The sequence below is a fragment of the Mirounga angustirostris genome, unplaced genomic scaffold, assembly GCF_029215605.1.
Source record: "Mirounga angustirostris isolate CCGP_5_RB_7025 unplaced genomic scaffold, mMirAng1.0.hap1 SCAF_1, whole genome shotgun sequence".
NCBI classification, from domain to species: domain Eukaryota; kingdom Metazoa; phylum Chordata; class Mammalia; order Carnivora; family Phocidae; genus Mirounga; species Mirounga angustirostris.
The window spans coordinates 4,073,493-4,215,391 of NW_026991709.1; the positions used below are offsets into that span (position 1 = coordinate 4,073,493).

The 141,899-nt window shown below is 53.2% G+C and overlaps 2 protein-coding genes and 1 long non-coding RNA gene across 4 annotated transcripts in view; 1 reads left to right on the forward strand and 2 right to left on the reverse strand.

Moving 5' to 3' along the window:
• Positions 1-632: 632 nt before the first annotated feature.
• On the reverse strand, positions 633-54,085 carry LOC123863166 (ATP-binding cassette sub-family G member 1). Of its 2 annotated transcripts, none has more exons than XM_045902419.3 (15): positions 53,926-54,085; positions 46,748-46,991; positions 18,934-19,051; positions 17,127-17,259; positions 14,989-15,039; positions 11,307-11,452; positions 10,909-11,032; positions 9,168-9,282; positions 6,440-6,588; positions 6,162-6,263; positions 5,123-5,291; positions 4,214-4,314; positions 3,961-4,119; positions 2,703-2,821; positions 633-1,537 (listed from the first exon to the last, which is right to left on the reverse strand). In XM_045902419.3, exons 1-15 carry the CDS (start codon positions 53,965-53,967, stop codon positions 1,309-1,311), a joined length of 2,001 nt encoding a protein of 666 aa, XP_045758375.1. In that variant the 5' UTR covers positions 53,968-54,085; the 3' UTR covers positions 633-1,308. The 2 variants fall into 2 exon arrangements, with proteins under 2 accessions (XP_045758375.1, XP_045758374.1); XM_045902418.3 differs by having other exon boundaries at positions 6,404-6,588.
• Positions 54,086-95,367: 41,282 nt separating this feature from the next.
• LOC123834427 (uncharacterized) lies at positions 95,368-97,766 on the forward strand. The gene is made up of 3 exons (XR_006788445.3): positions 95,368-95,658; positions 97,365-97,567; positions 97,673-97,766. It is a non-coding gene; the product is annotated as an uncharacterized LOC123834427 (long non-coding RNA).
• An 8,874-nt stretch (positions 97,767-106,640) lies between these two features.
• Positions 106,641-141,899, reverse strand: part of UMODL1 (uromodulin like 1) — a 64,708-nt gene continuing 29,449 nt past the window's right edge. The window contains exons 11-23 of the mRNA XM_045863552.2: positions 138,262-138,399; positions 137,191-137,763; positions 135,815-136,072; positions 134,361-134,473; positions 131,692-131,905; positions 129,182-129,319; positions 126,921-127,258; positions 122,139-122,284; positions 121,390-121,626; positions 120,984-121,143; positions 119,186-119,270; positions 112,927-113,128; positions 106,641-107,646 (exon numbers count right to left, since the gene is read on the reverse strand). Coding sequence (XP_045719508.1) covers positions 112,947-113,128; positions 119,186-119,270; positions 120,984-121,143; positions 121,390-121,626; positions 122,139-122,284; positions 126,921-127,258; positions 129,182-129,319; positions 131,692-131,905; positions 134,361-134,473; positions 135,815-136,072; positions 137,191-137,763; positions 138,262-138,399 — 2,582 coding nt within the window. The 3' untranslated portion in view covers positions 106,641-107,646; positions 112,927-112,946. The remainder of the gene's footprint in view (positions 107,647-112,926; positions 113,129-119,185; positions 119,271-120,983; positions 121,144-121,389; positions 121,627-122,138; positions 122,285-126,920; positions 127,259-129,181; positions 129,320-131,691; positions 131,906-134,360; positions 134,474-135,814; positions 136,073-137,190; positions 137,764-138,261; positions 138,400-141,899) is intronic.

Genomic DNA, 141,899 nt, shown 5'->3' on the forward strand with positions numbered 1-141,899 from the left:
CTGTTGTTCACGGAGGAGACAGGTGCAGACAGGGCATGAACATGTGCAGAAAACAGTCCATCTCTGGGCGACCCCAGCCCCTGGGTAGTGAGATTCCAAGTGGGGAGCAACTCCATTTCCCCCCTTGGCCTCCTCTGACCTCCCCCTGCGGTCGCACCACCTCTGACAGTTGGTAGGCGCCCCAGGGGCCAGTGCCAAGCCAGAGGCCGTTCACCCCGCAGATGTGCCCGCTGCTCCTGCCCCGCAGGGATTTCCTTCTGTGATTCTGTTGCTGGGAAGAAGGAGCTTCTGGTCTGTGACATCCACAGGGGCCCAGCATGGAGAAGGCAGGGATGTCACAGACACACGGCTCGGGAGGTGGCCTCGCCCGTGACCCTGTGCACCGTCTGACCGAGTCACTCGGACTGTGCCCATTGCCTGCGAGGCCTCGGAGGCCCTGAGGTCTGAGTGCGCCCCCCCACCCCGCCACTGGCGGCTCCCTCCCCGGCCCCCCTGGCTTTGCTGCCCCCCAAGCTCTCCCAGCTCCCGCGGAGGTAGTCGATGTGATACGTGAGGAGAGGGACATGTGTGCAAAAAATCAACAAGGCTCATCTTCTAGACACCTTTTAGGCGAAATTAAGGTGTTCAGAAAGTTAGGAAGAAATAAACAATATATTTTTTGCTTAAAATAAGCAGCACGGGGTGGGGGGGAGAAAAGACTTTGGGAAGGTTGGCCAATGTCACCCTCCAGTTTTCTGTACGACTTTTCGGAACGCGTGCAGCCCCAGAGCCTTCTCTCTGCCGGGGCACCGCGCCCACGCCTTTCCCAAGGTCTGCCTGAAAACGAGACCAGCTCCGCGCCTTAGTTAAGCCCCTCGTGTCTCTAAGCAAAGTGTGTTATTTACCCTGAATAATTTCCTTTAAAAGTACTAAAAAGATAGTTTCTTAAAATGAATGAGAGTTGTCGGCTTTTGGCTTGGAAATTGACTTCTCCCTGGAGAAGGAGGCAAAACCGTAGGACGGCAGTGACAGTCCCGAGACGGGGCCACCCCCGGCCTCCCGGCCGCCCTTCTGCTGCCCACTCCTGCGTGCCCGGCCGCCACCGTGTTAAATTCTGCACAAGGATGCGACGACTTTCTACACCTTCTTCCCAGGTGAAGCCAGAAAGGGAGAAGGAGAGAGGCGCCGAGCTGGCTGGGCGTGGATGGGCAGCACGATGCCCGCGGACTGAGCACGCTGCCGGGGGCTGGGTAGCAGCGGTCTCTGCGGCTCTACAAGGGGCCCTGGGCCGTGATGTCTACGTCCGTGTCTCCTGGCACTCTGGTGTTTTTACCTCTCTGCCCGGATTTTGTATCTCAGGACGAAATAGGCGATGAGGCGCAGGGAGATGAAGAAAATACCCAGAACGATGAAGTCCAGGTAGAGCTTGGCGTCCTCCACGTCCAGCTCCCTCAGGATGGCCTCCGACTTCTGGAAGTGGCACGTCTCATCGATGCCACAGTGCAGGTCCTCTCGGTCCAGCCCGTAGATGGACAGGATGACCCCTTCAAACCCATACCTGCGGAGGAAGGCACCGGCCGTGAGCAAGGCCCTCCCCGTGTCCAGGGGACCCCGCGCCCTTGCGCCCACCTCCATTTGCCGAGGGAAACAGGGTCCCCCTGTCCGTAATCCGCAGTGCGGCCACCCTCCCTCCCCGAGACCCGTCTTCACGGAAATACTTCCTAGCCTCCCAAGACAAACACATCCAACGGCTTGGCTAAGGTTTTCCCAAATTTTGTTTCCTCCAGAGCCTCTACCCACAAAACCAAACTGAACGAAGAGTAGGTATTTGTTCAGTGGGGGAAACGAATTGGAAGGCTCTTTGATCGCCTGATATATTTTTTAACAGTTGGATATGATAAAGGATCTGATAGCCTTCGAAGGACTATAGAGCATTTCAGTAAAACCCTTCTGCACTGTCTCTCATTCCGGGGCAGCCCCACAGCGTCAGAAAAAAATACCAATTTTGAGAAGAAAGACATGGGTTTCTGATTTCTTGGCGTTGGACCACACACAGATTGCTGAAACTCTGTGCGGGTGCTTTGTTTTGATTTTGTTTTCCTGAACAATACATCTGGGTCTGAACTGACATTCTAGAAAAAGAAAGCTTGTTCCCAACCTTGGATCTTGTGTGTCATGTGGGATTGCTACAGCTGGGGGAGAAGAGCACTGAAGATGGGCGCTGCTCGGTGAGGCCGAGGCGCCAGGACCCGGAGCAGAGAGAATGAGGTCCGAGCGCCGCGGCGCCCGGGGGCCAGGATGCTCTTGTTCAAAGATATTAAGATGTTTAAAACAGGACTTGGTTTCCACCGGATTTACACAGAGTCAGAACCTTATTATGAGCGCTGTTCATTCCAGAGAGGGACGAGGTTGGTAAGATGGAAACACACCCCCCACGGCAGTCCTCCAAAACGGGCAGAAGACGGGGGTCCACCGCCGCTTCTTCAAGGCATAAATTGCTAGTATTTATTTTATCCTTGTGTGTATGTGTGTGTGCGCGCGTGCATGTGTGTTCGAGAGGGTGCGGACACACCAGACTTGGGAAAAAGTGAAAGGCATCAATAGTCTCGGATTCGTGGTGCAAGCATCATGCTGGCATTTAGCTGGTGGCTAGGAAGTGGCTTTGGTCCCTTCCCTTGGTCCACACAGAGCTCCCGAGCGATCAGAGTCTCCAGACACGCTACCTGACGTAGGAGATATATGACATCCACTGCAGGTAAGCCGGGATCGTGTCGAAGCTGACGAAGAACCCCGAGAAGAGGAGGACGGGGATGGCCGTCACGGGTCCCACAAAGGTCGCCACCTGGGGGGCACACAGGGGACGTGCTCAGGGGCAGCAGGTGGGAATCCTGCCCAGTTTCCTCAGGTGTCCCCCGGAGGCCATATCCCACGCGTCTGGGGAGAGTCACCAGCAGCTGGGAAAGGGCCAGGGCTCCCGGCTGGTCACACAAGGCCAGGATGGCACTAAGGGCCCCTGTCTTCCAACCTGCAGCCTGTCTCCGCGCAGAGAGCAGCGGGCCCCAGCTGGGGGGGTGGCGAAGAGAGAGCCTCCTGCAGGAGGCAGGGACCAAGGGGAACAACGATGAGGCTGCGGCACAGCATCCGGGGGAGTGGACAGTCAGGTGCTGCCGCCGTGTCCGAGGGAGGAAGCAGCAAAGAGCACCTTTCCCTGGGCTCTCGCGGCGGCTGGTGGGGCCGAGCACTTTCCACGGCCTCCCGATGCACCCCATGCACACCATCGCTATGCCTACCCACGGATGAGGGGCCCAGTGGTCACTGGCAGGGGGCTCTGAAGACGGAAACGGAGAGTCCATCCCACGCAGTGACAGGGGAGGGCGTGTGGTGGAAGGCCTGAGGGGCACACGATTCACCGGAGTTGTGGCTTTGTGTTGGGGGACAGAGCTGACCTGAGCACCCTGCAGCTGCCGCAGTGCACACGTGGGGGTTGGCAGGTTGGGGGGCACGTGAAGCCCTGGGGCAGGGTAGGGGTGCGGGCTGCCGTTAGAGGGCCAAGGGATGGCGGAGCGGATCCCCCAGAGGCAACAAAACATAGGCGTTGAGAGCTTGGACTCGGAGCCAGCCACACGACCCTGACCAGGTCACGTCGCCTCTCTGGGCCTCAGTCTCCCCCACTACAAAATGGGGATAGCACCACCCTAGCTGTGGGCTGCCGGGGAGCAATGAGCTATGATGAGGACAGTGCTGGGAACAGCGCCTGGCAGGCACGAAGGCCACGGACACCTGCTGTTGTCATTGTGCCAACCCCGACCAGCCGCCGCGGTGCGGTTCCTTCCCCGGGCAGCGACCTGCTGAAGCCAATCTGGGAAGTCAGGGCAGAATTGGGAGGCGGCGTTTTAGGGAGGAGGGGCCCCGGCCGCATTGGCCCAGGTGGAGAAGGGAGCCCCCCCACCCCCCACCCCGTGCTGTGTCCTCAGCTGGTACCTGCAGGGACGTGGATGCGGCGCCAATGAGCAGACCCAGGGACTGTGCCACCAGCGACGTCATGGTGCCCAGCGCGGCGAACAGCACGAACCTCACGGCGTCGGACGGCTGTGACGTCATCCAGTACACGATGCTGCAGTAGGCCACCGGGAACATGATCTGCAAGCACAGGCCCGTCACCCCTCACGGACACGGTGTCTCCAGCCCCGTCTACAGGGAACGATGGAGAACACTTGCCCCTTCACGAACGCACCTGGAAAGGCACGTCGGCCATGGTCTTGGCTAGGTAGTAGGCCTTCAGGCTGTACCAGTAATTCAGGTGTTCCCGAAGAAATACTCCCATCTCCAGGGGAACTAGGAGACAGAAGGAGGGCAAAGGGGTCAGGCAGACACAGCCCGCCAGCCGGGTATCCGCACAGGCACGTGTATGCTGAGCTGGAGGCCACGATGCCCACCTGCCATGTGAGCGGCTCTCGGAGACGGAGATAAGACAGACGGAACGATTCACCAGCCCGGGAAAACTGCCGACCATGTTCATAACCCAAAGGGTCACTGGGCGCACAATCGAAGTGCGGAGAACATCTACTCGGATGCTGAGCATTATTGTAGTGATTCACACAAGGATTTCCTGCTAAGCTCAGCACTAACCAGTGCGATTCCTTCCATGGGCAAGAACCCCCAAGCTGGTCCTGAGCATGCAGGGCCATTTAGGGAGGCGACACTGGGGCAAGTTTTATGCTGGAGTTTACTGTCAGCCCAGAGTGAGCAAGGGCAGCGTGCTCTGCAAACCATCTGGAACTGCATGGAAATCCATCTAGAATAGCTTTATCCACTCTCAAACTTGGCCACAGCAGGCTGGCTTAATAAGTGAATGAGGTAATAGGTTAGCAGTAAGATTTGAGGTGTTCCTGATTAGAAAACTTTTTAGAAATCTCTCTCTCGTCAGCCTTCCACAATGCTCACAGTTTCTCCATTAGTGATTAATTCCTTTGGCTTAAACATGGTATGTATTTTCTTGTCTAAGAGAAAATATGATAGTCCCTGTCAACAAAGAAAATTATACTTCAAAAGACCATGACGTTCTTTGTCAGAAAACTCATCTATTGGCCGAGCCAAGACCTCGGTCCCCCGTTGGTGGGCGGGGGTAGGGTCAGGCACTCACACGTGAGAACGGTGGGCATGAGGGCGGCGAACATGAGGAACAGCATGGAAAAGAAGAGGAAGCCGGAGTTACTCAGGACCTTCTTGGCTTCGTTCCCAATCCCCAGGTACAGCAGGCCGATGAGGAGGCCGATTCCAATGTGAGACGTGATCCGCAGGTGCGTCAGGACCTGGGGGACAGACACGGTTCTCGCTGACATGCATGGCGGTCGGCAAAGACCTCGAGGCTGAGGCTTTGGAGACATTGGCCCCTGATTTCTTCTCCAGAAAAACAAGCCCCAACCCTAAACCAACTCGCCCTCACACACACACACACACACAGCAGTTTACTGCTGTTAAAACAGAAGCAATTGCTATGCTCCACAGAAGGCACGAAGGGCAGTCTACCTTCAGAGGAGGGGTCAGGTGAAACAGTGCTGGGGGGCAGAGAATGGATATGCCCGAGGTCCCTCCTCGGAGTGCTCTGGCCTGGGCAGCTACAAGCCCCCCAACATTCAAAGCAGGTCCCAGAGGCCCCCCTGGGCACTCAGCTCCCCTCGGCAGGGAGCCTGCCAGGTGGTCCACTGTGATGGGTGGACAGGATCATGGCTTCCAGTCACTCACCGCCTGCTGCCCAACGGGGCTCTGTGCACCTGCCCACGCCCAGGCCCCCAGGGCCTCCTTGAGAGAGGGGCACACTCCCACTTGGGCTTGGCCAGACAAAAGCGAGCACAAGACCAGGTTTGCTGCCTCCAGCAGGAACTCTGACAGGCTGCCCTTTGCCATGTTCCAGAAAGGGAGCCGTGACTCCACTCTGGGTCCCAGGATGAGACACATGGGGCGGGGCCACCAGCCACAGCGGCCAACGCACAACACTCCAGCACAACATACGTATTTACTGTCACAGCCACTGGGGACTGTTTGTCACGGCAGCACCGCGGAAGGAAAGCTGACCGATGCAAATGCAGGGAAAATAGCCTGAGTGCTCAGGCAGGATGAACGCACTGAAAATAACCCTGCAGCTCCCTCTGTCCTGAAAGAACGTTGGCCCACAGCCTTACCGAATCCCTCATGATACTGAGGAAAGTCCGCTTGAAGAGGATGCAGAACTGGGTGAGGCAGCTGGCTGAAAAGCTGTGGCAGCCCTCCGTGGAGGTGGAGTCCTGCGGGCACACACGGGAAGGGGGAGTCGTGAGCCTCCAGCCCAGGACGCAGCTCCCCCCGGCTGAGCAAGAGCCCCCATGCGGCAGGGCGCAAGGCGCAGCATGCAGCCATCCCGTGGGGGGCCGGGGCTTTGCATTACCTTTCTCCACCCCTTCAATCGTTTTGCCTGCTTTACCTCTTCAGAGGGCCGGTGCCAAAGAAAAGGGTTCACCTCGGCATCCCCCCCAGGCTCTCTCCTGTGGTCGGAGTCACACATGCCCTCCCGGACGGCTCTCACCAGGCGGCCGTTCTGATCGCCGTATTCGCCGGACGCGACCTCCATGACTGTGGGAGACACAGACGGGTCAGGGCCAGCACCCCCCTCCAGGGGGGAGCCCCCTGTCGCTAACGTGACCCCAGGCCTTGGTCATTTTGCAACAACACAGCAGTGAGCCTTGCGGGAGTCCTTTGAGCGGATTATATGGACGCTGCATGATAGGATAGGATCACGCCACAACCGAAATTTCGTCAGCTCCAAAACCCCCAGCAAGGCCAGGTGTCACATCGGGATCCTAGAAATGTGAATTCAGATGGCAATGCCAGGGAGCCTGAGAGCTCGTGCATCTATTAACTTATTCACCCAGTGGTGGTTACTGAATGCCTGCCTTGGGCATTCAAGCCCCAGGATTGGAGCCAAGGGATGAGCCGGAGGGGGCTTGCATGTCACTATGGGCTCAGGCAAGAGTGATGGGCACAGTGACAGTTCTTCAGGACCATGGTGAGGGGCCCAGAGCCACCAGCCCGCTTGGGACCCTCAGCCCCACCTCACAGTCCCCAGGGAGTGTGTCCTCCACTGACCCCGTCTCTGGATCCCACGGCCTCTCCGTGGCCCCTGGTTCCACAGCCCACACGACTGCTGCCCCTTCGGGCCCGCGGCCTGCGGTCTCGCACGCCTCCTTCCCACGGCCCCTCCCCTCACTGACATCCTTGCTGAAGCCCAAAGTCCGCGGCTTCGAATTTCTGGCCCTGCCTTCTGGCCACACCAGCTATTTGCTTTCCCTGAGCCTGAACCGAGGCGGCCAAGCCCTCCTAGATCCTGTCGTAAACCAGGACATGTTGCCACAAGAGAACATCATCATCAGTGATGCCACATGGGCCCAGCACGGCCAGCTCACCTGCTCACTCACACCCACCCTGCTCCACCATGTTCCAAACGGCCCCTCTCCCCTCCCGCCCTCTCTCCAGTGACACAGAGGGACTAGAAGCTGCCAGAAGGGTACACTCGCCCCTTCGTGAGACCTTCCCACAGTCCCATGTGCCCGGTTTCCTACCCCCTAGGTCCTCTCCTCTTTGCAGGCCCTCCCTGCTCTGCCCCTCCTCTGCAGCCCCTGTCCCTGCCTGCCTTCTCTCTCTGGGGAACGTGTGTGTGACAATCTTTGGCTCCATCCACTACCTTTGCAACATGCCAAAGCCTCTCTTTAGCTGAGGGTTCCCTCCCCCTCAGCCCCTTCCTGTCCACTGTGAGCCCCCCTCGCCGTCATGACCCACTTCTCAGAAGACAGAGCCTGGCCTGGGAACTGTGTCTCAAGGAACACAATTTGGGGGATGATGATGTAGAGATATGGAATCCCAGCAGTGCTGTGGCCAGATGTTTGGGGATGAGAAACATGGATGAGAAAGGCTGATGCCCCCGCCATTCATGTCCACCTGGAACCTCAGAATGTGGCTTTATTTGGAAAATGCTCTTTGCAGATATAATTTGTTATGGATCTTGAGATGAAATCATCCTGGATTTAGGGTGGGCCCCGAGTCCCATGACTGGTGTCTTTACAAGAGGAGGAGAGGACACCCAGAGACACAGAGAAAAAAGCCATGTTGAGGACATGGGCAGAGACTGGGGTGGCCCAGCCACCAGCCCAGGCACACTGGAGCCCCCAGGAGCTGGAAGAGCAGGAAGGACCCCCCCCTGGAGCCCTCGGAGGCAGCTCGGCCCTGCCCACACCTTGACTTCCAGCCCCTGAACTGCAACAGGATGAATTTCTGCTGATTTAGGCCACCCGGCTTGTGGGGCAATCTTGCAGCAGCCTGGGGCAGACAGGATGTGTGAGCCAAGACTGGACCCCAGCACAGGGGCCGGGGCAGGGGGGATGGACTGGGGGGGGTGTCAAGCACTTGGCGGCCTAGTAAATATGAAGCTTGAGAGAAAGAGAAGGCAAGAGGGGTTCCTGCCTCCCTGGCTTGCAGAGCCTAGTGGAGGAGACTTGGTTTTGGAGACACGGCCTGGAGAGGCTGTGAGGTTTGCTGATAGATGTGTGGGGCATGGTGTGGAGGAAGGGTGCTGGGCCCGGAGACCCGGTGGTGGGGGGAAAGTGATGGCCAGCAGCAGCGACATCAACACCCTAGAGGGCATGGCTGGGGAGGCACCTGGGAGCAACGCCAGCATGCAGGGGTGGGCTCCTACAGCTCAAGGACACGGCGTACTTCACTGCCAACCTCAGGACCTCCAACTCAGGAGAAGGAGCTCAGATCATCAACTTGATCTCTGGACTCTGAGCTTCACCTTTTTTGTTATGTTTGGTGGAAATTTAAATCCGCATTTTAACAACTTGGTTAATCAATGTAAGAGGGTCCTTTTTTATTTTTAAAGGTTATTTATTTTCAGAAATACCTTCCTTTAAATCAGAAACGTAACACAGCAAAGCATTAGGAAAAAATGGCTCCTAACAACAACGTCCTTGTTCTAGTTCCCAGATCTCTGGAGGAAAGAAAACCTCTAATTTGTTCTTAAAAGCTTCACCACAGGATGGCAGTTGAGCCATGTGTGGGATATTCAAGATTTGGGGGCTTCAGGTAAAAGCAGAAACCCACCGAGAGTGGAAAAGAGCCCCTTTCTTTCCCCTCCAGCTGGTTAAGGCTCTACTTACCAAAATCAGCTGGGTTGTGATAGGTTGGGCAGTTCAGACCTAAATCCCTCAAGTATGGTACAAGATTTGAGACTTTTCCCCGGTACACACATTGTCCTTGACTAAGGACATAAAGCTAGAAAAAAGTAAAGAGAGGGAGAACATCAACCTTGTCCTCCTTTGTAAAGCAACAGGAGTTGCCAGTCCATCCAGCCCTCCATCCATCACCCATTCAACCTTCTGTCTACCCACCTACCCATCCATTTACACATCCATCCACCCTCCCATTTATCCACCCATCCACCCATCCATCCACCACCCATTCAACCTTCCATCTACACATCCATCCAACCCACCCATTCAACCCTCCATCCACCCATCCATCTTTCTATCCAACCACCCACCCACTCAACCACCCATCCATCCACCACCCGTTCAACCTTCCATCTACTCATCCATCTATCCTCCCATTGATCCACCTATCCATCCATCCGTCCATCCATCCATCCAACCACTACCCATTCAACTTTCTATCCATCCACCCACCCACCCATTTATCCATCCATCCGTCCATCCATCCATCCATCCACCACCCATTCAACCTTCCCATCCATCCATCCATCCATTCATCTTTCCACCCATCCACCCACCCACACATCCACCATCTATCCACCACCCATTCAACCTTCCATCTACCCATCCATCCACCACCAATTCAACCTTCCATCTACCCATCCATCCATCCTCCCATTTATCCATCCACCCACCCATCCATCCAACCAACCACTATCCATTCAACCTTCTATCCATCCACCCACCCACCCATTTACCTATCCATCCACCCATCCATCCATTACCCATTTAACCTTCCATCCATCCATCCACCCACCTACCCACTCAACCACCCATCCATCCACCACCCATTCAATCTTCCATCTACTCATCCATTCACCACCCATTCAACCTTCCATCTACCCATCCATCCATCCATCCATCCATCTATTCATTTAACCACTACCCATCCAACTTTCTATCCATCCACTCACCCACCCATTTACCTATCCATCCACCCATCCATCCATTACCCATTCAACCCTCCATCCATCCATCCATCTTTCCATCCATCCACCCACCTATCTACCCATCCATCCACCACCCATTCCACCTTCTATTTATCCATCCATCCACCCACCCACCTACCCATGCACCCATCCATCAGTCAATTTCTCCTTCTTTCAGGAGAGCTTTACGTTACCTCCCCAAAATGTTAAAGTTCAAAGGGAACTTTAAGTCAGGGAAGATATCATATGGACAGGCATTACTTTAATATATTGCTTTTCTTCACCCTCACACCAACCATCTGCTAGGAAAGATTTTGAAGCTGTACACATTTCATCCCTGGGCCCTGGGCCTTTTTTTTTTTTTTTTTACTTATAATGTCAAAACCTATGATTTATAAAAGAAATGATATTGTACACATATGATAAGCTGCCATTTAATTCTGTAAAACAGGTGTTCCCCCATTGTTACAGGGGTGGGGGTGGAAAATGAAGCTTTAGTAATATCAGACCCCTCCTCCCCAGAGGGAGAACACTGGTCAGCTCTTTCTACCCTCCTGCCCTGCCACCTTAGCTGCTTATGACTCCAGAGTCCAGTGAAACACAACACTTAAGGCCACTCAAAAATGAAGACACCCCCAGGAACGGACAGGAAGCTGTGAGTCCCTGGGACTTGGCATCACCTGGGCTATCACCGCACGTACCTGGTCGAAGAGTTCAAAGAGCTTGGCGCTGGGCTGGTGGATGGTACAGATGATGGACCTCCCTCCTTGAGCCAGCCCTTTCATCAGGGAGACCACCTGGAAGCAGGAGGCACTGTCCAGCCCACTGCAAGGCAAGGGGCACCGTGAGATGCCTGTGGGACCCCCCAAACCATACCCCATATTCACAGCACAGTGGGGAGGTCCATCCTACAGGCCTGAGCCTGTCATGTCTTCTAGAGTCAGACAGGGAGAGGGTGGGAAGTCAGGCCTCTGCTCTGGGACCCCAAGACAGAGAAAAAGATGGGTAGGCAGAGCACACGCCTCCCCCTTTGGAGGCAACTCCAGGGGCCCCTGCTGGTGGAGAGGGCAGGGCTCTTCCCTCCGCTGCTCTTGATTACCTGGTGGGCTCATCAAAGAACATGACAGGAGGGTTGTTCACCAGCTCCAGTGCAATGGCCAGGCGCTTCCGCTGGCCGCCCGAGAGGCTCCCAGTCCGCGTGTTGGCACAAGACAACAAGCCCAGAGCCGTCAGGATCTCTTTGACCTGGGGGAGTAGCAGAGCCAGTGTCATCAGGGACTACCCGCCACACCTCACCACCTGGAAACACCTGCCGCCTCCCCCAGCCCACTCATGGACACACACGGATGGGGTTGCTTATCGGGGCCCATCCCAGGCTGCCTGTTGCCAAGTGGTAAGGTGCTTTTCCAAGTTCGAGTTCCTGGGTTTGGGCCCAGGAGGCTGGGGAGCAGTGCTGGACCCAGGCCTGCTGGGACTGGAGGCCCCGTTCTGCCTCCTGCTGGTGACCTGGCAGGCTCCACCCTTGTAAGCCTCGCTCAGGCCCAGGAAGGTGACAATGACCATGTGCAGAACGGGGGGCCCAGGAAGGTGCTCAATGACCATGTGCAGAACGGGGGGCCCGGGAAGGTGCTCAATGACCATGTGCAGAACGGGGGGTGCGGGAAGTGCTCAATCACCATGTGCAGACACACAGCCAGTGGATGATCAGGTGTCTGAGCAGCACAGAGGGGAGGGCCATCATGACGGCAACATGGGAGAAGCAGTGAAAACATGTGGCATAAAGCCTGGCCAGAGGAAGCCCTGTGATTATCAGCAGCTGTTAACGGCACTCTGAGCAGGGCCCATGGCTCCCGCAGACCCATGCCACACCGGCCAGGCCTTCAGGGAGAAGGAAAGCCACCCGTTGGCACTCGTCATGGGAGAACCAGGGCTCTGATGGGGCAACAAGGCCAGGAAATGGCTTGACGCAGTCACTCCTTCCACGAGGGCCCTGCCCATGCCCCCCTTCCTCCCGGGAAGCAGGCTGGGCACCAGGATATAAACAGTCCACTGTGACTAAGCCTCCGTGTCCACTCCAGGTCATTGATCCAGTACTGACTCGGGGAACAGAAGTCAGCAGACTTGAGCGTGGTTTTCAGGTGTCTTCCTGGAGGCAGCCCCCCGGGGCAGTGGGGCTCCGCAGCAGCCCGCCCCATCTCCACCCCAGGCTCACCTCCCAGGGCCAGCCTTCTTGGAGTTCCCGCAAGAACACGCCTGGCCACCATCCCAGCCCCTGGGGACGGACCTCAGGCCAGTGGTTTCTCCGGGGAGATGAGGTCATCCAGAAGGAGTAGGAACTCACAGGGAAGAAAATTTCCACTCCAGCTCTTGAGTTACTGATGCACAGTCAGGACAAAATGCAGCCTGGGCGACAGGATGAGCCAGGGCACCACTGTTCCACGGGCCAGGGGGCAGTCGGGTCCGACAGACCTGGGTCCGAATCCCACTAGGCATTTTCCTTGCTGATCTATAAACCCAATCCGCTGCCCTTCTAGAATGCACTGCGTCTGAGGGATCCCAACCGGGAAAGGTCAGCGAGGTTGCCTGGGAAGGGCCAGCAAGGCGGGGCAGGTGGGGAGGGCTCTTTGGCACAGTCTCCTTCCCCTGCAGACGCCATCTGTTGGCTTTCCCAGAGCCACCAAGCTTGTGCGGTCTTCTGGAACCACAGGCCACACTTGCAGAACGAAGAGTCACTCCGGTCGCTCCAGGCTTGCCTTTGGGCCCCCCCACGGCTCGGCATATGCCCACTCCCTTCCGCCTTCTGTCCTCTCGGGGCTCCCTCCTTGTGGCCGGGTGCACCCCGCCTCACGTGCCCTCGGCCCCCACGGACAGGATGCTGGAGGTGGAGGCACATGTCAGTGCCGGCCCTTCCCCTGCCCCGTCCAGACCATTTCTCCAGCATTCTCTCAAGAGTGATGCTCTGCAGGTTGGTTTTGTTTTAAAACTAGTCAGAAAGAACAATGTCTCAGCCCTGGGAGACTTCGCTCCTGAGCAAGCCCCTTCTGAGAACCCTCGAGGGCTGAGGCTGCTTTTCTGGGAACCAAGGAAGGCTGTCGACAACACATTCCGTTACCTACTAGAACATTCCATTCTATTGTTTCCACAAGTTACAAACAACCACAGCCTAGATTCGAGGGAAATGAGTCAGGGCAGGCACTCGGCCGCTGTTTCATCCTTGAAATAACCACAGAACCCTGCGGATGCTTTCTTGGGAGAGGCGGGCCCTACACTTGGCTGAGGCCTGGAACGGGGGCTTCCAGTGAGAAGCATGTGCAGGACCCAAGACCAGCTCCAGGCCCCACAAGGAAGGCTTACCGCCTTGTTCAATCCAGCAGCAGATGAATCTGGAGAGGGGCAAGGCTTGCCCTCCCATGGGAGGACTTAGTCATGCAGTCAACCAAGAAGACCCTTGCTGACTTGATGTCTTTGCTCTTGTAAACCCAGCTGAGAACAGCGCACGGCTGTCTTCATGTCCGAGTCTTAGGCCCGCCGGAGACACCTCCTCGCCCTACCAAGAAGGCAGTCTCGCCCCTGTCCCTTCTGCTAGTGCAGGCAGAATGGGCTCCCGTGGCCTCCCCCAGACCTGGCCGGCCACCCGATGGCATGGTCCCCACACCTGCCACGTCTGGGTTCCAGTAATCCATTTCATCCCTTTGGACCTCAGAATAAAAGCTCCCCAGGAGGCACCCAACAACACAGTGGTCGTGGGCCCCTCTCCCTCCTGTCCAGGACGGCTGATCCTGAGGGTTCTGAAGGGTGGTGGCCGGCCATGGGGCCACGGTGGAGAGGATGCCCGGCATTGTCTTCGTGACACATTTACGTCACGTTAACTATTATGCGCCACAGGAAAGGGAATTGACGCAGTACATAGAATTGCTGTTAATATTTCTTAAGTGCGCTCACCGCATTGCTCTGATTTGCAGCAGAGAGCACGTAGCGCCACTGGTTCTAACCCTGCGGACCCTCCTCATTCCACTGCCATACCCTCGTCTTGCAAGGGTTTCGAAGACAAGATGGTATCGCGCACGAGTGGGATTTCACCCAGCTCTACTCTTGCATGGAAATCTCACTAGCACCAGGCCAACCGTGGAGCAGAGGAGGGAAACTGAGTTTCCCCCAGCTGATGTGTAAACATAAGCGGGTCCCACCTGCCTCATGGGGCCGCGTGGGGCTTCCCGGCACCCTCCTTAGGCCCTGGGCTTTGGGGGAGCCAGGGAGGGGGGAAGAAGAGGATTAGAAGGTCTCCAGCATCCCAGAAACTTGTTTATTTGATTTTTTTTTAAGGCTGCTTAATAATATGTAAGAACCAAATCTCTTCTCGTGAGTGTGGGTGGGCGAAGGGTGGTTATTTTTAAGGGAATGACTAACCATCTTCATTGTTAGTGTTTTATAAAAAAAAAAAAAAAAAAAAGCAATGGCGTATAAAGCATATTGAGCACCAAACAGGGCAGAGGGAGTGCTCGGCCTAATGTCCAGGCTGGTGTGCTCGGGCCACCTGAGCTTCCCTGCTGCGTCCTTGCAGGCTGGTGGCCACGCTGAGGTCTGTAGTCTTGGGGCAAGGAGGCCCCTCCCAGGCCCACGGCTGCTGTGCCGGAGCGCACACTGAGATGTCACCGTCCCCCGCACAGAAATCTAGGTGACAAACCAGCAAACAAAACCAGGGCCCAAAGTCCCTCCCCACGCGTTTGCCAAGTGGATTCCGTGCACTTTCGGGACCACCGGTGGCTCAAGGGCGCACTCACCATCTCCCTCCTGCCTTCGTCCTTCTCCTGGAGCTTCAGATGTGCGGACACCTGCCGGGGGTGGGATCAGAACAGATGGCGGTCAGCAGGGCACACCTCACTCTGACACGACAGAGGACACCCCTCGGAGGTCTGGGCTTCCCACCCCCCCCCGGGCTTCCCAAAGGCAGGGCCCAGGACAGCAGTACATGTCCGGGACGCTTCCTGTCATGTCAGATGGCTTCTCTGCTGTGCCCAGAGGGAAGGCAGGTGTGGGCACCCGACCGACGGGGACACTCCAGCCATCAGTGAAGACCACTGCTGTATATCTAGGAAGTCCAGGGGCCACCTGTTGAAGCACCGACAGACTAAAATGACCCACCGTGGAGGGTTCACAACACAGAAATTGGCCAGTGCTAAATGTGAGGACTCCAGTTTTGTGGTCATTTTGTTTTGCTTGAGGTCCTGTTTGCTGGCACACCAAGGGGCCCCTGGCACTGCTTGGTGAGACTCGAGGGGCCATCAACATCCAGTATTGGCCCTGGTTCTGGCCTGTCCCGTTCTGGGGTGACCTTGGGGGACAAGGCCTTGCAGGGGACAAGGACAAGGGGGACTGCTCCGTTTCCTCATGGGCACACTTTCCAGCCGGTGAGCTGGGGGAGAGGCCAGGCCTGGGGTGCTTGCAGGGCCAGCTGCCCGCTCGGCAACACCCAGGGTCACTGTGCGGTCTGCCTGGTGGTCTTGAGGGTCAGAGACAGCACGTGGAAATGCACAGCCGCTCTGACACGTGGCTGGGATGGGGTGCAGGTGTCCGGTGTCATCCCTACGCCTGTGGCAGGACCTTCAAAACCAAAAAGCAGTATTCCCTCAAGCGAGAGGTGATTTTCAAAGGCATCATGAAACTCTCCAAGGTCAAACCCTAATTTCATTCTGCAAATGAACTTCACAGCAGGGCGTGGTGACAGGTTGGGGACTGTCACCAATCTTGTCTGCACAAGAAAGCAGTGATCGAGCTGGAAGCCAAAGGGAAGTTTCTCAGTCAAGTAACCAAGTGCTGAGTTGAGTAACTGGCTGAGAAGCTCAATTCTGGTCGCCCAAGAGAATGGTGAAGTAGCCCTTCAGGGAGCAGCAAAGCTTGAATTTTCTAAATTTGCTGTTCTGTTTGAACGCCTCCTGAGCTCCTGGTGCCACAGTCAGAATGGCCATGTAGAGGCAGGATACACTCTTAGGGGCCCCGGGCACGGGGCTGCTGGTGAGGCCCAGCCCGGTGGAGAGTTCTCCCCCTTTCCAGAACACTCAGTCCCCGGGGACACGAATGCGGACAACCCGCAGAGCAGGTTAGGGGGCAGATCGCGTATCCGACATCTTACTCTGCATCCCTTTGCTGAGATAAGAACCCCCTGGAGTAGCCCTTCAGATGAAACGCCGGGCAGCTACTCTCCAACCCCGCAGAGAGGAAGCTTTGCCCCGTCCAAATCAGAAGCACAGGGCAAGACCTCTCTTGGCAGGGAAACCAAGGCAAACGCCCGTTTATCAACCAGAGACGTAAGGCAGAACTGCTGAGAACGGGGAGGGCCGAGAGGCCGGGCACGGTCTTCGGCAGCAGGCCAGGAGAAGGCAGAAAAGCAAGCAGCCTGAGCACATGCCGTCCGGGCTGCTCCAGACCCCGTCGTGCAGGCGCCCCGAGCTCACTGCCACACTCCTGGTGACTGTCCGGGCCTTTGTGCATACGGGGCCTGGGATGCAGGGGGTGTGCAGCAGATGCTTGTTCCGATCCCCCGACCCCGGCCGGCAGGGCGCTGACGACCAGACACTCAGGGCCCCAACCCAGGCGCCAGATTGGGGACCTCAGGCCGAGAGCCACAAATAAGTAAGGACAGCTGATGGCGCATGGGCGGTAAGATTGTGGCCTCCTCTAGGTGGTCACCCACAGAAGGTGGGTCAATAACCTTCTCACAAACTTGACCATGATTTCGCCGTCCAGAGTCCGTGAGAACCTGGGGTGTGGGGACTTTGTTTTCGATGAGGCTGTCCAAACAGCAGGCCTGGTGCCAGAGCCCCACCTGCCGGTGCGCAGGTGACCCGCAGAGGGCACCGCTCTGCCTAATGGGGACGAGGGGGCCAGGCCGGGGCGGGCCCAGGCCAAGGGGGCGGCTCACCATCATGGCCTCCTGCACCGTGAGGTGTGGCAGCAGCATGTCGTCCTGCATGATATAACAGGACACCTTCCGGAAGCAGCGCAGGTCCCGGGGCAGGCCGTTGATGAGGACGGCGCCCTTCATGCCCGTCTCCCTGCAAGCGCACAGAGCACACGGTGAGCTCCTCCTCCAGGGCCTCGGGGAGGGAGGGGGCCCCTCCCAGCAGCTTCCCAGCTGGACCGTTTATGGCAGGGACGCCAAGGGGCCAGAAGGGATGGAGGGGGCGACCCAGATCAGCACCAGGACGCGCAGGACGGAGCTGCGTGGAGAACATGCTCAGGATGAAAGGCGAAGGGGTACCGAGCCCCTAAGGAACAGGTGCTAATAAGCAGAGATACTCGTGGGTGCTCCCACCTGCGGCCCCCAGGTCGGAGGGACACCCCGGCTCTGCTGGGCTTTGTGAGATTGGCTTCCGAATGATCTCGTGAGTAGCCGAGGCTACACCAAAGGCCCCAAAGGCCCGGACTCTGCAGCCGAGGGCGTCGGTCAGAAGCAGTTCCTGAGGGCACGAGGGGAGCAGACTCCCGGTGCACAGGTGGCTCACAGGAGGGGCTGGACCTGCACCCCTGCGGCCAAGGGGATGCTCCTTCTCCACAGGGGAAGTTGTCCCCTCACTCAATAGATCGGGGCATGGCGTGTGCATCTCGGAGACGCCAGCCACCCTCTCTCCCTCCCCCTCCCAGACCCACTGTGCATCTGCGCTGCCCCATGCCCTCCCCGTGCGTCATCTCAGCCCCGGGGAGGGGGTGGAAGCCACAGGCATCCCCCTGAGGACCTGCCTCCTAGACGTCCCAGAGCACAGAAACACCAAGGGGCTGTGGAGACCAGTGCAATCCCGTCTGGTTTCCAACTTCATCCCGGCCAGTACTGCGACCTTGGGCTCGTTCCTCCAGGGCATGGGCCGGGATCCCCTGGCCACCCTTGGGGCCAGGCTTGGGGCCCAGGCACCTCCAGGCAGCGGTCGGCGGCCCCAGGCTGCCTGAGCACCCCCGGCCAGGCAGCGGCTGTGGGTGTGGACATGCTGAAAGTGTCTGCCCTCCACCCCTGCCACGCACCCCCATGATGCTGGGCATCAGCTTCAAGCTTTCGATGTGAATGCAACAGGCAGAAACTTGTCATACGGGAGGTTTTTAAAAAATCCTAATTTCTGGCATTAAAGAGTAATTCAGAGGTCCTGAGGAAAGGGGTGATATTTGTCTTTTTTTCCAGGAGATGAAATTATTAGTAGTATTAGCAGTATTTGCTAATGTTGGCAAATGGGAGCCCGAGAGCGGAGAACAGAGGCTCTAAGAGGGCAATTTAACACTTGGAAAGATTCATTTTTCCAGCCGCTCTCCCAGCAAAGACACTGGCAGGACGTCAGGGGCTAACACAGGCCCAGGCCAGAGCACCTGAGCCCCGGGCCCCTGTCTGACGGTTCTCCTGCTGCTCACCTCACATTTTTTTTTAATCTTTTTTTTTTTGAGAGAGAGCAGGGAGAGGGAGAGAGCGAATCTCAAGCAGACTCCCCGCTGAGCTCGGAGCCTGATGCGGGTCTTGATCTCATGACCCTGAGATCATGACCTGAGCCGAAATCAAGAGTCGGACCCTGAACCGACTGAGCCACAGAGGCGCCCCAATCCTAAGGCCTCTTAATGCTCAACCCCACAGGCCTCACCGGAGTCTGTGCAGAATCTTAAGAAGTGACAGGACAGACCGGGCAGCTACTCTCCAACCCCGCAGAGAGGCAGCTTTGCCCCGTCCAAGTCAGAAGCACAGCTCTACTCACCTGTACCCAGCCAGAATGTTCATGAGCGTGGACTTCCCAGCCCCGGAGGGCCCCATGATGGCCACCAGCTCCCCGCTGTTGAACTTCCCGGAAATTCCTTTCAGGAGGGTCTTGTATCCTGCAGAAAGCACATCACATTCATTCCCAGCCATCGCAGGGTCCATGGGTTCGACCCCCACACAGGAAGGACAAACCCATAAATACGCTAAAGACACAACCAAGACTAAAAGCAAGATTTTTCATGCGAGCTCTGGGTGAGAAAGTCAGCCTCCTATGTGCCCCCTTCCTCAGCTGCCCCTCGCGGTTCCCCTTGGCAGCTCTGAGCTCTGCACGCGCGGTGTCTGGCCTACGAGGAATCCACCTCCTGGTGGGACGAGGAAGCAGGTGCCTCCTCCAGGACCCCAGAGCCAGTGTGAACAGATGTTAACCCAGGGCCACGCCACCCGCCATGCTGCCTCCGCCCCCATGACGGTGAGCAAGCGCCTTTATTAATCAAATGATTCTTCTTTCATTTATTTATACTTTATATTCACATAAACTATTCGTGTAAAATCGATTCACATAGCGTTACCTTATAATTAAATAATTAAAATAGCATTAATTAATTAAGAATTAAGAGTTTCTCATGCTGCAGCCACATCAAATTGCTCTGGAACTTCTGCAAAGCCTCCATCCGGGAGCTGCATCAGAGGAAAACACACCCCACACAGAGCCACGTTAATCTTTCTTCGAGGGGACTGTTCGATGTGCTATAAACAAAATGGAAGCAACTGGACCGCAGGTAAAGACTCCTAATTCAGAGACATTTTCTCAGTTCCTGAGAAACATCCTCAGAGCAGACCCTCCAATGGTCACAATCATGCAAACGAAGTATTTGACCCCCCCCCCCCAACGGTTACAGGGGCGAGTGAAGCGCCCCACGGAGCCCCTTGTTCTGGCCGTCTGCTCCCTGCACCCCCACACCTGCGTGGGCCTGGGGAGTTCTCGCCCAGTGGTCTACTCGTCTTTCACAGATGAGACACCTCCACTCCCACCGGTCACCAGGTGCCACCTCGATTTGGACAGGGAGTGCCCGAGGACCAGTTTCCTCAGGCAGGAGAGAGAGGCAGCAAGCTGTGGCCCTGCGATCTGCCTCATTACGGACAGCGACAGTCGCCTGGGGAGGGCTGACAGTCACCGAGGTGGGAGAGGGGTAGAGGAACAGCGCACATGCGCAGTCTGGAGGAGGCGCTCACATGCCTACCCCCGGGACGAAGGTGACTCAGGTCAGCTAACAGGCACCAGAGCCAAGGGAGACCAGTGCGGGGAGGGGCCGGGACCCCAAAGCATAGAGTCTGTGTCTGCCCCTCGGTGGACAGACACACGGAAAAGCTGGGGGACAGCAGAGGCTTCTCCTCTGCAAGGTCAAGCTCCTGGTGCAGGGGCCCCCGTCAGGCACCCCGGGGCCTGGGCCACGGGGACCTGCATGACATCACCGAGGGAGCGTTAATGCCGGGCGGGCGTCTGTTCGTTTGTGGCTGGCTTCCTGGCGGTTCAGGTCAGGACCGGGGTTACCCTCGAGCAAACCCTCCCTTAGGCTGTTCTGTGAATCAGGGACCACCTGAGGATGCAGGTGAGTCCCTGAGATGACCACGAGCTGGCCACCGGCCGTTTGGAGGCCAAGTGCAGTCTGCTGGCCTGGGGGCGGCCCCGCATCCCGGGGTTCTGAGAGGCCCTTTCCCTCGGGGCAGCGCCCACAGGGGATCCTCTGACAGCACCCGGGCCTGTCCCTTGGTATCGGGGTGCACACTGTGCACCAGATAATAGCACAACTCACTCAGGCTGTGCTCGCCAGGAGGCGTACCAAGGATGCAGGGCTGTGGGCGCAGCAGGCCCTTTCAAGGGAGAAGGTGGGCCACTGGGGTGTAGCCTGTGGTCTTGTCATTTACACCAAGCGAGTGGGAAGGTGGGTCTGCCCATGAACCCCCGGGCTGGCTGCGCCGATACACGGCCAGTCGTGCGAGGCTCGTGAGGCTCAGGACTCGAGGCTCCGGGAGGGACGCTGGTTCCCAGCACAGCCTGAAAGGACAGGGGACCTGCGGCAGGCTGGCTGGGAGGGGTCCTCCCGTGAGGGGCCTGCACAGGGTCGGGCAGCCGAGAAGGGGCAAGACGCAGCTCGGGGCTGCCCCTCTCGAATATCAGAAACCTGCTTTTCTTAGAAACAACAAACACACGTTTGGGATAGAAGAATCACAAAAGCGACAGTGGAAAGTGAAGAAGTCACCTCTCTGTCCTACTTCTGGACCCGCAGGGGTCCACGTGCACACGTGGAGGTGGGGACCTCGGTCTGGTGCTGGGGGACCGGGAATCCCCGTAGAGTGGCGTTTGTGGGTGTCCCACACGTGCACAACTCTGTCTTTATGTAACAAAATCGTCCTCGGCTGCAGAGCCTTGCACTTGTCCCCTTAGAGAAATACGAAATGGAGGTGCCCTACTTCCCGCCCAGGAGCTCCGCCCAGCCCAGTTCTGGGCACAGTGGAGGGGCCGCCTGCTTCCTCCTCCGTGTGCTGTGGACACTCGTGTACACGGTGGCTTGTCCTGATGCTTCTGGTCGGGGTTGTGATGCTCAGAGGATCCCAGGGACAGAAACCACAGAGGGGCAGGGCCAAGCAATGCCCATCAGCCCCCCGCAAGGTGCGGGCAGCCCGTCTCTCAAACAGTCAGTCCAGAAACCAAAGCAAAACCCAGACAAGAGAGGAGAGGAGAGAAGAGACAAAGACAGAGAGGACAGTGCCTGGTCCCTCCCTCACAAGGACAGGAACCCTGCTCGGACACCGGGCCTTCCCATCTCAGAGGATGCTGGCAAAGCTCTAGCACCCAAACCCAGGTGAGCGCACGGTGCTTTAGAGGGACACGGTGTCTGTCCCACCGACAAGGGTCAGGGGACACACAGCAGCATAACTTCAGTTGAGTGCGGGGCACGCAGATGTCTCCTTTTGTAGAAACAAGCCCTCGAAGGAGAAGCTCAGAGTACAGCCCTGGGTGCACACGATCCGTAATTGGCAGACGAGAAGCAAGGGCTCAGAGAGGGTTAATGACCTGCCCAAGGTCACAGAGCAGGTCAGCAGAGAAGCCCACATTCCATCCACATTGCCCAACCCCAGAAGTGTCTTCCCCCCGGGGCACGAGCCTTTGCCAGGGCCGGGAATGCAGCTGAGCGGCTTGGGGGGCTGCAGCGGCTCCCATGGGTGGGCGGCTCCCATTAAATCACCGAGGTCGGTCACCTCGGGAATGTGCCTTCAGTCTGCTATGCAGGAAGCACTTCCCAGAGAACGGGAAGACAGGACACGCCTTCCTTCCCCAAAAGACGAAATCACCCCATTGCCGGACGCCAACGATGCCACCTGGGTCATGTTTCAGAAGCTAAGGCCAAAACCCCCTGTGTGCATCCAAAGAGCTCTGAGCCAGTCAATCCTCCCTTGCCCTTCAGGTGCTTCTTTCCGTAAAATGCCATCTGAGCCCTTGGGGACCCATTGGGCTCCCAATCCCGGTTGCCTGCAGAAAATAATAAGCAGTTCGTCCCGCAAATTCCAGCAAGCAACCGGCTCACTCAGATTTGGGTTCGCAAGCTGTGGCTTCCGAAGCGGCGGCTGTCTCTAGAGAGGTCCCAGGGTCGCTCAACCCCCGCGTCTGGTTCTGAGCCGCACCAAGCAAAGGCGCGCTGTCGCCCTGTGCGGGGCGGCCAAGAGCAGCAGTGGGTCCCCCGGGAGAGCAGAGCTGGTTCTGCCGTCGTCCGAACGTCAAATGCCGTCCTGAGAGTTCAGCACGCTGACCCCTGCGGGCCCAGCACGCCACAAACATGAGTGTGGACAGACCATCGTGGTGCGTGGAGCCCTGCAGGCAGAGGCCACAGACGGGCCACCGTCCCGGCTTTGCTCCCTCACTCAAGACCTTGCCGAGGTGGCTGTGTCACCCAGAATAGGCCACGTTCCAATAAACCTTACTTACAAACAGAGGAGGTGGGCACTTTCGGTCCCCAGGCCGCAGTTTGTGAACCTGCTGCAGAACCTCGGAGTGGGGCTGGCCTGGCACCCAGGCAGCTGGGCTCCTGCCACGTCATTTCTCTCGGGCAGGAGTGCTTGCAAGGTTGAGGGAAGGCCAGGTAAGGATGGGGTGCCCCTGCTCCGGGGAGAACAGGAGAGCCGAGGCAGCTCTGAGAGGAAGCGAGCTTCACTCTACACCCAGGGGCCAGGAGAACGCCGACTGAGACCCAGCTCATTAGCAGGACCGGTGACGGCCTGTCAGTGCTCACTGATGGACGGCTTTACGGCTGCTGGTCCCCATCACTCCCAGACCTCCCACAGGTACCAACCTAGCTAGGGAGCCACGCTGCTGGGGGTGGGGGGCATCCCGGCCACAGTCTCCGGAGTCACCCTCAGGGGCCACCTCATCACGGGCCCTCAGGGCAGCTGCTACCAGGGGCCCCACTTCCATGGGAGCACAAGGAAAGGTGACCTCAGGGCCCATTCTCTGATAGAATGTTCTAGTTCATGTCTCCAAAGCTCACCTAGGTACACTAGAAACACATTCCTTCAAAGCAATCCTCAACTGCTTTGGGGGTTTTTCAGGCCTTGAGTGTTGGGAGTTCAGGGTGAGAACTCTGGATGGATGGAGGTATGGAGGGAGACAGGGAATGAGGAATGGGGGTGGGGGGATGGGGGAGGGAGGGAGTGGATGTGCGAGGTATGGAGGGAGACAGGGATGGAGGGATGGGCCTGGGGGGATGGGGGAGGGAGGGAGGGGAGACAGAATGGAGGGAGGGAGGGAGGGATGGGGGGATTTGCGCTCCACCGCTCTAGTGGACAGAATAATAGCCCCCAAAAGTGTCCACATGCTAATCATTAGCATCTGTTACTTTACAGATGGGATTACAATAAGGATCCTGAGATGGAGATGTTATCCTGGATTATCCAGTCAGGCTCAAAATAATCACAAGGGCCTTTCTAAGGGAAAGAGGGAGGCAGGCGGGGCAGAGGCAGTACCGGGAGATACGACCAAGGATGCAGAGGTTGGGGAAAGAGAAATCTGAAGACGCTACCTGCTGGCTTTGAAGACAGGGGAAGGGGCCGCAAGGCAAGGAGTGTAACCACTGGAAAGCTGGGAGAGGCAAGCAGAAGGTGCTTCCTGGAAGCCTCCAGAAGGAACCCAGCCCTGATTTTGGACTCCTAACGTCCAGAACCTGAAGACAATGCACGTGTGCTGTGTGAAGCCACCGTGGGCAGCGATGAGTTCCAGCAGCGCCCGGACACTCCTACGCTCAGCCCCGCCCTACTCACCCCAGCTCACGCCCACCTGCACCCCCCGACGATGACTCCCCCACCCCACTCCACTCTGTGCACATGATGTGAAAGCCAGCAAGCCTTCACGAGGGGCGGCTTGATGGACGGTCTACGCTGCGAGAGCGAAGCCCCGGGCTGTTCTAGAAGAGATGCCTGCTGCCATCTGGTAACTCTTCCAGAGGAAGTCCTTCTTCCATCCAGTGTCACTCTGACTTTCTTGGGTAGCCCACATGGCACAGAGCCTGGTTAGAACACATTCCCCAGTGTAGACTTTTCATAATGAGGTTCAAGGAACAGATTAAACTCTGTGCCATTAAATGTGAACAGGAAGACGAGGACAGGGAAGAGCAAGGCGGTAAGAGGCAGCCCAGGGGCCCATCCAGCCATGCTCAGGACTAGGGAGTAGCCACGGACAGGCCGCCCACCCATCCTGGCCTCAGTTTCCCCAGGATAAAACCCCTCCTGGCACTAGTAACTTCTAGATGTGAGTCACGTGCAGCTTTCTTTCCCTAGACAACCAGACGGTCGCTGAGGTTCCCACACAGTTCCCACAGAAACAGCCGCGGGGTCCCGAGACAGGGAATCCCCTCTGCACGCGCCATGCTCACGGCAGGCGTCAGACCCAAGTTCATCATTGTGCAGAGCCTGACACAGCATCTTCCCTCAAACTGAGCAGGGGTTTCATTTCGCAGAGATGTTCTTTGCCCCAGGCAAATTAGAAAGAGCCAGGGAATAAACATGGACACACACACACACACACACACCCCACCATGTACACACACAAACACGCACACATGCATGCACACCCCACCATGTACACACACGCCCAGCACGCCCACGCCAGCCGGATTGTTGAGGATCGGCCGTGAGCAGCCCCATTGCAGGCACTGAAGAATAGATAGAAGTCATTTACATCCTGTCAGGCATGAAGCAGGTTTTTATCACTATGTTATTTTTATACTTCTAAAAGCAGAACTGGTCTTTTTCACACACTTCTAAACCTGGCTAGAACAATAGAAAAAAAAGAAAAAAGAAGAAAAAAAAATCCTTCTGATTATTCAAATGGGGCCAAAACTGCCAGTAAGGTCCCAAATAATCCCCAAGTGTCACATCGTGCTCATCCGAGAACAACAGCGTGTACCTGGTTTCTGCACCCACGTTGTCATGTTTCCCTGGAGGCCAGTGTTTGTAAAATAAGCCCCGCTGCACACCTCCCTCCTCCCTCTCCCTCCTCCCCCTCCTCCCCCTCCCCCTCCCCACTACTCTTCGCCCCAGAGCTAAAAGGCTCTCTTGCTGAAAACTGACCCTCACTCTCCAGACCCTTCCTTCTCCCTCTCCAAGAGCAACCTCAAGGCAAAAAGGACCAAAGTCCATATTCCTATACACCCGGGTCATTTCATTTTTACCCTACTCGTGTTTCCCCTGGGATGCCCAAGGGCCTTCACACCCCCGTCTCAGTTCTCCTTATTAAGTGGCAAGGCCACACCCACAGATCAAACCTCGTTCTCCTGTTTTGTGCACCTTCTGAAACACTGCAAGGGCTCTGAACTGACAGCAGTAGCAGGAGCCAGGCCTGCGCAGCCGGGCGTCGCAACACGAGCTGGGGTGAGCAAGAGCCACTCGTGACGTGAGGATGTTACCGTGTGTCCCCAAACCACGCACACGGCGCGGCGCCCCCTCTACCACCCCAGGGAATGCCGGGGCAGCAAGCCCGGTCCACTCCAGAGCCGCACCGTGACCTGTGCGACTACGACAATCGCCCGCTGGCTTGCCCGGGGCCTCGCGGCCGCCACAGCAGGACCGCAGACAAAGCGCCAAGCTTTGGGAGGCCTTTCCTCGGGGCCTGACTTTGATGGACTCAAAACGGAGTCCTTTCCATCCTTCCTTCCTTAGAGCCTCTCAGCAGCATCATCCCGGGTCGGTGGTCTCCCTCACGGTCCGTGTCCTCTGTCCACCCATCAGTCCCTCCGTCTGTCCGTCCGCCGCCCCAGCCCAGCGCCCTCCCGGGGTTCCACCTCTGCACGGCTCTAGGCAGAAGCAGCTCCCTCCTTCTTTCTGCCTGCTTGGGTCTAAGTATTTGAAATGGCAACGTCCACAAATCCCACGCGAGACGGTGCTCGGTGTCCCTCGAGCACCCCGGGGAAGAGCACACCCCCCTCTGGCCTCCTGCCCCAACAGTAAGGTGGTGAGCCCATCGTCCTGGAACCCTCCTGCACAACGCAGGGTCCCTGCCTGTCCCTCAAAGCCGAGTTACTCTGCAGCCTCGGAGGATAGCAGGGCAGTAGGGGCCACTCGGCAGAGTCGCTGAATGCAGTTCCCCTTTCGTGGCCCCCGGAAGCTAGTCGTGCCACCAAGGGTGCTCGCCCAGCTCCTCCGTGTGCGGGGCTCTGGGCCTGGGGGTCAGTGGGATATGGACACCCTGGAGGGTCAAATGGAGGCCTTTCTCCCTAACGTGAACCAAAGGGGCCCTTTAACGGAGGGCTTTGGGCAAGAAAACCATGAAATGGGCATTATTATCCTGTGCCCCGACTGCACGGCGCCTGGCGTGGCCGGGGGCTTGCTCCCACCTTCCGCAGTGGCTGGGCGTGCTCTCCCCACCGAGCACCAGCTCAGCCCAGGTCTGGTCCTGTGACCTGCTCTGGGCACCCGCCCTTGGAGACGCCGTGGGTTCAAATCCCAGTGATGAACCTCAAGGCGGTGGCGGCGGAGTTTCTCCAACAGGGATGGTCCCTCCCCCTGCAGTCGCTGCACCAGGAAGTGGCCCCTGGCCTTGCAAGCAGCTCTTCTGTGAATAAGTTGACCTTGGGACACTCATGTCACCTTCATTAAGGAGAAACCACAGTACGACTCTGACCAGAAGCCACACACTCTCACAAAAGCCACCGCGGAGACCCTCAAACAGGATCGCCTAGAAGTCTGACCACTCTGCCCCGTCAGCCAGGCCGGACCCGCATAACACAGGTCGCAGTGGCCCGAGCGCGTGCTTGCCTCGCGCTCTGAGACTCCCCAGTCCTCCTGGGCCGACTCGTGCTTCGCGGGGTCTATTTAACAAAAGTCATCATCACTGCTGGGATATACCAACCAACTGCACTCCCCATCCCAAATTCCAACTCTGAAGGAGAAAGGAAAAACAAAGCAAAAATCAGCACATGCGCAGTTGTGGGTACAGAGGGCCCTGGACGGCTTCCAGAAGCAGCCTGGGCTGACAAGCGCTCGGCTCTACCGCTCTCCCTGATGCTCATGGTGATGACATTTCTCAAAGAGAAAATGGCAGCCAACCGCTCGTTCTCCTGCGAGGAGCGCGCAGAGCTGGGGATAGCTCAGCTGCTCGCTGCCGTGTGTGGCCACATCCGAGGGACCTTCTGGGACAGCTTCAGAAGCAGTTCAGAGGACGGCTGCATTTCCACATTTGGGATTTCCAAGGACCCAGGGCCATGACCCAGGTGACTGCCAAGCTGGGCATGCTCCTGACCCCTACCTGCTTCATGAACTTGCCCTGCTCTTTGAGATTAGACCGCTGTAGGGAGGGCCCTCCACACGCGTGCAGGCTCGGCATTCGTCCCGTGGGGTGTGTCAGTCTCATGAGTGAAAGCATGGCACCCTCTGGACCAGTGGGGATTCCGGGTGGCATCCTGAGCCTCCTGGGGACCCCTCCAGATGAGGCCCCACTATCTTCATCCAGGATCAGCTCCATGTGCTCCGGCCTAGGGTTCAAGGCCTTCCTTTTACAACTGGCCCTTCTAGGCCCATCTCCCATCACCCAATACTTCAACTGTCCTCGCACAACAGGTCAGTCTGCTGGGGTCTCCCAAACATGCCTTGGCTGGGGCACTTCACCTCAGAGAATGCCCTCTCTGTGATGGCTCCTGCCAGTTATATGGCCTGAGAACAGAGTGACCTTTATAGGGTGACCGGCCATAGCTCAAATCCTAAATCTATCCTTGTTTATCATATGGCTTGGGGCAACTAATACATCTCTGTGTGCCTTTGTTTTCTCATCTATAAACTGGGGATAACACCTACCAGGTGCTGCTTGGAAGAGGAAACGAGATGAGGACTAGGGGCCTCTGGCACTGGGCTGGGTCTCAGTGAGTACAGCCCACCATCCCCCTAAACGTCTTCTTCCTCCAGCCACTGGGCCATCTTCATCTGTTTGTTCCTCTTGCCAACTCATTCACCACCTTGAGAGTCAAAGCAGCAGGCCTGGAGGCAACCTGGTCAGATCCCCCTCCTGGCTTCCTCCAGGCTCCCCTGCCGCGGGGACAGGGCCATCCAGCCCCTCACGGCGCCAGGGTTGGGGGTCCGGTGGGGCACGGTGCCCGGCAGCGCGGCGGGGGGTCAGACTGCTGTCATTCCTGTTGTGAGCTCTGGCCTCGCGTCCCCCGCAGGTGGCTGGTCCCCCGGGTAGGCAGGAGACTCCGATACAGACACGCATTGTGTGCCAACAGCATGTTGGCCCCAAGAAGTCAACTGCAAGGATCATGCGCGGCCAGAGGGAGAACTCCTGAGCAGCGAGAGACCGGGCACTGACCCTAGACGGACGGACTCGTTCTCTGGACACCCCGGTGCCCATCTTCGGGGCCCACTTCCCAGGAGCTAGTCTGAGCTTGTCTCCTCAGGGTCTGCAGCCGCCTGGCCCAGAGGCCTCATCTCTGCGCAGGATGTCCACCCCTCCCCCCGCCGCCCCCCTTCCCCCCGCCCTGGGAGAACAGAGACCAATGAGGCACTCAGCAGGACAGGGACAGCAAGGTGGGTTTGAATCTGGCTTCTGCCCATTGAAATGCCTTCAAAATGTGGCCAGAGGCGCCACACTCCCCAGGGCCCCCGGCCAGCACCCCCCCAGCAGGGCGGCCGGCACCACCAATCAGCCCCGCAGCAGGCACCAATCAGGAGAAAGACGATCCGCCCAAATGGGGCTCATCACACCTCCTTCCAGGCATCTCCCCTCCTGTTGTCCTTCCCACTGTCCCCTGTGGTCCGCGGTCCCTCGGCTTGCAGTCAGAATCCCACTCCACGTCCCGGACGCGTACTCGCCTTCCCTCCCTTAGCGGGAGCCCCCCGTCCTATCTCTCACTGCCCTGTGGTTCCATGCCTTCTGCTTCTTTCTTTCTGGATCTGGGACTGCTTCCGTGATAGGACGGTGGTGACTGCACCATTCTATGCTCCCACATGTACTAACTTAACTGATTCCCACACCACCCTCCGTGGGACGTACTTTAACGCCTCCACTTTACAGATGAGAAAACTGAGGCATGGAGAGAGATAAATAACCTTCCGGATCCCGCAGCCAGCAGATGGGAAGCCAGAACTTAAACCATACAGCCTGGTCCAGAGTCCATCCAACACCACGGCCGGGCGCTCAGCGGGGCCATCCAGGCGGGTCTGACCCCTTTCTTTTCTGGGGATCTGGGCTCATTACACATCTGTCTCCTGCCCCAGCTTCTTCACAGTGGTACTGACATCCACCCCGCTCTGCTCCCAGTTCCCAGGACCCTTCCCCTGCATTGCCCCACCTCCCATGACCCCCTGTCCCAGGGAAATCTAAACTCCTCGAGGGCCATGCTTTATCCTTACTTCCCTCCCCAACACTTAGCAAAAATACTTTGCTTATAACAGATGATTAGTAAGAAATTCGATGAATGATGAGTAGATGCTTTATCCCCGTCATGAGAATGGGGGAAAAAATTCAAACATGTTTTCCCCCAAAAATTACTCAGAAGCAAATTCATCAAGAAGCAGAAAAAGTGTTGGCTAGAAATTATTTCTCAAGAGTGTATAACACCTCACATCTCTTACCTTATCCTGTCTGATTTGCGGTAGAACGGGTTTTCCTAGTGTAGTTTAAAAATCATGGTCAGGTTTACTGTTTTATGACCCCAGGCTTGCCTTTTTTTTTTTTTTTACCTTATCCTAAGCTGGTTACATGAGGCTTTAGGATTGATAGTAGCCAATGATACATCACCTTCTCATTCAGAACAAAATAAACATATGCATAGGAGATATAAATTTGGATGTGGCCAGGATACTGTTTGATCTCAAAAGCTGATTTCTCTTAAACCGAACTCCATCAGCCTGGGCCTTCATTTTCTAGAAGCCTGGCTTCTGTGAATCTTTAAGTTCTTTCCCTGACTTAAAAAGAAATACTCACATATAAATACAAGCATACATGTACATATTACATAGACAAGCACGAATGTCTGCACGGGGTGTCTCAAAATGACATCTCTTACTTTCTGTAAGGCAAAATCATGAAAAGGAAACTGAAAAAAGCTCATGAGACAGTGCATTCCTTTCCATCAGGGAGTTTACGCTGTGCCTGACTATCTTCTCTTCGCCCCGCACCTCAGTGGACGCTTCTTGCACGGAACTGAGGTTACTTTATGAAAGTATGCATTAACAGGTAATTTATTATAGCAGCTTCATTGTTTTGCCAGTATCGTAAGTGAAAAAGGTCTCAAGAGCCATACATCCTTTGAAAACCTACTTTATATCCCCTGATGACCCCTTTTTCATCTTAAGAAACTGCCTTGTACATACAGCCCCTGTACAAATCCCCATGTTTACTCCTTTCAAGTGCGGGGATGGCCCAGTCACTCACCTCGAAGCTGACACCTGCGGCTACAGTAAGCCACTCAGGTGTCGGGGTCACTGGCCAAGGAGCAGCGACCTGCCCGCCCTCACCGCCCGCCTGCTACCTCCCCCACCCGCCCTGGGCTCTCCTGCCGGGACCACCGTTCCTGACCTAACTCCAGGATGCTCCTAGGGAGAAGAGGTGCAGGCATGGTCCCCCCCGGTGCTTCTGCTTCCCAGTTCCACCAGGACACTCAGCTGTGGAGGTGCACCAGGATGGGTGGAGTCCAGGAACGCATAGCAACATGCTTGGGTTGCCTGGTTTTCCCCGCAGGTTGGCCCACCTGGCCCGGCCGCATCCCAGCCCGGAGCTGCTCCATCTTCTCTGCTTCTAGTGAGGCTCCCAGCTGCCTGCCAGCCTCGTGGGCCTCTCTGTGCCTCCCCCACAGCCTTTGCTTCTGCTCTGCCCTCTGCCCTGACCCCTTCCTGCACCCTGGTTGGCACTCCTCTGTGCCGGGAATCGAGGCAAGCCCCCGCTTACCAACGAATGGACCCCACTGTCCACAAGAGAGCTCTGGCAGGCAGTAGGGTGAAGCAAACGGGGGTTCCCCTCCATGGGTAATCCCTTTATCTGCAGGGACGCCTGAAGTCAGCTGGAGAAGTATGCCGCTTTCCAGCTCCCTTCTAATTTTTATGACTTCAAAATGCCAACCCAATGACTTCTTTATAAATCAAGCTTATCCACAAGCCAACGGAAAGGCTCAAGTTTTCACATAAATCCCATTTTCTTTGGCTCTTCCATCTATGAAGTTCCCAAAGTCTTCTGATCCTCAAGGTCTGCTCCATCCTACACGCCCTGACACAAAAGTCCAGAGCGTCCAGAATGGACTGGAGCAAGCTCCAGAGGAAGCCCAGGGCACCAGGTTCAGCAAACACAGCTCCTAGGATGGGTCTGACTTGCATCTGGGGGGCAGAGCTGGGCCAACGGTTGGGGGTCTAGGATCCTGCCAGGCACAGGTCTTCTCCTTGGAAGTCACCCCCAGATGGCAAGAAGGGAAGTGAGGGAGTTCACACTCTAGTTTCTACTCGTCCCTCCTGGTGTGACTCTCACCAAGTCAGCAACCCTCTCTGAACCTCCAGCTCTGCCAGCAAGCCTGGGGTTTTCTCTGCCTCCGGGCTTTCTGCGGGCACAGGTGCTTCCCTGGTGGTAAAGGTCACCACCAGCTCTCTGCAAGTTTTTTCCAAACGAGATACTGTCGCGCATCAACTATTTTGTGGCAGGGACATGGATGCCGTCCTAATAGCCCCTGCCCTTCAGCATAGAGGGGAGAAGCCTCGGGATCTCCCCACTCACGCTCCAACCATTAGGACCACCTCTGTGCTCCACGGATGATTTTTACATTCATGAATTACAATCCTGCGATTCAGAATCTACCATCTGTGAGCCGAGGAAGACGCTCAAGTTCTTTGCCAAAAAGGGAGTGGGGATTGCAAAGTAAGACAGCATCTATGGGGAAGGCAGTGCAGAAGGGAACACGTTTTGGAGGGCTTCTAGATGCGCCCATTTATTGGCGCAACAATGACTGTCCCAACCGCCGTGTTTTTTACCAAGTCCCTAGGGCTGGTGCGGAGGATTTTGGAAATGTGACCTCATTCTGATGGAGTATTACTAACTACTGACAGATGGCTCGGGTAGGCTCGTGGTGGAGCCCTGCGCAGGGCGGGGCGAGGAGCAGCTCGGGGCCCGATGGCCCATCCTGTAGACCCACGAACCCCCCCGGGTCTACTCTGGCATTGCTCTCCTGCCCACGCCAGTGCCCGGGACCCTGCAGCAGACCCACGTCCCTTCACACGGCCCTCTTTCCAGATTTCATGGTGGAACTGGCCAGTGCGGGAACCCAACAGCGATGGAGCTCACAACAGCTTTACGTGGGGCTTCCACAGCCTTCACAAATAAGCAGGAGGAAAACTTACCTTCTTTATCCCACACGGTGATATCTCAAACCAGCACACACACGCACACACGCACACACACTCACGTGCGCACGCGCGTGAGTGCGCAGTGTCTAAAATACTCTCTGGATCAGATGAAGATAAAAATACACGTGTACTCTCTTAAATAAGAATAATAATTTTGCTGAATTCCCCCAGCATCCCGAAGCCTGCTCTCCCTGCAGAGATGCCCCAGAGGACAGGGAGCTTTTAGTCCCCAGGGAGGGGATGGACAGGCTCTCTCGGGCCACGTGGGGCTCAGAAGCCCAGGCCTGGCCCCGTGCCGCACGCCGAGCAGCCCCTGCACCCTCGTCCCACCCTCCTAAAGCCCTACAGATTTTCAAACTCCCAATAGAAACACAGGCCTAACATGTCCTCCCTTTTCAGGTGACGGCGAGCTCGCTGACGGGACAGTGAAGAATGTCCATTTTGCACTAGATTGCATGAAACCCGGCTGCCCAGTGTCCTGAGAGGTGGTGACTTTTGAAGGTGGGCAAAGGTGTCACAGTGAGTGTAGGGACACCAGACGGCCAGAGTGGCCCTTCCAGGCCGTTCCGGGCCCCCAGACCCCTGCTCTCTGGCCAGTCTACCCACGCCCTGTGCTGACAAAGTGACAAGGCGGCTGACTTACCCGCACCCGCCCCCCCCCCCCACGGCCCCCCTCCACCCCGGGTCACTCGGGGGAACGAGTGCCGCCCGCACCCGTCACAGCCGTGCATGCGCCTGGGAGAGTCTGTTCTGACCACGCTGCCTCGTTCTCCCTGGGAACAGGGCTTTAGGGCACACGTGTGAAGGAAGGAAACGTTTTCATGTAGGGAGTGGACGAAATGGGCCTGGGTGGGTCACTGGATCTGCTTCACACGACTAAGGGCAAAGAGGAGGAGCATGGGGGTCGGCCAGGCTGGCCTCGATCCTGGCTGGGGTCTCAGTGGCCCCCCGCAGGAACTCTGAACCTGTCGCTTACACGGTTCTGTCATCGATGACGTGGACACGCGGCCCCACATGGTGTTGGGGACGCGGCGAGGCAGGTCATGCCTCCACCCTCCTGTCCTACCTACACCAGTGCCCTGAAGCCCAAGGTGGCTACACAAGGCTCAACCCTCCCTCTAAGACAAGACCTACAACCCATGACCGCAGCTGTCCCACGTGGCTCCTCTCCCCTCCCCTGTGGGGTCGAGGTGAGGGTCACGTGAGCTCACAGCTGTGACGTGTCACCATGAACCAGCTCTGCTGCTCTTATTTTAAAGCCTAAGATTTTTACCCCAAACTTAGTTTTAGAATGATAACCAAGTGGCTTTGATCCAGCCTATTGATTCTAGGCTACTGTGATTATATTATTACGTCACATATAAAACCATTCATAAGGATTGTAGCTACTGTTTATTAAACACTACATGTTGTGGGGGGCACCTGGGTGGCGCTGTCGGTTGAGCATCCAGTTCTTGGTTTCGGCTCAGGTCGTGATGTCAGGGTCATGGGATCGAGCCCCATGTCCGCCCCACACTCAGCGGGGAGTCTGCTTGGGTTTCTGTCTCCCTCCCTCTGCCTCTGTACCTCCCCCCACTCTTTCTCTTTCTTCCAAATAAATAAAATCTTAAAAAAATAAAAATCCAGGGCGCCTGGGTGGCTCAGTTGGTTGAGCGACTGCCTTCGGCTCAGGTCATGATCCTGGGGTCCTGGGATCAAGTCCCACATCGGGCTCCCGGCTCGGCAGGGAGCCTGCTTCTCCCTCTGACCCTGTCCCCTCTCATGCTGTTTCTCTCTCGCTCGCTCTCTAATAAATAAATAAATAAAATCTTTAAAAATAAAAATAAAAATAAAAATCCACTCCATGTTGGGCATAGCGCTTCCTATGTATGAAGTTATTTGATCCCATGAGATGGATGACAATGGTGCTGATGACGATGGCCTTTCACAGGGAGGTGAGGTAACCCACCCAGCTGCCCAGACCGTAGGTGGTAGAGCCGGGCTCCGAACACACACTCCCTCATTCTGGAGCCCACATTCCCAAGCCCAACCCTCCTCCACAGAGCGCATGTTGCTAGAAGGTGCAGGACCTGCGGTCCTTTTATTAAAAGAAAGAAGGAGAAAGAAAGAAGATTCTAACTAAGCCCCATGTATCACTCAGTTCATCTTAACCTCTGCCTTGTTACACATTTACTTATGACTCAAAAGAAGGAATATGCATTTTTTACAAAACTACAACCTGACAGGATTTCACACTTACTATCTGCAAATGCAAGAACGAGATCCACAGGCTGGCGATGCAGCCGCCACGCCGAGGCCACGGCCTACCACGGCCCATGCCTGCGAGGCCGCCGGCCCCACCAAGGCTGCCTGTGCACGAGCAGTTGGCATGACGTCCTTAGTTTGCAGCCATGAAAATCTAGCCACAAGACTAACATGCGCAGCACCTGATTACATCTCGCACCCTTGTAAGATAACCCACATGAACCTCACTCCTGAGCCAAATTCTGAAGTGTAATGTTGCTGGGAACATTGTTCCTATGGTGGAAATTTCCATCCTGTCACAACAGTGTAGATGCTTCTGTGTCAATAGTCTCAGCAATGCAACCTGCATGAGCCGGCGAGCTGAAAGTGCTCGAAAGACCCCCCAGAAATAATGGAACCTCTGCCTAGCTCATCCACAGAAACACACAAGACTTAAATAAGGTATTTGTTCGCATCCCTGAAATGATGGGGGTCAGTCCTGATAGTAACCATGAGCAGGAAGCCCAGATGCCTTAGATAAGGGACAGTACAGAAATTCCCTTGGAGCAAAACTCCCAGGATGCTTGTCAACGGGGTCTTCCTCAGACAGGGCCGATAGCCCGAGGCATCGGGACGCGAGATCGTGGGTCCCGGGTAAGGGAGGGCACTCTGTTTCAGGGACAGAGAACCTCCCTGCTCTGAGCCACAAGGCAATGGTGAGGAGAGCTTCCCATGTGGTTGCTGGTATCATTGCTCTTATTCATGAGTGAGATCCTCAATGAAGCCAAGAACACAGAAGCCAGCACGTGGGCAAAGTCTGTCCTACGGCACTGAAGTGTGTGCTTCTGGTCCTGGAAGCAGGACCAGACACAGATTAGGTTAGAAGCGCCCCGCTGCGCGCTGCTCCTGGTGTGGGTGGGCCTCAGCCACTCCCCGCTCCAACCCCCTGAGGATGGTACTCTCCTCACCCCATTCTGCAGATGCTGGGACTGAGGCCCAACACCACGTGGCTCAGAAGGGGAGTAGCCAGGATCCAAGAGCAGGCTGCCTGGCCTGGCCCAGAATCCAGACCTACCACCACCCAATCCCCCACCTGCCTGCCAGCCTGCCCCTCCAGGGTGCTGTAAGGTGAGGCCGTGGGCTGGGCTGACCCGAGGAAACAGCAAGCAGCCCCTCCTCCTGGGTGGTCGGCCAGAGGTGGCTCATGGGCTTCCACACAGCCAGGGAAGATCCAAGTGTCCCATCTCCTCGAGGCTCCTGCTGTCCTGAGATCTCTTCCAGGGTGAACGTATGCTCTACTGTGACCTAGGCTTTTGTTAGTCCATTCGTTCAACTGGCAGTGAGCGCCCACTGAGCCAGGCCCACGGCAGGACCGCAGGGAGAAGGGGTAACTGATATAGGCCCTATTCGGAAGTGGAGAAAAAGAAAACCACAAAATCGTGTGCTGAGTGCCATGACCATGGGAGGGAGGCACAAGCCATAGAGGGAAGGGTGGGTGAAGGAACGCTTCCCTAACCTGCGGAGGCAAGGCAGGCTCCTGGCAGGGGGCATGGTGCAGGAAAAGACCACGCAAACACTGGGAGCAGTTCTGCCTGGCTACCCCTGCAGAGTGGCCTCAGAGAGAAGATTCTGGAGACAAGCAGGAGGGGGCCCAAGGGGAGCCCTTGAGACATACCCAATTCCAAAATCGAGACACACAGAACATTCCTATGAACAGAGAAAGAGACAAGATGATTGTGATCATCCTCCTCTCTGAGCCTGATAAAAATGAGAGGCAGGAAAAGTGGGGTGCTTTGGCCCAGAGCGTGTGGCACATTCATTAACAACCTAAGGGAAGCAGGACCAGACGCAGATTAGGTTAGAAGGCTCACTGCTCACACCATTGAAGACATAACCACTTTCTGGACAAGCTGGTGTGTAGCTCTTAGAAACAGGAAAACCGCAAGCTTCCTTTGCACGAACACTGGGCCCCCCACTTTTCAACCAGACTTTTGTATATGGTATGATCTTACATTAGCAACATGTATTTTACTGTTCATGATAATGGAACGTCTCAGTTATCAGAAATGTGCACTTCCTTCTTTTTGCAAAAGTTATTACCCTCCGTACCAGCAAATCCTCCGGAAAACGTAAAAGGGAATTTATGGTGTTGAAACTTACCCACCACCGTGTCTGATTTCCTGTATATTCTGCCTTCAGCTCAGCAAACCTCAGAGACTTGGGAACTCTGTAGGCCTTATGTTGGTTTACAAAAAGGTCAACGCTACCGTCACAAAATCAAATAAGCAACCCAGTAAATCCCAAAACTGTGAGAAAAATCATTAGATCTTAGTCTCCTTGCATTGAGTCAGGAGCCCAAAGGGTTGAGCAAAGCCTATGAGTGAGGCTGTTTAATGTTTCATAACACACCGAAATGAAGCCCAAATGCACCCGAGCCGCATGTGTCCGGAGAAAGCCCCGGTCCCCAGGGAGGGTGAAAGACGGCACCCTATTCCACCGCGCCATTCGCAGGTCCAACTGCAGAAGCTGTGTTTATCACCACGTTTGCGGGTTCACCGAAGATGTACTAGATGCCCCAGAAAACACACGGTTGAGTTCGGGGGTTCCTTGTCCTTGCCTGGCTGACACGCCCAGCATGGGAGTGACTCAGCAGGCAGCCCCGCAGCAGCCTGGCCCTCCGGATTCCAGCCCGCTTACTGGATCCCCCGCTCCGGATTCCTAGGGGGAATTCCAGGATTCCAGAAGCCACCCTGCTCGTTCTTAAAGGCTGACTTGACTGACGGTAGGGAGGGCCCAGGGCTGGGGCCGGCGCTTCCCGCCCAACCTGCTCGGCCCCACGTACAGGTGCGCCTGGAACAAAACGAGACAAGCACTTGGACGGGAGACAAGAACCCTTTCCAGGGATCCAGAAGTCGCTCGTCTCAAAGGCAACGACCTGATGGCGCCACCTTCCACTTTAAAGAGAAGTCTAGAAGATTCGGGAGCCCCCCCCAGGCTGAGGATGAAAGCTTGCAAGAACAAGGACGCAGACACCACCCAGGACACCCCGGTTCCCTGCGGTTGGCCTTTCCCAACGTCTCTGTGCTGTTCCCACTGCGGCCGAGCCTCCCAGTTATGCTTAAACGGACACCAAAATCATCATCATCGAGCGAAGATGCTCTCCATTCATCAGATCCACTTTGGTGACGTCTCCTCCGGAGTCCAGCCGGGCTCCGGGCAGGAGCGCGCGCGGCCCGGGCGGAGCACCGGGGCTGCACGCCGGGGGTCCCGAGGGCAGCGGGGCTCCGGGCCCGGGAGGCGGAGACCCGGCCGCCCCCAGGGCCGCAGCATCCCCCCCGCGCTCCGCCCCTAGGCTCGCCTTAGCAACAGCGCCCCGCGCGCAGCCAATCGCGCCGCGCCGCCCAGGTCACCCGCGAGCGCTGACCGAGAGTAACCCCGGCGCGGGCGGCGCCCCGGCGGGCGGCGGCCACTGCGCACGCGCGGCGGCGCGCACCTGCCCCGCCCGCATCTGCCCCGCCCGCCTCTGCGCGCGCGCTGGAGGCCGGGCCGTGCGCGGCCCTAGCAGCCCTTGCGAATGTAGGGTTCCCGGGGCGCACGAGAATCCTCCGGGCAGCCTCCCCCAGGCCCGCAGCCAGATCTGCATGTGGGAGCAGGTGCGTCCCCCGTCCGGGGCAGCAGCCCTGCGGAGTCAGCGTTGACACAGTACAGCCCGGGAAAGGGGGGGGGGGACTCCGTATTTAAAGCCCGCTGAAGAGCCTCCTCCAGGCAAGCGGAAAGAACCTCACTTTGCCGAGAAGGTGCAGGTGAAAGCTGCCAGAATGAATTCGTTCTTTGCTAGCAAGCCAGGCTCGCGGCCCTTGCAAGGAACGTGCAGGTGCAAGGCAGGTGGCCCGATACCCCCATCCTGGAGGGTGAGGACAGACAGAAGTGCTCAGCGCAGTCCCCACCCGGGTGGCCCGAGTTCCTACCCAGGCCAGAGAAGGAAAGTGCCCCCTCCGCCAGCCTAGCCCATGTAGGAAATCTGGGAACCGCCTCCCCAGGGAGGTAGGGAGGCCCTCTGCGCTGCCTCGGCTGTGACCAGGGCCTGGGGCTGTGTATGTCCCAGGCGAAGAACATTTCACACACTTCGTCTGACCTGCGCCTAGGACATGACAAAAGGAGGTAGTTCTCAGTGGAGCTTGTTGAGAGGCAGGTAGTTACGACTTGAGGTTTAAGCCTGAATCCAAGATCTGCCTCCCTGGAAACCTCCTTTACTCCTGGGGGAGATGTCCGTGCAGATACGCGCCCATGACTTTCCCACGAGCCCTTTAGGATGCAACGTGCTAAAGCCAACAGCATGTGCTTAGGGAACAGTTATCTTTTCATTAAAAAATAAATAAATAAGCACTTCTCCTAAAAAAGTGGGAGGGCAGAAATAAGTGAGAAATCCCATAAAACTCCTGCTAAAAAGATTCAGTTTCAAGACAGGCCACCGAGATATGAAGGCAGGGGACTTTTTGTTGCCTGATGACAATAAAAGAAACAGAAAGACGGCCTCACGTTCTCTCCATCTGTGAAGCTCCACTCCTCAGTTGAGGGACGGAGAGCACGAGCTCTGCTCACTGCCCTGCCCCCCAGGATGCCGTGGTGATGCCCGCGCCCAAAGGGGGACTCGAGCCTCCTTTCCTCTAGGGGCCACATGCTTCTGTGTCTTCCTTCTCAGGTGGCCCTGGGTCTTGATACATGCGGTTATTGTTTTGTACTTGGTTAGGCTTTTCTCTTCCTAATCTGTGAGTTTATTTCAAGAACAAGGTGGTAAGTGTTTTTGCAAAGTTCCAAAAAGCGGAACTGGGATCAACAGATGAACTCAAATTCAGTTTCAGCTCCACAGACAGAAGCCTTTTCTAAGAATCACCATGTGCGAGCAAGGACCTGGCTGCGCGGGGAGGTGGCAGTTCCTGCCTGCTGCAAGCGCCCAGACCGAGGCCGGCCACCCGTTGGTGGGGAAACAGCAAGAAGAGTTGCTCCACCGGAGGGAGGTCAGACTAAGGGAGCTTTGAGGCCCCCGTGGGCCTCCAAGATTCGGACTCTAAATATAGGTCTCAGTTGGACATAACAAGAGTCTTAGAGTCACTCTGGCATGTCTTCATGTTGACACAGAATGCCACTCACAGAGCGGGCTGCAGGTGGCTGACAACACAGCCAAAGAGTGAGAAGTGAAGCTAATGGCTGGAGTCAGACTGGCTCCTGCAGGCACGCCAGCCTCCACCCTTGACCCTGAAAACTCCTCTTGGTGCCTTTTCTCATATTATGAGCCAAACACTCAGTATTAGATAGATTTCATTTGAAGGTAAGCTTTCCTACAAAGGTTTTGGAAGCCGGTCAGCACGGATTTGATAGAGAATGCACCTCCTTTCTACAAACCCCTGGATGGGACGGGTCAGATTTACCCTGACTACGTGGTTACCTTTGTTCCTTAAATAAGCAAATCTGTTGATTCCAGAACTGAACTCAAAAAGAGCAGGTGTATGGTTACTAAACGTTTCTTTCTGCCAATTTATAAACAACAGAAATGGTTTCGTGTTCAGCAAAATGTCACCTTGGGTTATTTCTTTGCCTCCGAAGATTAGGTTCTGGTTTATAACAGAGGACTTGAGCTCAAGAACGTGCAGTTCTCAAGATATGAACATATCTGGGGTGTTAAAGGAGGGTAGGAGGGCACCCACCTGGCAGGTGAAAATGAGGGTGGCAAGAATGTCTTCAAAAAGAGAGACTGACAGCAGCACCCCACTGAACAGAGCACAGCCCTGCAAAGTCTCCTCAAGGAGACCAGATGGCAGAACAAGCAGACTCTCTGGGAAAATGGCAAAAGGTAAGCGTGCCTGAACAGAGAAGCTGCAGATGGGAAGGTGACAGGGTGGCCGGCCATGGAAGCGGAGGAGAAAAGGAAACCTCAAGGCCAATGTTGGCTGGGCCACCAAAGCCACGTCTGCAGGGGCCATCCGCCTGATGGTGCCACACCTTCGCCTTGTGAACCTGATGGCAGGTCCCAGCTGGGGATGGTTGGGCTTCCATGCAGGGTATCGAGAAGGGGAGCATTGAGACTCTTGGATGTTAACGTTCTCCTCGTAAACTAGCAACCCCTCTGGTATTGATCATGGTCACTCTGCGTTCCTCTGTTACGATTCTGTTGGGGAGCCGGCCCATCCTCCACATGTTTCCAAAGCCTCTTTCAAAGCCTAGGAAGCAGAAGATCAAAACTGTTCCAGAAGACCTCATCACCGAAGGGCCTGAGTGGGTGGCCGGCCTGCCTGCCTGCCCCAGGGAGCCACCAAGTACTGAGGACCCAAGAAGTGGCCCCAGAGGGGAAGGGAGGAGCGCTCCAGCGTCTGGGCTCTCCACGGCAACATAGGGCCATTGGGCTTCCTTTGTAAACGCCCCAGCCTCAAGCAAGGAGCCCTTCTGAGCAAGGTAAAATCTCACCACGCCGCACTAGAAGACTGGCTACAGCCTCAAATAAAGGCAGAGTATTAGAAACAATCTTCTCTTTACCCAAAAGAAAATCCACCTTAGCGTGATGGTTCCCAAGAAGCACAAAAATCATTCATTCATGCTGGGGAATATATAAGCCCCCTTGAACCTGAGCAGCCCCAGCCCTCTGCAAACCTACAGCTGCCGTGGGATCCCCACAGTCCTCCTCTCGCGGCCTTCCCTCTCCATCCCTGCCCCTGTGGGCTCCATCAAGCCAGCCAGCGCTTGGTTGGGATCCAGTCTTCCCTTAATGGAATTCCTGAAAGGGATTTATCAGTGGCACATTCCACTCATTTTAGCCAGTCTGTCATTGCAGGCCCTGGGAGGTAGCTTTGGAAATTAAGAGAAAGCAAACTTGAATTTGAGAAACGCGTTTTTAAAGCTTAGACACAAAGCAGGACAGATAATCCGATGTGGATGCACCCAGAATGTTTTCACTGCTTCCCGGTTATTTAGCGAGGCCGAGGCTGGGAGGTCGGGTTCCAGAGTAGGCCCGTGCTATTCCATTCCATCAGAATCACCATGCTGAGACAAGTGCCAGGCTCAGGAATGGTAAAGAAAACTCTCTAAAGCCCCAGATAGGATTCCTTTCCTTCTCCACCTGAACTTCGTCACCAGGTAATCATGGGAGGTGTATTTAATTTCTAAGAATCATGTCACCTGTCTGTGTGAAAGCATGCCATACACAGCAGCTCACCTCCCTGGTGAGGGGACAGGATGGCTGGAGCTTCTCCAAAGGCTTAGGAGATCCTTTCTGGGTCCTTATGAACGGCGAAGGGGACTGACGTCCCCACAGATCAGTTGAAAGGGAAATCTATCAGCATTAACGATCAAGGCGGTGCCTCATGGTTTCATCAAACGGGGCATAACACCCCCAGGCCACGGTGGTCCGAGGGGTGCTGCCTTGGGGCCAGGGGCTTACCAGGTGTCTCGATGGGTCTTGGCCCCAAATTGTACAGACCCGCTTTTCAATTGCCATGTTCTGTGATCCTGGGACCTGGGCCCTGCTTCTGAACCTCATGCATCCCATGGGGAGAGAGGGCAGAATTGGCCCCTGAGCCAAGTGGCCTCACCAACCGCTTTAATTTTCCAGATGGAAACTACTCGGGTCTCCTTGGGGAGCAGCGTTATCCAGTACCCCAAGTACTCTTCTTGTTCGTTGTGATGGGTCCCATCCTGACGAGAGCGCTGTGTGAACCAGCTCTGAAAGCCTGGAAGTGCTGTTTAAGTGTAAAACGTCCTCGTCACGGCATGTTCACCTGAGAATTTCATGATGTGGATTCTGTTCTTAAGCAGGGGCCCTAAATATTCCCAACACGGTGTCTTCTTTACAAGAACGGAAGCCGCTTTCAAAGTGAATCACACTGAGGGTGACTGAGGGCCTCTGTCCCAACACATCCCGACACAGTGGCTAGTCTGACCGGGCCAACGTCCACACTCTTCCCGGGATCATTTGTCCCGTCAGCTCGTGCTATGTGAGTGCACTCCTTGGGGGAAAGTAATTACTGCATCAGAAGCTGGCGAAATTATCCTTGGGGCGTACTCTGTTCTCCTGAGAACACTTCTTTCACAATTATGTTCTCTACTAGGAATCTATTATATGATCTAGTTTTTCCTCCAAAGACATCATTAATCATATGGTGAAAACGTTACTACAATTGAAAATGTAGAGATGTTTGTTAAACTCCATATTCAATGCTTGGCAATCGTCCCGCTCAAGGGTTTTAAAGAACCAGCGCCTGACATCTTACCAATGATGTCACGGATTCACCTGCCACCTTTTTTCCAAGGATTAGGACGCTCTCTTTCTTTAAAACGATCGTGTAGGAGTTTATAATATTATTCCATTCGCATCACCAAGCTTTGCTGCAGCGTTCTGTGTCGAGCTGGGTCCCAGCGCCTGGTTCTGGGAGAAGCCGTGGGAGAAAGAGGCTGCCCTGGAATGTACGGAGCGGCCCAGTGTCTTTGTGATGGAAAGAGACCTGGAGCAGGAGTTGGACCGCGCACGGGTCCAGCCTTGGCTCTGACCTTGCACCATCACTGCAGCTCTCTGGGGCCGGGCCCTCCAGGAACTCACGTCCCGGAAATGCAGGACATCCAGGCCGTGTGATCGCTACGGGGAGTTCAACACATAAAGCTGAATTCTAAACAATTAAAAACCCCACAGGGGCGCCTGGGTGGTGCAGCCGGTTAAGTCTGACTCTTGGTTTCAGCTCAGGTCACGATCTCAGGGTCGTGAGATTGAGGCCCACGTTGGGCTCCATGCTCAGTGCGGAGTCTGCTTGAGATTCTCTCTCCCTCTGTCCCTCCCCCCACTGCCGCTCTCTCTCTTTCTCTCTCTAAAAGAAATAAACCTTAAAAACAAAAAAAAGTCAGCAAAACTAATACGGCGAGAGAGGTAAGAGAAAGAGCCCCTGCCCCGAAGGCTGGCCACACGTGGCCTCACACAGAGGTGGTGCCAGATTCACAATGGCCACAGTGAGAAACTGGGATGCGCAGAGTGGCTGGGTGGGACTTCTCAGCTTAGCCGAATCATGGCTGGGGGCTGAGGCAGTTGCCAGCAATCAGAGGAACAAAAGCAGGAAAGGCAGGATCCCACACTGAGGGCAAAGGAGCGGGACCCCAGCAAGGAGGGGTCTCGCCAATAAGGATGTGGTGAACCGGGTAGGAAAGGCAGATTCACGGGTACCAGCCCAGGGACTTCTCCTGGGGCAGCCCCGATGACGGGTTCCAGATTTCATGCCTACTTTTATGATTTGTCCTGGGGGCCTCTTAGTTGGGGAGATACAGTCCCCAAGTCCCGAGCCCACTGGATGTAGCACTTAAGAGCCTGATGGTGATGACGCAGTGAGCGTGAGCTGCATCAGCAGCTACCTTCCCTCGTTCTGGAAGCTCTGGCCCTGGCTGCAGCTTGCAGCCTAACGGGGCAGCCAACCCGCCAAGCCGCGTGGGCAGCAAGCCTCGAGGGGCGGCGCTGCTTCCCTGAGGCCCTGCATCAGCAGAGGCATGGGCACCCAGGCGGGCCGCAGAGTTAGAAACGGCCTGGCTGACGAGCTCAGGGTCATGGGCAAAGCCCTCCACCACTCAGTTTCCTTTCCTAAGAAGCATTTCCCACCCTAAATTTATGGGGAGTGGAAAGCCATCTAAATTCTGAATTGCAGGGTACTGAGAACAAGGGAAATGATGGGGCGCCCAGCGGGGGCAGGGCTGGGGGAGCAGAGAGGAAACAGGTGCTGCTGAGGGGGGCAGGGAAGGAAGCCAGACAGAGAGATCAGGCCCCACTGGTTCAGAAGCCAGCCACCGGGACACACCAGGCCGATCATGCCCATTTCCCCTTTGGCCCTAACCATCTGTGACTCACCGGCAGGTCCTGTGGGGCTCACTTCCTGCTCCTCCCCTCCTGAGCCCACGCAGGTTACTGTAGGGCAAGTGTCTGTCTGGAGGCCACCTGGGTGGAGCTTCCAAGGGGGCTGCTGGGAACGGGTAGGGGAGGCCCCTCCCTCACTAATGAAGAGGCCGTCACCGCTGGCTAGCTTGGACAATTAGCGGGACCAGCTCTAACACGTAGAGTATGGGATTCACAAGCCCCTTACCTAATAGGAAATGCTGTTCTCCACTTGCACACCGTGAACACTTGCTGTGTTGGATGTCAAACCGAGATTCTGCCACCGTTTTCCAGCGTTTGCACGCCTGCGCAGCATGGCACCTTCACTATCCAGGACACCCATCCAAGCCTCACGACCGTTCCCGCGGCCACACGTAACAGACGTGCCGGAATCTACCTCTGCCCCTCGAAGGCCTGCCGCAGTTTGTCTGTCTAGACCAACCGAGCCAAAACAGCAAGGTCCTCCTGGTGGCTCAGCGAGTTTTTCCCTAAGGTTTTTCTTTCACGGTGAGAAGGAAAAGGCTGTAAGCCTGTGTTGAAACTTCAATGGGCTCACACGAATGGGCCCAACCCTGAGCCTGCCGTGGGCTTTCTTTCCTTACAACACTGGCTGGCAAACTCTGATAATGTAAGTATCAGATGGCAACATACAATCGGCCACTGATAAAGCTCAGGATGTGTTCCTACTTGTACAGACAGACATAAAGTCATCCGGTAACCAACGTGGCGAGCAGGTCCCAGGGGCCAGTCCATCAAGAGTCCAGCACCATGGTCACAAGGAAGCCCAGAGCGTCCATGCCAACAATCTCAACAACTTAGCTTCAAGGGGGTAGGAGAATAAAATGAAGGTAATAGCGGGAAAAGACAGGAACATGAAACCTAAAGAAGTCTTGGTGGGTCTGCCTTGAAAAGAAGGAAGGTCTGACTCTGGATTTCAGTTGAGAGTCCTAAAATACAATATGCCAGTGGTACCTGGCTCACTGTCCTTGTTCCAGGTTCCTCACAGATATCCCCGTGGTTGTAAAGGGCTCATTAGAAGCCACGGGCTGTTGTTCCTGGGGGACGTGGGACGTGCCCTCTCCCAATAGCCCCCCCACCCGCCTGAAAGAGGGGTGCAGGATGGGCACATAGGTCAGGCTGGAAAAAAAAAACACCAACCCAGGGAAGCATTAACTCTACACACTTTGGAAATCTCGAGCTAGCACAGGAACATCCAGGCGGCTAAAAAAACTCCAAATACCGGCATCGATCACCAAATCCCGTGACCACGCAGCAAACGGCGCGGCAGACTCCAGAACCTCCCAGTCCCATCCTCTCTCTCTTCTATTTTCATTTCCGTGGCTCATTTGACAACAGTCTATTTATAGCCCATCGGCACCACCCATAATGTAGATGATCGGCGGCCAGAGAGGCTGCTCTAGGTCACTGGCTACTTTGGACTTCAAACTTGGGAGAAGCGCCTTCCTTCCTTTGCCCTCCGGAACAGTAAGAAATCGTGTCCTCTCGAAAGACCAACGTGAGGGGCATCCAGCGAAGAGGGCCGATCCCACGCTGGCAGCCAGCACAAGCAGATGCTGGCCGGCCTTCGTGAGAGTCCCTGTCTTCCTACCAGGACCGAAGAGCCACCATCAATCTGGGGTCCTCTCATCCAGCCTGTTCGCGTTAGAGGTGAGGACAAGTCGGGCACAGAGCCAGTCAAGAAATGGGCCACAGCGGCAGCGACGAGACTGAGCAGACTCCCGACTTCCAGCCCCCAACTGTCCCAGCCCACCGGCTGCCTCCCCAACAGGTGCGGCCCTCCCCCAGCGCACACAGCAGCCCTCCCTACCTTTCTTCCTCCACCAGGGTCCTTCGGGGACCGAGTAGGAGAGGTCCTTGAACTCGATGTTCACGGCCGCCCTGCGCGGCAGGGACGAAAAGCGCTGGGCCTCCGTGAGGTTGTTGTCCACCTTTTTCAGATGTCCGTTCAGCAGGTCCGTCTCGGAGGCTTCCGTGTGGCCGGAGACCACCTCATCCACCGAGACGCAAACGGACTTGGGCTCCGTCATGGCTGTGGAATAACTGCTGGTATTCTAAAAAAATGGGGAGGAAGCAGAGGAAGCACCAAGAGAGGTTAGGAGCTCCGCGAAGGGAAGGGCACCAGAGACCCGGCCATGAGGCTTGCGGTCATTGACTATCCGCCACGTGCTTACCCGGAGGGATTTATCATCTCTAGCCATAGCTGCTACTTCTATTAAAAAAAAAAAAAATATATATATATATATATATATGTATGTGTGTGTGTATATATATATATATATATATATATATATATATATATATATATGCCTAAGGTAGAATATTAGACTAATCTACCGAAGTCTCACTGTGGAATCATCAAATCGACTCACAAAACTATAATAAACCCATTGCTTGTCTCGAACGGTCAAACACTGGCCAATGTAAAAAATTAACTATTTACAGTAAGTACGCTCATTCAAAGACCCAGTCAAGATGCATGGGGGTCCTTAGGAAATGTGTAACTGAAAGAGTTTTACTTAAAATGAGCTCTTTTCGTGCCTTCCTGTGGAAGCTCATAAACATTTCCCAAGAGCCATGACTCCACTCCAACTGCTGGGGTTTGTGGGAATCGGCCTTGTGCCTTCCTTGCAAATTTTCCAATTCACTTCCAATTCTGCCTCTCGCTGTCTCTTCCTAATAGCACTGGAAAGTTGGAAAGGTTGATTTGTTTTTTTTCTCTCTCTCTGTTATACACACGAGGAAATGGAGACACAGACCCTCTCTGGAGCTCGCTCCGAGCCCTACAATCAGATGAGGGGCAGAACTGATCCCTGAATTGAGTCATCAGAAAAGGAGGTGTTCCTCCCACCTGAACACCAGAGGACCTGATATTTTGTAGTGACGTTGGCTTTTTGAAGCTTCCATTGGGAGTCAACCGAACTGTCACAGATACGCCAAGAACCAAAAGTATTTATGCAGAGTAAGGAATATCCTTATCTAATGGCTTGGCAATGCTGAGCAGATCGATGTGCTTCAGGTACCTCCAAAGCACAGAAGAACCCTGGGGTGGACAAAGATTATGCTGTGCTTTTCCTGGCTGTCTCTTGAATCCGAAGAGAACATTCCACGGTGCCAAAAGTGTGGGCCTTTGGCACCTCTCCTCCATATGGTTGAGGACCGTCTGCCTGATTGGGAGAGCCCATCGATAACCCTCTTTGATGATCCAGGCCCTTCTGCCTGCCATAGGACTGCAGACACACTGCTCTTCCCTGTTAGAGCACCCTCGTTAGGGTCCCTGACTATACCATTGAAGACCTGGCATTATTTCTTTTATTTTTTTTTAAGATTTTATTCATTTACTTGACAGAGAGAGACACAGCAAGAGAGGGAACACAAGCAGGGGGAGTGGGAGAGGGAGAAGCAGGCTCCCCACTGAGCAGGGAGCCCGATGCGGGGCTCGATCCCAGGAGCCTGGGATCATGACCTGAGCTGAAGACAGACGCTTAACGACTGAGCCACCCAGGTGCCCTGACCTGGAATTATTTATAACATCATGGTATTGAAAGGCTCAGAAATCGGGGTGCTTCTCCCTCTCCCTCTGCCTACTTATGCTCTCTATCTCTCTGTCAAATACATAAATAAAATCTTGAAAAAAAAAAAAAAAGAAAGGCTCAAAAATCTTGGAGGGCTGGGGCGCCTGGGTGGCTCAGCCGGACTCTTGATTTCAGCTCAGGTTCTGATCTCAGGGTCGTGAGATGGAACCCCGCATCGGGCTCCTCGCTCAGCGGGGAGTTTGCTTGAGATTCTCTCTCTCCCTCTGCCTCCACCCCTCCCCCCTCTCTAAAACAATAAATAAATACATCTTAAAAAAAAAATCTTGGAGGGCTTGAAGGTTCCGAATACTTAGAAGCACACGTAGAGCCGGGGGAGATGTGGGCACAGGAATTTCTGGTTCGTGTCATGTTTGAAAATGTTGCTTTGCTGTTTAAGTAAAAGACATACACACACAGCCCTCCCAGGCATCTCCTACTTCTGAGAAGCTTAACCAAATCAAAACTCAGCTCACGGACTATAACATTCTGTGGATAAAAATTAAAGTGCAAAGTAAAACTGAGAAAACTAAGCTCGGTTTGCTGCCGGCACCGGGCATGTGAAACATCTCGCACTCAAACATAAGTAGGTTCCTACATTCCCGAGGCAGAGGCAGGGAAGGCTTGTGTCTGCCTGGCCACGGACTCCTCAGCGCCTCTCCGCTCTGCAGGGGGAGCTGCAGGACGTGGCCTCTGCCGTGGCTTTGCCCACTGCCCTCCGTGCTGGGGCCCCTTGAAGGGACGACGGCAGGCCCCGCCCGAGCTCGGCACACGCTTGGCTTCGGCCACAGGCACCTACAGCAGCCGCCGAGCGCCACCCCTCTGCCCACCCATCCTGCCCGCTGGGGGCACATGCTGTTCTTCCAACTTCACGGCCTGCTTGGACTCCATCGGTGCGCCGGGGGTTAGTGGAGAGAGTGGTGGGGAAGGCAGGGAGCTCCAGGCCTAGTCCCCGAAGCCCATGCCCCCCCACCCGCCACCTCCTTGGAAAGCCTAAATGTCTGCTTCCAAACCCACATCCTGCGGGCAGACCCGGCTCCAACCGTGGGCGTCCAGCTGGGAGCAGGGAGCATCCAGCAGCTCCTCACCAGCGGTGGGCCCTAGGACCTCCTCCCTGGCATCCCAGCTGCCATGGCCCATCCAGACCGCAGCCCCTCTCCCTGGCACCCACCACAGGACTGCGGCAGATCCTCAACCTGTATCATGATGCGGGTCTAGACTCCAAGCCTATCTCTTCTCTCGCTCACTCACTCATTCAGGAATGAGAGCCCCCGGCAAAGCCCTGGGGGTCAGCGGTCAGCCAGGCAGAGAAGGCCTATGGCCTCAGCAAGCTCCCCATTCAAGGCTGGGCCCGAGGCAAGAATGCAGGCAGTCACAATGCCCTGAGGTCAGAGCTAGAAAGAGGCCGGGTGGGGTGGGAGGAGGGTGCCTGCAAGGGAACAGCATGTGCAAAGGCTCAGCAGCAGGAGGGAGTGGAACATCGGGAGATCTGAGAGAAATTCAGAGGCTGGAGCTCCGATTTCAATTTCAGGTGGGAGGGTAGAAGGGAGGGAGGGTCAGAGGAAACTGGAGACACATGGGGTCTGCACGTGAAGTGCTTGCAACCCTGTGAAGGGTTTTGCACTTTATCTAGAAGTCTTGGGGGGCACCAAGGGATCTGAAATGGAGGTAACGGACCAGAAACTGTAATTAAAAACCATCTCCTGTGGCAACGTGCAGATGGGAGGGTGACGGTGGCGGAGGCAAGTGGACAGGCCAGTAGGACAAAGCTGGGTGACTAGACCGATCTGGGAGAGAGGGAGGGAGGAGGCAGAATCAAGTACTCATTATTTAAGTATTAAATAATGCCTCCTGCATACTAGGTGAGTGATCATAAACAACAGTGACTATTGATTCGGCAATGACGTGTACCCAGTAACGTCTAGGCTGCAGAGAGGATGCCTCTTACTATCTCCGCACCAAAGGGGGAGGTCACCATCCCCCACTCCTTTTCGAGTTGGGCTCTAAGACACAGAGACTGCCTCCTGCCCAAGACCCAAGGTTAATGAGTAGCCAAGCCAGGGTCCAGCTCTGTGTGGCTTCCGCTCTGCGCCCTGTTGTCTCAGCCAGTGCCCTTAACAGCCCTCGAACGTTGTTTAGCTTTCTAGAGGCAAGTTGTAGGTGACCCTGGGTCATCCCAGCCCCTGCCCATTAGAGGAAAAGCCACAAGAAGCTGAGGAAACCAGACAATCCCGCCCCTACAAAAAAACTGACACCGAAGTGGTGCATACCATTATCCACCTTTCTTCCACAGGTGTCCAATGACCTTGCCCAATTAATAAAATCATGAAACCCTGGATGATGGGAGGCAGTGGCTGTCATTCTGAAATAGACCAGCTCTCTGGAAACACATCCTCAGATGAGAGCGGCCAGCAATGTAGGTTACAGCTAGCTTGTCCTTAGCCTCCTGAGCTCATTAAAAATGAAGCAAATACATCTTCCCTCCCCATTTGCTGTATGTTTCCCTATCTTTTCCAAGCATTGTCTTTGATCTCCCCATCTACACACAATTTGTGCTGCATAATAAATGATAAATAATAGTAAGGCCATTCATGGGTGTTGAATGCCAAGGAGACCCTATTTGGAATTGTTCCTGCCTGCCATTCCTGAGAATATTCTCTTGGGTGCTCATTTCAACTGAAATGCAAGCATACAGAATTGCCTGTTTAGCTGAGGAGGGTCTCTAGCAGTCCCCTCAGGCCCCTGTGAGGCTGGTTCATGCTCTTTACCCAGGGACATGCAATGAGAGATAGAAACTTCTTCCCACAGCTCATGGGGAAGGGAGGAAAAGGAAGAGAAAGGCGCAGGCAGCAGGCCCTGGTACACACTTCTCTCTCAGTTCTCTCTTCCATGTGTCGCTGCTGGGCTTGGTGCCCACCTAGACCAGTGGGCCCTTCAACTGGAGGGCAGATCCCTCCCGGGTACCCTGGCCACCTAAGAGGATAATGCAAGCTAAGAATCCTCAAGGCCACTGCCCTGGGGAAAATAATTCAAACGTCACACTCTTACCTAAGCAAAAGGCAGGTATTACTTGTGTGGTCACTTAGACTGCTGACCTCGTCATCACCAAACCCCACTTCAAACAGCCCCGAATACCACCATCCTGTTGGGACCTCATGCCTGCCCCTCCCAGCCCAGTTCAGGGCCAGGTGCTTCGCCCATCCTCCAAGTCAGCTTTTCCAGACTCACACCTGGCACAGTCAGTCCCAGGTGGGACCCCAGAGCAGGGGGTGAGGGAAGAGCTCAGGATCCTGGGGCTCTCTCAAGGGCTCTTTGTTTATGACTTGGGTAGAATTTTTTACTTATTTATTTTTTTAAAAAGATTTTTATTTATTTATTTGACAGAGAGAGACAGCGAGAGAGGGAACACAGGCAGGGGGAGTGGGAGAGGGAGAAGCAGGCTTCCTGCGGAGCAGGGAGCCCGATGCGGGGCTCAATCCCAGGACCCTGGGATCATGACCCGAGCCGAAGGCAGACGCTTAATGACTGAGCCACCCAGGCGCCCTGGGTAGAAATTTTTAAACTAAAAAAAAAAAAAAAATACAAGATTTTTGAGGAGGAAAATGATTTTTCAAACAAAACAATGTTCCCTGAAAAAAATGAGCCCAGCCGTTAGTGTCCCCACGTGAGCGCAGAACACTGGAGTTCTGGGTCCGTATCAGACTATAACATAACATTAAAAAATCCTGACATAAAAACATCTATACCTTAAAACATTTCGATTTCATTATTTTTCCATATGTATAAACCACTTTTGCAGCTTTGAAATGACTTCAAGAGTTACGCGGCATCTAAAAGATCGGAAACATGCCTCACCTACATACAGCTAACAATAATAATCTCCTGAATTTTCCATTACTGACAATTTAGGAATCCCAAAGAGATGGACAAATGTAAAAGGAAGAATGGCCAAGCGTTACCCAAACATTCATCCAGATAAAAGCAACTGTCAGCAGGAGGGGCTGCCTTCCCTGTGTTTCCATCCCCCTTCATCCATGAGAAACCAAGTACTGAAGGCAGGGCATGCCCAGAGAGGGGAGCTGGTCGCTGAGTCCCCCTGCCACCGGGCCCTGCTTCACCAAAGTCCTAAACATGTCTGCGGCCCCATTCTATCGGTTTACACAAAATCATTATATAATGAGCCGGCGACGCTCGGTATGTGTTCTACAGTAACCTGTTTGGAGGCATAGGATGCAGTTGTGAGAGAGAGCATGCGCAGACACCCAGCTACGCTTTTTTTTTTCTTGGGCTCAAGGCAAGAGGTAACTGTCGGTCAAATCCTGCTGAGCCCTGCTGACTTCAAATACAGGATGCTAAAAATGAAATAAGGCGAGGGGTGGGGGTGAAACCCCGGGCGTGCTGTGCACTGTGGGCTTACAGCTTCTGGGGAGTAATTAGCAGGATAGTAAATCCACAGACAGATGATAGAGAGAGTGGTGGAAAGGGAGGGCGAGGTGGGGTGGAATACGGAATACTTTCTATTTGTACTTTAGATGACCTGAAATCTAGTCTGTAAGTACCTAACTGCAATGTCGGTGTGCTAGGCATAAAAATAAAAGGCCCTAGGATGGATGGGTCGATGGTTAGTTTGTTGTTTTGTTGTTTTTGTTTTTCCCCTAATGTGAGTTTAAGGAGCTCTTATAAAAGGAGCAAGAGGAGACTTTGGACCACCCCTAGGACTAGCTCTTGATGTCGCTGTGTCTAGCGCTGAATCTGCCGGCGCCCGGTGGTCCCTCTATGGAGCTGGCACCCTTGGGAACGAGAGATCCGCGTTCCTGTCCCCACCCTGGTCTCTGTCCAGGGTGCAGAAAAGGTGACCTGCAGGTATCCAGGCTCGCCCGTGGGCTGCCTCCCCGGAATCCGCCGCCCCCTCCCGAGCAGGTCCGGGAGAGGTTGCACCCGGGGAGCGCCAGGGGCAGCGCAGGCTCTGGTCCCCGGGCGGGGAGCAGCTCCCTCTTTTGTTCCCCCAGATCGTGCCCAGCGCTCCGGAGGGTGGCGCGAGAAGTGCAGGATCCCCAAGCCGGGCCGCGCGCGGAGGCAGAGAGGACCCCCCGCCTCCTTCCCTCGGGCCCAGGCTGCCACCCTCCCCAGTGCGCTCAGGAACCCAGGCCCCAGGCCATCGTGGGGCCATCGGTGCACTTGTGGGGCTGCTGGCCGCCTCCCGCACACTCCTGGCCCCTCCGCCTTCCCCGCGTCCCCTGCCGGGGCAAGGAGCATCCCGAGGCGCCAGGTGGCCAGGGCGGGGGGGCAATGGGAGCCGGGCTTCTCCCCGGAGACCCAGGGGCGGCTGTCGGGGTGAGGGTGTGGGTCTTTGTGCATTTCTGGCTCTCCTGGAAAATAGAAGCAAGCCCCGGGGGCGAAGGATGCGCTCACTCACCATGGCGGTGCCGACCGAGAAAGCTGCCATCAGACAGGCCATGCCCCGGGGGCGGCGGGCACGGGCGGCGGGCGGCGGGCACGGGCGGCGGCGGCGGGCACGGGCGGCGGCGGCGGGCACGGGCGGCGGGCACGAGGCTGCGCTCGCTCCAGGCTGGGCGGCTGCGCCCCGCTCGGGCTCCGGCTCGGGCAGCCGCCGGGGCTCTGGCCCCGCCCCGCCGCGCCGGCCCCGCCCGCGCCCCGCCCACGCCCCGCGATTGGCCGGCGCGCGGGGCGGGGCGGAGCCGGCAGGTGCGCGTGCTCTTGTTTTGCTGCTGAGGAGGGCGGCAGGCTGGCTCGCAGGAGTCCGCGCTGCCCTGGCCGCCCGCGCCCGCGGCCTGGCAGGTGCTGCGGGCGCTCCCCAGCCCCGGAGCCCCCGCGCCCAGAAACTCGACGGGGATGGACCAGCGGCCCCGAGCGCCCGACGCACAGTGGGGTCTCCCCGCAGGACAGCCGCCTCCAAACCGGCGCAGCTGTGTGGATGGGGCCAGAGGGGGCGTCAGGGAGGCTGGAAGGGAAGGAGGGGTCTTTTCTTTTCTCGTTGTTCGGTACCTTTCTGCCAGGCAGGAGCGTGAGGACTAAAGAAGACATGGCCTCGGGGCGCCTGGGTGGCTCAGTCGTTAAGCGTCTGCCTTCGGCTCAGGTCATGATCCCAGGGTCCTGGGTTCGAACCCCGCATCAGACTCCCTGCTCAATGGGGAGCCTGCTTCTCCCTCTCCCACTCCCCCTGCTTGTGTTCCCTCTCTCGCTGTGTCTCTCTCTGCCAAATAAATAAATAAAATCTTTAAAAAAAAAAAAAAAAGAAGAAGAAGAAGACATGGCCTCTCCAACGCCGGCCCTCCCCCTCCAACTAGAGATCCGTATCTGGGGTGACCCCCCAACACTGAGACGGTGCAAACACACTCATTCCTGCACTGCTGTTGTAGCCAGATGCAGGACTAAATGCTGGGTAACAAAGGGGCGCTGGGTTAAGGTGCCCAGGCCTCTATCCTGCCCCCGCTCACCCGCCCCAATTAAAAAAAGCCTTGTTTCCAGTGCCTGGCTCGGTACCTGGCCCACCTCTGTGTTCAGGTAACTGCATAAGGAATGGCCCTCCAGACACCTTCTCATTTTGGCACCAGCCTGGAATATCAGATGGCCTGGGGTCTTCTAAAGCCCTTATTATATATAAGTGGGACCATTTCCTGGTAACCATGGTGACAAGACATTCTCACTTCCAATCTCAGAGGCTAATGCTTTTGTTCAGTGGTTTGCATGTTGGGACTGCAGGTAGGAATGCATCTCTCCTCACCTCCAGCACACCTGGCAGGGGGACTTCACACCCAGAGGTCTGACAACCATAGCCAAATTCTCCTCTCAACCCAAAGGAGGGAAAGGGGGTATGATGTCGAGTTCAGGGGGAGAAGGGCCCTGCTTTTGTCTGAATATTTTCACCTGAAGATCAATGCATTACCTCTATTCTATCTTTGGCTGAGAAGAAGGAAACATGACCACTGCATTTTCAGGTGCCACTCAGCACGCCCAGCCCAGCAGGCTGCGTGGTGCCTTAAATGAACTGAACAGGGAAGCAAAAAAACTCCAAATGTCCTGGAAGGAGGACTCAAATCCACACACCTCCTGGGGAGAGATGAGGCCAAAAGGCAGAGACAAAGGGACAAAGGTGCCTGCTTCTGGGGCCCAGGGTTGGTGGCTTGCCCTGCAGCCCACCACCTGCTCCAGGACAGGAAGGACAGGACAAGAAGCAATAAGAGGAAGACGTGAAACGCAGGAGAGGAGGATTTCTCCATGAGCATCTGGCTGGACACTGCCCAGTTATGTGGTCAGGGCAGGCGATGTGACATCGTAGTCTTGTGGCGCTGGCCTCTATTTTCTGTCCACTGTCCACTCTCCTCACTCCTATGGATGAGTGCAGAATTTCCTCTGGAAACCTCCTGGCCCTGCCCTCACTCTGTTCTGTATCATGTGATTTATAGCAACAGTTGGTCAGGAACTAGAGGTGCAAGGCAATGCTTGCTGGGCTTCTGGGGATGGCCAAGGGGACAGTGTGTAGACCCTGAGTGTGAAGCCAGAGATGCAAGACAATGGGAAAGTGAGTCCTTATTGGCACGGCGTGAGCTGCTGGCTTTTCCATGACAGACACTGAAAGAGTCCTCATTTATACATCTGTAGGCTGGGTAATGAGACTCTCAGCCATGTGGGAAATAGTGCATGTCTAGCACTTTCCACCATGCATGGCACTAGCAAGCAAGCTAATCCCAATCCTTACTGGTATCATCCTTCTTGTGCCAAGTCAAGGAATAAGCGAACAGTAGAATGAGTCGGATCTGTGACATTTGTATCAGGACTGCTGGTTGTAAGTAACAGAAACCCAATTCCAACTGGCTTATGCTAAAGATAATGCATAGTCTTAGGTAACAGAAAGGTTCAGGGTGTGCTGGTTTCAAGCCTTCCAGCACCAAGGACCCATAATGTATCCTCAGCTCTTGGTCTCTAGCTCTTTCCATGCCTCTACTTTCCATCTGCTGGCTTCCCCCTCAGCAAGACTGTCTCTGTAAAGCCCCCTCAGCAGCTTCAGGCTTGCATCCTATCAGCCAGCAGCCAGTCACTGTACCCCAGTTTGGGGGGTGCCAAACACTGATTAGCTGGGCCAAATAGGCCAAAGAGAAGAGCAGCCCCACTGGAACCATGCAGAAAGATTGGGACAGGGTGCTTCACAAGGCCATTTGTGAGCCTTGTGAACACTCTGAGCAGAAGTGTATGTGCCAAGCAGGCCAACACAAGAGGAACTCATCACAGGACTGTCCAGTCCAGACCCCAAACCCAGTGGAGATTTCTGCTAAGACATCAAGTCACAGAGCCAGGCAGCCCCTCCTCCCCACAGTAGGCCTTGAGTTATTCAACCAAGGTGCCATATTTCTCTCTAGACTTTCACTTCCCCCCTCTTCCCAATATTGCTTCTTAGACCGTGCCCCTTCTTCCTGCTTACCTTTCTCTGCATGGATTCCATTGACTCAGTGTCCCTTGTGAAAGTTGGGGTGCATCGCTGGCCACCTATTCAAGGCACTCCCTCCTCCCGCTGAGGAGCCAGTGTCCCCAGGCTCCACTCAGACTGCCGATAAAGACAAGCTTCCCGGCCACCTGATATCCGAGGGACAAGCAGTCAGTGGACTCCACCACCGGGGACTGAATTCGCTTTCCTTATAATTATGTCATTCCAGTTGCCTGGTTTGCACTTTATCCCCCAAATTCCATTTTAAGGACTGTCCAATTTATCTCTGCCAGACATCCAGCCACTGAGGCTGGGAAATGGCGGGGAGATGGGGGCACCCTGAGCACCCAGTCTTTGGTGCAAGGGTTCTGCTCTTGGTGTCCAGTGAAGAGGGGGTAAGGGGGGGTACCGGGTAGGTCAGACATCCAGATGGGCTCGCCACAGACCTGGGGACTGACATGAGTGAAACTCCTGCGTGGAGCCGGCTGCAAGGGGGTGAGGCTGGCTTGGCATCATGGATTACCTTCCCCTGCATGTCCCAAGCACAAGATCCCTCCAGAGAACCCTTTGGGGACACCCCGTGGCTTCCCAGCCTCCCCACTCCCAGCTTGCTAGGAAGAAATCTAATGAATATATTCTTTATTAATACAGTCTTCTTCATATTTTGGTGATTTGGCTTTCAACAATTTTGACCTTGAGCCTCCTTTGATTACAGGGAGGCCAGCTCTGAATTAACCAAAGCAGACCCCATTGGCTGACTTTCTTCTGCTCAACTACAGAGCTACACCAATTTGAACTTCATTTTCCAGGACCTATGACTTTCGCCCCACATTCAGCGTACACTCAGAGATTGCCTGCTCTGGGGGCTCCCAGGTGGCTCAGGCTGTTGAGCATCCAACTCTTGGTTTCGGCTCAGGTCACGATCTTGGGGTCCTGGGAATAAGCCCCGTGTTGGGCTCTGAGCTCAACACGGATTCTGCTTGAGATTCTCTCCCTCCCTCTCCCTCTGCCTCTCCCCCCACTCACATGTACACCCTCTCTCTCTCTCTCTCTCTCAAATACATAAATAAATCTTTAAATTAAAAAAAAAAAAGATTGCCTGCTCTGCCCAAAGTTGATCTCCACATTGGAACAGGGGGTGTTATGGCAGGGTGCAAAATGGAGAAAACCCTGCCCTAACGAGTTACCACATCCAAAAGCTGAGGTTCTCATCTAGACTGGGTATATTTCTAACTCGTTCTGTGAGCTTAACACACGTTAGGGGTCATTCTTTCCCTAAAGCTGCAGGAGCTCTTGCCGTGTAGTTTAGCGGGGAGGCAAAGTGGGGACACATGGGCCTCCTGGCCTTCAGTGACCCTGTCCCTTTCGGAGCCAATCCTTCAGGCTGTTTCCAGCACCCGCCAAACCCCCAGTGTGGAAAAGTGCCCACCCTGCCCATATTCCGCCAGGGGAACATCTCCCTCATTTGACATATCAGCATTTCATGGAGGAAAACAAAGAACTAAAGAAGGCTGGTCCCCCTGCCCCGTCCCCAGCCCCTCTTCTACCACATCAAGGGCTGCATAGTGACAATGTGTGAGGGTTTGTGAGATTGCTTTCCCCAAAGCTTCAGGGAAGCTCGACTCTAGAGGGGATGGTATAGGGAGGAGGGGATGGTATAGGGAGGTGTTGCCTTGGTTGTTGACTCGCTTTTTACAACCCAAAGCCCTGGTTCTGAAGGTAAAAGTTTTTAGACAAAGAAAAGCAAAATGTTAGTACTGCACCAGGCAGCAGGGAAGGGGGCTCGTCCCTTCTCTTAGCAGACAGAGGTGGAAGATGTGACGGAGACTCCCGGAGCTGGGCCAGGAGGGATGAATCCCACCACTGTTGTATTCCCACACCTACAACCATTCAGCAGGTGCACATTCCTGGAGGTGTCCCTGTGGGAAACTTGCCCTAGGCCGGGCTAGAGACCTACCTCTGGTCATGGCCCCTGACTTGTTGGCTTCTCTGATCTTTTCCCTGTCATGTTAACAGAGAATTAGGGCCACTGGGCGTTTTCTACCTCTGTTTACATAAAAGCCAATGCCTCCCCTTTAAAAAAAGGAAGAGAGAGAAAGAATGAGGGAGAGAAAAGAAGAACTTGGGTGAGTGAGAGAGAATGAGAAAGAGAGCCAAGGCAGGAGGGGTGGGGAGGGAAGGAAGAAAGAAAGAATATTAAGAGGTAAGAGCAAGTGCAGAGGAAAACTGTGTCCCAGCCCTTGTGGGTAGGGATGGGAAAGGGCAGCGGACACAGTGTATCAGGGAGAGTGGCAGCCTAAGCCCGGGTATGAGTACCAAGTGGGAACTCTCTGTAGGCTGGTTCATTTTAAAGAAACATTGTTTTCATCTCCATGGTTTGCTGGATTCCTGTTCTGCTGGCCCTCCCGCCTCCTGTCATGTTCTGTCTCCAGTGTCCAGATGTCCCCACATTGCATCCTCTGGCCCAGATCCAAAGGGGACCCCTCCCTCCTCACCTTCCAGGAGGTGGGGGCAGAGGAGGGGTCGCAGGTGCACACAGGGTGGAGCTAGGAAGAGGCGGAGCGCCAGAAGATGGAAAGATGAGGTTAATGCGGGATGTTTTCAGGGAAAGAAAAATGCAAGCAAATATTCATAAGCTAAGTTAGGAAAAAGTAAGCGTTGCAGATTATTCCTATTTTCTTCCATTAGCACAGAACAGAGAGTGGCAAGAAAGTTCTAGGAAACAATTTCCAAAAATGAAGAAAGAGGAAATAACATCTGGCAATGAAATGACCTTCAGAGCTGAAGACCAGGACAGAAGTCTCAAAGACAGACACTGGAAAATTACCAGGGGCCTCCTCCCACACAGAAACAAAAACCTCCCACCACCCCCATTCAAGGGTCCAGTTGGGAAAAAACTGGTAGCTCGTGTGCACCCCACTTTTCCTCTGTAGAGCTGCTCTGCCCTAACTGCATGTGATCAGTCCTAGAATGCAACCCCCACCTGGAACCACTCAGAACATTCCATCCCTAAGGCCACTGCGTTTGTTCTGGAGAGGATTTACCAGCCCGGGGGGCGGGAGGGGGGGCATCAGAGTTCTCCCTGGGACTTGCCAGGGCCCTGAGAAGGAGAGGGTTTCTTTCCCTTTGGGGGCTGACAGCCTCATATGGCGGCCACCCTCCCTGCCTGTGGAGCTTGGCCAGCTGGGAAGGGAAACCACAGAGGCACAGAGGCTGCACGGCATGGCAGTAAGTGCTGGGCACCTTGAACAAGTTCATGCCTCTCAGTGCCTCCGTGACCGCAGCTATAAAGTGACTGACAGCCATGCCCACCTCGGGATGGTTGGGAGGATTGAATGAGTCAAATTTGTAATAATCACGTCTGGCTCATAGTGTGTGTCTTATACACAAATGTTGGTCATCCTCATTATGAGAACCAGTACTCTCCCTCTGACCTTGAACTAGCATAAATTAGGTTTCCGTCACTTGCTGCCTGAAAATCCTGATTAGGACAAACAGGCTGTTAAAAGTCAGGGCTCCTCACGTGAACCCCAATGTTTATAGCAGCAATGTCCACGATAGCCAAACTGTGGAAAGAGCCAAGATGTCCATCAGCAGATGAATGGATAAAGAAGATGGGGTATATATATATACAATGGAATATTGTGCAGCCATCAAAAAATGAAATCTCGCCATTTGCAACAACGTGGTTGGAACTAGAGGGTATTATGCTAAGCAAAATAAGTCAATCAGAGAAAGATAAGTAGCATATGATCTCACTGATATGAGGATTTTGAGAAACAAGACAGAAGATCATAGGGGAAGGGAGGGAAAAATGAAACAAGACAAAACCAGAAAGGGAGACAAACCATAAGAGACTCTTAATCTCAGGAAACAAACTGAGGCTTGCTGGAGTGGGGGGTGGGGTGGGAAGGATGGGATGGATGGGTGATGGACATTGGGGAGGGTATGTACTATGGTGAGTGCTGTGTATTGTGTAAGACTGATGAGTCACAGACCTATACCCCTGAAACAAATAATACATTATATGTTAATTTAAAAAAAATTTAAAAAAAGTCAGGGCCCCTAAGCCAATTTATGGGGAAATCCTCACAAAGATTTTATAGGTCAACCCCATAATCCTTTGTTGTCTTGGTCTCTGTTCACCTGGGCACTTGCCTTATCTCCCTCAGGAGATCATAAATCCCGGTGACTCCATAATAGTTCTTTGCCTCCGACATCATTCTTAGCATGGCATCTAGCCAGATTAGGTGCTTGATAAACATCATGAGTTATGTTGAACAACCTGCAATGTTTTGGAAAGTGTTGAACCATGCATTATCCCATGGGACTCTCAGATGCCCCTGCAGGTTAGGAGGGCAGATGCCATCACTGGATCACACGAGAATCTGACACCCCAGCCCCAGATACAGGGCAGGCCACATTTTACTTCCCTTAGCAGTCAAATAATCTTCCCCTGGTCCCGGAAGGCAGTGCCTCCATGCCCTGCCCACTCGGGCACAGATCTATTCTCCTGGCTCCAAAGACCACAGCTCAAGTCCTGTGTGATCAGTGCCCTGAAGCCCTCTTGCCTCCCTGGGACACCTGAGCTCTCCTGTGAACTGCAAACCCTACCCCTCCCCTTCCCCAGGCCTGAGATGTTGTTCCTGAGCCTCCTGCCTCTCTCCTCAAGGTCCCCAACTCCCCTTCTCCTACCTCCCAGGAAGACCTGAGCAATCACCTACTTGAACTTGAGCTTTTGAAAGTGAAAATTTGGTTGGAGAATTTATCTTCTGCATGTTTAGAAACTTCTGGGCAGGGCCCTGTAACTCAAAAGTCCCCAAGGCAAAGAAAAACAATTTAATTAAGAAAAAAAAAAGACTTGTCTACTTTTTAAAGAAGGGGAGGGGAAATTAGCTAAAGTAAGGAAATTAACCTCAGAAATTATCTCAGTAAATGATCCTGATCCTGCAACTTGGAAGTAAGGAGATTGAGGTTCCATGAGGTTTGAAAAGCCCCAGGTTTCCTGACTCCTGCTGAGCACCTCTTTCACTTGAGCATCATGGCTCTTTCCAATAGGGACAGAGATCTGAAGAAGCCCCGCATTCAATCTGTTAAAAATCACAGGCAGCCTAGTAGGGAGATGGAGTAGATATACTTTTCTCTATTCCCCCGACCTGAGCACCACTAAAAGCTCTGGACATTGTACAAAGCACATGAGGAGACCCTGAAAGGTGGAGAGCACAAGGCAGATGGCCCAGGGACCTTGGGACCCAAGGAACCACACTGTGGTGAGGTCTCTGGGTTTTCTTTGTGCCTCATATACCCCAGATTTTCATGTGAAGAAACCAATGACGTGGAAATGCTCATGGGCACAAACAAAGCAAGCCCCAACAAAAAGCTACTCTCTCTGGCCAAAAGAACCAGAAAAGGGGCACCCTAGAAATATAGAAATTTTTTAGACAATTGCTGCTCTACCAGTCAAACACCACACCCCACCTACACTAATAAAGGTGAGTGGGGAGCTTAGGTTTCCATGCTCCTCAGGCTGTAAGCACCCAAAACTGCCCCCATCCCTCGTCAAAATGGTGTCAGAGAAGGCCATATACAGAGGCCAAAACCATCCCCACCAGGCAATAATGAGGAGCTCCTCCTTTCCTCACTGGAGTGGTGGCAGAGGAGATCCAGTAGATTTAAGACTTTCACCCCCACACAGTGTTAACAAGGACACTACACTCTCCCCAAATCATGGTGTCAGTGGAGATCATGTGGGGAGCAATAATAAGGTCTCCTACTTCTCCTGGCCAGGGAGGTGAGTGGTGGCCAACCCTTCCAGCAGTAATGATGAGCTCCTCCCTTGGATGTCAGCAAAGACTGAGCAGGGAACCTGGACTTCTACCCTCACCTGGCAGTAATGAGGGAGTGCCCTCCTACTTCTCCTACCTGAGTAAAGTCAGAGGAAGCCAGCTAAAACAGAAAGCTTAAATGAGATCCAAAGTCTCATAATACCAAAAATATTTAGGTTTCCATCAAAAGTCTTTCATTATCCAAGAACCAAAAAATTCACATAAAAAGCAATCAGTAGATGCTAACACCAAGATGACAAAAATGTTACAATTACTTAACAAAGATTTAAAAGCAGCCATCATCAAAATGCTTCAGTGAACAATTATGGACACATTTGAAACAAATGAAAAGACAGAAAGTCTCAGCAGAGGAATAAAAGATATAAAAAATAAAACGGAATTTTAGAACTGAAGAATATGATACCCAAATTGGAAAACTCAGTAGATGGGCTCAACAGCAGAATGGAGAGGAGAAGAGAAACAATCAAAGAACTGGACAATAGAACAACAGAAATTACCCAGTCTGGACAACAGAGAGAAATAGGCTGTGTGAAAAATGAGCAGAAGCTGAGGGACATATGGGACCATAACAGAAGATCTAATGGAAAATTTATAGTTCCAGAAGGGTGGTTGGAGGTTGAAAATTCTCAAAGAGGGGTGTCTGGGTGGCTCAGTCAGTTGGGCATCTGACCTTTGGTTTGGGCTCAGGCCATGATCTTGGAGTCATGAGATTGACACTCAGTGCAGAGTCTGCTTGCGATTCTCTCTCCCCCACCCTCTGCTCCTCCCCCTACTCATGCATGCTCTCTCTCATAAAAAAAATAAAATCTTTAAAAAAAAAAAAAGAAAATACTCAAAGAAATAGTAGCTAAAAACTTCCCAAATTTGGCAAGACAGAAACCTCCAAATTCAAAAGATTCAAGAAGTTGAGTAACTCTAAATAGGGTAAATCCAAAGAAATCTACAATAAGACACACCATAGTCAAACTTCTGATACTAAAGGCAAAAGAGAGATCCTGAAGGTAGTGAAAGAAACATGATATCTTACCTGGAAAGAAAAAGCAATTCAAATTACAGCAGATTTCTCATTGAAAACAATAGTGGTCAGAAAGAATTGGCACAACACTTTTCACTTGCTGAAAGAAAAGAACTATCAACCAGGATTCTTATATCCAGAAAAAATATCCAGGAATGAAAGAGAAATTAAGATAAATTTAAGAAAATTTGTTACCAATAGACCTACCCTAAAAGAATGGCTGAAGGAAGTTCTCTAAAACATAAAGAAGATGGTAAAAGAACAAAAAATTTTAAAAAAAGAAAATGGTAAAAGAAGGAAATATTATGTATCAAAAAAGAGAAAGAGCACCATAAGTAAAAACATGAGTAAACAAAATAAACTTTTCCTTCTGCTCTTGAGTTTTTCAAATTGTGTTTGATGGTTAAAGCAAAAATTGTAATATTGTCTGATGTGCTTCTAAATATGTGTGGAGTAAATATTTAAGGCAATTATAAACAAAGGAGGGTAGAGATATAAAGGGATGCACATGACACTGTAACTTATAAAACTATGATACTAAAAGACACTATGTAATGTAATACCTAGAGAAACCACTAAAAAAGCAATATGAAGAGATACTCTCAAAAACATTATAGAAAAGTCAAAAAGCAATTCTAAAAAATGTTCAAGTGACTCCTAGGAAGGCAGGAAAAAGAAAACAGGAAAAGGAAAACCAGAGAACACGAAAAATAAAAAAATAAAATACACACTTAAGCCCAACATGTTAATATTTACATTAAATGTAAATGAACCAAACAACAGAACTACAAACTATGTGAAGCAAAACTTAATAGAACTAAAAAGAGAAATAGATAAATTCACAATTACAACTGGAGACTTCATCTCCTCTCTCAACAACCACTGGAACAACTAGACAGAACACTTAGCAAGGTTGTAGAACCCAACAGCACCACTGACCAACAGGATCCAATTAGTATTAGAACACCCCACTCCAACCAATGACAGGAGAATACACATTCCTCTCAAATGTTCATGGAACATGTACTAACATAGATCATATCCTGGGCTATAAAACAAACCTCAATAAATTTAAAAGAACTGAAATTATACAGACTGTGTTCTCTGACCCAAATAGAATCAAACTAGAAATTAGTAAAGAAAGATAATAGGAAAATTCTCCAAAAACCTGGAATCTAAACAACACACTTCTAAATAATCCATGAATCCAAGAGGGGATTTTAATGGCAAACAAAGTACAGTGAACTGAATTAAAATGAAAGTACACGTGTGAGAGCCACATCAATGTGGAGCAGAAATTTATAATGCTAAAAGCATATAAATTAAAAAAGAGGAAAAGTCTCATCCATAATCTAAACTCTCACTTCAGGAATATAGAAAAAGAAGAGCAAAATAACCAAAATAGAGAAAATAATAAAGACAAGAAATCAATGAAATTAAAGATAGAAGAATAAAGAAAGTCAATGAAACACAAAGCTTGACCAATCATTTAGAAATGATGAGTAAAATTGAAAAACCTCCAGCAAGTCTGATGAAGAAAAAACATGAAAGACACAAATTACCAATATTAGAGATGGAGCAGGAGATATCATTACAGATCCCACAGATATCCAAAGGACAATGAGGCAACACTACAAACAATTCCGCACCTCTGAATCTGACAATTTAGATGAAATTAATGAATTCCTCAAAAAGCACAAACTACAACAACTCACTGAATATAAAATAGGTTATTTGAATAGCCCTATAACTATGAAGGAAACTGAGTTCATCATTTTAAAACTGAGAGAGAAAAAGAAGGAAGGAAGGAAGGAAGGAAGGAAAGAAGGAAGGAAGGGAGGGAGGGAGGGAGGAAGGAAGGGAGGGAATTCTCCAGGCCCAGACAGCTTCCCTGGAGAATTCTACCAAGTGTTTAAAGAATTCACATCGGGTGCCTGGGTGGCTCAGTCGTTAAGCGTCTGTTTTCAGCTCAGGTCATGATCCCAGGGTCCTGGGATCGAGCCCCGCATCGGGCTCCCTGCTCCGCGGGAAGCCTGCTTCTCCCTCTCCCACTCCCCCTGCTTGTGTTCCCTCTCTCGCTCTCTTCCTGTCAAATAAATAAATAAAATCTTAAAAAAAAAAAAAAGAATTCACATCAACTCTCTACAATCTCATCCAGAAGTAGAAAAGGAGGGAACACTTTGCAATTCATTTTATTTAACTAGTATTACCCTGGTATCAGACAAAGATAATATTTTTAAAAAACTACAGATCAAAACCTCTCATAAATATAAATGCAAAAATCACTAACAAAATAGTAGCCAACAGAATTCAGCAATATACATTTAAAATGATACACTACGTCCAAGTGGGGTTTATCCCAAGCATGAAAGTCTGGTTCAATATTTGCACGTCCATGTAGTACACCATATTAACAGACTAAAGAAGAAAAATCACATAATCATGCCAATTGATATGGACAAAGCACTTGACAAAAGTGAACATCTATTCGTGGTTGTAAAAAAACTCAGAAAAATAGAAATAGAGGGCAATTTCCTCAACTCCCAACAATTGCACTCCTGGACATTTGTCCCAGAGAAATTAAAACTCACATTCAGACAAAAATTAACACACAAAGGTTTACAGCAGTTTTGTCTGTGATTAGCCAAAACCTACAAACAACCCAGATGTCCGTCAATAGGGAAATAGTGAAACTGTGGTCTACACTATGGAACACTACTCAGCAATACAAAGTAATGAACTATTCAACACCCAACAACCTGGATGGCTCTCCAGAGAATTCTCCTGGAAAAAGCCGGTCTGAAGAGGTTAGACACCATACAACTCCATTCATGTGACATTCTTGAAATGACAAAATAACACAAATGGGGACAGATTTGTGATTGTCAGGGGTTAAGGAGGGGATGGAGTGGAAAAAAAGAGAATGGGGCTATTGGAGAGTGGCATGAGGGAGCCTTGTGTGGATGGCATTCTGCATCTGGACTTCAGTATCAACATCCTGGATGTGATGTTGTACTCGTTTTGCAAGATGTGACCAAGAGGGGAGGTAGGTCAAGGGCACATAGGATCTCTCTATGTTCAATTATCTCAAAATTCAAAGGTTAATTTTTTTTTTAAGTCACAGGACAATCCTGAGTGAGGCCACTCCAGATGAGGTGGCCTCAGACCAACTTGTGGCACCGAGTGGACATCACATGGACTATGGGGAGTGAGGAAGTAAGTGGTGGAGTTTTGGGGATAAATAGGGAGAGGACACGAAACCAGAGAGTACCAGGTCACTCAGGACCACACAGTGGGCTGCTGGACAAGGAAGCATTTGTGACCGTTCATTGTTGACTTGAGAAAGTAAAGATGGATGGGAGGATGCTCTTCCTCCTTACTAGAACTCCTGGTGTGCGGGCTCAAGTGCCCAGGCAACTGCAAAGGCAGTGATGGATGGAATGTCGGCCCCATCATTAGCCATCTGTGGTGCTGGGCTGGTCCTCACCTCTCAAAGCCTCAATCTTCATCAGTAAAATGGGAATACTAAGAGTACCACGGTGACAGCTGAGTAAGATGAGGCAGTTATGGTGCCTGGAGCCAAGAAGAGGGAAGAGCAGGAGGCTTGTGTGCATCTAACATGTCTTCCAGGTTCTGAGACCACGACCTTCCCCTGACCCTCCCCCAGTGTTGCCATTGCTCACCATCTTCCCAAATGGCTTACTCTTCTTTTCCTCCTGTGATGAACCGTTCTGCGTGGGACGTTCTACAAGGAAAAATGGATGGGTAAATGTACAAAGGGCCTCATAGCTCAGAGTGACGACATTTCAATATCCATTGTGAAGGCATCAATATGGTGGTCCAAAGGTTAAAACTTGTAGTTCTAAGATAAATACGTCCTGGAGAACAGAACATACAACATGGTGCACATTACTGTATTGTGTATCTGAAAATTGTTAAGAGAAGAAATCTTAAAAGTTCTCATCACAAGAAAAAAATTATAACTACCTGAGGTGATGGGTGTTAACTAAGCTTATTGTGGTGATTATTTTGTGATATAAACATTATCAAGTCATTATATTGTACACCTTGGGACTAGTACAATGTTATATGTCAATTCTTTCTCAACAAAACTGGGGAAGAAATTAAGGCATCTTACTTTTCATAGAGAGGCAACCCATCCCAATTTACAGATCAGTTGTGTTTCCCTCACTGGCCTGTGGGCCCAGAGGACACAGGGAGGCTCTGGCTCATTCCCACTGAGCCCCAACATCCAGCAGATACCTGCATCCTAGTTGGCTCCCCAGTATTTGCTGACTGACCGATTTAAATCAGAGACACTTTACATCACAGCTCAAATTATAAATTATTGTTTGTGCCTATAGTAACACACTGACATATGTTCTTTGACCTGCAACTAGTTGATTACATTTACCCTATACATTTATATTGAAAAAAATTTTTTTTTACGAAAGAGCACTTTGTCAGTGACTTACCCACAAGCTTAGATGTAAACACTTCCCAAGGAGCCCTTCTGCTGGGAAACAGACCTTTCTGCAGTGAGATGTATTTATTCTGCAATTAATAAAGGGAAGTAGCCCCTGCCTTATGTAGGACAGAATTTCAATTTTCATCACTGCAAACATGTGAAAACCCCCAAACCACAAACAATGATTTCAGTTTCTGCTCTATGCACATACAAGACAAATGGTTTTAAAATAGGCGTAATGCAATCATATGTGTAATAATATGGCCAGTGTCACCGTTTGGGGAGCAAACAGGAAGCATGTGAGGTTACTGAAGGTCAGTCTGCTCCCTCCAAGGTTACTGGCATAAAATGGCACCCACTACCTGTCTGCCCACAGATCGGCCAAGTGTGAAATCTACTTAGTTCCCACTTTCTGTCAGATGATAGATTTCACATTTGGGATCACTGTGGAATTTATTTATTCTTTTGCAACACACATTAAAAACAATTACAGCCGAGACTAAAAAGCATCGGGGCCTCTAGGGTAATAGTTCAGGATAAATGGAGTATTTCCTAGTGGGAGGGCTAGAATAACTTCAATAACCTCGTATCACAGGAGCCCCGGCCAGCGAATGTTGCTGCAAAGTGGGAGCAAAGTGAGCTGTTGGAGCATCTGAGACCTCACAGGGTTAGAGGTAGAATAACTTCAGTAACCTCGTATCACAGGAGCCCCGGCCAGCGAATGTTGCTGCAAAGTGGGAGCAACTGAGCATCTGAGACCTCACAGGGTTAGGGGAGATGAGCCATCACCCGATAGCAGAAACTGATAGCCTTGAAGGCCATGGTGGGTTCCAGAATTGTGCTCTGAATGTTGTAGCCATTAATTCGCTTAATCCTCATCACAACTCCATGAGCCAGACACTATTAGTATCCACAATGGAGAAGTCAGGCACAGAGAGGTTTTGTAACTTGCCTGAGGTCACACAGCAAGAAAATATCCAATCTCAGATCCAAAACAGTCAAAGTCTGGCTCCAGAGATTGCAATATTTTTTTTCCCTGTAAGAAGGATTCTTTTTTCTTCTTTAAAGTAAAGCACAAAAATTGTAACATAAGGCTTGGTGAATTTTACATATCTATACACTTGTACATTCACCACCCAGATCATGATATAGAACATTTCCATCTAGAACATTTCCACCATGGGAAATGTTCTTTGTGCCCGATCCCAACCCATCCCCGCCTCTAAAGATAAGCACTCCTCTGGCTTCAGTCACCATGGATTAGTTTTGTTTATTCTTGATTTTCATGTAATTGGCATACAGTATGTCCTTCTTCGTGTCTGGATTCTTCCGCTCAACATTATGTTCCTGAAACTCGTCCATGCCGTGGTGTGTACCCACAGTTCCTCCCTCTGCAGTTTGATTTTCCTTTCTGCTACTGATGGACACGTGAGTTGTGGCCGGTTTTCAGCCATCCTCATTAAAGCCACTGCCCGCTTCCTTGCTCGTGTCTCCTGGTGGACACGGACATCCATTTCTCTTGAGGATATCCCTAGCAGTGAAATCTCCGGGTTACGGGATGAGAATGTTTAACTTTAGTAAATACTACCAATCAGCATTCCAAATTTCTACCAGTTCGTACTCCCACCAGAAGGTAACGCCCCTGCTGCTTCATACATACCCTTGCCCCCACTTGGCATTTTCAGTTTCTTTTTTAATGTGGTCACCCTGATAGGTGGGGGGTGATTGTAGCACCAAGGTTTTAATTTGCTTTTCTGTCCTGACTAATGATGCGCCTGTTCAATTTTCCTCTCCTTTTAAAATTGCATTGTTTTGCTTTAACGATTGATCTGTAGGACTTCTTGGTCTATTCTGGATGTGCATTCTGCCTCACATAGATAACCCTGCAAATGTGTTCTCCCAGTCTGAGCTTGCCATTCAGTTTCTTCATGTTTTTTCATGATAGGAGTTCCTCATTTTAATAAAATCCAATTTATCACCATTTTCCTTTACGGTCATGGGTTGGAGTTGTCTTTGTATGCATGTCTTCTCTGAGAAATCTCTGCCTACCACGAGAATATGAAAATAGTTTCCTATGTTCTCTTCTAGAAGCACCATTGTTTTGGTTTTCACATCTAAGTTTATGATCCACCTTAAGTTAATTTCTATGTGAAAGGCAGAGGTCGAGGTGCACGTTTCCATATGCTCGCTCAATTGTTCCAATGCCAATATCCTAAAAACACCATCGTCTCTCCATCAAATTGCACCAGCCCTTTGATATAATCGAGTAGCCATACATGGGAGGAAGGTGCATTTCTGGACTGTCTACTCTGTTCCATTGTTCTGTCTGTCTGTCCTTACATCAATACCACACCACAGCCGTTACTGCAGTTTCCAAATAAGTCCTGAAATACGACAGATCCTTTGTACTTCCATATAAATTTCAGAATCAGCTTGTCAATTGTCACCCAAAAGGGAAAGAAGAGAAGGAAGAAAGCAAATGTACTAGAGTTTTGACAGAGATTGCATTGATCTACAGGTCCCTTTGAGGAGAAGGGACATTTTACAACACTGAGTGTCCTCATCCATGTCTATGGACTATCTCTCCATCCACTTGTCATCTTTGGTTTCTCTTAGCAGTGCTATAAAGTTTTCAGTGCATAGTTCTTGTCCGTCGCATAAATCTTCAGTTAGATTTCTTCTTTTTCGTATTTTTATATTATTGTAAATGATATGTTTTAACCTCACTGTCCAGTTGTTTCTTGCTACAGTGTAGAAATAAAAATTGGTTTTTCTGTATGGAGACTTTGTATCTTGCAACTTTGCTAAAACCAATTATTTATTATTTCCAATAATAATCTCCCATCTTTATTATTTCCTTCTTTCTGCTGGCTTTGGGCTTAGTTTGCTCTACTTTTTCTAGGTTCTCAAGGTAGAAGATCAGCTTATTGATCCGGAGATCTTCTTTTTTAATAGTAAATATATTTAATATTAAATTTAATATTTAATATTTAACATGCAGTTGTAAACTTCCCTCTGGGCACTGCTTTCTCTGCACTGGCAAATTTTGGTATGTTGCCTTTTTCATTTTCATTCATAGCAAAGTGTATTCTCATTTCCCTTGCGATTGCTTCTTTGAAGTATTGTTTGTTTAGGAGCATGTGGTTTAATTTCCACATATTAGCAAATTTCCTAAAATCATCTATGACTGATAATAGTTTACAGATTGATTTATAGATAGTTTTACTATGATGTGCCTAAGTTGGATTTTTTAAAAATTATTTATCCATTAGTTTCTTGAACCCACGGGTCATTACCTTTCATAAGATTTGGAAAATATTTGGTTATTATTTCTTCAAGTATTGCTTCTCTCCCCCCTCCCCTCTCTCTCTCTCCCCCCTCTTTTTCCAGGACTCCAGTTACACCTGTGTTGCTCTCGATCATGTCCTTCCTGTGTGTCTTAGGCTTTATTCTGTGTTTATAATTTTTTCCTCTCTGTGATTCACTTTGGATATTTTCTGTTGATCTGTCCTCAAATTTATTTTCTTGCATTCTGCTGTATCCAGTCTGCTGTTACAGCCATCTGAAATACCCTCATTTAAAGTATTTATTTGTGCATCTAGAATGTCCATTTGATGATTTTTGTAGATTTCAATTCCCCTGTGAAATGCCCCCTTTTTGCATAGATTTTATCTATCTTTTACTCTCTTTTTCACAGATTTATCATGGTTATTTTGAAGTCAGTCACTGCTAGTGCTTTCTCTGAGTCGGTCTCTGATGTTTGACCTCTATACATGCAAAGCCATTTCCACAGAAGCAATGATGCATTACTTCTCACCTACAGCTTGTGGCTGTTTGGGGTGGTTTGTCTTAGGGTGCTGTGACTGTACTCCTAGGGACTGGTCAGGAAATGAATGTTGCAATCTACTTTAGTAATAACACCCAGGCAATAAGCCAAACTATGTTGTCACTGGAAATCAGGAGGCATCTGTCTCTTCTACAAACAACACTCAATTTTCTTGGCAACACCAGGTCTACAGATAAAAATCACTTTCACCATTTGCCTTGAATTGGACCATCTGTGTTAAAGATTGCCAATTCCCCCATTTACAACCCACAATTTGAGTAAAATGTTCCAAAACCGGGTTTCCCAGCAGAACCTTCTGGGAGAGGGGCTCTTTAAAAATATCAACACCTCCTTTCACCCCAGAATGTGAATCAGCACCACTGGGGGAGCCGGGAAAGAGGTCCAGGGCCATGCCTCGGAGCCGCTGCTGGGCCACTGGAGGTGGCCCAGGCTGAGGGCCAGATGCCCCCCATCTCTTTGGACAACCCTTGGCTACCATCCTCCCACACTCATGGGAGCTCTGCACCCCAGCTGGAAGTGGCTGATCCTCTTTTCTAAGTTGGCCCGCTAATCTGAGTCTGTCCAGCTGCCTCCACCCTCTGTGCCTGTCCCCCAGGGTGGTGCAGTCTGAGATCGCTATGGGGCAAGATTGTGGCATACAGACTGAGGCCCTTGAGGACATGAGGATGAGGGTGGGGAGCTTTCCTGATGAACCACAGGTTAAGAAATGAGAAGTAAAGCATGACCCCAAGTCAACTGCCTTACTTGTTCTTCCAAAAAGGTCCTGGAATATTTTCTTGATATGCCAAAGGTTAAATGGGCTTGTGAAGAATGGGCACCAAAACAACGACAACAATAACAAAAAGGCAGGAAGCTGGGGGCAGAGCCTTTTGTCCCCAACACCGGAAGAGGGATCCTAAGATGTTCCCAGTTGACAGCCAGCAGATTCGTACAGCCACCTCTTTCTGCTGGCTCATTTCAGAACAGGGACACTGGAGAAGCACAGAAGAGTATCTCACATGGTTGGGAGTGAAAAACATACATATACAATTTGATGTAAGTCACAAGGATGCTGGCCAAACCTCAAGCCTGCTCGCATGCGGGGACAGTCACAGTGGCCATGGAAAAGGCTGTTGGTGCAGCCCTAGAGCCAAGGGGAGAGACAGAAGCCAGCAGAGCAAGTGCTTGCCCGGGGCCAGAGGGCCTGGAAGGCAGGATGGGTGGCGTGGGCCTGCATAAGAGCTCCTCTGGGCACTGCGTCTCTCCCCACGGTCACCATCAAACGTGACAGGTGTCTGCACGTCGCAGTCGCAGTCAGGTCTCTGGGCTCATCCGAGTGGGTGGGCTTTACAGGCTTTCCTTGAGCAGACAGGACCACGGAAACATCATCGAACGTCTAGAAGCCGTGAGAACCAGCCTTGGCCGTCTAAGAAAATTCCATCCGGGCAGTAGCAGTCCTGCGGGGGGCAGAGCAGAGCCCGAGGCTCCATTAGGGCCTCCCTGCCTCCCGAGCCCGCTCTTTAAGCCACATCCAGCCAGAACCAACACGCGCCCTTGGTATCAGGACATCAGCTGCCACAGGTTTTGCTTTTTGAATCCTAGAAATCCTAACTTGCAGATTTTGGTTGGAGCACGGCAGAAAGGACTTCTGCGCTGGGCCCCTCACCAGCCCCGCCCCCCGCGGAGTGCAGGATGCGGGGCGCAAGGAGGCGGTGTCCCCCCTCCGCCTCGGCCCCAGCCTCAGTCCCGGGGGATGGGGGGACGCGCCGCTGCCGGGGTGCTGGCAGTCCCCGCGCAGGGCGTGCCAGCACTTTTTCCAGCTTATTGTGGGGAACTGAGAATGCATTCTCCCATAGACACAGGGGTTAGGTTCCCAGGCCGGGCCATAAAAGCCCATTCTTGTTTCACGCGTAGATACGCTTCATTACTACAATTCTTCCCCGTACTAAATTGTGGAACTCAGTAGAGAAAGCTCTACAGCACTGTGTTTGTCGGAAAATATCCCCAGCTCAGCCTGCGACCTCCAGGACGCGGGGTATGGGCTGGGTCCTCCTTCTTGCAGAAGACCCATCTTGGGTGTCCGCGGGCCCTGGGGCTCCCACCTGCGTCCAGGTGGGGGCGGGTGCGTGGACCACCGTGGCCCAGAGGTGGCAAGGCCAGGGCCACGGAGGCAAAGCAGGGAATTGGTTTGAAGAGCTGAGTGCCAGGCTGATGCAGTGTTTCGAACGTAAAGATTTTAGCAGTTTCTGAAAGTGGAGCCTGGAGTTCTGTACTGGTTTGTGGATCATCCTCACAAGCAAGAGCAGATGAGGTGCACCAGCCAGAGCTCCCCGTCGAGACAAAGGATCTAACCTAGGGTTCATCTTGCAGGCCAAGGTGAATCAGTCAGGATGGCGGTCGTTGTCTTCATCCCTGTCAGGCCACGTCTGGACTCAGCAGGACCTGGTGCCCCGATCGATTAGTGATGTCTGCCAAGGGAAGGGGCAGGGGCAGGCTGTGGGCGTGTGCCAACCCCAGCCACCCCCTCACTGGGAAAGTCAGCACCTGCCATAGTTTTAGAATTCCCCAAGGAAGGGTGTGCTCTTGCACGCAGGGAGACACTTGGATAATCCCGACACCCCACTGAAAAGTTCCCTTCGCACGGCCCAGCTCAGAACCAAGACAGGGGACTGGGCACCTGAAGGCCCTCACATGACCTGCAATGCAGCCGTCCAGCAGAGCCCGTGCCGGGCCTGCAGCCTCTGGTGGGAAGAACCGGCTAGTTCCCCAACCCTGCAGACGTCAGGTCTCCCCTGAAACACACTGCAAACCTTTCAGGCTTTTTAAATAAAAAAGATGTCTTGTTATTTAACAGGGTGAGCTCAATTCACATGAAGCAACCACATTTAGGATGTCCTTAGAGTGAATGGATGAAAGATGGATGGATGGATGATGGATGATGAATAGATAGATTTACACGATAGATCGATCGATAGATAGATAGATGACAATAGATTTTAAATGAGTAAACGCCCAGGCTAGGCCTTCTTGCTGGTCTGTATCTGACTTCCCCGCTTTGGTCTGGGAGGCCAAAGCCCCTGGCTGCAAGTTTGCTCGACCTTCCAGAGCCATCTCCGTAACGACAGCTGCCCTGCTCCCCCGTGGCTGCCTGGCTGTCAAGGCCTCCGCGGTGACATTTCATCATGGAAAATGCCCTGGTGGCTCCTTTTGACCTTGTCATTGCCAAAGCTCCTGCAGCACCTCTTCACCCAGAGAGCACAAGGGGACCCCAGTCAGGCCCCTGCATCCTCTATAATCTGCCGCCTCCGCCTGCGATGGCCGGGCAGGTGGCCCTCCTGGAGTATCGTCTCTGGGGCATTGATTGCCGCCCCTTCCCGGACGAGCGGCTGCCGGCGGGTAACAGGGCCCGGGGTGTTGGCCCTGCTGGCAGAGGATGGGTATGCCCTCCTGGCAGCCAGCGCCCAGCCATCCCTTCGGCCAGCACTGGGCTGCAGAGTTAAGGAAAAGAGAAATATGGCCCTTCTGATCCAAACCACTTAAGCTGGCTTGTTTATAACCCCTAAGCTGTTTTGTATATCAAATTGTAATATTTCACACTTTGTCCCAAGTAGATGTCTGTAACTGTTCCCATGATTATGAAAACAAGTGTGTACCGCATGCCTGGCACCTTGCTCAGCTGTTTACAGACTTTGTGTACCTTAGTCCTTAGGACAATCTGGAGGTGCAGGTATTGTTTCTGGTGACCAGTTGTCCTGATTTTCCCAGACCTGGGGGCAGCAGCAACGGGAGTCCCTGGACGTGGGACTTTCGGTGCTAAACCCAGGTTAAGTTAGTTGTCCTATAATATCCCCACTTTGCAGATGAGGTGACTGAGGCCCAGAGGGCTCCATGGTTTGTCCAGGGCACACAGCGAGTGAGGCGGCCAGATCCCAGTCCTGCTGGTTCCGAGTCCGGGACATTCCACCATCGCTTTCTCTGAGTGTTCTTATTTATACAGAACTATCAAACCATCTTTTTTTTTTTTTAAGATTTTATTTATTATTTATTTGACAGAGCAAGCACAAGCAGGGGGAGCGGCAGGCAGAGGGAGAAGCAGGCTCCCTGCTGAGCAGGGAGCCCGATGCGGGGCTCGATCCCAGGACCCCGGGATCATAACCTGAGTCGAAGGCTTCACCAACTGAGCCACCCAGGCGCCCCTCAAAACATCTTTCTTAATGGCCTGGTCACAAACTGGGAGTGTGCCGAGAATGTCTCTTTCCAAGCCTTAAATTAATCCTGAAGACGTAGGAACAGAAAGTGGGACTGGCTTGGCAGGACATCAGCTACAGCGCGCAGTCCCTACGGGGGACACACTGCCCCCACCTCAGACACTGGCTCCTACACCCCTCCGCACACCCGCCACCCCTCCCCTCCACGCGGACGACTACCCTTCTGCTCAACACCCAGCACCTCTCTCTGAAGACAGAAACAGGTTTGTTGATGGATCTTAAAGCCAGGTGGAGGATACAGGATGGTTTGTCATACTATTCTCTCTGCTGTTATGCTTGGAAGGTTTAAATTAAAATGTAAAGGGGGGCGCCTGGGTGACTCAGTCGGTTCAGTGTCTGGCTTCGGCTGGGGTCATGATCTCGGGGTCCTGGGATTGAGCCCCGCATTGGGCTCCTTGCTCAGCAAGGAGTCTGCTTTTCCAAACCCTCCCTCTGCCCCTCCCCCTGTTCACTCTCAATCTCTCTCTCAAATAAATAAATAAAATCTTTAAAAAAAAAAAGTAAAGAGAGAGAAAGAGAAATAACAGGAGGATATTAGTCAAAGAATACATATTAACATCAGACAACATAACATTTAAAGCAAAAGCGTGAGCAGTAAATGCACAGTGTGAGTGCCCACGCAAGGGCTCCACCCCCAGGACAACGGAACCCTCAGAGTGTGCAGGGCGGAGGGCCCCATCCTAAGTTCCCATCCTTGCTCTTGATGGCTTCCCCTGGGGCTGTCGATCCCAGGCCTCGCTGCCCTGCCATCTGGAGTTCTAGAAAAGCCTTCAGACACTGAGAGGCAGATACCGGTAGTTAGAAGTTGGACAAAACATCCCAAAACGTCAGGGCCTGGATGGGCGTGAACAGCATTCCCCACACTCGAGAGAACAGAGGTATGTCTCAAGCACACGCAGAACATTTACAAAAGTTTACCTACATCTGGGGCACGAAGCGAGCCTTAAAAACCATCCAGTTTGGTCTCATTCACATCACATTCTTTGTCCATTCGTAGGTGAGTAACTAACCACAAGGATAATGTGGGGGAAGGAGATGTGTGTGAATTAATATGTACACTTCTAACTAACTCGTGGGCCAAAAAAAGAAACAATGTTGAAATTAGAAAATACTTATTGAAATAGCCATGCTAAACCTACTACATCTTAAATCCTCAGGGAGGCAAGGGTGCCTGGGGGGCACAGGGGTTGAGCCTCCAACTCTTGGTTTCCACTCAGGTCCTGATCTTGGGGTCATGGGATTGAGCCCCGCGTTGGGCTCCGTGCTCAGCGGGGAGTCTGCTTGGGATTCTCTCTTCCTCTCCCTCTGCCCCTCTACCTCCCACCCCCGGCTCGTGCTTGTTCATGCACCCTCTCTAAAATAAATAAAGTCGCGAAGCCGAAGCGTGCTGGGCCCATTAAATAAATAAATAATTTTTAAAAATCTTGAGGGATGCAGATATAGTGTTTCTTGGAGAGATGTTCAAAATCCTAAAAGCTTCCATTAGAAAAGAGGAGATGCTAAGATAATAATGAACTAGATTTCCGAATGTAAGAAGTCGGAAAAGAATGAGCAAATAAGCCCAAAGAAGACGGAAGGAAGTCATAAATGCCAAACAGACATTAAAAATTGGAAAACAATTTGCCCCAGATGCCTAGTCTGCAGCTCAGATCCGCCCAGTGCCAGCTGCGGCCTCAGCAAACAGGTGCGTGCAGGTCTGGCTCCCTTCCGGCTGAGGGCTCTCACCTCACACATGCCCAGCCCCACATCCCTCACGTCCTGCCGCCCCCCCCACCCCCGCCTTCCCTGATGCCTCCGAAGGAGGTTGCCAGCAGGACCCTACTCGCCGCTCAGCCCTGAGTTGCCCAGAAGCACAGGAGGTGATGTCTCATGGAGGAACTTCACCAGTCGGGAGGCAGGAGCCCCGACCTTCCTTCCTTGGACAAAGAAGTCTGGAATATTCTACGCCCTTCCCAATAGGTCCCAGCTGGGCCAAGCCCCGGTTGCTCACAGCAGTGGCCAGCATCTAGTGTCTGAAAGGTAGAAAATGTGCGTTCTTTCAAGTGCACATGGCACTAGGTTACTTAACCACAAGGGAAGGGTTTTTTTTTTTCCATAAAGTTTCAACACATTTTAAAAACTGCCATCATCCAGAGCACATTCTTTTTTTTTAATATATATATTTTTTTATTCTTATGTTAATTCCCATACATTACATCATTAGTTTTAGATGAAGTGTTCCACGATTCATTGTTTGTGCATAACACCCAGTGCTCCATGCAGAACGTGCCCTCCTCAATACCCATCACCAGGCCAACCCATCCTCCCACCCCCCTCCCCTCTAGAACCCTCAGTTTGTTTTTCAGAGTCCATCGTCTCTCATGGTTCGTCTACCCCTCCGATTTCCCCCGCTTCATTCTTCCCTTCCCGCTACCTTCTTCTTCTTTTTTTTTTTCTTAACATATATTGCATTATTTGTTTCAGAAGTACAGATCTGAGATTCAATAGTCTTGCACAATTCACAGCGTCCAGAGCACATTCTTAGACCTCAGTGCAATTAAATTACAAATCAACAACACAAACACTTCAAAAGTATGTTGAGAAAATATAAACACTCTGCTAAATGACTCTGGAGTTAGGAAATCACAATAGAAATCATGAGGCACTGGCCCTCCTGAATGGCTGGCTAGCAAGAACACATGATTCTGTGACAGCTAAATGCCACCCCCAGAAGCAATGACAAAAATCAACAAACCTAAAAGTGAGTTCTCTGTAAAAGCTCAGGAAATAGACAAACCTCTAGCCTGAAAGATACAGAAGAGAGGGGGTGGCGGGGGGCGGGAGGGAGAGAGGGAGGCAAAGAATTATGACTAACAGGAATGAACAGTGGGACCTAATTACAGGGAAAATTACAAACACACTTAAGAGATACTATGAATAACTTTATCCAATGTATCTGGAAACAGCAATGAAATGGATGATCTTTAGAAAAGTGAAAATCACCAAAATTGAATCAAGAAGATAACGAAAGCCCGAATAAACCCTTAAGCCTTCTATAAATAGAGTCAGTAGCCAAAACTCTTCCACCTCCCTAGGCATCCCAGACTGATCTTCAGGTAAGTTTTATCAAATCTTCATGAACTAGATGGCTTTCATCTTATACGAATTGTTTCAAAGAACAGAAAAAGAGAGAGTGTTATACAATTCGTTGGGAAATGCTAGTATAGGGTTTGACAAGAAAATTGGACTGGGAAGATACATATGTGCAACCCAGCCCCAAAGACTTAATATCTAGACTATATAAAGAAATCCTACAAATTAACAGCACGAAAAAAATCTATCATTTAAAATGTGCAGAATAGATGAATAGGAAATTCACGGAAGAAACTCAAGCGTCTAATAAACAGGTGAAAAGGTGCTCACAGTTGTCAGTACGCATGGAGCTGGAAATGAAAAGCATGACCTCCTGTCTCATACTCCTCAGACTGACAAAGACTCGAAATCTAGCGATAACAAGTGTCCCCAAGCATGTGGAGGGGCAAGACTTCTCATACCTTCAGCTGGGGGCATAAAATGGTACAACTACTTTGGAGGGCAATTGGGCAGCATTTGGTGAAGCTGGAAACTCCTGTTCCTATTCTTTAGGACTGAGTCTTCAAAGCTGAAGGAAAGGGGGCATGCGGTCCTGGTTACACGGTCAGCTCATGGCAGTAACTGGCTCTGTCCATCAGGCAGCCGCCTCTCAAATAAGGAGAATCATCGTGTATGGTGATTCATCTCTTAGTGGCATTTGAACATTTTAATAAATCAAGATTTTTTTTCACTTGAATGATTGTCTTATAATTAAAAAAAAAAAAACTTCCAAAGTGTTTAATCCAAATAGAAGATCTAACCATCAAATGTCAGCTCCTTGAATGTGTCGATGTAAGTGATGTCAAAATTGCAAGTAGGGGGAAAAAAACAGTGGGTGTATTTTTAGCTTGAAGCATCCAGTGCCATCATGTGAAAATGTTTCCCAGAACATTTTAACCACTTAAAAATGGCCTGTTTATTAAAAGGAAACCAAGGGCATTTTGCTGGAGGAGATCCATGTTTCTAAGAAGTTTAATTGGATTTTGAGTGAATGGCATCATGAAAGAGACCACTTTTAGAAATTATTCCTCTCCAACCCTGCACGTGTATACTGGGCTTCTAAGTCAGACTTTTCAGCTACAAGGAACATGGAGATCATCATGCTGAGCTCCTTATTTTACAGATGAAGAACATCATATGGCATTTCTCCTGTCTCCCTGTGAATTCTTTGGGAGACCTTGTTGTGCCTTCCCAGCCACCTGGTGATCTTTCTCATCTTTGCCAGAGCATAGCATCCCACTGGGAAAGCACCAATAAACCTCAGTATTCGGTTTTGTACATTCAGATGTTGAACCTTAAAGCAGGCACCACTTTGAGGTTCCAGAAAGAAATGTGAAAGCAGTTCCATACACCCCCATAACTGCAACTGGGTGGCTCTTGGGGCCCAGAGTACATAGGAGTAGCCTGATGGGTGGAGGATGATGCAAAATGATCTGTTAGGGCAATGTGCAGCGCTGAGGAGAACATGAAGAAAACACTTTTATAAACATCGAAATAGCTCTTCAGTTGATGCGAAAACATTTACTGAACATCTGCTATGTTGTAAGTCATCATGCAAGGTAGACCCTGGGAAGAGTCTGTAACTGTGGGACACCTGGTCCCCACTTCAATCCTCACAACCTAAGTTCTGTGAATGCATGAATGCACTCATGAACACACACACACATGCCCACACGCATCCAAAACATAACAAATCTTTAACCAGCATTTGATCAAGCGCCCATGATTTGTAGAAGCCTGAAGAAGAACACACTTTCTGTGATATGGAGCCGCTGGATGACTTCTAGAAAGAGGTTGAAGTGTGTCAGGTGTGTACTGGAGTTAAATTCACCAGCATTAATTATATACCCATCATGTGCAGGGAATAAGTCACTGAGTGATATTGCCAAATGACTAAGGATTGGGTCCCTAGCTTTGAGGACCTAGAACATTTCTTCACTTCTTTATAAAGCCAACTCCAAACCTGACATTGGAGGTCATTTCTTATAATAATCCATCAGATTAAAATATCTACATGGCAGTTAAGAGAAGGCATGAGGAGCCAAGAAGCTGTGAGGGGAACTGAGCTGATCACGAGGCTTCTGCAGCAAGCAAGTGGCCTAGGGTGAAGTTGTGCAAGCAAATGCTAGAGAGAGGACCATCAGGAAAACATACTGACATTTTTAAGAACACTGCCAGAGAGAGCAAGAAGATCCAGGTAGCCTCCCCTGCAGAAGGCAATCCCGGCAGTTTGAAGGTCTGTGTGCTGGGAAGTCAAGTAGCCAAGGACAGCAGGTGGAAAAGCACAAATTGCAAAGGCAATCCTGTGCTAAAAGCTTCCAACTTAGAGATGTTGCCAAATCTCTGAATTCTTGAAATCGAGGTTGAAGTGCATTGCCAGAATAAATGGGCTGTTTGTGAAGAAATGAACCCAGAAAGCTAAGTACAATGAAAGCCCTGGCAACAAACACAGCAGAACCAAGATTTGAAAATGAAACACGGTGTGTAGTTGTACGTGCATACGCCGACATCCAGCCTTGCTCCAGAAAGGATCGGGTGCTAGAATATGTGTTATCTGTGGGCCTGTCAGGGCTAAAGGTAATTTAAGAGACAGACTAGGGGAAAACAGGGTCTAACTCTGGTGGGGTTTGTGCACCCAGCACCTCTCCTGCCTTTTTTTAGTTAACTAACGCCTGTGTCCTGGCTGGGAACCCGCTGCCCTTGGCCCAGGAAGGGCTGCCATCTTGCCAACCATGTGATCCAGCCCTGACCAATCAGAGCCCCCTCTCTCCCAGCCACAGTGATTGGTTGGGACATGCTCCTGTCACTTGGGCTGGACCAATCAGAGCCCTTCCTGGCCTCGGCCCCTGGAGCCCGTGGGAAAGCTGTCTGTGTCCGCGTTGCGATGAGCCAGCCGGGCCTGGAGAGCATCTCTGAGGGTTGGCCTTATCCCAGCCGTGCCAGGGGCCCGCGTGTGCACCTGGATTCCCCACCTGTGTGAACCAGTAAGCGCCCTGTTTTGCTCAGGCTGGTTGGGGTGGTTGCAGCTCAGAAAGACTCCTGACTAATACAGCCTTTTATGATAGTGGTTTTTAACGTGGCATTTTTAGGAAATTACAGCGAATAATTGCCCAAAATAGAAATAGAACCGGCTGTTAATTGAGGCCATTGAGAGAGAAATGATCTACATTTTAGAGGTACAGATAAACCTTTGTGTTTATGTATTATTTCCCCAAACTCTCCCTCTCTCCCCTCCCTCCATTTGTCTCCTTCCCTCTCTGTCTCTCTGTCTCTCTGTCTCTTTCACAGGCGTGCACGCGTGCGTGCACACACACACACACACCCTTCATAAAGTGTTAAGCGATGAAATCAATTTCCCCAGGTGCTAGGATGTTGCTAAGTACTAGAGAGTAGTAATTTACCAAATGACACCTTATCATTTTGGAAGGGATAATGGAACTTTTAAAACAACACCTGGCTTTCTCAGAGCAGTTTTGAATTGGGCGAATCAGGCTGGCTAGTTCCAGAAAATTCTAAGCTCCAACCATAGACTGCCATTTTAAATGCAAAGGAGATAGGAGCACTGTCTTGTGTGGTAGAGCTGCTGGGAGTCTTACATGAGAATCAGGAAAGTTCTTCTGGAGCTCCCAGATGGGCCACACAGGATATCACCTGAGGAAAAGGCCCTACCCCGATTCCTCTTGGGGAGGGGGGTCTGGATTCACTGACCTCTCTGTGTAATGTCTAGGTTAGAGGTCCCTGTGCCCCTGCCAGCCGCACCCGGCAGCTCTCCACATTGACCAGGACCCAAATCGACCCAGAATGGGCTTTTCGTTGGATCCTGGCCTAGCCTTCAGGCTCAGAGGGGTCCCTGCTTCCCAGGCCCCCTGACTCAGCCAGTCCCCACTGCTGCAGCTCACCAGGCCACTGTCCAGGTGCCCAGAGGTGTCAGCCGCTTCCCAAAGCAGCCCTTCACCTCCCCACCCAGCCCCTGGCCACTCCAGAGAGACAAAGCTCAGAAAATGTGGCAACACTGGCCCAGGAGTCACAAGACCCCATGACTCAGGACAGTTCCGACACAGGGGGCTGTGGGGCCTTGGACAAGTCACCGAGCCTCTCTGGGCCACAACCTCCGTGTGTATAAGTGAATGGATTGGACGAGGTCAGTGTTTCCCACTGTCCACGGCCCAAGGTTGGAGCCGGGCAGTGGGGCTGGTGGGGAGGGGGCTGAGCTGCAAGGGTCCCATCCCCTCTGTAATCAGACAGTCCCAGTTGTGTCTGAATCATTGAACAGTGGGCTCCTGGCGGGGTGGGGGGGAAGGGGAAGGTATGAAATCCACCTCAGTCCATTATCCTCAAAGGTCTTTCTAGTTCTAGGATCAGTGAAGAGCAAAACCAATGGCTCATCCATAAATGCATCAGAAAGACAAAGATAAACCTGGAGAGAATTGGTGGTCGCTGGGGGGAACAGCCCCATACCCTCCTTTGGCCATGAAACACTGACTGCCTTCTACCAGAGAAATAATGGGTACATGGTTCCCGCCTCATCTTATCAATAAGTGCTTAGTACATATTGCTAAGTAAATAAAATATGAAACAAGAAGATTGTTGAACTTAGGTTTAATTTTAGATTTGAAAGAAAATTCTTTAGTTTTTTAAAAAATTTATGTACGTATTAAAGATCCCTCTTTGAAATAAGTTCTCCCCTATAATAGAAAGCTAAAACTAGCTGGAAGGAGGAAATATTATTTTTTGGTTTTCTATTTATTAGTGTCGAATTTTTTTAAAAGCACATTGGGAATATTTTTATAATCCTCTCAACGTTTCAAGGCTTAGAAAATTAGAGAAAGGTCAGCAAAGCAGAGTAAAATCCATAATGCCCTGATTGTTCTGAATTCAAAATGCTAGAAGAGAAATATTTTCACATCCACATTTTCAGAAGGACTCACTGTTGCCCATTGTGAGCTGGCTTTCACTCTTCCTGAGCTGCTCAACCACTGTAGCGAGCATTCAGGATCCAACTTCGCAGCTGTGGGCATGAAATGTCCATACCCCAGGTGATTAATACCATCTACATTATCAAGCAGTCGATGCCCCCATGCAGCTGAAAAGAAGCCTTTGCATTTGATGCACCTGCTCAGTGGCTTCTGTTTCCCCAGTGGGATCAGGAGCAGTCAGGTCCCGACTCAAGCTGCAGGCTCGGGGCTCGGGCCACTTTCCCAGCCAGCCACAGCACAATCCAGAGTGGCCCACTCCATTCCCACACCCCACCCAGGGCCACATTTGTTCACAACATAAGCACATCTGAAGCCTCCAGAAACAATGACGTACCCAATGGGGCCGCGCCCGGCAGCTCCTGGAAGGTGGCCAAAGTCAGTCCTGATCTGGGACCTGAGTCCTGATCTGGGACCTTTTAAGTTCAGGTCTCTTCAAGGCCCCTCTTTTCTGCTTCTCACCTGCCAGGTTGTGACTGGGGGGCTGATGGTGACAGCAGGGTGGAAGGAGACGAAATGTATATAAAAGTAATTAGGAGGCAGTGTGGATGTTGTCTGCCTGCTGGAGGGCATCCCACCTGTGCCTAGGATTCGCATCTCAGCCGTCTGGGCATCCCTCACTGAGTAAGTCAGCCAGGAAATCAGTGAGTCCTACAGTGTTTGTTGGAAGCCCCAGGCACTGTGCTAAGGCTACTGGATGAATAGATACTGTTTCTGCTCTCAAGGACTGTATTGTCCAATGTGTGAGAAAGACAAATAAATAATAACAGCATGAAAATGCTGCAAGCACAGTACAGATAGTCCGCTCTGGAGGCAAGAGGAAGAAGCAATGCACTTTAACAAAATCGTGTTTTGGGGGCATTTTATGTTAATTATATTTTTATCTGAAAATTATCTTTCCATCAAATTGTCGTTTTAAAAGACCTGCTTTAATGACATGATACTTTATGAGGAAAACCCAAAAGACTCCACCCCCAAATTACTAGAACTCATACAGCAATTCAGTAATGTGGCAGGATACAAAATCAATGCACAGAAATCAGTTGCTTTCTTATACACTAACAAGGCAACTGTAGAAAGAGAAATTAGAGAAATGATTCCATTTACAATAGCACCAAAAACCATAAGATACCTCGGAATAAACCTAACCAAAGAGGTAAAGGATCTATACTCTAGGAACTACAGAACACTCATGAAAGAAATTGAAGAAGACACAAAAGATGGAAAAATATTCCATGCTCATGGAACGGAAGAATAAACATTGTTAAAATGTCTATGCTACCCAGAGCAATCTATACCTTCAGTGCCATCCCGATCACAATTCCAATGACATTTTTCAAAGTGCTGGAACAAACAATCCTAAAATTTGTATGGAATCAGAAAAGACCCCGAATTGCCAAGGAAATGTTGAAAAAGACAAACAAAGCTGGGGGCATCACGTTGCCCGATTTCAAGCTATATCACAAAGCTGTGATCACCAAGACAGCATGGTACTGGCACAAAAACAGACATATAGACCAATGGAAGAGAATAGAGAACCCAGATATGGACCCTCAACCCTATAGTCAAATAATCTTTGACAAAGCAGGAAAAAACATAAAATGGAAAAAAGACAGTCTCTTCAATAAATGGTGCTGGGAAAATTGGACAGCCACATGCAGAAGAATGAAACTCGACCATTCTCTAACACCATTCACAAAGATAAACTCAAAGTGGATGAAAGACCTCAATGTGAGACAGGAATCCATCAAAATCCTAGAGGAGAACATAGGCAGTAACCTCTTTGACATTGCCCACAGCAACTTCTTTCAAGATACATCTCCAAAAGCTAGTGAAACAAAAGCAAAATGAACTTTTGGGACTTCCTCAAGATAAAAAGCTCTGCACAGCAAAGGAAACAGTCAACAAAACAAAGAGGCAACCCACAGAATGGGAGAAGATATTTGCAAATGACACTACAGACAAAGGGCTGGTATCCAAGATCTATAAAGAACTTCTCAAACTCAACACCCAAAAAACAAATAATCAAGTCAAAAAGTGGGCAGGAGATATGAAAAGACACTTCTCTGAAGAAGACATACAAATGGCTAACAGACACATGAAAAAAATGTTCATCATCATTAGCCATCAGGGAAATCCAAATCTAAACCACATTGAGATACCAACTTACACCAGTTAGAATGGCAAAAATGGACAGGGAAAGAAACAACAAATGTTGGAGAGGTTGTGGAGAAAGGGGAACCCTCTTACACTGTTGGTGGGAATGCAAGTTGGTACAGCCACTTTGGAAAACAGTGTGGAGGTGCCTCAAAACTTTAAAAATAGAGCTACCCTATGACCCAGCAATTGCACTACTGGATATTTACCCCAAAGACACAGATATAGTGAAAAGAAAGGCAATATGCACCCCAATGTTCATAGCAGCAATGTCCGCAATAGCCAAACTGTGGAAAGAGCCGAGATGCCCTTCAACAGATGAATGGATAAAAAAGATGTGGTCCATATAGACAATGGAATATTACTCAGCCATCAGAAAGGATGAATACCCAACTTTTACATCAACATGGATGGGACTGGAGGAGATTACGCTAAGTGAAATAAGTCAGGCAGAGAAAGTCAATTATCATATGGTTTCACTTATTTGTGGAACACAAGGAATAGTATGGAAGACATTAGGAGAAGGAAGGGAAAAATGGGGGGGGGGGATTGGAGGGAGAGATGAACCATGAAAGACTATGGACTCTGAGAAACAAACAGGGTTTTAGAGGGGAGGGGGGAGGGGGAATTGGTTAGGCCGGTGATGGGTATTAAGGAGGGCACGTACTGCATGGAGCACTGGGTGTTATACACAAACAATGGATCGTGGATCACTACATCAAAAACTAATGATGTATTGTATGGTGACTAACATAACATAATAAAATTTAAAAAAATAAAATAAAAGACCGGCGTTAAACCGTGATCACCACGTACTGTGGGACTCCTAACATGTGTGAAAGTAGAATGTGTGAAAACAATATGACAAAGGAAGGGTGGGGAAAACAAAAGTACACAGTTTTGGTTGCAAGGTCTCAGCTCTTCAGGTAAAGTGGTGCTGCGTGGACTGTGGTCCGTTAGAGGTGCACGCAGTAGAGCATAACATGAGAAACAAAGGAGTGGCCAGGTAACAAAGCAATGACAAACAGCGAATAAGTGCTCAAACTGGAGATGTCCAAAGTGGAGACACATGAAGTATGAAAAAGTACTCGATTTTTTTTTAATATTTTATTTATTTATTTGACAGAGACACAGCGAGAGCAGGAACACAAGCGGGGGAGTGGGAGAGGGAGAAGCAGGCTTCCAGCAGAGCAGGGAGCCCAGTGCGGGGCTCGATCCCAGGACCCCGGGATCATGACCTGAGCCGAAGGCAGATGCTTAATGACTGAGCCACCCAGGCACCCCAAAGTACTCGATTTAAAATGTGTGTTTATGTATATTCTGCCACCACAATAATAAAGATACTTGATGCTCAATTGGTTAAAATATGGGATGAAAAAATGGAAAAAGGAACAAGATGATAGATGTAAACCCAACCCCCAAATCATCGAAAACATAAATGGGCCAAGCACGCCAATTAAAAGGCAGAGATGATCAAGGTGAGCTAAAAAGCAGAAACTAAATGTATGTTTTCTACAAGAAACATGTTTTAAATATAGTGACACGGATTTGATTAAAAGGTAAAGGAATAGGAGAAAATATACATGCAGGTACTAGGCACAGGAGTTGCTAGACTAGTGTGCTGTGAGTATCAGACCAAGTAGACTTCAGAACAAGGAATATCACCAGGGATGAAGAGGAAGATTTCAGAATTATAAGTGAATAAGTTCATCATGAGGATATAATAGTCCTAACTGTGTACACATCTAATTACCGAGCTTCAAAAATGCATAAAGGAAAAGCTGACAGACCTAAAAGGAGAAACAGACAAATCAACAATTTCAGTTGGAGATTTCAGTGTTCCTCTCTCAGTAAAGTTAGTAACAGTACCACCTTTACTCAGGAATGCTGTATCAGCTAACTTGCCTGATTTACAGTTGTGGATACCACCTGACAGCTGCCGAATACATTCTTGCCAAGTACAGGCAGGACATTCACCGAGGCAGACCATGTGCCAGGTCATAAACCAAGTGGTAATAAACGTAAACTGGTTCAAATTATGTAATATCTGTTCTTTGAGCATAAAAGAATTAAACTAGAATTCAGTTAACAGACAAGTATGGGGAACATCTCCTAAATGTTTGGAAATTAAATAGCACACTTTTAGATAACCCAACAGCTGAAGAAGAAATCACAAAAGAAATGAGAAAATATGAATGAAAATGAAATCACAACATATCAGAATTTGTGGGATGTCTCTATAGTAGTGCTTAAAAGGATATGTATAGCTTTTGATACTTAGGTGCCTAAGAAAAGAATAAAGCCCTCAAATCAGCAATCTCATTTTGCAAGTTCAGAAACTAGAACGATAACAGTGAATCAAATACAGATTAAGGTGGAAGGAAATAATAGGTGGAAATCAATGAACTGGAAAATAGAAAAAGAACAGAAAATTCAATGAAAGTGAAACTAAGTTCTTTGACAAGATTGAAGTATTTGATGAATCTCTAGCCAGAAAAATCAGAAATTTAAAAAAATGAAAGACATAAATCAATATCAGAAATTATAAAGAGGACATGACTATAGATACTATAAGAATTAGAAAAATAACAAAGGAATATTAGGAGCAACTTATGCCAATACATATGACAAGTTACTTGAAACGAACAACTATCTTAAAAAATGCAAATTTTATCAAAGCTCACTCAAGAACAAATAATAACCTGAATATCCCTATATCAAAGAAATTGAATTTGTAGTTAAAAATATGCCTCAAAGGGGGCATCTGGGTGGTTCAGTCTGTTAAGCATCTGGCTCTTGATTTCGGTTCAGGTCATGATCTCAGGGTCATGAGATTGAGCCCTGTGTTCAGGCATCTGCACTCGGCGGGGAGTCTTCTTGAGATTCTCTCCCTCTTCCTCTGCCCCGCCCCCCAAAATAAATAAGTAAAATCTCAAAAACAACAACAACAACAACACAAACGTTCCTCAAAGAAAACTGATCCCAGATGGCTTCATTGGAGAAGTCTACTAAACACTTTAGGAAGAAATCATGTTGATCCCACAGAAATTCTTCCCCCAAATCCTGGTGATCTTTTTTTGTAGAAATTGACAAGCTGATTGTAAAACTTCATAAGGCAATGCAAAGGACTGAGCAAAGCCAGATTTTCTTGAAAATGAATGAAATTAGAAGACTTACGATACTTGATTTTAAGATTTACTAGAAAGCCACTGTGATCCAGACCTTGTAGTTTGGTGTCAAGACAGACACATAGGTTCATGAAACAGAATGGAGCATCTGGCAATACCCTCACATATTCAGTCAGTTTCCCACAAAGATCCCAACAAAGGTAATTCAATGGGGGATAGGATAGTCTTTCCAGCAAGTGGTGCTAGAACAACAGGATGCCCATATGATGGGAAAAATGAGCCTCAAACCTTACCTCACATCATATTCATTGGATATACACTTAAAATGGATGCATTGTTGACTATGTAAATTATACCTCAATAAAGTTAAAAATTTTTAAAGATCTTATTTATTTATTTGAGAGAGAGAGAGAGTGCATGCGAGCAGGGGGAGGGGCAGAAGGAGTGGGAGAGAGAGAGGGAGAGAATCTCAAGCAGACTCCATGCTGAACTCTGAGCCCGAAGGAGAGCTGGATCTCATGACCCTGAGATCATGACCTGAGCCGAAACCAAGAGTCGGACACTCAACCGACTGAGCCACCCAGACGTCCCAAAGTTAAATTTTTAAAGAGCTATTTATTTGTAGCTGATTGTGCCAGGGTCAAAAAAATATCCACAATACTGAATCTTTAGTCTTATAATGTTCATCTGTGAGCAAATAAATGTTGATGCACAAATATTTACATGGCAAAAATCCATCTAATTTTTTACTTGACAAAGGAACACAGGTAAATGTCTAAAGGGCACACACATAAAAAATGTTCAACATCATTAGTAATCAGGAAACCCCAAATAAATCACACGATATCATTGCATACCCACCAGAGTGGCTAAAGTGAAAAAGAATGGCAATGCCAATTGTTGGTCAAGACATGGGAGAACTGGAATCTCATACACTGGGAGGGAATGGGGCAGCCGCTTTGGAGAAATGTCTGACAGTGTCTTATAAAACTGAACTTACCCAAGAGAAGTAAGAGCATCAGAAGGATTGTACAAGAAACAGCTGCTTTCTCCACACCAGCCAAACACTGGAATAGGCTTGAGAGAATATCATCAGGAGAATAACCGTGGAATACTACCCTTCGGTAGAAAGGCCAGAGCTACCGTGACACAAGACGGTGTGATTCTCAATATTTTACGCAGCGTGAATGCGCCCTCACACGCAAGAGTACGTAGCGTGCAAGTCCGTTCTATGGAAGTCTCGAACTGGCAGAACTAACCGATAGTGACCCAAAGTCAGAACTGTGGGCGTCCCAGTGGGGTCATAGGGCCTGGGAAAGGTCGTGGGAACTTTCTCTGTCTTGATACAGGTTTGGATTAGACTTAAATTGTATGCACTGTGCCATTGGTAAATTTTAGAAAAACCCACTAATAATGAACCCTAATTAATGATACGCATGCTGGAGCCTTGAAAGAGTGAAATGCGCTCATGTCTACAACTTCGAAAGTGCATCCAAAAGCAGTCTGGATTTATGCACAACTAGAGGGATGGGCAGATGTGTGATAAAGCCATTATAGAAAAATGTTAATTTTAGAATCTAGGACAGGGGTTGGTTAAAGTTTTCCTGTAAAGGGCCAGATAGTAAATATTTTAGACTTTATGGACCACACGGTCTCTATCCATCCACTTATCTTGTCCATTGGTGCAAGAAACCAGCCTAGACCACATGTAAGATAAATGCAGTGGGTCTGTATTTATGGATGCTGAAATTTGAATTTCACATCGTCTTCATGGGTCACCCGATATTTCTCTTCTTTTGATTGTTTTCCAACCATTGAAAGACATGAAAAGCAGGCAGTGAGTGAGCTGAGCCCGCACACTCTCGCTGGCTGTCCTCCGATGTGGTGGGTGGTTCTAGGAGTGTTCGCTGTACTGTTCTTTCAACCTTCCTCTGTCCCTTCGACCCTTGAGGCACGTGGGTGTGAACTGCACAGGTCCACTTAGACGCAGATTTCTTTTAAATACAGTACTGTACTGTAAATGTATTTTCTCTTTGTTATGACTTTCTTAATAATAGTTTCTTTCCTGTAGCTTACTGTACCGAGAGAATACAGTATACAGTACGTATAACATACGACATAGGCGTTAATTGACTGTTTAGGTTATCAGGAAGGCTTGTAGCCAACAGTAGGCTCTTGGTAGTTAAGTTTTGGGGGATCTATACATGGATTTTTGGCCGGGCAGGGTTTGGTGGCCCCAACCTTTGCGTTGTTCAAGGGTCAACTGATTTGAAACTTTTTCATAGTAAAATACTGGGGGAAATACCAACAAAGTTAACAAGTAAACCGTAACAGTTATTTTCTTAAATGCCTCCTGTTAATACTGTGATCCTGGATACCCACCATCCCCTTTCCTATAACTTTTGCTCTTTAGGTGTTGAAACATTTTGGGTACTTAAGTATTCAGAGCTGGGATGCGTTGTTATAAATGGCATTCTTTATTATTCTAAAGAGCCCTTCTTGGCCTTGCTCCTAAACTCTGCCTCGCCCTACATTAACTACATGCTTTCCCCGTCCTTTGGGTTTTCAACTTTCCTCAGCCCCACAGGATTAAGAGTGCCTTCTAGACAGGGTGCAGACCTGGGGGGTTTAGGTGTTAGGTTTGTCCAGTTTACGTATATAACCTGACATGTGCTTGACCTTAGTTCCCTCGGATTTCTGTAGGTTACACTCTTTCTTTTTGTAACATGGTGCCGTATCCACACATGGCTTCCGGGTAACTCCTCATCCAGCCCCACGTGCTCTGCTCCCCAGAACCAACTCCAGCTTGGGGGAGCTCCCCCTGCCTGCTCACTGGCCTCGCCTGCCCTGTCCATTCCAGACACCCTCCCTTGGCCGTACACTCTTTTGGTGCCTTTTTTAAAACTGGCCACTGTGGGATCATCTCTCCACCCCAAGTACGCCTTGCTTTCCGGGTGCCTTCCACCTGCCTCCCGGCTTGCGGTCTCATGTGTGGCCTCTGCTCATCAGAGGGAGAGTTCATGCTTCCGTCCTTATTGCACTAGTTCTTTGCGCATCTTCCTCGAGGCAGAGGGGAGTGCTGACTTAGACCACCTTCTTTAAACGGGAAGTCGTGCAGTGCATCTTAAAAGGGTACCAGCTCTAATTGCCAGTTACATTTCCATTGCATTGTTTTCTATGTAAGAGCAAAACCAGAGATTATCCCTATTAAGAGAAAATCTAAAACCATTGTTTTATGTCGCAGCTTGGGTTATTAAAACAAGAGACTCTGTGTGTTAAATATAATGAGGTCAATGAGTAAGTCCAATTTCCCATAATGAAGGAGATGTGAGGAAATACGATGTCTCAGCACAAATAAGTAAAACGAACACCATAGTCTCCAGGCTACGAGTTATAGAAAATAAACCATCATAGTTTAAGTAGAATCTCACAGGGAAGCTTCGTACTGGTCGTGACTCGGTTTCCCCACAGCAAGACACAGACTAAATGTCGGTTTGCTTTTAAGTAGAATCCCGGAGAACTGCAGCTCTGTTTGTTCTTAGAGTCACACGTTTTCAATACTCTGAGTTTGTCGACACAGCATCAGATGGGGTCCACCCCAGGCATTCTCAAACACACGTGTGTCCACTCGCTCTTCCCCCCAGGGTTGTCATGTGAATATCACTGGAATGTGTGGCCTCCATTTCCACCTATAAGTTTGCACAACACTGAACTAAGGTCTGCGGAGTCAAATTAGCCTGTCTCTCCCCCCTTCCTCTGGTCGCAGCTCCCTGACTTTAGAAGCCTGCTCTCGGCCACTGGCCATCGCGTGCAGGCTTAGGGGACCATCAACCAAGGAGCTCTTCCCCCTTGGCCACGGGTGGGGCTTGGACACAAGCCTGGTCAATGGAACTTTCTCACCCGGGACCCTGATCAGGGTGATGTTGGGGTGGGGGCAACTCCGCCCAGGGGCAGTTACCTGGACCCCCCCCCCAGAGCTGCTTGGAAACTGCCCTTTTTAACTTTGTTCTTGGCTGTTCCACCACTTTGTAAGTCCCCCTAACCTGCCTTCCCATCCAGATCCAGACACCTGACTAACCTGGCTGATGGCTACCTCCTCGCTAGTCCCTGAGGCCCAAACATTAGGACTGGTCATCAGGAGTCCTCCCAGGTGAGTCTGCAGGTGGGCAGCTAGGTCTTCTTGATAGGTAAAAGACGGCTTTAGAAGCCAAGGACAAGAACATCAGGAACATGGCCACCAGGGGGAGAGGGAGTGCAGGAGAGGGGCTGGGAGAGCCCAGGTACCAACAAACATGGCAGAGCACCGGAGTCATGCAAGGGGCAAGATGGTGGGGCCGAGAGAGTTCAGATCTCTCTGAATGGTTTCTCACAACCGCTCGTGAACCTACAATGATCTCAAAATAAAACATGTTTAAGATGGCAGAAAGTCGGGCACCTGGGTGGCTCAGTTGGTTAAGCGACTGCCTTTGGCTCAGGTCATGATCCTGGAGTCCCGGGATCGAGTCCCGCATCGGGCTCCCTGCTCGGCGGGGAGCCTGCTTCTCCCTCTGAACCTCCCCCCTCTCATGTGCTTTCTCTCTCTTATTCTCTCTCTCAAATAAATAAATAAAATCTTTAAAAAAAAAAAAAAGATGGCAGGAAGTCATCAGGCCCCCATCTTTAACTGCTCATCACACTACCCAGGCCCTTGCTCTGAGCTCATGGCGTCACCTCCTGCTGCACCAGGAAGCAAGCCACCCACTTTCTACTCCTCCACGTGGCGCCACACTCTCCCTGCTGAACCCACATGTTTCTGGTCTCCCCTGCATTTAGGAGCTGGCAGTGTCCCCACCCTGCCGACACCATTCACCCAGGGACTGCCCCCTCACCCCATTTCTCCAGCATCTGCTCCCTCCCTCCCCACCAAACCTGCCCCTGGATCCAAACTCGAACAGAACCCTCCTTTAAACCAGCAGTGTCTCTAGCCGCGGGTCTGGCCTTCCTTCCACTGCCAGACTCCCTAGGAACAAGGCCCTCTTTGCCCTCTGTCCTCACCACCCACTCACTCCGAGCCCACCTGCACCCGCTCCCCGAGCTCAGGCCCGCCTGCATCCCACTGCAGCCCCAGCCCTCTCCTCCTCTCCGCACCCCCTCACCTCCACCCCTCCTTACCCGACCCCTCCTCGCAGGGGTCTCCTCCAGAACATGAACGGGGAAGAACAGAGCCTTCCTCAAGAGACTGTTGGGGGGAGGGTATTATAGCAGCAAGTACTCAAAAAATTCGGACTCCCTAGAAACAAGGCCCTCTTTGCCCTCTGTCCTCACCACCCACTCACTCCGAGCCCACCTGCACCCGCTCCCCGAGCTCAGGCCCGCCTGCATCCCACTGCAGCCCCAGCCCTCTCCTCCTCTCCGCACCCCCTCACCTCCACCCCTCCTTACCCGACCCCTCCTCGCAGGGGTCTCCTCCAGAACATGAACGGGGAAGAACAGAGCCTTCCTCAAGAGACTGTTGGAGGGAGCGTATTATAGCAGCAAGTACTCAAAAAATTTGAAGGGGTCATGTTTGGAAGTCTGAGCAGGGAGGGGGCAGCGCCTCCCCATCGTGGCCACTGGGGGCGCTGTGTGTGCCCCGTGGGTCCGTGTGTGTGTGTGTGTGTGTGTGTGTGTCCAGTGGGGGCAGGATAAACCAACAGCCCAGGTGGCCTTTGCCCGAGCCTTGTTGCCCACCTCGAAGCCCACCGCTCCTCTGGCTGGAAGCACCTCTGTGATTGCAAGGTCACCGAAAAATCTGGCGATGTTCCCAGCTGGAGCGGCTCAGAGAAGCCTTCCTGCCCCTGGCGTATTGTCCTGAATTTCTGCAGCTTGTAGGAGAAGGTGGCTCCCGGTGGCCACAGCAACCCGGCCACACCCAGCAGACTCTGAAGGAATGCAGGTGAGTCCTGCAGCCGGGGGACAGCGCGGGGGCTGAGGCCGCTCGGTGGCCCTGCCCGGGAGCACCCGCTCCTTCTATGGCTGGGCCGCGCCTCCCTCCCACTCCCTCCTCCCCGCCCGAGGCCAGTAAGTTTTCCTGCGCGTTCCTGGTGGTTTCCGCTGACTCCACCTGGGGTCCGGCAGGGACAGGCGAGGAGCCCCTAGCGGTGAGGACAGAGGGCCGGGCAGGCTTCCTGTGCGAGGTCTGCAGCCCCAGGCCGGGCACTGAGTATTTTAAGGCCACACTCAGCAAGTATTGTGTGGTGGTCTCAGGGCTTGGCCCCAAGAGGCTGTCCTGGTGCTGACGTTCACCAGGGGCAAGCCTCGGTGTGCCCTCTGTAAAATGGGGTGATCCCGAGTGCCGCCCTCACGGACTTGCGTGTGCGGGAAGAGCCTGGCCCAGCATCTGGCACAGCAGGGTGCCACCACCGCTGCCCTTATTTACCCGACTTGGCATCCCTTCCAGATGGCATCTGGCCTCCCCTCCACCCCGAGCCCCCTGTCCCAGCCACGGGGAGCAGTGTGACAGCATGACATGGGATGAGGCTGCATTGTCTCCTGTGAGCACCGCCCACCCTTTGCCACGGAGCCCTGGTGAGGGTGGAGGAGGGGGGCCCACTCCGACTGCCTCCACATCTGGGCTGACTGTGCCGGGAGGGGGGAGGGGGGGCTCCCCTGGGAGCTGCTTCCCTATGCACTGCCTCACCCCCATTCCTGTTTCTCCTCCAGCACACCTGCGCAGGATCTCAGTTCCCAGGACTCCCCCTGGGGAGGCAGCTAATCTGCCCTAAGTCCTGGGCTCCCCTGCGGATCTGCATAAGGAAACCCTTTGTGAGGGATGGCAGGCTTTGAAGGAGGCGGCAGGGGTCCTTCCTCCAGACATCCCCAGCCATGTACCCAGAAGACCCACCTGCTGGGAGCCCGGGCTCCTTCAAACTGCATCTACATCAGTTTCCTATTTCCTTCTGTCCTGGGAGACAGGATATCCTGCCTGAGTCAGGAATTATTCCAACTCCTTACAGGAGCGTTCTACCCTTCCATGGAGTGACATCTCTCGAGCACCTGCCATGGAGGGCTTATGCTAGGCTCCGTGCCTAGCAATGAGAACACTCAACCCCCCGGGGCCAGGACAGCCTCCTGAGGAAGGTGGCTCCTGGGCTATGCCCTAGGGCCAAGCAGGAGCCGCCTAGCAATGGACGAGTGGGGTGGGGTGGGTCACACCACACTGAGCAAACAGCATGTGTACCAGCAGGGAAGCTTCTGGGAAGTGTGAGTGGTTCAGAGGGTGAGCCCACAGCACACAGGTGCTGGGAGGAGAGGCCAGGGGAGGGGGCAGCAGTGTGCTGGTGAGGGTTTCACAACCAGCCCTCTGCAAAAGGTAGTTCATGCGTACATGCGTGGGTCCGCGTACTCTCCATTCTGCTGGTGCAAAGGGAGGGTAGCACGCAATTTGCAAACAATAATAAAATAGATGGTACTTTTTACTGCAAATTCCATAGAGCCAATGAATGTACACAGAGCACTTTGGATCCTTTTGCCAAATTGTATTGGTAGCCAACTTACGGTCGCGGTTCAATTATGATTTGACGGTCTTTTGTGCTTTTCCCCATGCAACCGTTACAAACAGTTCATCTGCGTTATTAATAATTTCTCCATCACTTTCTTAAGTCTAGATAATCTACAAAAGTGTCAGCCCAGCCCTGATTGGTAGTGTTTCCTCGTGTCCGCTCTGCTCACTGTCCAGTCGTGGCTAATCACAAGCTGCCCCCATGACATCGCTGAACACAGAGCTGGGACAAGACGCGCGGCGGGGAAAGTGTCAGAATTTCTGCCATTCGGGTCCAACAGACACCAATAACCACAGAACGCAGGTGACAGGAACTTGTAATAAAGCAATTACAAAGTGATGAGTTTGGAGCATTTGTTACGTTTGTTTTCTTATTAAATTGTACACTGATAGGATTTATCAATACCAGGTAACCCTGGGCTCCCAGAGCCAGTATGAGCCAGCACCAGCCCACTCTGCAGGGAGAGGTGGAGATCAGAGGCAGGGACGGCCAGTCCAAGGTACGTGGGAAAGGGGGCCATGGAGGGCGCGGATGTGAACGCGCCACCCCCAGCTGAACGGACCCCCTGAGCGAGTGTACTATCTTACACCACAAAAGGATTAAGGTAACAGATGGAACTGAAGCTGTCAATCAGCTGGCCTCAAAATAGGGAGATTATTCTGGATTGCCCAGGGGGGCCCAAAGGAGTCATGAGGATCCTTCAGTATGGCAGAGGGAGGCAGGAGAGAAGCTCAGAGTGATGGGGGCACAGAGGTGGCCCCGCCGATCTACTTTGAAGTGGAGGAAGGGCCACGAGCCAGGAAGGGGGGTGGCCTCTGGAAGCTGGACGTCTCCCCCCAGAGCCTCCCGGAGGAGCCTACCCTGCAGACGCCTCCATTCAGCCCAGTGAGGCTTGTGTCAGACTTCCAGCCTCCAGAAGCATAAGGTGATACATTTGTGTTGTTTTAGACCACAAAGTTTGTGGAAACTTGTTACAGCTACCACAGGAGCCTAGTGCATACAGCTGCCGTGGTTCTCCCCGCCCCCTTCTTGGACCACTGTGACCGGCCGTGGCGGGGACCGGCCAAGGGGGGCCCTGGGCAGTCACTGAACTTCACTCAAGAGGAAGGAGGGCTGCAGTATTGATCTTATCAGGTCCTTATGAGGATTAATCAGGATCATGAACCGAAGGGCTTAAAGCAGCGCTGCCCTGCACGGATCACCTTTGGCCGTGGCAGCAACGGGAAGCAGAGGAGGGTTGAGTCCTTATGAAGCCCGCTTCTGCGGGAGGACTGGGTTCTCTTTTCCCAGAAACAGCCGTGGTTGAAAGTGAACCCTGCCCTCAGGACAAGGGCTGCTGTGCATTGTTTCCCAACAGACGCAGCTGCAGAATATGCCGAATTCCGACCGCAGCGTGGCCCCGGGCCAGCAAGACTGGTGCCGTTTGTGTTTGCCTTTGTCCTTTACTGACTTGGGAGAGAGCCATCTCTGGGCGTTGTGTCCTTCAGGCAGATCAGCAAAGCAGAAAACGCCTCTTTTCTCGGGCACAGCTGGGCTGGGGGAGCGGGCGCCTGCCCCCCGTCTTCCGAGCGCGTGGCTCAGGTTTCCAGCCGACCGCTTGCCTCCAGCCCGCTGTGCCCCACCTGAGAGCAGGTGCAGGGAGGCGGGCAGGGGCCGTCAGGGGCCGGGACATGGACAAGCAGACGGCATTTTTACCAAAGCAGCTGCTGAGAGAAGGAGGGGTACAGGTCAGAGACCAGGACTGCTTCCTGTCACAGAGGTACCCCCCGACACCCCAGGTCTCAGCAGACTTTGTCCCCCACTGTCTCATCTCGGACCAGCCAGAGGTCCCCGAGCCCTTTCAGATTCAAGGGTGTTGGCCTCGAAGTCTGGAAAAATCCACACGATGGACTTGTTGCCTGGGGACAGAAGGGGGTGCCATTGGGGTGCCAGGCTCATCTTTCTGCCAGGGCCCCCAGCCGTCCTCCTCCCACCCTGGCCTGGTATTTCCAGCTGATCCTCTCCCTGTCCCCTCAGCATCCCCAGATCGGGCCCACGAGGCGAGGGGAAGACAAACCCGAGACCTCGGGAGTGAGGGGCTGAGCACTGGGCCCGGGGGAGGGTGAGGCCCAGGGAGGGGGTGAAGCTCTAGTGCAGAGACCACCTGCCTGGCTCCCACGGGAAGTCAGGGCCTGGTGGCCGAGGACCGGGCAGCACCGCCTGAGTGGCGGATGGTGTGACATCGAGGACAGGGCTGGAGGTGCACTCACGGGAACCCCACGCACAGTGTCCAAGTCCTCCAGAATCACAGGGACACCCGAGGCTGCTCATTCCTTCAGCCCTGCGGAGGGTACAGAAGCTGGTGCCAGAAAGAAGAGACAGCCTCCTTATCGCTCCACCACGGAGAAGGTGGTGATACCTGTCATGGGATCAGAATTACGGGCAGTAGGGGAGACCTGAAACTGCCGTTTGGCCCTGCATGCACGTGGGCTGTGGAGGGAGGGAGGCCAGGGGCTCGCAGGCTCCTGGGTCAGACGGGCAGGGAAGGTCTGGCTAAGCAGAGGGCTTGTCGGCGGCAGGGCCCGGCCTATCGTAGGAGGGAGGGCAAGATGAAGCTTGTAACAACAGGCATGAAAGAAAGGGGCCCGGCTCAGCTGCAGCCTGCGTGCCTCCCCCAGACTCCAGCCCCAGCAAAGTCTTCCTCCCACCTGCTCACCTAGGGCCTGCCGTGCAGCCGAGCTCCCTGCTGGGCACTGAGGTTCAAGTTCACAGTCTCCACGGTGCCTGTGAGCATGCTTCACCGTGGAAGGGCACACCAGTGCCCTGGGACTTTCCTCCAGGCCCTTCTCCCTCAGGCCTGACCTCGTCCCAGCCCCCAGTGACGAGCAAAGGTCGCTGAACAGTAAGAGCATCCAGCAGCCTGGCCCTCTCGGGCTCACCCCCAATGTGTCCAGCCTGCAGACACCCAGCCTCTTGTCTCTGCCTCACCTGTTCATTAGAGGCCACAGAACCTTCTGGACTCCAGTAAATGAGGAGGGAAGAGCCACAGGAAGGAAGCTATAGGGTCTTTCCTGGATTTTCTAAATATTCTGACATGGTTTTCATAAAACACTTCTAATGCTACCAACCACCGCTGAGCCCCAGCAACAACGTGCGCATGCAGGGACCGGAAGCCTGGGACCAGCCACTGGCCGTGCCTCGGCCGCCTCTCCTCCAGCGATCGAGGATCGAGGTCTCTGGACACCTGGGGGATGGGAGGGTCTGTCCCACTGTCTGTCCCATGGCTTCTCTGCACTCTCCGCCTGTCTCCCATTATAAGGTGTAGAAGACTCAAACTTGCATCCTTTTTCCTGGCGTCTGAGTATAGATATGGCCCCACACTCAGAATGGCCCCACGGGCGCACTGCTGTGCAGGGATCTCTTACCCAAACTCACGAGGATGCCGCAGGGCGGGATCTATTCAGAACTTCGACAGGTGGCTGTAAACACAGCTCCAGACTTGAGATGTGCACTACTGGTGATTTGGGGGTAATTTTCCACTGAAAATTCTGCAAGCTAAGTATGTTTTGTCTCACTTTTAGTTCCTTGGGGATTTGTGGTTGTGTCCACCACCCCACCCGTCCTTTAATCACAAAATCCACAGAAATAAGACTGGAGTTCGCTGATGAACTTTGCAATACTTGGGCTTCTTGGCACCAGCTTGGTGAGAAAGAAACCCAACCTTTGGTGGGTCTGGGCCATGGGGCAGGGAGCCCGGAGCTCGGTTCGCAGGACCCCGGCCCCGCACCCCAGGTGTGGCGAAAGCCCGCAAGCCCAGGGCGCCGCATGGGGCCTTAGGAGCTGGACTTGGGCTCCGGCAGCTCCGACGAGCTCCAAGGCTGCGATATGGGGACAAAGAGGAAGATGAGAAATACTGGTCCCCAGAAACCTAAGTTTTTCAATCAGGTCAGTGCTGCCTTGAATCAAACCCCTAGATAAACGGATTAAACCCCACGTCCGCCTGAAGTCCTTTCTGTCCAGGACTGAAATACTCAGATCACCATGGTTACCGACATGTTTATTTTGCTGAGCCGATGGCAACTTCTGCTACTCTAAAGAGAGTATTTATAAACACTTGGAGATGTGTAAAATACAAGGCAGCCAGAATGACCGAGGGAAGCTCTCCCCGACCCCACCGGCCAGTGCCGGTGGTTTTCCACGGCTGGGGCATGGAGCCCCCGGCCAAGCCCCCCACCCACAACCATGGTCCAGCTCTGCCTGGGTTTGGGGTGATCCCCCAGCTCTGCTCTCCAGGACTCCTCCCTGCACATCTCCTTTGCTGATTTCCATCTGCATCCTTTTGTTAGGATAAACTAAACCTCTGTGTCCTGTCTTTCTAGAAGATCACTGAACCTAAAGATGGTCTTGGGGAGCCCGGGCACATCCTTCTTCCCCCCAAAATGTCCCTGACTGGAGCCTCTGTTGAAACAGGATTAAAATGATTCCTGCCCTCGGGGTGCCTGGGTGGCTCAGTCGTTAAGCCTCTGCCTTCGGCCCAGGTCATGATCCCAGGGTCCTGGGATCGAGCCCCGCATCGGGCTCTCTGCTCTGCGGGAAGCCTGCTTCTCCCTCTCCCACTCCCCCTGCTTGTGTTCCCTCTCTCGCTGTGTCTCTCTCTCTTTGTCAAATAAATAAATAAAATCTTAAAAAAAAGAAAAAAAGATGATTCCTGCCCTTTATGGGAGAAAGGGATTTGTCTTTCATCATTCCCACAACAGGGCTGGGATGGGTGCAGAGGGGAATGCAGACTGGGTCCTATCTCCCCGACCCTCCCTTCCCCGTGCAGAGTGGCCCCCTGACGGGCACTGGTCAGCAGCAGGCGGGCGCAGAGCTGGGAAGCCCTGGGAGCTGAGGACCAAGAAGCCAGAACCAGGGCAGGACAGTGGACACGCCCCAGGACAGCGACCTTGATCCCTAGGCACCTCTTCCCCCCTCCGCCCCGGCCCCCATGCTGTTCCTGTCCCCCTGGCTGCAGGTGAAGGAGGTGCTCAGGGGAGAGGCCCTGTAGCTTGCGGCGTGGCCTCCTTCTGGGTGTGGGGTGGGAGGGGGGAGCTCTGTGTGAACCTAAAAAGCTGGGTCCCCTCAGACCCTGGGGCTGCCCAGAGAGAGTCGTGGTCCTGCTGCCCTGAGGAGGGCACAGAAGGACCAGCTTGTTGGTCAACAGCCTCTATGAATGGACAGGCTGCTGAGGAGGCTCCTGCAGGGTGTGGGTCCTGTCTGCCCTTGAGCGGGTGAAGAATCACACCAGCCTTGCTGGGAAGGAGAAAGCGTGCTGGTGGGTCTGCCTTCCTGTCCTGAGCAGCCAGGCACCCGGAGAGGCCAGCTTATGTTAGTGTCAGCATGGGCTGTGGGCAGGCGGACCTTACTGGGGGCCAGCAGGTCACTGTGGCCTGGTCAAGTGGGGGAGGCTCATGAAGGAGGGCTGCCTCGGGCAAAGAGCTGACGGCTTCGAGGAAGGCCTTCTCGCTCATGGGTGTTGGGCGAGCCAATTCTTCCCCAGAGAGAGGGCGAGCCAGCCAGTCCACGGAGGGGTGAAGCCACACTGGCCATGGCGTTGCCCCTTCCTGCATGGTGTGAGCAGCGAGGTGCCCCCTTTACCTTCCACCAGGGCTCCACGGCTGGCTTCCTCCCCGGGCCACTCACCTCCCTGACCAGGAGATGGGGGGCCCCGGAAGATGATGTCTCATCGAGCACGATGCCTGGCCCCCAACAGCTGCTCAGAGGGAGACCAGGGATTATTGTTTTGAGGGTTCTGCCCCACAGTCCCAGCCCCTGTAGGTCATGGCGGGTGGTGAGCCCCCCACTCTGCCCAGGTCCACCTGAGGGAGGAGGGCTCTGGAGCAAGGGCAGGTGTGGGGCTGATGTTTATCCACCCCACCTGGGGGGCCAGGCATCGTGCTCACCCCTGTGTCATCTTAAATATTCTCCTCTGCTGCCCTGGGTGGTCAAGACGGAGAATGAAGGTCAAGGTCACGGCGTGGCCACGGCTGGATGGAGACCCTGGCCACCATATACTCAAGCAGCTAAGAGGTCCTGCCACAAACCACCAGCATGGCCGTGGGTAGCCAGGCTGCCTCTCATCTACTGGGACATAAAGCCCCCTCCCCCCTTCGGAGCGCCCAGGAGCACCTGTGGCACTCATGTTTTGCGGTCCACCCCCTGGGAAATCTGGCCCAGCTCCAGCACCTACTGCTTGACTGGGGGCAGGTCACTAATATCTTGGGGTCTCTGTTCTCTCCCTACAGTTTCAGGGTGCCAACATTGGCCCCTCAAGTTAGTAGTAGCAAGAAATGGGCCATGGTTGTCCACCCCCGGTCATCAGGGCCTCTCGGTGAACGTTCCAAGGGGGTCAGCATCGCCCAGAGCCCCCTCAAGCACTGTCAGGCTGCCTTCATCCCTGGGAGGGCTTCCAGGAGGAAATGGGAGCCCTTCCTGTGTGAACGATCCAATAAGAAGGCATCGTTCGCCCACTAAGAGCAGTCTCGACAAATCACTTGACAAGACCATGTTATTCTCCCCTCATCCCCAGAACCCGCCTGGGAGATGGAGTCCACAGAGCCTGGAGACAGGCCAGCCCCACAGTGAGGCTGAGAGGCCAAGAGCCTTACAACTTCATTCAGAATCACCTCAAGTTCTCTGCCTTTTGCCTGGCGGTGCAGATCAAGACGTGGAGCCTGTCTCTCTCCCGTGTGCTGTGGTTTCCGGGGACCTCTGGCTGGCTGAAACTGACCAGCAGGATGCCTGCCCCCTTGATGTGCCCCCCGGGATGTTTCAACCAAGACATAATTCCTCCGATCAATGGTTGGGGGAGACACTGTCTTTGTTTGGCCACACAGGAGTGAAGGAGCAGAGGGAACTCTTGGTTGAAGCTGAGACCATGGAAGGAAAGCAAAAAACATGGACCAAACCTCTGTCCTTGAGAGCTGCAAGAGCGAGCCTCACCTGAAGCCCACCCTGCCATAGACTTTTAATTTGCAAGAGGTCATGAATGGTCTTTATCATTAAAGCCTGTTGGAGTTGATGTTTCCACTACTTTGTAGCCCAAAGCTGCCTGACCAATGCGAGCACCCTCCCCACTTCACAGGTGAAGAAACTGAGGCTCAGAGGAACTAGGGGGCATGCCCCATGCGGGAGAGCCAGTGCCCGTAACCTGAACGCCACCCTGACTCCCACAATTCCGTGCCAACTTGCGGGGTGCAAACTCTCAGGAACTCCCAGCTAAGTCCTTACCATTAATTTCTCTCCATCAGAATCACTTTGGTGTCCAGGGTCTGGAAAAGTGAGAATCTCCAGTCCCTGGTGTTGGAAAGGACCCTTCCCCACCCAGCCGAGACTCAGCGTCCTGAGTCGTGGGGCCAGCCTGGGACCACCCTGACTGCCCTCCAGGCGGGACATGCCCCCGGTCCTGCCTGACCATAACCCCCCAGGCATGTAGACCCAGCAAGATGCCCAGGCCAGAAACGCTTCTCCTCTGTGGCGCAAACGCTGTCCTCCAGCCGCCCGATCTCAGCTCTGCTGGAGCCCCGAGACCTGCTGCAAGCGGGCGTCGCGGTCCCCCTGGGGAGTCCCCATGTGGGGAACGCCCACCGCGGGCTCATCCCCAGGGCTTTCTGCTGCACGTGGAGACTGTCTGCTGGTGTGGCTGCCCTTCCCTCCCGCCCAGACACGGGGGGGGGGGGTGAGGAGGCGTCTCCCTCCCCTGGGCTTCCTGGTGGGAGAGCAGGGTCCACCCGGGGCTCGCCCACGCAGACGCAAGGTCAGCGCATGGAAGTCACTCGCTGCTCTCACAGCCTGGAAGCCCGGCGTCATTTCCCCAGCTGCTTCCAGGACCCCGGGCCCCACCGCAGCAGACTCGTGTCCTAGGACCCCAAAGCTCTGCGGAGCGATTCCAGATTCCAGATCGGAGTTGTTTGCAGGTAAAAGGCTCAAACGGAGCAAAAAAAGAGGAGCAAGAGGTTGCGGAGGAAACAGAGGGACCTCCCGCCCTGTTCTGCAGCGCCATCTAGTGGCAGATATGGGGCGGTGCAGGCCGGGTAGAGGCGGCGCAGGGAGCGCGGAGGACTCTCAGCGACGCCCACCGGACCCTCCAGCACAGAGGGAATCAGCCCGAAATCCTGGGCTGGGAAGGACTTGGGGTGCCAGTGGTGTCCGAATGTGAGAACTGCGAAGGGCCCAGAACCTCAGCCAATCGGAGCCCACCTCGCTGAGCTCCTGGGTAGTCTCTCCATAGCTCAGAGGAACTCTGGGTTCCAAGGTCCTGGAAAGCTCACCAGTGAACCAACCAGGTCTTCTCTGGAGTAGCGGGAAGAGCCTGAACTAGGAGGGACAAGATCTGGGTTTCCACTGTGAGCTGCTTAGAGCGGTGACCTAAAATTTTAGCCTCAGTTTGCCTATCTGTAAAATGGGATCAGTGACTTCTACCTCGTAGGGTTGTTGCAACAATTAGATGAGCAAGGGGAGAACGTTGGTGGACCAGCAGGAGCAGGGACCTTCAACCGCACAGGCTTGGGTCTAACTCCAGCTCCCCCCACTTACTAGCTGTCCCACTGTGGGAGCGCTGCATGACATCTCCAATTCGGCAGCTGTAAAGTGAGAACAATCATGTGGGACCCACAGAGTCATGGGTCTTGAAACCCGGATTTACTGAACGTTTATTGCCTCTTTTCAAGAAAGACAGGTGACAGGTACTGAGACAATTATCCGAACAAATGGATTCCACTGAAGAAGAGCCAGACACACATTCCTGGTGTCCCCGGACTGCCCAGCACAGCACCCTGCCCTCTGTGGATGCCAGGTAAGCATGGGATGGGACGGAACCAAAAGAACAGCCAGCATGGTCATGTTTCAGTGTCACATGCAATTTATTCTACTTGCTCACCATCAGTTTAGCCCACACACATTACATATTGTAATTCTTTCTGACTCTGAGAATATCCACTGACTCAAAATAGGCACATTCTCCAACTGTTCTGTGTTAATAGCAGTTAGTTACAGTCAATAAAATTAATCTCATGAATTAAAAACTATGACCATGTTATAACTCTAAGTTCATCAAGGAAAACCCTATAATTGCAGGTATTTGCTATCAGATACAACTCAATTTGTTTTAAATAAAGTAAAAAGCACTATCTATCAGTATGGTGTCATGGAAAACATTCTAAAATAAAAACTTAGATTCTACACCCACTTCCTTATTAATTCATCTTGTGACCTTATAGAAATGACTCACCCATTTCTTCTCTGGTTTCCCATTGTGTAATGGGTAAATAGTACCTCACACTTGGAAAAATATAAAATAGTGAGTGTGTGTGTGTATAATGTTATTTGTACTTAAAAGGATTTTTATATTAATAGTGTGTCTTTTGAGTCACTGTTGTGTAAATAAAAACAATATGCTTGTAATACAGGAGAAAAGTTCAAGAGAATATATGCCTGCTAGAAATAACATTAGCAGTATATTTATGACTGACCTATTGTTAAAAGAACTTCAAGTGAACTGTCAAATATCTTTGCAAATGTGAAATATTATATATTTGACAAAGTGTTGGATGAATGGATGAATGAGTGGAAAGATGGATGGATGGGTGGGTGGGTGGGTAAGTAGATGGATGGATGGATGGATGGATGGATGGATGGATGGATGGATGGATGGAAAGATGGATGGATGAGTGGGTGAGTGGATGGATGGATGGATGGAATGATGGATGGATGGGTAGGTAGGTGAATGTATGCATGAGTAGAAAGATGATCGATGGATGGATGGATGGAATGATGGATGGATGGATGGATGGATGGATGGATGGATGGGTGGATGGGTGGGTGGGAGGGTGAATGTATGCATGAGTAGAAAGATGATGGATGGATGGATGGAAGGAATAATGGATGAGAGAGTAGATGAGAGAGGGAGGGAGGGATGGATGGATGGAATGATGGATGGATGGGTGGGTGGATGAATGTATGGATGAGTAGAAAGATGATAGATGGATGAGTGGGTGGCAGGTGACAGAGGTCAGTGATGAGCAAAACGAGAAAGGGCCACTTGGACCAGTTAGGATGGTAAAGAGTCTGGAAACTCTGGAGCTGTCAAGGTAATCTTTATGGTGGCAGAACTGCATTCATGCTTGGTTTGACTATCCCCATGTCTGGGGCTCTGGGCATCCCCCTCACCCTGCTCTCTCCAACAGCTCCTCTCACCCGCCTGGTGGGCATTGCTTCTCTGGGACCTATACAGTTGATGGGTCTCCTGGGTCAGTCAGAGGTTGTGTTTTTACCACCTCTGGGACTCATCCAAGCTCTGGATGTGGGACAGAGCAGGCTTCCGTCGATGCTTGATGAATTAAGAACCAAGGTTGATGCACAGCTACCTGCATGGAGAAGGAGGTCACCAGGGTCAGTGTGCATGCAGGAAAGGAGAGGTTTATGCAGGAACACTCACAGAGCGTGGGTGGTGAAGGGGTCCATCACCCCAAGGACAGGACTGTGACACTTACTGGGCAGTGAGAGGGCAGTGGCTCCCAGAAGGCACAGAGGAATAGGAGCCATGGTGGCCGTGGCCTGGTGTCCAGTGACTGAGCCAGACAACCACACCCGCGGGGCCTTTGTGCCTTCGTACTACGTGCAGACAACACGCCGACGCACAGGGCTTGCCGGCAACGGGGCGCGCCAAGTGCCAACCTGCTGGGCACGCTTTGATGTTTTTCAAAGAGCAGATTTTTGCAGAAACTTGAGAACCAGTTATAGATGCTTTTCATTTCGGAAATGGAAGCCACAGGAGAAAATGAAAAGATGAGAGACCAATTTTCCCTCCGATGTTTTCATTTTAAGGAGGGGGGACATCCAGATGACCTTGGCACCAACATACCAGACTTCCTTAGAAATTTAGCGGGACAAGCATTGGCGTCGTAGTTGGGATTCATGTTATAAGTATTAAATAAATCCACTGAAATTCCCTTGTCACTCTATGCAGGGCGGTGACTGGCCTCCAGGGCTGGCCCTTGTTTGAGCCTTTCCCATCCGAACTGTAACGGTTCTAAGAACCTCGACAATGCGTACGTGAGCTATCAGGCAGCCCGGGAGCAAGGGGGGCTGAGACATGATCTCCCTGGTGTCTGCAGAACCAGCTGCTGGACCTTCTCTAATGAAGATGAGGTCACACGGAAAGGGACATGGCCTTGTGGAGAAGTGTGCTAATCTGGTCTCTGTGCTGTGACGCAGAGGATTCACTTGAGCTCTCTGGGCCCAATTTCCGCATTTCAGAGATGGGGCCCATATCGACCACACTTTGCCGGGTTGTTTCAAAGTTCTGTTATCTCAAGAGAATAAAGAGCTGAATGTGGGGAAGGCAGCCTTGGCTGGGGACGACACTGAGATGGGGCATGTCTACAGGACAGTGTCCCCTGATGGGGGACAGGATGCAACAGGTCAGTTACATGACTCAGACTTTGTGGGCCCCAGACCAGAGACTAGAAGGCACCGTGCTAGGCAGTCTTATTTATAATTAGAGTGTAAAGTTGAACCAAAACTCACTGCCAGTCACCCACCTGTCTGGGCCCGCAGGGTGGCAGAGAGCCCTGACTGGCGGGAGCGGCACCCGCCTCCCCAGGGGCTTCAGGGTCTGAGGAGGGTCCTTCCTTCTGACAACAGCTGCTCCCTGCACCGCTGGGGGCCTGTGCCCCACCGAGAGAACTGTGGGTTTCTTAGAAAATTGCTAAAATACAATTTCTCTGGGTCTCCAATGAAAGGAAGAGCCCAGGGGCCTCATCCTAAATGCCTGCCAGTTACGCCCACACTAGTCTAAGGAGGGCCGGCCAGTCATGTCTAGTCTAAGGCACTGTAGCCCAGCAGCTAAGAGAATGGACCCCAGACCCGAATCCCAGCTCTGTCCCCTCCTAGCTACATTCCCAGGGCACTCCTTCACCTTCCCACCCCAGGACCCCATCTGTAAAGGTAGTAATAACACAACCTCATGCAGTTGTGGGGAACCTGGATGAGTTAACTTGCGCATAGTGGCTGAGTTAACTCATGCACAGTGGATGAGTTAACTCGTACAGTGGATGAGTTAACTCATGTACAGTGGATGAGTTACCTTGTGTACAATGGGTGAGTTAACTCATGCACAGTGGATGAGTTAACTCATGTACAGTGGATGAGGTGTACAGTGGATGAGTTAACTCTTGTACAGTGGATGAGTTACCTTGTGTACAATGGGTGAGTTAACTCATGCACAGTGGATGAGTTAACTCATATACAGTGGATGAGGTGTACGGTGGATGAGTTAACTCATGTACAGTGGATGAGTTACCTTGTGTACAATGGGCGAGTTAACTCATGCACAGTGGATGAGTTAATTCATGCACAGTGGATGAGTTAACTCGTGCACAGTGGATGAGTTAATTCATGCACAGTGGATGAGTTAATTCATGCACAGTGGATGAGTTAACTCGTGCACAGTGGATGAGTTAACTCGTGTACAGTGGAAGAGCTAACTCGTGCACAATGGATGAGTTAACTCATGTACAGTGCTTAGGAAGGGTTCTGATGCACCCATGTGCTCAGCACTCCTGGGTGTTTGCTAATATTATTAGTAAGAAACAGTTTCCTTCCCCGAGAGCCTGCTTGAGAGGGGAGAGAAAGAACCCTAGTAAGACGACAGGGTCACTAAGGGCGTGGGGAGAAAGCAGCTCAAGTCTGGGGAATATGCAGACAGGAAACCCAGCTGTGCAGGGAAAGGCATCGCTGCTGGGAGGAGCCGGGCACCGAGCCCCAAAGGACAGAGAAGAAAAGCCTCCCTCCGGCTACATGTGACCTTGCAGCCAGCCAGCGGGGCCCTGCTGAGGAGGGGTGGGCATGGCCACCCCACGCGCCAGGCAGCACACTCTGTGCCCGGCAGGGAAGCCAGTGTGGGGGCAGGACTGAGGCCGGGGGTGAGGGGGGATTCCCTGCGGAATGTCCCCTAGCACTGGTGACTCAGTGTGGCCCTGGGCAAGTCCATGCTGCCCGAGCGGGGGGCGGGGGTGTTGCCATTTTCCCACTGGAAATTCCTACAGGAGTGGTTCTTCTCCCATGCTGGGTTTTGTGAGAGTCGGGAGAGAACAAGAGAGAAGTAAGCCTGTGTCCCCTGCTGAAGGTGTCAGATGAGAACACCGAAATCCACGTTCAGTTCGCCTCCTGAGTCCTTAACTCCTGTCAGGTGAGGGGGCAGGCCAGCGGGGCGAAAAGCCCGCAGGGAAGAGGGTGAAGGGGAGGGGACACAGGGGAGGGGCACAGAGGAGGGGTGCAGGGGAGGGGGCACAGGGGAGGGGGCACAGGGGAGGGGCGCAGGTGAGGGACACAGGTGAGGGGTGCAGGTGAGGGGTGCAGGGGAGGGGGTGCAAGGGAGTGGCACAGGTGAGGGGCACAGGTGAGGGGTGCAGGGGAGGGCGCAGGGGAGGGGTGCAGGGGAGGGGTGCAGGGGAGGGGTGCAGGGGAAGGATGCAGGGGAGGGGTACAGGGAGGGGGTGCAGGTGAGGGGGCACAGGGGAGGGGTGCAGGGGAGGGGTGCAAGGGAGGGGTGCAGGGGAGGGGGCACAGGGGAGGGGCGCAGGGGAGGGGTGCAGGGGAGGGGCGCAGGGGAGGGGGCACAGGGGAGGGGCGCAGGTGAGGGACACAGATGAGGGGTGCAGGCGAGGGGTACAGGGGAGGGGGTGCAAGGGAGTGGCACAGGTGAGGGGCACAGGTGAGGGGTGCAGGGGAGGGCGCAGGGGAGGGGTGCAGGGGAGGGGTGCAGGGGAAGGATGCAGGGGAGGGGTACAGGGAGGGGGTGCAGGTGAGGGGGCACAGGGGAGGGGTGCAGGGGAGGGGTGCAAGGGAGGGGTGCAGGGGAGGGGGCACAGGGGAGGGGCGCAGGGGAGGGGTGCAGGGGAGGGGCGCAGGGGAGGGGGCACAGGGGAGGGGCGCAGGTGAGGGACGCAGGTGAGGGGTGCAGGCGAGGGGTACAGGGGAGGGGGTGCAAGGGAGTGGCACAGGTGAGGGGCACAGGTGAGGGGTGCAGGGGAGGGCGCAGGGGAGAGGTGCAGGGGAGGGGCGCAGGGGAGGGGTGCAGGGGAAGGATGCAGGGGAGGGGTACAGGGAGGGGGTGCAGGTGAGGGGGCACAGGTGAGGGGTGCAGGGGAGGGGTGCAAGGGAGGGGTGCAGGGGAGGGGGCACAGGGGAGGGGTGCAGGGGAGGGGTGCAGGGGAGGGGCGCAGGGGAGGGGTGCAGGGGAAGGCACAGGGGAAGGGTGCAAGGGAGGGGTGCAGTGGAGGGGTACAGGGGAGGGGCGCAGGGGAGGGGTGCAAGGGAGGGGCGCAGGGGAGGGGCGCAGGGGAGGGGGTGCAAGGGAGTGGCACAGGTGAGGGGCACAGGTGAAGGGGGCAGGGGAGGGCACAGGGGCGGGGCGCAGGGGAGGGGGCACAGGGGAGGGGTGCAGGGGAGGGGTGCAGGGGAGGGGCACAGGGGAAGGGTGCAAGGGAGGGGTGCAGGGGAGGGGGCACAGGGGAGGGGCGCAGGGGAGGGGTGCAAGGGAGGGGCACAGGTGAGGGGCACAGGTGAAGGGGGCAGGGGAGGGCACAGGGGCGGGGCGCAGGGGAGGGGGCACAGGTGAGGGGTGCAGGGGAGGGGTGCAGGGGAGGGGCACAGGGGAGGGGTGCAGGGGAGGGCACAGAGGAGGGGCGCAGGGGAGGGGGCACAGGGGAGGGGCACAGGGGAGGAGCGCAAGGGAGGGGGCGCAGGGGAGGGGGCACAGGTGAAGGGGCGCAGGGGAGGGGGCACAGGTGAGGGGCGCAGGTGCAGGGTGGTGCCCAGGACACCTTGGTGTGGCCCCAGGGCCCAGAGCCAAGCTCCGGCTGCTGTCGCCTCCGTAACCTCATGGACTCGGACGGTGTTTGGAGGCGCAATCACAGACAGGTGCCCAAAGGCGGCCTGTGATCTTTTCTTTTCCTCTTTTGTAAAAATCTCAGAACCTTGGCAGAAGTAACAGTCTGGCACCCCCCTGAAGGTCTATGCTAGTGATACTGAGCCCCAAGACGGACGGCACTGTCGGGGCTCAGCGGCCCTCAGCCCACAAAGGAGCCCGCATGCCCCCCGACAGCTCGGAAGAGCGTCTTCACACCCGGGGGTCGAGTGTTTAAAATCACGGATGCCGGTCAGCGCCATGCAGACGCCATGTGCCCAGCGCCTCACCCAGGCCACGAGGGACAGTGCGTGGCCGGGGCAAGGCTGCGGGGACACAGCACCGAGGATGATCGTGGGGACTCGCTTGGCACTCGGGGTGCCAGACGCCATCGTGCAGCTGGTACTGTCATCACATGGCCCTTTTACAAACGAGGGAAAATGAAGAAACCAAGGCACCGGGGGCTCAGGGCCTCGCCCGGGGCCGCCCAGGAATGGGGGACAGAGCTGGGAGTTGAGGGGCGCCTGTCTCACCCCGCCACACTGCCCCGGGCTCTGCGGGCTCCACGCTTGTGCAAATTGACAACCTGGTCCCTGACAACCAATGGTCCAGTTCCCCTCCTGCGACCGTTCCGTCGCTTTGCACTGCGGGGCTCGGAACCTGACAGCCACCTAGGAAGCCCCCGGGACGCACTGTGCGGTGTCCCCCAGCGGCGAGGGTCCTGCTCCTCACCCACCTCCAGGCCGGCCGGGCCTCCTACGCGGAGAACACCTGGTAGCTGAAGTCGTCCGACTGGGCTCCGAAGTTGTACTTGCCGGTCGTTCTCTGGTAGTGCACGATGACAAGGACAGCTGCTCCTGCCACCAAGGCAAAGACAGCCACCACGATGAGGACGAGGTAGCCGGCTCCCAGGCCTGGCTGCACTCCTGGACGCTCACCTGCAGGCAACGAGACGGGCGCAGGTGGGAGGGAGGTCTGCCCGAACCAGGAGGGACGCGTCTCTGAGGTCCTGGTACCGCCCGCGGCCCCGGCACTGCGACCCTGCGGTGCGGGCGAAATGGAGGGCTTGGGACGGAGCGGCCAGGGAGCGAGCTCTCCACGGGTGTCCGCCGCTTTGTGCCATTCTTATCTGCATTTGACTGATCTGGAGCACCGTGGCGTGAGGCTCCACACGTGCCCGTGTGCGTGTGGGTTCCCAAAGGTGACCAAGCAGGTGTCCCAACCCCAAGAGAGCAGCGCATCAGCCGGGACAGCTCAGCCTGCCCGCGTTCTGGACAATCACTAGGGGAGGCCGAGGGCTCAGCTGGGCTCTGCGTGAGGACACGGGGCTGGTCCCAGCACAGAGAGCGCGGGCCTTCCCCGGGCACGGAGGGCCCATAGCAACAGAGGAGAGCACAGACTCCAAGAAGTTGGAAATCAGGACTTGCCTTCCCAGACACCATGTTCATAGCAGCAGTATCCACAAGAGCCCAAAGCTGGAAACAACCCAAGCGTTCACCAAAGGAGGAACGGATAAACAAAATGTGGTCCATCCACACAACGGAATATTGTCGGGCCCTAAAAGGGAGCAAAGTCCTGATGCATGCTGCAACAGGAAGGAGCCTCCGAAGCCTCCTGCCGAGTGAGAGAGGACAGTCACAGAGGGCCACATGTGGTATGACCCTGCATCTAGAACTATCCAGAACGGGCAAAACCAGAGGCAGAAAGCATACTGGTGTCAGGTTCTGAGGGAAGGGGGTGGGGAGGGACCCCTAATTGGTGCAGAGCTGCTTTTGGGGTGATGAAAATGTTTTGAACCTCGAGAGAGGGGGTGGTTGTAGAACACGGTGAATGTGTGAAATGTCACTGGGTTGCTGATTTTAAAAGGGTTCCCCATATGGTGTGTGCATTTCCCCTCGATTTTACCGCAGGAGAAACCCGCCCGGCCAGAGAAAGAAGGAGGCCACCACGCAGCCCTCTGGCCTGCCCCCCCACATCCCAGGGGAGAGACCTGCCCACCCCCACGAGGAAGACGGGGTGCCGTGGAGCCCAGTGCGAGTGGGTGCGACCCACTGACGGGCAGCTGCCTCTCGCTCACCTCCGTCCTCCTACATTGGGGTGTCCGCCTGGGGGACAAGCGGCACCCGGATCCTGCTTCCTCTGCAGTTGCTTGCGTAGACACTGCTCTGGGTCGGCCAGGGCACGGCACAGGTGTGCACAGTTAGCAGGGTGGCCCAGCAATGGCACTGGGGACCCCCTCCTGGCTGCTTGGAACATAGGTCATCCCCTCCTCCGGAGGGACGGAGACCCTGGGGACAGATGTTAGAATGGCTACAACCTCCCAAGGCACCCGGACTCCGGACAGCCAGCTTCCCCAACCCCACCACATGGCTGGTCCCTAGATCCAGCCTCTGGGGGCTGCTATAATGGGGCCCTGCCGTCCTCCTGTGCCTCGGGTGCGGGACAGCTTGGTAGCACAAGCCGGGTGGACGGCACTGAGGACGGCACTGAGGACGGCACTGAGGACAGAAGAGAGAGACCCTGCTCCGCAGTGGAGGCCAGAGCCAGCCCAGACGGCCGGCTCCGGGGACGAATGAGCAGGTTTGGTTTCCTGTTACCTGCAGCAAAAGGCTCCTAACCGACCCGCTGACCCAGAGCTGCTCCAGGTGGGGCCACGTGAGAGAGCTGGAAGTGGAGAGCGAGCACATCCTGCAGCATGACCCTGGCCACCGGTAGGGATGTCCACCCGGCGCAAAGAGACCAGTTGGTGGTGTGAGCTGCATGCGGGTCACACAGCTGAGCCACCTGTCCATCTTCTAACAAAAAACTGGTCCCCCATCAGGATAGCTCAGGCAGCCCGCGCCCACGCGCAGGAGGGTGACCATGGCCACTTGGGGTCATGCACACAAATAGTCATTTTGCAAAGACACTAAGCTATCAATGCTTTGGCGAAGGGGACACGCACCCTGTGGGGAAAAGTGATAGAGAACCTCCCAGCACAGGTACGACCCCAGGGAAAACAGCCCCTTCTAGAGGTCTGCATTCTAGCTCAGCCGCTGTCTGGGGACCCCCGGCTCCTCACTTCTTGATCGGCCTCGATGATTGCTCCAGACCCTTCCTGCGGGAACATTTGAGCATCTGGCAGACATCACCTAAACTTTCTCTTCCTCTTTGTACAAAGAAACTCTAGTGAGTGAGAAATAATGAGGTGTCTGGCAAAGCAAATGGCCATGGGAGAGTTCCAAAAATTAGATCAGAAAATTGTGATGCTGATAGAAGGTTTGCTGGCAGCACACATTCAGGGACGATGCCCACATGGATTCTGCCTTAACATTACCAATGCACGGGGTTGTGTGTGTCCTCCAAAAAGGCATGTCGAGGTCCTAACCCCCAGTCCTACAGCAGGTGATGTTATTTGGAACTAGGGTCATTGCAGATGTAATGAGTTAGGTTCAGATGAGGTCACACTGAAGCAGGAGAAGCCCCTGATCCAATATGACCCACGTCCTTATAAGAAGACGGCCAGGTGAAGACACAGAGGCCCGGTAGAACACCGTGTGAGGACAGAAGCAGAGATCCGGTGATGGGATCCTACAAGCCAAAGAGAACCAGAGCAGCAAATGCCAGAAGCTGGGAGAGCCTGGGACAGACTCTCCTTCGCTGCCCTAGCAGGAACCAGCCCTGCTGACACCTTGATCTTGAATTTCTGGCCTCCTGAATGTGAGAGAATATTTTCTCCTGTTTTAAACCCCCCAGTCTGTGCACTTAGTTTCCTGTGGCACCAGCCCCAGAAAACCAACACAGATGGTGTGAGGGCTGGAGCTCTGGGGAGGAAGAAGCCTGTGCAGCCCCAGAAGAGGAAAGCAGGGTGGGTTAGGAGAAGCCGGGAACTGCTCTGAGAGGCCCAGCTTGTCCAGGTACCGGCCTGTGATCTTGGCCATGTTCCCTGAAATCCCCAAGTATTCTCAGTCTTCCCTACAGTGGGAGTGATGGTGATGGCAAAGCCAGAGTGTGGGCACATGTGGGGGGTGCAGAATGTGGGCACGCAGTGGGGGGGGGTAGAGTGTGGGTGAATGGGGGTGAGGGGAGAGCATGGATGCACATGGGGGGCAGGGCGTGGGTGACATGGGAGGTGGGGAGCAGAGCATGGACGCACATCAAGGGTGGGGGCAGAGCGTGGGTGCATAGGGAACAGAGTGTGGGCACAGGGTGGGAGGGGGGCAATTCCGAAGGGATCTGTCTGCCAGTCCATCTCACCCCTGTAGTCTCCAACACTACTTCTGCTCATGTACACAATTAAAATGTGAAGTTTCCACCAACTAGGAGATTCCATGTTTCTAAATGCTTTTTCTGTCTATTTGTGTGGCACAGTAATGGAGTAAACAAAAGCTAATAATACAATGAGAAAGAATGATGAACAAAATGAATAATTACAGTCCTTGTTTTTGAGCCCGACAATTTATACCCTTATTATATTTGGTGTTCTCTGCAATGGTTGTTAGTGTGGTACTCTACTGGTTACAAATAATAACTAACACTTACCCAGTAATTTCTATGGACAAGGCACTGTATGAAGTAGAAATTATTATTGTTCCCAGTTTATAGATGAGGGAAAGGAGGCACAATGTAGTCACCCATGTTGCAGAGAAAAAGGAGAACGCGAGACACTTCGTAGAGATGTATGCCTGTCACATAGACAGATGAAATAATGATAAGTGGGTGCATGGATGGATAGATGGATGGATCCTGGGTAGACAGCTGGAGGAAGGAATGCTGAATCAGTGGATGGATGGAAGGATGGATGGATGGACAGATAGACGGGTAAAAGAATGATGGATGGGTAGGTGGATGAATGGATGGATAGATAGATAAATGGATGAATGGATCGTGGGTGGATGGGTGGATGGATGGAAAAAAGGAATGATGGATGGGTGGGTGGATGGATGATGGATGAAGGAATGATGGATGGTGGATGGATGGATGGGTAAATGGATGAATGGATGGATGGAGGAATGATGAATGGGTGGATGGAAGGGTAGGTGGATGTATAGATGGGTAGATAAATGGATGAATGGATGGATGGATAAAGGAATGGTGGATAGATGGATAGATAGATAAATGGATGAATGGATGAGTGGGTGGATGGATGGATAAAGGAATGATGGATGGGTGGATAGATGGATGGATAGGTAAATGGATGAATGGATGGGTGAATGGAGGAATGATGAATGGGTGGATGGAAGGGTAGGTGGATGGATGGATGGATAGATAAATGGATGAATGGATGAATGGATGGGTGGATGGATGGGTGGGTGGGTGGATGGATGGAGGAATGATGGAAGAAGGATGGATTGGACCCAGAAGACTCAGTAATTTTCCCAAGACCACAGAACTAGAAGCACTATATTCAAACTCAGGTCTCTTAACTCTAAGCCCAGTACTTCTTCCACTCCAGTAGTTTTGACATTATCTATAATATTGTGAATAAATAGAAGTTCTATTTCTATAAATGAGAATGTATATCAGACTGGCCAACCAGTCTCCTCGGTAGTTTGAGAAAATGAAGACAGTAGGATAAGCGTGCAGTCTTAGGATGGGCCCTGCAACCGCCTGATGACCAGTGCAGACCCCGGGACCTGGAGCCCAGCTCCAAAAACTCAGCATTAGTAGGACCCCAAACCTGGAATCTTTTAAATTTCACAAATACTTTGGATAAGAACCAGCAGTTGGAATCACTGGCCAAGAGGCCCTCCCTCCCTCTTCCTCCTCCCTCAGCTTCCTTCCCCAGCCCTGATCAGACTTGGACCTGGGCTCAGACCCCATATCCAAAACCCCAAAGTTCTTGTGCAGGACGATAGAGACAAGGAGGGCGATCAAAGTTAGGGAGAAAAACAACAAAAAAGGAAATTCGACCAGGATTACATTTAGCTACAAAAGGAGAAAAAGCCAAAATAGCAGTGACAAAGAACATGAAGGTTTATTTCTTTCTGGCACAAAACTCGGACTTTGGAGGCGAGCCCCCGCATACCTGCTCTGCAGTGTCCTTGGGAACGGGGCTCCTTCCAGCTCCTGTCCCCAAGGCCCTCAGGGTCCGCCAGGCAGCTGACTGTAGCTGCCCCCCCCCCCCACTGCCAGGCAGTAGGAAGAAAGGGGCACGTGAGGGGCAGCCCTTCGGGGGCTGTCACTGGACCTCCCATTTGCATCTCATTGGCCAGAACTTACTCGTATGGCCACACTTGGCTGCCAGGTCGGCTGGGAATTACAGTGTTTATTGCCGGCAGCCACCTGCCAGCAAAAACCTGGGGGTTCCATGACTATGAAGGAGAGGAGGACAGATATTGGGGCACATCTAGTGGTTTCTGTCTTAATACCCAAAGCACACAATTTCCCCCCAACCAATTAAAAAATAAATAAAATCAATCTCAGAGGAGAGAAAATGTTTTTCTGGAAAAGTGATGGTGGCCTTTGAAATCACATGGGATGAGATCACATGGATGGTGGAAGTTTTACACCAAGGGAGAAAGCCATACCTTTCTATTTGCGTCTTCTGATGTAGCCAAGCCCAGAATAAACGGCTTTCTCGTGCGTGTGCACGCTGGTACACATGTACACACATACGCGTGTTCACACGGAATCCGACCTGGTGTAGCCCCGTTCCTCCCTCCCAGCAACCCACCTGGTGTATTTATCCCATGTCAGGAAACTTTATGGGCTTCGTGTGACACAGCTCAAAACACAGCTTTATCTAAGCGTGAGCTGACTTCCTGCAGCCCCCGCCGTTTCTTCCTCAGCAACAGTGTGGGGACGTGGGGCCGGCGAGGGCTCCTCCCCCCAGGAGTCCCGGGAGGGGCCGGCATGCGAGGGACTTAACGCAGGGCTGGAACTGGGGCTCTCCGCAAACACCAGCTGCTGCGTCCACCGTGGTGCGTCTGCCGACCATCCCAGGGCTCACACTCGGGGGAGATGGAACCAGTGGCATCTTTTCTTTAACTGACTCAACCAAGTCACCAACTCACCTTCAGACCGAATGAGGGGTCCCCAGGACATCTGGTGTGTCGCAGATGCTTCACTGCTTCTTGGGGACTGGATGTCATTGCAATTCTGTTGTTTTGAAATGAAGGAAACTTCTAATTAGTTGAACGGAACTCATCAGCTCTGAGAAATGCGGTCTCTGTCAGGGTGAGACTCTGGTCCGTACATTGTAAACCCGCCGGATGAGCTCAGACAGCGGAGGGCATGAGGGGCCTGGACCACGGGGCTCTGCCGGTGTGACAGGAGGGAGGGTGGGCAGCAGGGGCTGCAGGAAGCGAGGTTCGAGAGAGCACCTGCTGAGCCGTCTCCAAGCCCGGGCCCCTTGGCCGCTCGGGCCCTCCGTTGGCTTTGAGTCACCTTGACCTTCTCCATGGCCTGCTGCAGCTGCGTGCTCCTTTCCACACCTCTGCCTCCCAGAGAGGTTCAGGGACGTGGTCGGACCCGCTCACTATACACCTGCTTTATTCCCCCCTAAAAGATGTTGACGCCCTAGCCCCCAGTACCTGCGGATGTGACCTTATTTGGAAACAGGGTCTTTGCAGATGAAGTTAAGGTGAGGTCATTAGGGGGCGATCCTAGTCCTACATGACTGTGTCCTTATGAAAAGGGGATGTTGAACACAGACACACGCAAAGGAAGCTGTGAAGACGCGCCAAGGACAGAGCCTGGAATGAGTCTCCCTCACAGGCTCAGGGGGAGCCGGCCCTGGCCACACCCTGACCTTGGACGTCCCATCTCCAGCCCCTCAGAGGATGCGTTCCTGCTGTTTCAGGGGCTCCGGGGTACTTTGTTCTTGCAGCCAACACAGCACCCCTCCTACGAGAACGTGGACAGGAATGTGGAAAGCCATATCATAAAGAATCTGAAGACTCGCAGCTCCTTGCAGAGCTCGTTGTGGTATTAATTCTCTTCGTATTTCTGAGGGGCTTTTGGAACAGGTGCAGGCTGGTGTTCGCCCTTAGCTGATAGTCATCTGGGCGTCAGTGTGCCTTTCAGTCCTTTTTTCTGCAAGATCTACTGCATGAGACAAAGTGACATCAACAAAATCGGTTCTTCTCCTATGCGTGTCCGGTGACGGAGGCTCGTCACCCAGGGAGGCTGCAGGGGTTCTGTGAGACGCACAGGGACGAGCCCAGCCCCCAAAGGAGAGACAAACATGCCATCGCTCAACCCGAGGCCAGCAGAGCTCTCTACACTGTCCTTGGCCCAGACAACGTGTGATCCTCAGCTACACGCTTGTCTGGTATGAAGAATAGCTTTCAAACCTCAGGACTGCAAAGCATATTTCACATTCAAAGGTCTACAGAAATGAGACTGTAAAATTATTCAAGATCCCATTGTGAGGATGAACATAGGGGAAAAAAACCCCTCTTACTCAATATCACAGTGACTGGGATTCAGTAGTGTTCCATCAATGTTGCTAAAAATAATATGAAATTAAAGGAATGTTTTTACACCTGAATATGCATTAACCCACCTAGAGGAGAAGCCCCACAGCATCACGGGCAGGAATGGGATGCGACGTGATGGCCAGCAGGTGGTACGGCCTCCAGAAGGAAGCAGCTTAGCCATCCGGTCACATGGGTCATCCACCCATGGGCTGCCCACTGTCCACACCTCATTTTGTGCCTTTTTGGGGCCCAGTGTGCAGGGCCCCGTGTCTCCTCCCAGAAGTTGGGCCCCCGAGCCACCCAAGCCCCGGGCTTCAGCTAACAGAGTGACCCTCCTCAGAGCAACAGGGGCATGAGTCCAGACACAAGTTTAGGAAAGCGCAACACCTACTATTTTGCACGTGGTCCCAGGGGAGTCCATGCAAATGCGAAGTCTGCAGTGCAGATAGACGATGGAGTTGTTGATGAAAGAGAAGATTTTCAGCTTAAACTGGGCCTTGCTGGAATCCCCGTTCTCGAGCACTTTCGTGTGCGTGTTGGGGATGGGGCAGCTGGGAAGGGAGGGACCATGACCCATGAGTCAGGAGCCAACCCCCACACCCTGTCCCATTCCCGGATGGGCTTCCTGGCAGCGCCTCTGCCCACACACCGTGTCCCATCCGCGCTGCATGTGGGAGGCAAGGACTGCTAGCTCTCCCGTTCCCCAGAGACTCCAGCATTGCTGAAAACCCAGGCCCACCTATTCGTGGGGATCGGGGAACGCAGAGGCCCCCAGGTAGGCTACACCCGATACCCACCTGTTATTGATGAAGCCGAACGTGACCGGGTCCCTGGCATTGCTGGATGGCGTTGCCCAGCACTCGGTCAGGACCACCTTGAGGTTGCTCTTCTGATTATAGAGCCCCACTTCAATCTTGATGTCGTCGCTGGCAGACACGCTGTAATTTTGAGGTATAGGAGAATCCCCAATAAATAACTGCATCTCGGTGACAAAATTGCCAGCGCCGTGGAGGTCCTCGATAATGGTGTAAACCCTGCAAGAGTGAGTGGGTTCAGCAGTGTGCTTCTGTGGCCCCTCCCCAGAAAGCACCCCTGGAGGAGTGTGGAAGTAAAGACAGACCACCCAATGGGAACGGGCAAAGAAAGTCTACCTATTTTGAGCTGAGTGGAGTGGTGTGTCAGCCCCCCGACATGGGTCTGGAGGAGACTAGAGGACAGGCAGGGGCAGGGGTCAGCCTCCCAGTGGGAAGGGGAGGCCCCAGGCTGGCCCCAATGAAGCATCGGAATGGGGAAGCTGTGGGCAGGCTCACTAGGACAGGGGCGTCCCATGTGATTAGCTAGGGTGCATATCTGGCTTTCTTTGGTTGAATCCTAATTTAGAAGTGAAGACAAGAATTAGGGGAGCTGGCAGTTACTAACCAAGTCCTGGCCACTGTCAGTCTCACAAAAGGGTCCTCAAGTGATTGAAACCCTAAAGAAATCCAAAGTGAAGGTGCTAGAGAGGACAGTGAGCTGGGGAGGAATGGGAAGAGACCTCTTCACTCACCCCCACTCCGGAGTGTAGCCCGATGACGTCAGGAGGTCATTTTGGAAGGCACAGTGGATGGGGCTCAGGATCTTCAGGTGGTGGATGATGCCCTCGGGGGACAGGTCATTCCTCAGCATGGTCCTCACCACCGTGTTCGTCACGTTCTGAACACAAACAGGGCATCAGTGTGCTCCCGGGCCCCAGCAGGTGCCCCTAGCATGCCTGCAGACCATGGTTCTGGGTGCTGAAGGAGGGGTGGTTCTTCTCTAAAGCTTGTCCCCCAAATATAAAAACCCTGACAATCTTTTCCTAACATCAAATGCCAAAGAGCATGTGAAGTGCCAACCCCTGGTTTAGCCTGTGCCCTATGCCCTTTTTCCTCATCAGAGGAGAACCAGAGGCAAACTGGATCAGCTGATATCCCCAAATAATAGATCAGATTCCTCCCCACATAATCCGCCAGGACATTTCTGAAAATGAGAACACAAGACCCTCCCCGGAGAAATCAAGCTAAAATCATTGGGTTAAAGTCTGCGCTAGACCACCAGCATTCTCTCCCGGTGCCATCAGCTGGGCAGATAACAAGGAGCCCAGGGAGCAGAGGACAACCTCCAGAGAGGGACGGTCATCATGACGGGGACTCGGGGCGTGTGAGCACGCTGCCCACCTTAGCCCCCAGGGAAAGACGCTGTCCTGTACGTGAAGTGAAGCCCATAGACAAAGTGCAGAGCAGACTGGTTTGGAGCTAGAGAAATCATGTTAGAGTTGTCTGGGATTAAGGACTAGTTGCTTGCAGTGTGAACGTTTAGCAGAGGGAGAGACTCTCCAGACAGCAGTGCACCCAAGCACAACCATGCTCCTTCCAAAGTGCATAGGAATTCCAGAATTTCTCCAGAGCCCAAAACAGAGATGGAGATCCTGAGGTGGGCAGTGGCATGATGTGCTACAGCGGAGAGCAGATAGGAGGAGACGGATATTTCTGTGAAAACCACCATCATTATACTGGAGCCGAACCAAGTCTCTTGTTTGACCAGAGGCCTGAAGTTACATTCGTTTGCAGCATTTTGCTCGCTCGTGGCTTGGAGTTTGATCGTCATGGTGGTGGGCTTCCCAAGACCAGCACCCCTTTACAGACACCTCCTACGCTGTCACTAGAACGGGGCCCAGCACCAGCCATGGACAGCTGCGGATTGTCCGTGGTTGGTGCCTAGTGATGGGCGTGGCACGGCTTCTGCTAAAGTCACCGGCCTTAGCAGCTCAGAAGTAGACAAGAGAAAAGGGAACTGTGTGAAATAGACAAGCCAGACCACCCGTGAGGAGGAAGCAAGGGATGTGGCTGAAAAGGGGTGCTGGATGAAGCCGCATCGGGAAGCATCCACGGAAACACACAACCATTGAAGCAGGAGCCCCCAGACGTGGCGTGGGCAGCAGGGAAGTGGTGAGCCTGCCAGGCAGCAATGGCTGAAAATAGACATGTGGAGACCAGCCATGCTGATGGGACCACGAATCTCATAGAAACACGGAATCCAGTGCCCAATCAAGCTCTGGCAAGAGTGGGTCACAGGTGGTGCGAAGTTTGCAGGAGCGTGAGGGGGAGTGGCTGCTCTCGGATTGTTCTGGACTGAAAGTCACTGCAGGGAAGACGTTTTGAATGCTCTTCTGCTTCTCCAGCTCCCACACCGACCCCTTACTTGCTGCTCGCTTACAAGAAATTACAGCAAGTGTATTTTCCTAGTGCGTATATGACACAGACCCGGGCAAGCACCACTAAGTGGACAACATCAAACAGCCATTAGCTTATATTGGAAGCTACCAGATATTATTGGTGTCTCTAGGTTTTTATATAAATAGTGAAATAAATAAATAGTTTTAAGTAAATAGTGAAAACCACGTTAATTCTTGGAATTCATTTTCCTTAGTAGAGACTAGTGATGCTTTAGCTTCTGAGAACAAACTTGCCTAGGTTCTTAATTGCTTTTTCCCAAAATGGAAGCATTGAAACACTTTTGAATTTACACCTGTCTCTGCGTTTGCTAGTATCTGCCCCTCCATATTTCGGAATAGTTATCTACGTGATGTTTGTAGGTCCAGCGGCTTCTTCCAGCTGAGAAGCAGAAGCTCCTATAGGTGAAGAGTCATCACAGACATGGTGTCAAGACTCTGACACCCAGGCCAGAGTGTGTGCTTGCCAAGGCGTACATTCGGTGCCTTTGAAAATCGCTTTGAAAAGTGCCTCAGACAACCTGGACAGCTCCCTGCTGTCCCCACAAGAATTTTGGAAGTATTTATGAAGATGATTCTGTACACTGGTGAATCTTCTGGGGCGTGGATCACTTTGTCTCTGAGCATTCTCTGCATGATCTGTACACAGCACATCAAACTTAGCAGAGAGCCCTAAAGCCTTAGATCTAGCTTCTAAAAAATAGGGAGGTCAGTACAATATAAACTGCTTAACACCCCCCCCAAAAAAAGAAAAAAAGGGAGGAGGCGGACCCTGCTAATTATATATACTCCATTGTGTTTCTATAAGTCTGTCTCTGGAAAATCTTAGGTTTTGATAAATGTCAAAAACATCAAGAACTTTTATGGATTCCAGAGCTGGGATGACTCACTGGAGACGCATTTCCCTCTGCTCTGAACAGGCCCTGGACCCCACTGAATGTAACGGCTCTACCAGGTGTCTGTAGCTCGGAGAAACAAAGGCAGAGAGCCCACTTGCTGGATCGCCCCTGCGACCCCGCCCCTGGGACCCTGCCCAGGTAGGAGACTCACCCTGAACAGCCTGGCTGCACTGACCACATTCATTTCTAGCATCGTTCGCTTCGGTTCTGCAAGGCTGCAGTGTGCTAACTTGGATCTGAGACCCTCGGTGGCAGCTCCAGCCCGTGCCCGCTTTGGGGCTTTGGGGCTCAGAACTGAGGCCCCCAAGAAGCTACTACCCCTGTCAGTGCAGCCCGCCTCCATGTGAGCCTCAGAAATCCTTAAGAAAAAGAAGCAAGCCCCCAGGGTCATGTTTAAGTTGTGCGGGTTGGAGGGTGGGAGGGGGGCTGACGAAGGCTCTGTGGTTACTGGGGACATCCTGGTGGCTCCTTCAACCCAGGGCCCCCAGGGAGGCTGGAATCACAGTCGAGAGAGGCAAGCAGGCCCAGGGTGCAAGTGCACCACTCTGCACGGCCCCCCACACGTCCAGGTCTGTGCTGACCCCACAGCCCTAGCGCCTGGCCCCTGGCTCGCCTGCACCTCATCTGTCCGCTCAGTCCAGCCTGTGCCTGGGGCCCACGTGTCCCCACAGAGGAGCAGGGACCAGGCTCCAGCCAGAAGCATCTGTGTGCAGGGCCTTTGCCCTCCTTGTATCTCGTAAGGCCCCTGGAAAGGCAGTCACAGAGGCCATAGGGCTGGTCCTTGGAAGCAGGGCAACCTTGACCCCCCCATTGACCTTGCTGAGTCTCCAGATCCCATCGGTTAAACGCGGGTACTGGGACCTAACCGTCACCAGGCACGCAGAACACCAGCCCGCGGGTCCATGGGGCGACCTTTCCCCACCCCATTCTATGAAACAAGGCCTCAAATTGCCATCACAAGGTTCTTAGGGCTGAAGTCCGGGTTCCTGAGTCCCTGCCCAGTGGACCAACTTCCCTAATGAGGACAACCTCCCTGTCCCCACTGCCATGCCGGCCCCCTGCTGAGACCATCTCCCAGCCCCTCCCCCCCCACCAACACCAGCCCTTCCATGCACACCCCCCAACCCAGGGTCCAGCTGCCCCGCCGCCCCAGAACCATGCAGACACCTTCCACCTCCTCACATCCCCCCTGCTTTCTGCCCCCCTCACCCAGCCACTGTCATGTGTCCCCTGGCTGTGCACACAGTCCTCCCCACACGCATCTGGGGACCATGTTGGTTTCCACACATCCTGTCCCAGGGGGTGCACATTTCTCAGGCGGCCACCATGCCCAGTGAGGCGGGGCTCACGGAGGATGCTGATGCCCTCCTCCCGGTGGCTCAGTGCACACAGTGTGGGGAGAAGGGAGGAAAGAGGGACACAGGAGTCTTAACTGTGACCTAGAGCCAACCTGGGAAGAATCAGGGCCTGGAGCGGGTCAGCCTAGCTCATGGGGTGCGGGGGTGCCGCAGACCAGGGGAGCTCACGTGGGCCCAGAGCTCTCCCTGCACATGAGATGGGAGGTGCCTCCAGCTGGGGGCCCCAGCCCTACCTGGGCTTCCCTCTGTGTGGGCAGAGGGAGGACCCTGCACCTGTCAAGGACTCTGCAGTGAAGACAATTACTCTCAGGCCCACAATCCCTCCGGCCAGGTCCTTCTGATCACACCACCCCACTTGCCCAGCATGCACAAACATGCACACACTCACACATGTGCACATTCGCACACACTCACCTACACACATGCACGTTCTCACACATATGCACACCTGGACACTCATGTTAACACACTTCGCTGTCCTCCCTTTTGCCTCTCCCACTGGCTGTCCATCCTGCCTACGCTTCAGAGTCGCTGGAAGTATTCTTTAAATCCTGAGGCCGACCCCAGGCCCTTTGCACCAGAATCCCACAGGGCAGAGCTCAAAACTGTCTCCTGATTCCAGGGCACAATCTGGCCCCTGGTGAGAACTTGCCCTATCCTGTCCCCCTTTCTTGGGTCCCCCACTTAGAGCCAGAGACTGTGGGGTGCAGAGTCTTCCCTGGCCCCCTGGGACAGTTGTGGGCCCTCCCCCTCTGGTGCTCCTGATGCTCGATGCACTACCCCCCACTCTGGGCACCCGAGCCTGGCTCCCCGGCCCTTACACTTTGCACAGCGGTTCCGCACTCGGTCCACCCGGCCACCAGGAGCACGTGTGTGCGGTTGTGGTCGCTCACGTTGCAGGATGGGTGTCCCAGGTACAGGGAAGACTCGGGGATGGATTCCTGCTGCAGGAAGCGCCTCTGGATGGCGATGGCCACCTTCTCAACCTCGCAGAGCACCCTGACCGCCTCGGTCAGTTTCAGCCGCGGGGGCGGGTCCTGGGGGCCCTGGCCGGTACCCGGCACAGAGGCAGCCCTCGCTCCTGCTGGGGTGGGGACCTGCTCCGGGCCGGGGCCCAGAAAGGGGCCAGGAGCCTGGGTGGTGTTGCCAGGGAAGTCACCTGCAAGGCACAAGGAGATGACCCCGAGCGTGGGTCTGTCTGTGTTTAGGGACTGCCACCTGAGCCTGGCCTGTGCGGCCCGCATGGGTGGGGGGAGGGCAGGGAGACAGGGGTGAGGTCAGAAGGGAATAGCAGCACACACCTGGACTGCACATTCCGGCCACAGTCCCACCCCGGCATCTGTTGCACGTTCCTGCCAGCCCTCCAGCGGGGCCTGGCTTGGCTTGCCGGGGGCTCCCATGGGCCAGGAGACCAAGGTGCCCTCTGCCCCACCCCCGGCCTCGCTCAGGCTGACGCCAGGTGTGGGCCGAGCCTGTGGACTTGCTGTGACAAGCCCTCTAATCTCTAAGGTGAGTTAAGGATGTTTACTCTCAGGATCCTGAGTCCCTAGCTTCCTGCTTCCCCCAAAGCATGGTTTCAACCTCCACCGGAACGCAGAGACCCTATAAAGACCTGCAGGGTTCTCCGAGGGCTTCCTCCCTAGTCTGCACAAAGCAGACACGGGACACCGCCCAGCCCGCCCCCTGGGCCCAGCTCTATCCCCTGCCACCCTGGCAGCTGTCTTCTCTTCCCTCAAGGTGGGGCTCGCCCACTGCTTAGCTCCTTCATCTCCAAGAGGCAGTCCAAACCCCTGCTCGTGGCGTTCACTGCCTTCTCAGCCGGCCTCACCTACTTCTTGGCAGCTGGCTTCCCGCTCTCTCCCACCCATCTCCTGAAGGCGCCCACGTTTCAGCCAGCCCAGACTGCGCCTGGATCATGTACACCATCAGGAGCTCTGTTCTCACTGCTGCATGGACCCAGCAGCCCCTGCTCCACTGCAGCTCCCTCTGCCTAGTGCTGTCCTAGCTGTCATTTAAGACCGTTCCAAGATACCTCTTCCAGGAAGCCCTCCCTGACCACACTCATGAGGCAGCAACAACTTAGTCCCTCTGAGCCCCCTGCTTCCACCTCAAGCAGAACACATTCCATATTCCCGGTGATAAGCGTTGACTTGTATAAACATCTGTCTCGCTTCACTTGACCACAGATCCCTGGATGGCAGGGGTCACCTCAGGGTCAGTGCTGAATCCACTGAGGCCCCATTCAATGGGAAAAGTCCTGGGTGGGAAGAAAGGGCCGAGCAGAAACATTTCCCACGTGTTGCTTATCACACGGGCTGTAGGCTTTGGAGGTCATCTTCTAGAATCTGAGAGAACACGGCGGGCCTTACGTGTGTAGCTTCTCACCAGAGGCACTTGGAGATACAAGGGGCCGCCCAGGAGGTTGGGGACGCGTGGGAGAGCATGAAGGGACACATACGTGGGCATGTACACACATTCACACACAGGCACACACGTTAGAAAACGAGTCAGGACATAAAAATATGCTGGCCTCGCTTGGAAAGGAAGCACTTTGCAAACGAACGTCCTTAAGAGAACAGATCGGGACGCCTGGGTGGCTCAGACGGTTAAGCATCTGCCTTCGGCTCAGGTCATGATCCCAGGTCCTGGGATCGAGTCCCGCATCGGGCTCCCTGCTCAGCAGAAGGCCTGCTTCTCCCTCTCTCTCTCTGCCTTTCTCTCTACCTACTTGTGCTCTCTATCTCCCTGTCAAATAAATAAATAAAATCTTTTTAAAAAAATACTGTGAATCATTTGTTATTGAAATAATTTGATTAGGGCGCCTGGGTGGCTCAGATGGTTAAGCATCTGCCTTCGGCTCAGGTCATGATCCCAGGTCCTGGGATCGAGCCCCACATCGGGCTCTGTGCTCGGCGGGGAGCCTGCTTCTCCCTCTCCCTCTGCCTGCCTGTCTGCCTACTTGTGATCTCTCTCTCTCTCTCTCTCTCTCTCTGTCAAATAAATAAATAAAATCTTTAAAAAAAAAGAGAGAGAGAACAGATCACCCGACAGTATCTCGGAAAAGGGATTATGGGAGTCTCACCTTCACAGGGTCTTCCAGAATATTCCACAGGGAAGAGGGGGGCGCCACCCGCGCAGCTGCAGGTGAAGGAGCCCAGAGTGTTGCGGCAGGACGCGCCCGGCTCACAGTCGTGCTCCTGGTTCTCACACTCGTCGTAATCTGCGTGACATCAGGAACAAGACAGGACATGGTCACGGGGTCACAGGGCCTGAGGGTGCTTCCGTGCTGCTATTCACACGAATCTCGGGCGGCGGAGTTGAAAATTATGGAGTGACCGCAAAGCTGGCCAGTCCAGGAGACAGGGAGGCACCTGCTTCTCGGCCAGTGTCTGGACCCCTCCGGGAGCCGCGGGGGAAGGAGGGTTCCTGGTCCCCGGAGGGCATGGCGGGGCACAGAGCAGCTCCTCAGGGGACCAGCAGGCCCGTAGCCCCAGCCCCTGGCCTCAGGCCTAGGTGTCCCCATAGCAAGCCCATCCCCGCAGAAGGCCCAATGCTCACTGCTTTCGTGGGTCTCTACGCTCAGCTACTCTTATTCACAGTGATACAGGTTTACTGCAGAAAATGGGTAAAAATCAGGCCTGCCTAGCAAACAGCACAATCCACACCTAAGGCCACCTCCCGCAAAGAACAGAGTTTGCACAGTGACGATGTCCTTCTGGTCCTTTAAAACACAGATGGTGACACAGCTTGGGTCATGCTTTCCCCACACACGCAAGTCCTGCTTTCTTCCCTAACCCCTGTTTCAGGAGTATTTCCTGTCTCACCGAGCCTCACTTTTAATAATTGCATGGCAGTCCACGGCACGGATGGACCATGATTTACTTACCATCTCCCCTATTACAGGACTGCCGGCCGCTTGCAATCTTCTACTTTTAAAGTAACACTGAGGGTGGGTAGCTTTGCCTATGAACTATGGTCCAAACTGAGGTCGATTTCTGTAGGCTGAAGTCCTGCGCGTGATGTTCTCAAACCAAAGTAGGTGGACATCTGTAAAGCTCTTGGTGAATATCGTCAAATTGATTTCCAGGAAGTGCGAGCAAATCCTGTTCCCACCGCGAGGCCTGCTTTGGCCCACTCTGGCCAGTGTTAGGTGTTTCTGGTTAAAACCCCACTGCTCCCAGATGGACATGAGTGGCCCGTTTCAGTGGGAATGTCTGTGATTATTGCTCTTTGCTACTCATTGTGTCTCTTCTGTCCTGCGTTGTCTGTTCAGGTCTGGCGTGCACTTACCTTAGTCATAAAGATCAGTGCAGGCTCATAGTACCTTATTATCGACGTGTGGGATCGCTCCCTCTATTTGGGATGTAATTCTTCATCAGGTTATTCAAACAGTTTTGGGGTGTTGCTTTCTTCAAAATGGTGCCTTTATTTTGTTTAATATAAAAGGCTGACATTGTTATAGAGTCAAATACTTCAGCCTTTGCCTCTGTGGGCTGTTTGCCTTCTATTTTTAAACTTAGAAAACCCTTCTCATTCCAAAAACCAGAAAAATAACGTATATGGTCTCTGATAGTTTTTGTACACGTAACTCTAAGTTTTTTTTATCATTTATTTTCAATTGTGATACGTGCTATGAACTGAATTGTGTCCCCAAAATGCATTCGTTGGGACACCTGGGTGGCTCAATTGGTTGGGCATCTGCCTTCGGCTCAGGTCATGATCCCAGGGTCCTGGGATCGAGCCCCGCATCGGGCTCCCTGCTCAGAGGGGAGCCTGCTTCTCCCTCTCCCGCTCCCCCTGCTTGCATGCTCTCTCTCTCTCTGCCAAATAAATAAAATCTCTTTAAAAAATGCGTACGTTGAAGCCCCAGCTGCTCATGTGACTGTATTTGCAGATGGCGTGTTTAGGAGGTAATTAAGGCTGAATGAGCCCATAAAGGTGGGACTCCGACCCAACAGGGGTGGTGTCCTTAGAAGACAAGACACCAGAGCTCTGTGCTCACACAGGGGAAAGGCCAGAGCGAGAAGACTCTGTCCACACGGCAGGGAGAGGACCCTGCCCCAGAAAACAAACCAGCCGGCCCCAGGATCATGGACGTCCAGTCTCCAGAGCTGAGAATGTACACTTATGTTGCTTAAGCTTTCCCGCTAATGGTATTTGGTTACAACAGCTCGAGCTGACGAACATGACTTGAGGGAAGATGCTTTTCTTTTCCATTATTTTTACCAGGATCTCCCTGGAAACTGCCTGGGAGGAAGTGCGACTGCAGAGAGGGACAGGTGCATCCCCAGCCCAGTGACGTGGGTGGCAGAGGAGGCCCAGGATGGGATGCGGCACTCGGAAGGGGAGCAGCATCTCTGGGCATCTGAACAGCTTCGAGCCAGGGTGTTTCCAGCCCCTAAACCTTTAGAAACAACACAGTAGTGGTAAGAGAGCTGAGGGTCCTATCTGCTCCCCACTTTCACCTCCTGCAGGGGGACCCCTGAGAGGAGGTGCACAGGACGACATCTTCCAAATGAGGGCAGAAGCTGGGCTCTCTCTGCCTCTCTTCCAGAACACGGTGAGTCTCCGGGGGGCCCGGCCTCCACCTACCCTGTATGAAGGTATCCCCTCCGACCACCTCCAGCAGAGACGTGTTCTGAAAGGCCACGAGGAACGCGGCGGCCACCTCGCGGACATCCACGTCTGCGGTGATCAGCAGGTTAAACTCCACCACAACGCTGCCGTCGGCGATGCGGGTCACCTCCATCCGGACCCCGCCGGTGTCCACGAGCCGGAGCATGGCGGCTGGCAAGGAAGCCCGCACCTTTAGAGAGACCACAGATGAAAAGAGCCGCCCGCCGAGAGGAAGCTGGGCACCTGACCCAAGGGGCACCTCCTGGGAGTCTGGCCAGCAGCAAAACGGCCAAGACCAAGTTCAGTTCTAGGCCCTGGCCCGTGTGCCATGTCCCAAGCCCAGCACAAGTGCCTGTGGGTCCTGAGGTCCCGGGAAGAGCCCCGTCCCCCAAGAGCACATCTGCTGGCCAGTGCAGGCAAGACGCAAAAGCCCTGTCCTGGGGGGCACATCACCCGAGGGGGGGGCTCGGGACGGCATTTAGAATCTGCTACTCTCAGCACGGAGCCATGGAGGGCGGGGGCTGGATGGGTGGTTGTGGGGGGGGCACCTCTATCTCGCTGTGTGTTTTCTAAAACAATCCCTTTACTTCTGATCCTACAGAACATCTCCCCTTCCCTCCTTCCCCCCTTCCCCGAAACTGTTCCCCTATGAGCCCTCCTGCCGCGACAGAAACCTCCTGCCTTGCTTTTCACTCTACCACCTTGGACAGAATCCTATCTCTCACCCTGTGGTACCTCTTCCTGCCCCTCGCGGCCAAAATGCCCCGAGAGACACACGACTGTGTCGTGGCTTTAAATAGTCCACACGGCCCCAGTCTTCTATTGAAAAGTGCACCTCCAGGGTTTGGCTTCACAGAAAAACTTGTCCTCATCTGGGCCCAGTGAGGGGTGGTGGCTCAAGCCCCAGGCTCATGGATTCACTTCTCAGCATTGAGACAGCCAACGTGAGCAAATCTGCTGTCACCCCACGGTCACCCAGCCACCGTCACCATCACTGGATTAGCTGGCTCTTCTCTGTCTCTGTCTCTCTCTGTCTCTCTCTCTCTCTCTCTCTGTCTGTCCTTCTCTCTGTCTCTCTTTTTCTGTCTGGGACTTCCAGAGAGGGATCTGTCATAGGCTTGTATTAAAGTCACTTTGGGTTGCACTTCGAATTAGTCTCAAAGCAAAGTTCCAGGCTCCTCACTTGAGTGACAAGGGACAAGGTGCCACATGAACCCACAACCTCCCAAAATGTGTCCAAAAGTCCTACATATGTGATAAGGTGCACAATTATTTGCTATCCTGAAATTCTAGACAAACCAACAATAGTCCCCAGAAGTAGGCAAGCGAGGACATGGTTTGAAGAGGAAGGATTCATCTAGACATTTGAATGGGAATGGGACGCTGCATGTGACCCCCAGGGCTCTGTGGGCTGATGCTCAGTGTTGTTGCTTAGTATTATGTGTGACCATCACGGAACCTAAAGAAGCCAGTGAATCGAACCATCAACAATGCTTGAATCCATGCACTGGGACAGGAGCTGGGCACCCAGAACAAATAAGGCAGAATCCCAGATCCCGAGGAGCCCCAGAGGGACACTTTCTGGAGGCAGCGCGACCCATTTCATCAGCTAGTAGTGCCTTTAGGGTAGAACAGAATGCAGGTATCACGCTATGGTGTGAGCACGCTCCGCCTCGAGGTGGCGCTGGCAAACCCTCTCTCCTGGCCTTAAACCCCAGAGTGAGGAAAAGCTAAAATGGACAGGATGTCCACGGTACAAACAAGACCACGAGATCATGACTAGTGCATCCTCTATGCGTCAAAGGGGAATCCGACCTCCAGCAACAAAGAACATGGAGCTTGCCGCCCGGACTGACCTGTAAAAGGACACCATCTCTGGGAGTGTGCGTGGGACGGCAGGGAAAGCACCAGAAAGATTAGGGAAAATATCAGTGCTGTGTTCATGCTCGCCAGGAACTGCAAGCACCCCAATGCACCCCCGTGAGTGAATGGATGCGCAGAATGTGGTCCGTCGTACGGTGGACAGTTACCTGGTTGTAAAGCGCCGTGAAGTCCCTGCCACACCCTGGACTGGGCCTGAAGCCCGTTCAGAGAAAGAAGCCAGACGCAGAAGGCCCCGTCTTGCGTGATTCTGGGCACATGAGACGTGCAGGGCAGGCAGATCCACAGAGACAGAGAGCACAGTGGCGGTTGCCAGGGATGCCAGGGGCGGGGGGCGGGGGGAGAGTCGCAGGAAACGGGAGCAGGGCTTGTTTTGGGCGTGATGGGAATGTTCTGGAATTAGTGGTGACAGTTGCACCATTTCACAAATAAAACCTCAACCACGACACTAAGCACTTCGAAAGTGTGAATTTTAGGATGTGTGAAATAGATGTCAATTTTTTAAAACGTTCCCTTCGTCAGGCTTTCTGCTCCACGGGGCCCCACTTCGATAGAGGAGCCTCGCTCAACAGCTAACAGCGTGAAGGAGGACCCAACAGAGGCCAGGGCGTGGCTCCCACCGGCTGACGTGTCTCGTGGCGGACCCAGGGACACCCAGCTCCCTTGGGAGATGAGGGCTCCCGAGCGCCTGCTTGGCTGTGACTGGGATTCTGCCCGCCTCCCTCGGCACCTCCCGAAAGGAAGGGGCGGTTTCCCCAACTCACCATCCTAAAGAATCGCTCCTGGAAGTCCCGATACTCCCTGCTGCTCGGGCTGCGGAAGGACTCCACGTAGCTGACGTCTGCTATTCTGACTTGGCCTCTGAGTTTCTGGGCCGCTGCAGGACGGAGAATAAACACGTCTGGAGTGGCAACGCATTAGGTGACGGGAAAAGCGTTAGGTCAAGTATTCGGGAACACGTCTCCATATCGACTTTGTCGTGGTGGCCAGAAAGAACATCACATCGAGGCTGATGGTGCCCGGCCCGCACAGACGCCGCCCGCCGACCCCAGAGGATGCCGGCACATGGCCTGCGCCCAGAGGGAGAACCCCCTGGAGGCTGTGGAACAAGAACAGCCCCTCCGCTCACCTCCCCGCCCCTGTGTGGCTCTCTGTGCACACAGGGCGTCTGGGTGATTCACCAGCAGGGACAACGTTGATAGTGAAAGGAACCACTATCCGTTCATTATGCCAGGGCCACAGGAGTACCCCCGGCTGTCCTGGGCAGATCGAGGCGTGGGGCAGCCTTGCCCCACCACTGTCAGAGCCTACAGCCCACAGGACAGTGCCCAGAGGTCCTGATGCTCTCCTCCCTCCCCCTAGAGCACTGTCTCTCTGCGGCTTAAGGGCAGTCCCTGCTCCATTAGCATCTCTTCCCTCCACTTGGGGCTTCTAGGAGGCCGTGGTACAAGAATGTGGTCCAGGATCATGGCCCGTCCTTGCACACCATCTGCCCTCTGATTTCCCAGTTCACAGCTAATCAGTACTTTAAGGGACACAGACAGAAGCTGTACGCTCTTCTTACTGGCACCCCCAAGGGCTGTGCACCCCACCTTAGAGAACCTTGCCGTCAGCCCTGAGACAGCTGCCCAAGATCTGAGGACCCATCTGCAACATCAGCCAGCCCTTGGCCGTTCGAGCAAGTTAGACATTCAGGAAAACATCTGGATGACAGGTGCAAAGGAGGAGAAACAAGGGATTTATCTGAACACAGAATGACCACAACTGTGATAGCTGAGCCGTCCGACTGTCTGACTTCCCACTGTCTACCTGTCCTTCCTAGAAGCCAAGTCCAGGTCCGCTGAGAGCGGGAACAATCAGAGGGCGTGCAGAACGCTCAATATGCCAGCACCACACGTGTTTTCCGGCGACATACCGGCGAGGACACGGGGCAGCAAGCGGCGGCCACCTCTGCGGGCAGAGTCCTGAGCGCTTTGCGCCCCTGCGGTGCCCAAGGTCTGCCCCTCGCCCTTCCCTGAAACTCGCTGCCTCCTGGCTGCTCTTCGCGAGCCAGCCCCGGGTGAGCGGAGCCAGCATTCCTAGGTCGGTAAGAGGCCAGAAACCCAGCCGCTCACAGAGGAATCCAGCTCTTTTGAACCCGAACGTGCTGAAAATCGTTCTCATACTTGCTCCCTCCCTTTAAGAACAAGCGGCAACAAGCGTTTCTGAAACCTATTACCTGTCCTCACTTTCAGGCGGGCCCTGGCACTTCCTTTCCCACAGGCTTCGGCCGCTATCTCGACCAGGTGCAGGACGCCAGGCTCCAGTCCCGACAGCGTCAGGCTCGCATCCCGGGTCTCCAGGTGCACCGCGGGGCTCCGTGTAGGGAGCACGGTGAGCTGGAAGGTGGGGTGCAGGGCAAGATCCGCCGCCCACGCCACGTGGAAGCTGGTGCTGGTCACATTGGAGATGGTGACCCTTTTGATGGGGACGGGAACTGGGAAATGCATAGAAACACCGAGAAGATTGAAATCAATCTGATGTTTCAAGGAGAGAGGACCGGAGAAGCCTTGCCAAACGCTAAATCAAATACACTGCTCAGGGACACGAGAGGGCATCCAGAGACGCCAGCCGGGGACGTCCTTCGAAGTCCCCTGCTGCTAGCCATGCGTGCGGTGCAGGCTCCCCGGATGGCCCTCCTGAGCCCCTTCCGATTTGGGTTCCTCTCTGCCACTGGGGTCCCTGGTCTTCCCCAAAGCAAACCTCCTGAGCAGATTCTGGGCGGTTCTTCCAGAGGGGGTACACCTCCACCCCTGAGCAGACTCATAGAGGGGTCAGCAGAGGGGGTCCCGGCTGGCCAGGGAGCCACTCCTGCAGGGTGGTCCAGGGGCACTCGACAGCCCTGGCTTACTGGGGCGTGAAGTCTCGTCTTGGAACCCACGCCGCTCAGCAGAGGGCATGCACTGCTGGAGCTACGTCTGGTTAGCTACGTTAGTTCTGTTTGGTTCTGTTAGTTCTATCTGGATGCGACCCCGGGTCGGGCTAGCGCAGTGAGCTCAGAGATGCCAGTGTGGCCTCCCCTGTGGGAGCTTTCCCACGCAGGGCTGTCCCCCACAGCGCTGCCCCGCGACCTTGGCAATGGCTAAGCCCTCTGTGTGGTGTCAGTGCAAATCCTGGGGGTCAACCCAGTGGGGGGCCTGCACCGGGCTCGAGGGGCCTGCGCTGCTGGGGAGGCGTGCAGATGTCGGGGTGTCCAACACTTCTGGGGGATGTCCCGCAGTGCTTAATGGAATACATGCACCCCACAGGCTCTCCTGAGGCCCGACTTCCTGCTCCTGCTATGGGCAACCAGAAGGCTTGGGGACAGGGAGGAGAGGACTGCAGCACGCTCGGGGACCAGGTTCCCGTCCTAACAAGACAGAGGCCACCGCCGGGGCCGGGGCTACGCTGTACCCCGCCTGGCCCAGCCGTACAATGAACAATGCACCTGACTCTTCTCAAAGGTCTTGGACTCAGTGACTACGTGAGGCTTTGCCAACCGGGACTCAACGGTTCCCCGGTGTGCTGGGGCCTCAGGGCACACATCCCCTAGGACACGCCACCCGAGGCACTCACCACAGGCCGGAAGCTTCAGAGACTCAGGGGTGGGGGCTGAGGGTAGGTCTGGGGAGCTGGGTGGCCCAGGGTCCAAATGCTGTGGTCCCGTGTGGTCCAGAAGTGCTGGTGGTGTATTCCAAGTGGGCAGACTGGCGTGCCACTCGATGTGGTCTGTGGGGCCCTCGGTAGGAGTGGGCCAGAAGGACGGTTCCGTGGTGGAGTTTCTTGATAACCATCCAGTGGTGTCCAGCAAGCCCTTCATGGTCCCAGGAGGGGAGCTAGGGGTTGTCCCGGGAGCCCTGCTGGCCGTCCACTGGCTGGTCACCGAGCCTGGAGCCATGCTGGGCATCTCCTCCTCCACACCTTGCCCTGTGCTGTTTCTGTCCTGCTTGACCACACCGCTGCCCCCTCTCCTGGGTGGGGGTCCTGGGGTCTGGGCCTGGCCTGCTGCAGGGATGCCCCAGGGGTACCCAGGGCTGGGCCACAAGGCGGGAGTCTCCCGGCCAAGGGCTGTTGTTTCTGTGCCGAGCTCTGGGGCTGTTACACCTGTTGCCGGAGCCAGGACACCTCCCGTGGGGTTCACCACGTCACCTGCTGAGACACACATCCACTCTCAGAGGGGACATCTGGTCCACAAACCCTAAGCAAAACCCACCTGATGCCACCCACGGGCAAGAGCCACCCAGGCAGGCCCCAAATAGGGACATAGTCTGTCTCATTGGAGATCATGGGATTATGAATGTTTAGCGGGGCCCATGTCCGCAGCCCCCCACATGTTCTCGGAGAGGGAGGCAGGGCCTCTCCACTTGATAAATGAGAGCTCTCAGATGTGCCCGGGTGGAGCGCCACCCAGGATGCCGCTGAGCCAGGACGTAAGTGCAGGCCTCTGTTCTTGCAGGCCTCAGATGGATCCATCAGGCCCTTGCGGAAATGGGGCAATTTCTCTAGATCTGGGCTCAGTGCAGGGCTTGGTGCTGAGCACCGTCACTGGCCTGCTGGGCATTACATGCATAAGGAAAGCATGCAGGACAGCGGCCTGTGGATATGAGAAAGGATATGGGATATCAGGTCCCTGGGATGGGGGCGCACCCTCGCAGGCCCGGCCTGCACGGGACGGGTTGGCGTCCCTGGCCGTCCGGCACCGACAGGTGTAGGAGCCCTCAAGGTTGATGCACTGGGCAGCGGGGGAGCAGTCGTGCCTCAGGCTGTCTGCACACTCGTCCCAATCTGCGGGCGGGCAGGAGAGAAACAGGACAGAGACAGTGAGAAATGGCCAGAGGCTACTCAGAAACAGAACAGCAACGGAGCAGAGCTCTTCCCAAGCATCTCTGCAGCAAACAGTTGGAGGGATGACGTCTGGGAGTCAGTGGTGTGCCCTTGGCGTCTGGCGGCCCTGGGAGGGAGGCCCCGCACAGAGCCCTCCCCAGAAGTCGGCCCCTGACCCAAGACAGCACATCTGCCTGTGCCAACCTTCACTGCCGGCTGGCTGATTTGGGGGCAAAGATTAGGGAATGTTGGTCCTTCTGGAGCAATTAGCACCCACTGGGATGAATATATTCCTCTCTTGTTTATTCTTTGTTCCCAGACCCCCCCAAATGGGATGCTTTCCCTTCTCTCTGATGTGCCAATATCCCCTAACATTTAGCACTTCAACAAAGAAAAGTAACGAGGCCCGGAGGAGTCTGGTTAAGTATAAATGGCCCTCCTCCCCGGTCTGGGAAACTAAGAATCCCAAAGACCCCACGTCACTGGGAACCCTTCTGAGCTGAGCAAGGAAGAGCGTTAGGTGAGTGAGTCAACCCCCTCCGGGGCCCCCCAGTGCTGGCTCACACACCACGCCCACCACAGCCCGGGAATTTCCAACCAGCGGCAGCCAGGACTAGCATCAGCCAAACCCTGAAACTTCCTTCACGGGGACCCCCATTCCCTTCCTTCTCCGGCGCTCTCATCCCCTCTCCCTCAGGTGACTGCCACCCCCACTCTCGTAAGGAAACACCTGATGGTCTCTTGCATTTTGACGTGTGACTGATGGACGAAGTGCTACGTGTAATACGTGTGATAAACCTTAAGGAATAAATATCTCCAGCTGTATTCCAGGCTAAGAGGAGCTGGGGGCGGGGGCGTGGTTTTCCCACCCCACAGAATCATCCTTCAGATCATCCAGGGGAGCGGGCTGGGCTGGGCTGGGCTGGGCTGGGCGGCCCTTGCGAGCCCAGGCCGGTCACGACACCCTCTGCACCAGCTTCCCCAGAGCTGTAGGAAGAAGAACCCGATCCATGCTCGGCGTGCCGGAGGAGCCCAGACTCGGCCCGGATTGAAGTCAAGACAGGGCACGAGTTCAGTTTTGTGCAGAGAAAACTCTGCAGCCATGTGCTCTACGCTCCTGTTGTGGTTTTCAGTTTTGCTTCACGTGATCTTCACGGACGCTCACGGAAATAGCTCCCTGAGACCAGCAGGCTCATCAGCTGATGCAACGCTTACCCCTCCACACCCCACCCCTCCACCCCCCCGCCCGGGGCTCCTTCACACAGCCCTGGTGTGTGAAGGTTACGAGCCCCCCCGGCTCTGGTGCCCTGGTCCTGGTCCCCTGGTCTTCCCGGAGCCCTGCCCCACCTCCATCCTGCAGGCAGCTCGAGTTTGGGGGATGGAGCCCAGGCTGGCCGGGCAGCAGGGCCCCGAGGAGAGCGGAGCTCCCACCACTGAGCACCGGGTGGCTATTTTTAGGCGTGGTGATTCACCGAGCCTTAGCTCCCCCGGCACCCAGCTGGCAAGCAAGCCCAGAGTCAGGCACGGACAGCTTCGCTGGGGGTTGCATGAGAGCCCCAGGCCAGGTGGTTCTGGGTCTGGAGTTCAGAGGGAGGAAACAGGTCTGCGGTGAGAGCTGCCAGGTGGCCTCGGCACCTTCTGGACCCGCCAGCCGAGGACGCAGCCAGGGGCCCCGGGCGTGGGGCGGCGCTCTGCGCCTTCCAGCCGGGCCGTTGGGGCGAGGATGAGCAGGCCCCTGGAGGGCGCGGCTTGTAGGGCGTGCCCCTCGCTGAGGGTGCTGCTCAGCGAGGGGCACGCCCTCCTGGAGGAAGACCAAGGACACGTGGCCACCCAGTGATGCCCCCCCAACAGATGGGCCTCGGGGAGAAGCTGAGGTCATGACGACGTGACCCCCCACGCTGTAGGACATGTTGACTCATGGCAGGCGAGAGCCCCCGAATCACCCAGGAATGCTCGAGGCCGCCAACAATAGCATTTCTGTGTGAGCCACAGAGGAGGGGAGCTCTCTGGGCTGTGGTTTGTTGGCCTTCTGCGGAATGGCTTTGCTTATGCTTCTCTGGTTTCCCGCCCGTGGGGCTGGGGCGCTCCTGGCAAGGGCTCAGGCCTGGGCTGCCTGCCTGAGTGGGGGCTGTGGCCGGGGCGGGGGGCGCTGCCTACAGGCTAAGCTGACAGCAGCCAGCGGTCACTGGGTCAGAAGACCCTGCACGGGGCCCGGCGCCCCCCGCCCCAGGTGCTGGGCAGAAGAGGGGTCCCGGCCCCGGGGGGCCTCCCACAGCCGCCCCTCAGCAAACAGCCCGCCGTCGGGCAGGGAGCCTGCAGGGCGAGAGCCGGGGGGGCTCGTAACTGCGGAGGGGCTTCTGGAACCTCACGGGGACACACAACGGGACCTGCTAACAGCCCTAGACGTTAGCGATGCAGATCCTCTTCTTCCTGTGCATTACTTCTCGGAGGCCCCCTTCAGATCCTCACAAGCTTCCAGGCTGGGGGGAAACCACGGGGCTCATTCCCACACTTCTAGAGGCCGAAGTCCAGAGTCAAGGTGCGGCAGGGCCTCGCTCCCTCTGGGGCTCTGGGGGAGCGTCCTCCCAGCCTCTTGCAGCTTCTGGGGCTCCTGGTGTGCCTGGGCTTGTGGCCTCCAGCCTCTACCTCTGCCTCCGTGTGGCCTTCTCCTGTATGTCTGGGTCTCTCCTCCTCTGTGTTTCCTAATTCAGGGCCCTCCCCTGATCCGGGACGATCTCAGATCCTTACCTTAATTTTATCTGCAAAGACCCTTCCTCCAAACAAGTCTGAAGGTCTAGGTGGGCATTTCTTTTGGGGGCCATCACTCTACACACTGGCAAAGATCTGGAGTGACTTAATGCCCGGCGCACAGGGACAGGGCTGGGAAGTAGCACATAAGGGGTGGCTGGGTCACCTGAAGATTGCTCGGATCTGGTCTTAGTTGGGTCCTGGGGGTGCCCGCCGAGGACCCACCCACATGGCACCCTGTGCCTCCCTGCACTTAGCCCCTGAGCCCAGGTAAGCAGGCCTCCCAGGTGCAGGGGACCACTGCCATCTCCATCCCTGAGGGTGAGTGACAGAGCGATGCCCAGGCTCAGCAGGCAGGGGTTTTCCAGGTGTGACTCCAGATGTGACCTTCCCACGGCCTTCCCTGCATCCTTGGGGGCGGGGGGGTTGGAACAGCAAGCCAGAACATGACCAAGCTCAAAGGAGGTGACAGCCCACTCTCGGATACCCGTTCCCCAGACGGAGTCCCGGGCAGGCTCGCTGACGTGGAGGCTGCAGGTGCTCTCGCTGCGTGGAACTTCATCCCTGGGTTTGAGTGGCAAAACCTTTCTTAGGCATCAGCAAGTCTCTCTGTCTCTCTGTCCCTATCTCTCTGACTCTCTGTCTCTGTCTCTATCTCTGTCTCTCCCTATGTCTATATCTCTGTTTCTGTATCTCTACGTCTCTGTTTCTCT

What these genes read in the sequence shown, in the direction of transcription:
- LOC123863166 (XM_045902418.3), bottom strand. Translation starts at nt 53,967, where the DNA reads ATGGCCTGTCTGATGGCAGCTTTCTCGGTCGGCACCGCCATG. An exon ending in ACGAAGGCAGGAGGGAGATG is followed by an intron (nt 11,453 to 14,988) that starts GTGAGTGCGCCC and finishes CTACTCCCCCAG; the next exon opens with GTCAAAGAGATCCTGACGGC. An exon ending in TCTTTGAACTCTTCGACCAG is followed by an intron (nt 9,283 to 10,908) that starts GTACGTGCGGTG and finishes ACTTTTTTCTAG; the next exon opens with CTTTATGTCCTTAGTCAAGG.